Here is a 127,898-nt window from a genome sequence, read left to right as displayed (position 1 = left end):
ACAGGAGGAAGATTTGAATCTCATTCTATACTTAATATTTTTTCCATTATATATCTCTTCTCCTTATTTATTGACATTGAAGGGGACTGCAAAGCCCAGTGTTTAATACTGTGCTCTTATTCCATGACATCTGTAATCTATTTGGTACTATTTTAAGTCTTCTCTACTCTGGGGAGCTCTTTCTGTGAAGGTACCTCTGGGTTACATGAGTATAGATATTCTTTACCTCAGTTCTTACCTCACCTTAAGCCAGCCTCAGACAAGCTGTGACCACACTGTTCTGCGACTACAACTTCAAAGTTGCCGAGGTCTCCCTGCATCCAAGGCCATCTCCAGCCCTCATCTACATCTTGCCACTGGACCCAGATGACAGAAAGGGAGGCTGGTGATTTTGCGCAGCCCTCAACTAACTTCCAACTCACTTGCATATTATGGCTTCACCTCCCTGACACCATAAAGGACAAATACTAACAATCATCTTTATGTGATTATAAGCAAAACCAAGGTCATACAAGAACAGTTATAATATTCACGCTATATTGCTTTTGACTCGACTGTTGGTCATTAGTAATAAATTGTGATTAAAATGGAATTAAATATTTATGAAGGCTTTCTGACTTGCCGAGGACAGCCAGTCCTACAAGAATTTATCTAGTACAGTTTATTTTTTGTAAATGTGATAAAACGATAATGATTTGGTTTTTAACTTGCTCATGTTGTAAATTATAAACTTATTTTGAATCCTAAAGGCACGTATTAGGAATTTAAAGGTGCATGTGTGGTGCTAATAGCAACATCACAACCCTTTGTGTACTCATACAAATAAAGCTACAAAAGGCTCAGGTTGTTGAAGCCGGAACTGAGTGCCTGAGGAACTGGTAGAGCATGATGGGCAGCTAGAGGCAAGGGAATTTCCTTCAGCTGAATCAATTTCCAAGGGAACGTGTGTGTTGAATATCATTGTTCTCTCATGGTTAAGTATTGCTCAGTCCAATAATGGAGAGCTTGAACTCCCAGGCACAAGGTCTGAGTTGGGCCACAACCATTGGAATAGGTGTGCTGGATCATTATGGGGGTCAGGGAAGGAGCCCCATGGGACTGAATTGACCTGCTTTTGAGGATGAATCTAGAGAGACTAATTGCTTCCCAGCCTTCAGAAACAAGACAATAAGCCGAGGAAGACTGATGTAAGAACATATTTCCTGTTGGGACCATCTCCAGTGGTCCTTTGTCTCAACGAGTTAAATCCAAATCGCCAGTAAGCCATACTGTCACCCTTCATCCTCCTTCCCCTTCAGGAACAAAGGAGAAACAATAACTGGTTTGATGGGGAAAATACCCCAACCCTCCAACCCCCATGCAAGTTGGGCTCCTTTGCTCTTTAAAGATAGTGAAACTACCCTTAAAGTTCATTTGGCTCAGGTCCTAGAGGCTCAGGATGTTCCCATCATTACTTTCGGCTTACTTGACTTCAAAACCATGAGAACTAACAGGTGCTTTTGTGACCTTAATTTGGCAGACTGGGACAGGTACCTTAGGAGGACGGGGAGCTTTGCACAGTGGAATTATTACCTTTCAGAGTATGGCCCTCCTCCCCTGCTGGTAAACATTGTTAATTGTTGATCCACCTATGACTATTCCAATATTGAACACCAGGGAAGTGGCCTGAGTTGGACCTAGCCCAGGACATAAGACATACATATTGCCATTATATTGAAAAGGTATCAATACTATAGTATACTTCTGGTATTTGAAACGTGTGTATTTTGAGCTAAGTTTGTATTTTCATCTAAATTCCATCTAAGTCAGTAGTAGATTTTTTTTAAATGGCATGCTGTATTGTCATTCACTTGTCTTTGGAGGTATAAATATAAATGATGCCTCTAGCTCTGAAGTAGTCCAGTGACAAAGCCAGTCTTGCATAGGCCAGTAACTTATTACTGAAGTGGGTCAGTGTAGCCACTCAGTCCTTAAAAACAGTGGATTTTACCTATTTGTTGATAGAACTAATGACATTTTTACTTATTTTTAAAAATACCCAGATTAATGGTAACAAAAGTCAGATAAGCAAAACCCATTAAGCTTTTTATTGAAAAGTCAACCTACCAAACAGGAAGGGGAAGTAAGTTCCTGGGTGAAATTTCCCCACTGGCTAAATGAAATATTTGAATGGAATAAGCATTATCCCAGTCAACTTTAAAAAAAAAGTTTTCAGATGTGTCTATCCGATCAATTCATTATTTCAGGCTACTTCACTAAACCACAGAGCCAACAATGTGTCTTATCCAACTTTAGTACTGTGCCAAATGTATCACCATCGGGCCTTCCCTGGTGAGAATGGCTTCAGCGATGGCAGAACTGTCCCTGCACGTTCCATGCTGAGAGGCTGTCTTCATCCAGTCCTGTGGCCAGAAATAGGTCTGTCGCCTGCTGTTCAGCCTTCACTGTTTGCTCTTGAGCAACATTCTTCAAAAGCTCCAGGGCACCTCTGTTATGGAGGATTTGAAAAATCTGGGGATAGTTTCCTCTGAGTCAATGGTTTCTTGAATGGTTTCTGCCTGATTTCCTGCATGAACATGCTATGCTGTATATCGCTATATAAATGTCAGCTTTTGATCAATCCAGTGATGAGGCCATGTGACAGGACAGGAAAAGGTAGTGAGGGAAGATAAGAGCAATGGGTTCCAGTCTCAGTTTGCTACCTAGATTTGAGCTACAGAAGATATGGACAAGGAAACTCCTTAATGAGTAAAAATAAAAGAAATCCCAAACTGAATATCATGCAATGTTACTATGTAGTGAGAAATGAATACTCAAAAGCATTGGGAGGACTTAACTAGTACAAAGTAAAGTACAAAGAAACAGGGAAAAAGAAAAAAATATATATAGATAAGTAGATAGGGAAAAATCCCCAACAGAACATGACACTGCAAGATCATGACTAAGACTGGCTTTTTTCACTTGTTTGCTACTTTGGGGGAGATTAACTGTCAATCATAGGATACATCAAACTTTTTTTTTAATGTATTACTGAATTTTTCCCCCCGCTTCCCTCCCTCTTTTTAAGTGAAGTAGAGCCCTATTAGGAAGTATGGGTGATGTAAAAAAAAAAAAAAAAAAAAAAAAAAGAAAAAATCATTTCCCAAAGTCCTGTACACTAAAAACTGGAAACTGAATGGATGTCCATCAGTTGGAGAATGGCTGAATAAATTGTGGTATATGAATATTATGGAATATTACTGTTCTGTAAGAAATGACCAACAGGATGATTTCGGAAAGGCCTGGAGAGACTTACACGAACTGATGCTGAGTGAAACGAGCAGGACCAGGAGATCATTATATACTTCAACAACAATACTATATGATGACCAGTTCTGATGGACCAGGCCATCCTCAGCAACGAGATCAACCAAAACATTTCTAATGGAGCAGTAATGAACTGAACTAGCTATGCCCAGAAAAAGAACTCTGGGAGATGACTAAAAACCATTACATTGAATTCCCAATCCCTATATTTATGCCCACCTGCATTTTTGATTTCCTTCACAAGCTAATTGTACAATATTTCAGAGTCTGACTCTTTTTGTACAGCAAAATAACGTTTTGGTCATGTATACTTATTGTGTATCTAAGTTGTATTTTAATATATTTAACATCTACTGGTCATCCTGCCATCTAGGGGAGAGGGTGGGGGGGGGGGAAGAGGTGAAAAATTGGAACAAGAGGTTTGGCAATTGTTAATGCTGTAAAGTTACCCATGTATAAATCCTGTAAATAAAAGGCTATTAAATTAAAAAAAAAAAAAAGAAAAATTGGAACAAGAGGTTTGGCAATTGTTAATGCTGTAAAGCTACCCATGTATATATCCTGTAAATAAAAGACTATTAAATAAAAAAAAAAAAGAAAAAAAAGAAAAAGTCCTGTACAAACAGTGGAATCAGTGGAATAGGGTTTTGTTTTTGGTGGGGAAAGGATTGGTCAGAGGGATTAATTTTCCCTTAGCCACTTTATTAGCAATAGGAGTACTAGATGTCTATCCTGCTGCCCATTCTCCCTGACAAACTGCCCTATTTAAAAGCCAATTTCTGGTATTGGCTTGCCTCAGAGACACTTCTGTAATTGTGATTTATGGTATTCTCAGGTTTCAGTCCTATTTGATTTTAGTGCCAACTCTGCAATATGGTGGGCGTACGAAGACAATAATGGCAGAGTCTTTGTCCTCAGAGAGCTTACATTTTCCTGGCAGGGAATGGAGAAGATACAATAAATGTATGAGTGAGTAAATAAATCTGGAAACACACAAAATAACTGGGGAGATCATGTCAGGGTAGTATACAGGAAGGGTCTGTCTTTTGAACTGTGCTGTCCAGAAAGGCTGAGGAGCCTGAGATGAGAAGGAATTAATTCTAAGTATGGGGTACTACTTGTGACAAAGTAGGGAGGTGGGAAAGTACTGTTTGTTTTATTGGAAAGAGAGTAAAATAAAGTATTATGCATTTCAATATGAAACACAACAAACATATGAAACTTCACGTTGGTCCTGTGAAAATTCTTAGTTTGAGTATTATCTCCATTATACAGATGCCAAGGTTAGCAGGAGTGAAATGCCCTCCTCCAGGTTATCCATAAAAGTGCTGTCATTTCCTCATTCCCAACTTAACTCTGTACACCACAGCCTAGTGGCAATTTTCTCCAATAGGTAAGCTTTTTCTATTAAATTGGCAATACTGTATGTACTATCTTTAGTGTTAGCATCTTGAGTTTTGACCAATTAGTGCTCCTTGAGGGCAGGGGCTAGCTGACTCAATTTTTAAAAAGTTCCAATAAAGCTTTTTATCTTCAAAACATATGAATGGATCATTTTCATGACTGTTTTTTTTTTTATCTGTATTCACAGTCTTATTTTAGCACAGTGCTTGGCATAGAGGAAGTCTTTTAAAATGATTTAAAAATCATTTTAACTTTTAAAATTTTTAGCATGCATGTTCAGAATTCTAAATTTGCTTAGTTACAGCAGTTACAGGAAACAATTGATACTTTCAGTGCTCACCATCACTAATGTTTTTTTTTGTGTGTGTATTTTCTTTAACAGTATTGGCTAGTTTGTAAAAATGCATTGAATAGTGTTAAAATTTTAAAAGCCCACCTTAGTTTTATCAACCTTTGTTCTCAAACATAATTGTACATGCAAATCTCAAAGTACTAAAAATAGTTACTCCCCTCTCTGTTGTACCCTCCCAGTAGTTAAAATATTCCTGATACACAGATCTAACCATATCACAGAATAAAAATTTCTCAGCCTTAATACTTAACCCTCCATGAAGGGGCTCCAGTCTATCTTTCCAGATCAAATTATATGTGTAAAGTGCTTTGCAAACCATGTTCCTTTTTCATTAGTCTCAGTGCTGCATAACTTTAGTGGAATATCGTTTGTCACTGTGATAAAAGGTTAGGGAAGCACTGAATAATGTATACCTTGAAAAGTTTACAAATGGGTAGTATAAATGAGAAAAATGTAATTGGAGGCTAAGCCTAGTATGAATTATAGAACTTGAAAAAAAAAAAAAAAGCTTTATTACATACCAGTACACAAAATGAAATTAGGCATACATCCTAGAAGAGATCCTAATAAAACTGATTTTAGTTGCACACAATAACTTGTTAATGCCTTTAAATTGAAGGTGCCAAAAGTTTACTTTATTATCCCTTGGCCAATTTCATTTACATCATTTGCTTAAGTAAAACCTTTTATTTTTCATTTGCTAACGTTATTTCAATTTCTTACATAAAGGAACTAAATTAAACTCATGAGCAGACCTTTTTTTTTTATAAGGATGCTATTTATTGGGCTTATTTCTTCCCCTTTCTCTTCTTCTTCTACCCCCAATTACACGTTTTATAAATAGGAATAATGCTTGATATTACTGATATAGGCATATATTAACAACTTGAAGCAAGTGTAGTTACTTCTATTTAGTCAAATGGTGCTACTTGTACTGTATCACATGGTTGATACGAGGAAAATACCACATAATCTTTTAAATGCTATATAGTTAAAAACCTCCAAGTTTTACTTACAAACTGTATCAAAAACATTAAATACATGTGTAAAGCATTATGCTAGGCACTTGGCTAAATTTAGATGGCCATACCCCATGGGGTTAAGATTCAGCAGCTACACAATACAGAGCTCTACATGAAAAATGCATTACAAAATTTAGACAGTGTTAGGTGAGGTGTGAAGGGAAAGTTGTTTTTTTTTTTTCCCCTTAACAATTAACACGTGAAGGGATTTTGAGTTGCCTTTGAAAGAATGTCTAAGGCAACTAGAGAGATAAGAGCCCAGTCCAAGGTACGTTAAAGGAATATAGAGGTGGTAAAAGCAAATAAATCTGGAAAAGATAGGGTGGTACCAAAATCTTGGGCTTTTAAAGCTGGGCAGAAGCTTGAATTTTACTCAGGAAGTGATAAGGTATTGAATATTTTGGTGTAGTGATATGCTTAACTATTCCTAAGAAAGACCATCCTGGTGATACCAGAATCCAGGCAACTCTGCACTAGTGTACAGAAGAGAAAGGAGGAATTTCAGAGAGATGGAAATGAGAACAGTGGCTCAACAATCACAGAATGAAAGACAAGGATAGGAAGAAAGGTGTTAGACTTAATTTCCCACACTCAAGTCCAAGGTGACAAGGTGATTTTCCTGAATGAAGATGGAATTGCAAATTGAACTCAGAGGAATGAGAAATACAAGTTTGGGATATTTTTGTAGATCACCTGTCTAGTTCCACTTTCATTTTACAACTGGGAAAAAGGAGGTCTGTAGAAGGGATGGAACTTAGTTAGGACCACACCACACCTGATAGTGGGGTAGTTAGAAATGCAATTCAGTCAAGTGACCACAAAATCTCCAGAGCACTACTATCACAAGGAGACTGCTGAGGAGAAAGGGGCCAAAGACAAACTTTCAAATACCCAAATGAGAGGTTGGGAAGAGGTTAAGTTGAGAGATGAGCAATTGGAAAACAAGCAGGAATATGTGGTGTCTCTGATGTTGATGGAAGAACATTTGTCTTATGGGCAAACAGAATTAAACTGTAAAGGACAAGAATTAAGGATTGCCATTTGATTTGGTCATTAGGTCACTGATAACCTTAGGGAAAAGTAGACAGGCAGCCCAAGTCATAAGGTGCTTATATAAGGGAGAGAAAGTAATAAGAAAATAAAAGATATTGGGTAAAATAAATGAGTTTCTCCCAAAGACTTACTTATTAGTGCCTTAAAATTTTTGCTCTTACATCCTCCACGTTTATCAGCATATTCCTGCTCTGTTCCAGAAAACTATCCCTTACAACAAAAGGCACTTTGTGTAGTTCAGGGTAGCTGTCCCATTCATTCAGCATATGTCAGTGGGATAAGTTCCTATTGTGGCCATATTTTCCCCGTTTACATGTTCCTCTAGCAACAATAAGATCAACATAACCATTGCTTCTAGAAAAGGCATGATGATGCTTGATTATCTTATGCTTCCACTCATCATATCTGACTTTCAAAACTAAAACATCCCCCAATTTTCTTGGAGGTAGGACCCCCGAAGCACTTAGCACACTACCAGGCATTTCGTTACAGCTTCATAAATGACTTTTTATTCATTCAACAAATAAAAAAAAAGGAAAAAAAAGTCTACCAAAATTAGTGAAAACATCAAATAAAATGACATGTAATGCTTATGGTCAAGTTAACATTTAGCAGTGAAGAGGAGACAGAATGGTAGGCAAGTAAGCTAGATGACTGAAGGGAAAGTCTTTTTTTAAGGCAATATTATTGGTAGATGGAATGATGAAAATATACTAGAGAAAGGGTGCCAAAAGCAAAAGTTTTAGAGGCTGCAGGAGAGACTAGCAAGGATCAGCAGGGCAGATAAGATTAGCTTTACTGAGTAAGCATACTTACTAGCAGAAGGAAGTCAGGAAGTGAAAATATTGAGGGATTTTTTGAAATGAAGGATAGGGATTATCTAAGGACATTTTCGGAAATGGCTTCATTTTTTCTTAGTGAAGTGGAAGGCTGGGTCATGTTATGATTTTGGAGAAAGGAATACTGCAGGCAGCCCAAGGAGGTAAGTCTGAAGCATGAGAAAGCTAAGCCACTGATAAAGGTAGGATGTATCAGTCATCTATCATGAATTTGTAACATATGAATTCAGCTTAAAAAAAAAATTTAACAGAATGGCACATATTATTTAGCAGAAAAGTTGCTATGCATTTGATTTTTGGATTCAAGATGATTTTGCTTTACAGGGTTTGTTTGTTTGTTTTTTGGATAAATGCCAATCAAATTATAAAAGTCTCACCAGAAAAGTTTTAGTAAACAATATATGGATTGATAAACAACTGACCTATTTTCCAGCAGTGTTTTCCCCCGCCCCCATATTATTCTTCCCTGGAAGTTATTAAGGTATATATTAACTGTATTCAGTGAAGACAAGACATGCTCTATACTTCTGATGGATGTTTATTTATCAAATCCTCACCTTAAGAGTCTTTGACTGGCTTTTTAAAATAAGAGCAGCTTCTATATCTTGACATACGTGGGTAAACCATATTGTACAGAAAACAGTTCTTAAAGATTTTTAAAATTGGAAACACTGGTCAGCATTTGGTACATGAATAAATTACACTTATACTGAAATCTCCCCATAAGTTTTGAAAATCTGGAGGTAATTCATATAACTTGAAATGTCTTCATCTTAGAGCATTACACAAAGAATGGCTTTGTCAATGAGTACAGAAAAGTGGTAGTGTCTGATGTTTAGAGTATAATAATATACAACGCTACTAGTTTCTGATGTTAGATAAAGTAAATCATATTTCAAACTCCAGATTATGCGGGGCATTCTAAAACCTGATTAAAGTTTTATACACCAAAAATTCTGATTATATTTAGTTGTAGAAATGTATTATCAATATTCTTAGTCAGCTTAATCATCCAGGAAAAAGTAGTTTCCACTCTTCTTTTGTTCAACATCCTATGAAAAAAAGAAAAATAATCTAAGAATATGTGTTCTGCTTCATGAAACCTATCTTCCAACCAATACCTGGAAGATGAACTTGCTAGCCTCTTCTCACAGAGACTGTTTCTGGCTTACAGACTTAGATGCAACTTCTCTCCCCAGGAATCTCTCCAAGTTGTTTTCTCTAGTCTCTTCCACTACCCTGTTCAAAATTCCCCTAGGTCAGATCTTTTTAAAAAGACAATGTTTGTGGTTGTTATTTTGCCTGTGTGATTTATATAAATCTTTATAAAATATTACACCACACATTAATTTGGCAGTTACTGATCAAATGTTTATGCTAAATACAATGGATCTAGAAACATATAAAAAAATGTGCAGTTACCATCCTCAAGCTCAAAATCAAATACCACATGTGGCCAAATATCAGATCCTTAGTATAAGTTAGTATAATATTGCCCTTCCCTCTTTCTATGGGAAAAGAAAACATTATGTTATCATCTTTTCAGTAAGTTTAATAATGACCATATATTTTCCCAGTAATGTTACTTGTTATGATACATCCAATACATTTTCCCAAAAGAGACCGGAATCTATGACGCTAAACTCATTTGATTTAATTCTAACATCTAACAAAGTTTTTCACAGTTCCAAATCTTCACTAAGTAGGGGACACATAAATATTGGGGTTACTCCGATATAAAAGGCCCAATGGCTAGAGAAATAGTTACTTCAATGGATAGTAATTTTTTAAAAAAGAGAACAGATGGTTTGTTGGGCCCCAATTTTTTTTTTCCTCATTTAATTCTGAGTTGTCAACACTTAGTACCAATTACCTCCTTCAAAACAACATTCCCACATACCTTGATTGAATTAAGTTTATTTATTCTTGGCCTGTAGTTGTTTGGATCTCTTCTGAAAGTAATTTCAAGCTGAGACAAAAATTTATTCATACCAGCCAAAAGGGTTTGAGGACTAGGAAAAAAAAAAAGTGACAAAATTTTATTTAGATACTTACATACTAACTTTTATTGAAATAAAACTGCATCACTGAGATTCAAGAAAACTGAGAATACCTGCTAATGTTACTCTATAAAATGGCAAGTTTATATGATTTTAAAACTTAATATGGAACTTTTTTTGGTCACAAGAAATATCATATAAAACTTTAAATTCAACAACTTGTTTTAGAAGAGAAAGGGGAGTCAACAGAGAAAAGGCAATAATACAACACATAGTATCTTAGTAAACATTTAAAAAAGTCAGTAGCTATTATGTTAATTGTGTTAATTTTGACTTATTTGTTTCCTTGCAAGGAAACACGATTCTTGAACATGTAAACATTACATTTGGAAATATGAAGGTAACTAGAGTGTAAAAAATAAAACATAACAGGGTCCTAAGCTGGAAAGTACCAGATGCCTCACCTAATCTGTAGAAAATGTTTGATTTTGCTGGGCTTCTTGTGCCTAAAAATGACTTTTCTGAACTTTCATTAAGCTAAACAGAGAATAGAAAGATAGGGATAACAGAGCTGAAACTTGACCTTCATCCATATTCTAGAATATGAACTAGAAAGTAAGGAGAATGACTATATATCACTAACTCACTCTATAAATTCATGCAACTCTGTCTATAAAAACATCTCTGGTTTGCAAGAACAAAGGTCTTTCCCAAGTCCACAGTTCTGGAATTTTCTTCAATTGGCTTGAACTTTGTGGGCCTAGTCCTATGTATTGTCAAAGCCTTTATTTCTGGTTATGTCCTATGCTCTTCCATTTTCATAACAAATGACCCACTAGTCAAGTTCAGGGAACCGAGAGGATTGATATGCTTCATTTATTTCTGGGAAGATGTTAGTATTAGAAATCCATTAATATTTGTAAGAATATTTCTATTAACTTACATAAATATCCAACATTGTACCTGTTTGCGAGTGTGTTCTTAGATGGAATGCCATCAAAAACGATGACCCGATCCGCTAGATAGGTGGCCATGATAAAGTCATGTTCTACCACAAAGGCTGTCTTTTTTGCATGGAGAATGAAACTAAAACAAAAAGATTTTGCAATTTTTTCAATATGGCATTAGAAGGGGCACCAAGAAAGCATATTCAAAGTTTATTAAGCACTTCTGTGTATGAGTACACATACCGCGAATCACACTCTAATGGGCAAGACAATTTACCGTTTGACAACTCTGGCTGCCATTAGACGCTGCTCAGAATCCAAGTATGCAGATGGTTCATCAATTAAATAGACATCAGCAGGTTTGCCCAGACAAAGAGCTAAAGCAACTCGTTGTAACTCACCACCAGATAATGTCTGCACCTGTGTGGAGAAGGAGTTTAGTAAATGTTGTGATATCACTAATATTAAAAAAAAAGGAAAAAAGGAAAAAAAAATTCAGGCCTTAGTACCTCTTGATCTATGATGTTTTCAATCTGCAAAGGTTTCATTACATCAGTGACAAACTGTGGGTGAGTATAAGCATCTCGTATCTTCTCATGTAGTAACTGGCGTACACTTCCCTGTTTTAGTTTTGAAGATAAAAAATAGTATTTAAAGTCTAAATAATTGCCCCTACATGAATGGCAAAGAAAACACAAATTTGTAAATAAGATTTATATCCCTAATGATTTCCTTTAATCAGCAGAAAACAAAAATAACTCACTGTTGATTTGGGACTGATCTTCTGTGGCTTATAGCTGACATTTAGAACTGGTACCTCCCCTAAAATATAGAAAATAACTGTAATAAAAATGATCTTCTTGGATAATTTTGAAATTGGCATAAATGGAAAATTTAAACATTACCTCCTTCATCAGGTTTAAGTCGGCCAGCAAGCATTCTGATGAATGTAGTTTTACCAGTACCTGGGGCAAAATGAAAGTGAGGAAAATATAACAAAGTGAATTTTATGACAATTAAGTTTTTAGTGAATTACTAATAATATACTGAGCATTTTAAGCCAGATACTTAGTATATTCTTTTTAAAAAGCAACATATATAGACATGTATGGTTTTTGTAGGTTGAGAGAAAAATATACACTTAAATTTGTACTGGGCTAAGTATTTGTTAAGAATCAACTGTCAGAAAGAATCACAGAATTTTAATCCTGATAATTAAAAGTAAAAACAGATAATATAAACTTCTGGATTTCTCAGAATTATTTCCTAACAATTTTCATGCAAGGAATAAATTGTCATTTTAATGAAAATTCACTTCCATTTGCTGAAATTTAGCTAGTTTACTTTAATTCCTTTAAAATAAGAATGCAAACACATTAAGTGGAGTTTCAAAATATAAAAAGTGCACTAAATTTCTTTTGCAACAAATAGAAATTTGATTTTTCCAAGGTGTAACATAACATTTAAAAAGTCTGTGCTTTTTTTTTTTCCCCAATCATAAAGGCAATAGGAAACATGTCTGCCAGCCAATAATTTTACAGTTTCACTCTCATAATGGCAATCTAATGCTATAAATGTTGGCAATAAAATTGTCTACAGTGGTAGACTCACCTGAATTTCACATAAGGAATGCTCCAAATGGAGATGAACATGGAGTTTTTTTTTAAGCTGGGTTGCCTCTGAACAACCAATTTATCCATTATTTCCTAGTCAGTATCCAAGATGAATAACTTCCCTATCAATTTATACACAGAAAACTCAGCTCAGGAAAAGTATCTTATTTTTAATGAAGAGGTTTCTTTCTTAAATGTGAATATAAACTGGGTTGAGTGACATAGATTGTAAGCAAGAAGTTAAGGTACACTGTCACAGAAAATATTTGCAGATGAACCAAGGTCATATGATCAACCCAAACCCCCACACCCTCAGACCTATAACCCAGTAATAAAGAGTATTTCTTATAAGACTTTAAAACTGCTTACCCATGTAGACTCAATCATCACAAATTATAACACTTACCATTTTCTCCTAGCATCACCATGATTTCAGAGTCTGTGAATTCTCCGGCAATGATTGCAAGCTCAAATTCGCCCATCTTTTTCTTCATTCCTGGATATTTATACATACACATCTTTTTCACTTCTTCCTCATTTGCTGTCTCAGCCACTTTAAAAACCAGTGATGCATCTCTAAATCTTAAGTTTTCTGTAGGAACGTAACCATCTAAGAAAATATTTATACCTGTTGGGGAACAATAATATCAATAAAAGGAAAAAAGAATAAACTTATACATCAAAAAAAATACTATAATGCCTTTTAAATTATAGATGGTATTCTGCATGAAAAGTTTAAGTTAATATTAGAACATAAATTTCTAGCATATAAATAATTTTAAGAATAAATAATGCTATCTTATTTTTTTGGTCCAAATTTCTAGAATCAGTGATATCAAATGAAGTCACAAAGTTGAATTTGAACTCTTTAAAGTTTCTAAGATTTTATGAAGAGTTCTAATGTCTTTGCCTTTCTCTTCTTTCACATATCAGAAAAACTATTTGATAGAAATTCTCAAATTAGAATTCAATCCAAAGAATGGAAATAAAAATTATTTCTATAGTTTTTAAACATTTAAAAATCTTAGTGTGGTTAACTATAGCCTTCCCTAATTCAAAAAATATATTAATAAATTTAGATGCTCAGAATATTTTTCGACTACATTTACTTTTAATTTTAAATTTTAACAGTATTGATATTATGGCTGGATGTTCATTACAGTCAATGCTTAATTTGAGACCTGACTTGGCTGTGTAATAATAATACCAACCAATTAAAAAAAAGGAACCCAAGGGTGATAACTGACCTGCTATGACTTATTTTATTTTTCTTTTCTTTTTCTCTCTTTTTTTTTGCTGAGGCATTTGGGGTTAAGTGACTTGCCCAGGGTCACACAGCCAGGAAATGTAGTGTCTGAGGTCACATTTGAACTCAGGGCCTCCTGACTTCAGGACTGGTACTCTATCCACTATGCCACCTAGCTGCCCCTGCTATGATCTTTAAAAAAAAAAAAATTATATGGAAAAACAATTTTGTGATTTTCCAAATAATTCAAAAAGCATTTCATTTGACAAATATTTAAAATGTCATCCCAAGAGTATGCTGAGAATGAAGACAAAAAAACAAAACAAAACAAAAAACCCAATTAAAAAAATAAAGCCGCAACCTCAAGTATGAAATTACGTATCACATTTACTTACTATCCAAACAAAAATATTGTAGAAGTTCATCTGAGGTCAAGATATCTTTCTATTATCCTCTCAAATTAAATACTTTAATATCAAACTATATGCCCATCTGTTGATATGTAATTCTATTGATTGATAAATTTTTATCAATTTCATTTCAGGTGAAATATTTTACTGAGTTATAAAAAATCAAAGCAAATGATTAAGAATTTGAAGAATACAAAATTATGTTTTCTAATGTTATAGTTGTAAAGCTAAAGAACATTTTTCTGGAAGAGAGATCACAGAATACAAGTAAAGAATTTTTAAAATTACCTTCTCTTACACTAAAAGGCATAGTAACAACACCATAAGCACTTGGCACTCCATATAAACAGCAGATGAAGTCAGAGAGATAATCTAAAACACTTAGGTCGTGCTCCACAACAATGATATATCTGAAAATTAAAGCCACAGAACATTTTATGTTTTCTAAATTTATATCAAATCTTGTCTATAATATTTTGAAAATCATATTAAAATGGACATCTTTAGCAAATCTTTTTGGAAAAGGCCCGTCTCTAGGAAACAAATGTGAAATTTCTTTTTGAAAGACAAAGGTTTCAAACACCAAATTATACACACTATTTTAAAAACTTCTTCATGCTTTAAAAAATATTACCGTTAGTGATTCTCTTCACCAATGTCCTCTCTCTTGTAACCAAAAAGTTGACTCATACTAAACAAATCAACAAATCATGTATGAAAACCACCCCATTAGCTCTCTACCTCTTTATTGAGAAAGGAAATATGCTTTTGCCAATTTTCCATGATCACATAACACATTATCTATTCAACTTCTATTATGAGCTCTCTATTACCAGTATGACTTCACTTTCCCAGGCCTCATCTGAAGAGTGCTATGTAGTCTCTGAAATCTGTTCCCACTCCAAACCCATAATTCTACATGCCAGCATTATAAAAGATATCAAAAAGAAAAGATAAATGAAGCAATTAAAAGACAGCAAAAGAAAGAATCTGCCAAGGTTTCCATAGTAAACCATTTATCTTACTAGTGATGTTGAAATTACCATCGCAATTTTTGAAGAGCTGTGTAATGAAACAAAAACAAGCATTTAAGATGAAACTGAGAAGACTGGGCACACTGGACCAAATATACCCACGAGAAACTTATTCTGACAGTAGCATGGTTTTTAAAATGCATGATTATTTAGAATATCAATATCAGAGTCAGTAAAAATAAATTTCCATAAAAAAGGAATAAGAGATGGTATTCCCCATAAAAAGAGATTTTGTGATATAGTGTATGAAACTAAATCCAACTACTTGGTTCCAAGAAACATGCTGGCTGTGACTTCAAGTAAGTAGCTTAGCTCAGTGCCACCAGGCACAAAAGTGCGAACTGCCCAGGTATCAACTTATACTGATAGATTTTTTTCATTGGGATTTCCTTTTGTCAGTAAAATCACAGGTTGAGTCCCATCCGATTACCAACAAAAAATGTAGAATAGGAATAGTTTAGCAACCAGTGGCAAACAATATCTACTTACGTCTAAAAAACAAACAAAACAAACAAAAAAACACCCTATGATAATGATCTTTGCACACATGGTGGGTCTTTGATAAAAACAAAATAGGCAATAAGTAGGCTTTAACAGACTATTTCCTAAACTGATCATTTCTACAGATATTAACTAATTATTTGTTTATCACTAAAAACCAAACCAAACCAAACCAAACCAAATGCAAAATCCTTTCAAACCAAGCCAAAACATTCATTGCAAAACACTGCTTTGGGAGTTTTCCATAGTGTCTCTCATTTATGTTAAACTAACAGTTTGATAAAACATTTTAAGAGACATTTGCTAGTTTCATGATGACGTCCTGTTCAAAGTTCAAATAGAAGAATTACATAAAGATGGATCTATTTGTCAGATGCAATTAATTCACACAGAAAAAAAAAAGGAAAAGTATGAATAAAACAATGCTCAGATGCAAAGCGGATAGACATTGAGTTGATCCCAAAGTTGCATGAGAGATGTGAAATGTGTTCAGTGATTCCAAGATTCAAGGCTATGTCCTGCAAAAGCTGATCTTTTTGACAGTAATATTCTCTTGCCAATGCTAGATGGCTATGATTCATGGTACATTACCATCTTGGAGAAATTAAAAATTTGAAGTGACCTACGTCACAATGGAAATGGGTGGAATTAGAGCAAAATACTATCAATAACTTGCACACAGAAGTGATATTTTATAAATTATAATTCAGCATATGTGTCATGAGACATGGACTGGATATATGTCCAAAGTGAGGTATAGATAGACAACTCAAGTACTGCACAGGTATCTGTGAAATATTACAAGAAATAAGAGAAAAAAAATCTTTGGCTTCCTTGAGGACATGTTTTGGTAAAGACAAATACCAACTAGGGTATGAGAAAGGGTGGATGATAGGCTGTAACTTTTATCAATGGAATTGAAAAAGTATTGAAGAAGAATCTCGTCATCAAGTTTGTAATATAGAGAATACAGTGGAGATCAGGAAGTAGTACTGGTTAAAACTAACAGAAGACTTCAAGGAATTAACAAATTTTCAACATTTGTTTTGGACGGGAAGAAGGAATAGGAAGAACTAGTAGTACAAAATAAACAGTGACATGGATCCATTTGGACAGACTCTCAAGCTTAATTAAAGATTACTCATTAAGCTGCAGGATCCTTTGGATGCACCCCCATCCCTTCCCAACTGGGTTATTCTCTTACTGTACATACAGATCACTATGATAATAGAACTAAGCCAATCAGACATCTGTATCTTTCAGTGTTTTGTTATCCCAATCCCCCAAATGCTATTTATTGTTCTGAGAAAACTGGCACTGGCCTAACTAGTTACTCTGGCAATCTACAAAAGGCAGGGCATGCTGGTCTCCAAAGTCTACTTTGATCTTCATTCTAAGGAAGAGAATTTAAATCCTTCCCCTACTCCTCTGATAACTAAAGAAAATGTTAAGAATAGTGTCAGAATTATATCTTAATAGCTCTAGGTGATCTAGAGAATAAGTTGTTGTTATGATATATGGTTGAGTTCTTTCTACCTTGGCAGATAGCTGCTCACTGTTTAAAGTTAGGTCAGATTAGAGAAGGCTTAATTAAGATAGTGAAGAATCTGGATTTGATCAGACATGCAATATAGAACGTTAAAGTAAAATGGCATAGTGGAAAGAACACTGGGCAAGGAAGCAAAAGGTCCTGCGCCCAAATCCCAGTTTTACACTTAACAAAGAACAAGTCGATTTATCGTAGTTTCCACATTTGTAATAAAGGCATATAACTGATCATAATTACATATTGCAGAAGACCATTGTGAGCAAAATGTTTTGTAAATCTTAAAAGGGGTCCATATATGCATTTTTGTTATTGTTCAATAAGAAAATACGAAAATAGAACTTGACAATTAGTTTAGAGACTATAGGTAGGATAGACTGGATTAGGGATAGATGATAAAGTCATTAGACTAGTTAAGAAGTAACTCAAGGACAAAATTATAGGATCCAGAGTCGGATGGTACTAGCATATTTATGGTTCTCCAAGGACTTGAGAACATTTAAGACTCAGAATACTCAGGTTGACCTGAAATTGTATAGTTCGATTATAAAATAAATTCAATTTATTGCTGTAGCCTACTAAGACTTAAAAAGATTATTAAACTAGAATCTAGAAATGAAATATCATTTATGAGAAAACAATGGCCGCCTATTTTCTATTTTCCTTCCTTGTTCACATAGGGTACCCACATTTAATGGTCATGTCCTCTACAGTAAGTATTAAATGTTTTTTGGTAGGGCTCAGACCTGATTCTATCTACATTGGAAATGCCCTTCTTTGAAGCAGACAAATCTTTAGATGACTAGAACTTTAAAAATACCCGATAAACTTACCTATCAGGATTTATTAGTGATCGTATAGTAATGGCAGCCTTTAGCCGCTGCTTAACATCTAGGTAGCTAGAAGGTTCATCAAACATGAAACTATAAAGAAAATAAAACAAAAATATTCAACATTTTTGAAGGATAAAAATTATAAATTATATGTGTACCCTGACACTGAATTTCTTTTTTTTAACTTTACTTTGCCATACTTATTTAAATTCCAACAATTAGAGATTGGAGCAAATAAACATTTTTTGAAAAGCTTGATTATCCTGATAAGATAAATATATGATATAAATTATTTCAGTCAGATCACTGTTTCCCTCCTACATATTTAATGGAGGTAAAAACGATTATTCTGGGAGTTATGTGAAGAAAGAGGCACAATGGCAATGAATATCTAGCAAAAGGGATTTTAGAGGTTACTAAAATACAAATTCTATGTCATGAAAAGAGGACATAATTTTGATTGCTCCCCTTTCCTATATAGCACGACCTTCTGTTTATGGTAGACATTAGGCTGTACTATAGGGTAACTACATTATTTGTCAGTCTGTCAGTTTGGGTATGGAAGGATTAGCCTATCTCATTGCTTTAACAATGTAGAATTTTTAATGGCATTTTCCCTCATTTATTCCTTAAAAATCTTTAATAAGGTGACATTTACACAGGCATTTCACATATATCATCTCATTTGATAGTAAGCAAAACAAATCTGCAAAAACAGCTTAAGAATTAAGGTGCAAGAAACATAAAATTAACATACATATCTGCTTTCTGTATGCAAACAACAGCACAAGCAAATCTTTGCAACTCTCCTCCGGAGAGGTCCTCAACATTTCGTTCTTTGAGATGGGTTAAGTCTATAAAAAAGAATGTGGAACTATTAATTTAATATGATAATGGGGATGGTTAACACCAATGGTTAACAGTTTTATCTTTTTAATAGTTCTTTGGAATTGATTACAGTGCGTTTCATGTGTTTCTCTGAACTATAAGTATAAACTTACCATTTTAAAGATGATGAAACTGCAACATGAAAAAGATAAATGATGTATATACATATAATCATACAGCTAATGAACGTAGGGCTAGGAATCAAACCAGCTCTTTGCGATTCCAAGGCACTGACCTCTTTTTTCACCACCATAACTCATGAGCTAAATTCATATCTGGTTTTAAGACTCTTTTGTTTTGATTAACATCATAATACACAAAACGAATAATGCTAGAATTAACAATGAGTTTTAATTAGCATAGCAATATCATCTATTGAATGCACTATTTTCTGTATGTGTTAATGCTACAAAATACATTTTTCAAAAATAACTTACCAAGCTGCTGACACACAATAGCTTGTGTCTTTGTTTCATCCTTCCGGTCTAAAATAGAACCCACAGTGCCCTGTGGGAAGGTATTAGAAATATGTATACATAAACACACACACAAATATACACATAGCTTTAATAGCATATACAATACAATCAAACATTTATGAAGTGTCAGCTATGTGTAAAGATAAAAATAAGAGAAGAGATAGTCTTTGTCCTTAAAAAACTCATAATCTAGTAGGAGAATATAATTCTCTCCCTTCCCCCAAACTATAAGATTATGATTAAGTGAATAGTAGGGAGGACTGTGGCATGAAATGGAGTGTGTGTGGAGAATGTCCTGGGTGTTGTGCATAGGACCCAAATTCTTCTAATAAATGACTGACCTTTGCAGCTTTGGGAATCTGGTCCACATATTGAGGCTTGATAATCGCTTTTAGATCATCTTCTAGAATCTTGGTAAAATAGTTTTGCAACTCAGATCCTCGAAAATAAGTCAAGATTTCTTGCCAATCTGGTGGATCCTTGAAAAATAAAAATACAAAATGACTGACTGAATACAAGGATTAAAAACATAAAGCACAATTGCTGAGAAAAGATTAAAGTGGATTAACAGATAGTATCATCCTCTGCGTAAAGCACTTTAAAGGAGTCTCACCAATGCAGAATATTTATAATGGTTTATCTTCTTTAGGGAGTATGATATAATGGGGGGGGGGGGGGGGGGGGGGGGAAGGGAAGGGAAATGGATTTAAACTATAAAAGGATCTAGGTTTAAATGTTAGGCTAAATGATTTGAGGTCCCTTCTAGTTCCACATCTATAATCTTTCAAGTACCATACAAATCTAAATTGTGTAACTTTAGATATGAAAAGAATGGCTAATAAACTGATTTCTTGGGCTCATGAATTCCAAACAATCACTGAAATACAGTTTTTAAACTAAGATGATTAAGAAAACACTAAGTACTTTTAAAACTTTTATGTCAAAAAGCTAACAAAATTACCTTAAAGTGTTAATGTTCACAAAAAATCAATACCTACATCATATTTTCCAAGGTTTGGTTTTTGCTTTCCTGCTAAAATTTTCAAGGCAGTTGATTTTCCAATACCATTAGTTCCAACTAATCCCAAAACTTCACCTGGACGAGGGATAGGCAACCTGCATATGTAAATAAAAATGCTAATACTGAAAAGCACAAACTTGGTCATGAGAAATCTCTAACTTGTTTTCTGATCACCTACTTTTAAGGTATTTGCAGCCCACACGTCTACTAATATTCAGCTATTACTGACAATTAAAAGATATACCCATGATTAATGGTTAATTGTTAGAAATGCATCCATGACCAGCACAATTCCTAATTTTGCTTATTCAACTTTCTTTCAGTGATCTGGAGCAATATTTAAAGTCCCAATTATAACATGAAAAAAACAAAGTATTTTGATATTTAGCAGAGCAAGCTACCCCCTCTTCCAAGTCTTTTTTTTCTGGCCTGCCACTTTATAGACAGGGAGAAAGTGCCAGATCAATGAGGCATTCCTCCTCCTTACCCCTGCAGCAGTGGGGCCTAAGAACTGGAAGCTGAGAAATAGCTTTTCATTAACAAATCGATACTACCATATTCAAAATATAAGTGCCACTCACTAAGAGTGATATACACTTTTCTGTTATTTAATTCCCGTTATGTGATGTTTACTCTACATAAATACAATATCAAAAACAAATTCCCCAAAGGTATATAACCGTACTGGTAAGAATACAAGTTGTTCCTAAATTCAACTGTCAAACCTGAGTCTGAGTTCTTTTTGAAAGATACATACACTATAAAAAACAATGATTACAGGCTGCACATGTTCATGCAAATCAGATTTCAGAAAAAAAGAGCTGGTTACATTTAAATCAATTATGGCATATTTTGGAAAGCATACTATATACTCAATGAATGAATTTTCAGAATGTTCCAATACTGTACTACCTGTTGTATAATTAACAAACTCTTCTTCCATTTCCTCCTACCCTGAGTATCTGAAAGGCACACAAATTTAATCAAACACAATTTACTTTAAAATATTTATGGTATATCAAAGTAAAAAAGAAAACTGGTTTGAAAATATACCTGTGAAGTTTGAAGGCATTGGCACAATATCGATGCGTTGTTTCCTTTTCTAGGTTGCTAGGTAAATTGACGATTGACAAAGCGCCAAAAGGGCATTTCTATAATTTGAAGAAAAAGATTCAGAAATTAAATGCTTTTCTCTGGGTCAGGAATGGACTGATTTTTACTCTTTTGGTCTCCCTGTTACCTAGTCTAGATGCAGACAACTATATCTTATTATCTCCTTTCTCCTTTTAAGCACTTTATAAACATCCCTTTAAAGTTTGTTTTACTTGAGATCCTTCCCTTTCCAATTCCTTTTTCTCATTCCCTCAAACCCCTTTGCTGTCCCTATACATTTCCCTGGTGAGTGTAATGCATTTCTAAATTAACTTCTTTTGATTGTGTTGAACTTTCATTTATTCAGTTCAGACAAGATTGGGGTTCACAAAATATTCACTTCCTTTCCCACTTCATGTTAGTATATCTTTCTTTTAATGTGCCCTAAAGATGATTATTTCAATTTAAAGAATTCTCATTTCCTTTCTCTTCTATCCCCAAATCAAGAATATTGTAATTTAAATACTGAAAAGTTAAAAAACTAAAACTCAACAAGAGTAAAAACATTAAAATATTGCTTATTAAGAGTTTACCATCATCAAATATGTTGTTTGTTTAAGTGGAAATAAGAGTATTATAATCACTGGCAGTCAAGGAAATTATATCTGAATAAATGAAATTTAAAAGAAAAATTGAAAAAATAAAATAAACTCTGCTAACAGAGACCTTCTTAATTCTTTCCAGATACTTATCTTAGGATCTAAAGTCATACTACACATAGCTAAGCTCCCAACTTTATAAGTTGTTTCTGCTGAGTTTCCTGAAAACAGAGAGTAAGTTTTCAAGTACTTTATGAAATTGTCAAAGCATATTTAAGCCAATGTAAAACGAAAGGTCATTAATTTCAAAGAATAGGTATAATAGTTGTCATTAAAAAACAACCATAAAAAAAGTATAAAATTCCATAATAAAAACTTAACAATATTAGGGCTTAATATACTGATTTGTTCTAATATGTTTACAGAGTATCACTTTTGGTGGATAAATTGCATAACATTCACAAGTAAAAATTTTGTAATATTTGTAAGTAAAGATCCTAATTGAACAATCTGGATCATTAATTCCAGAAAAAAGAGATATTTTTGCTACTCTAAAAAGTTCATACTTAAAAGAAGAAAAACTACTAATATTTCACATTTTTATAATTCAAACATATATTTACAATCAACCCAGAATTGAAACATGTCCAAAAATTCTAGAGTGATCCTAAAGGAGATTCCTTTTCTGCATATTGACCTCCCTACTCCACTCAAGATTAATAAAATCGAGACTACATATAAACCAATAAAAGTTTATAAGAGAAACAGTTTCACTGATATGCATGCATTTGTGTGTATACAAATAAGAATTACAACTAAAACTTAGTAGATTTAGTTATTCTCATTCTTATAATGAATTCATTTCACATATAATTATATATTATTATGTGATCATATAATGGAAGAAAACTGTATTGCTAAATTTTGCTATTACCCCTTTTTTGCCTCTTAAAAAGTAATGTCATCACAAGCTTATATTTATTTTTGAGCCTAAATTTGCCATTATAATAAGAGCAAAGGGAAAATTATTTACCTTAATACATATACCACAACCAATGCAAAGTGTTTCAGAAATCCATGCGATTTTGCTCTGTGGTGTAACCTCTATGCATAGTTTTCCTAGTAAAAGAAACAAAGGGCCAAATATTTTAACTAGTACAATTGTGACAGTGCTTACTTATTCTGAGGCATATGATACTAATTTAGATAGTAATTTTATAATTTTGGGTACAATAAACTGATAAGAAGTTCAGGCACTGATGTAAGATTTACCACAATCAGGCTTTCAATGTATATTCTGGTCTTCTTTTTTTTGTTTTTGTTTTTTTCTGTATAACCTTCTACACAGAGAACTTTGTGCTAGCCAAACTAGCTAGTTGTTCTCCTATTTTATCTGATCCTTTTTTGCCTCTATTCAGATTCTTTCTACAACTCTATCTGTAGAAATCCTTTATGTTAATGTAAAATCCACCTCAGTAATCACAAAAATTAAATCTTTCCTGATTCTATCCCAGTTAGAAATGATGCTTTCTTCAACCTCCCCTCTATTTTTTCTTTTTCTTCCATTTTCTCCTTTGCCATTATTATACCCCAATTTGTTTTAGAGTTATTTATGTACACATCACGGAATCAGAGAGTTAAAAGGCAGTTTGGTGGTCATCTAATCCAACTCAAACATTTTATCTTTCTATTAAACATAAGCTTTTGAGAGCCAGGGACTATGTAATTTTTTCACCTGTATTCCCAGTACCTAACTCAGTGTACTGAAAATTGTCTGAGCTCAAGGATTATTAAATTCTAATTGTACATAGTAAGTACATGTAAATCTGCCTTGGAAATAAGTAGGAAGGATCTTCCTAATAACTTATTAAGTAGGTTTTTCAACCCATCTACTCTCTTTCTCCCTGCCTTATTAATCTAATAAAACCTAATCTATCAAGCAAAACTCTATTCAGAAGTCTTGACCTAGAGGACAAGAAAAGAGGGACTTTTCAGTATTGCAAGACTAAAAGAAACAATAGGATTTGAATATTCCCCTGAAAGTATTTTTTGGATAATAAAGTTGATTGATTATGATAGCTGAATTCCACAATGTAGATTTTATTTTTTTTGCTTAGGCTTGAAAAGGACTTTCTTTGTTATTAACCAGAATTCTCAAGCCTACTTATCCATTTTATGCACACCAATTTTCTCTCAGAAAAGAAAAAACCCGATATTCGTTTATGTGGGAATAAAACCATTACAACAGAATGTTAAGTCTATACTAAGAATTTGTCCAAAATTATTTTGAAGCCAAATTAGTTTGTTTAAATTCCCCTTCTTATACTGACATAGTCTACAGAATAACTCACCCATTCGCACTACTGGACAGCTCTTTTTGCACTCTTGTCGGCATTTCTTTGGCTTACATTTGTCATGATTGACAATAGCAATTCTTGTTAATTTGTCTGCCATATTCGTCAATGCAGGCTTACAATACAGCAAGAAAGATGACTCTGTAAGCAAGAGAAGCAGGAACCCAGGTCTTCTTGATTAAAAAAAAGAAAAAAAAGGGTTAAAAATAAATTGACTTCTTCTGTATCAAAATGTTAATATTAAGTATTCATATTTTCACATGAAATCTTGTTCATATTATGAAGCACATGCATTATATTTCAATACAAGTATTCAGTTTCTGCAAAATAAAATAGGTAAACATTTTTGTTAACAATTCTAAAATAAAATATTTGAAGTACACTTAAATTCACTTTAGTTATGGAATCAAAACATAGCGGGGTTAAATGGAGCTTCATTGTATGCTTTTTTATCTGTCACAGCACAAGTTGAAATAAGAACAAATTTGGTTTTGACTACTTCCAAGAGGATTTATCTGGGAAGAATTAGAGGGACCTCACTATAACATTACTCATCAATGATAATTTTATCTTGGTATCATCAACCTAACCTCTAATTAATTTCAAATACTTTGCAATATTGAAAAACGTATAAGAATAGTGAACACAATACATAAAAAAAACACATGAAATGACAGGAGAACCTATTTGTACTTTGAAGAAATGGTAACAGTAAAAACAAAGACTGAAAGGTCAGGGTAATGAAATTCTACAAACTGAATATAGATATTAAGGATGTATCCTCTGGGATGCTCAATTGTGAACTTAAAATCCTCTGTAAATTCAAAGAATTTACATTTTAAAATTTCTCAATAGAGAAATAGAGTAACTGTTTAAAGATTTATACAAGATGAAAAATACTGCATCATGAGACTTTGAAATATTGTACATTATGGATGACTATTTAATTGAAAAGGATGCATACATAACACATAAAAAAGGACATGAAATTTTGTTAAATTTAAGTAATGATATATTTAACTATCAAAGTGACCAAATATTGATTTATTAAAGTCTTGTGACTTTATTATTAAGGCAGACATAAGGGGTATTCTTAGAATATTGATTAAATTAAATTATTCCAAAAGATACCCCAAATCTCAAGGTCAATCACATCTCAAAATGCCCACAAGGTTTATGAAGTTGTATAATAGAAGTAGAATCCCCAAACTAGGTTTTTCTTATTGTCTGTATCAATAATCTCTGATCAAGATTATGGAACTTGGATGGATGCAGTCCAGGATATTTCCAAATATTTAAAAGAAAATTTCTAAAAATTTCAATAAATTTTTTTCCAATAAAAAATATTTTTTAAGGAAAGTGTTGAGTTTTACAAATTTTTTAGTATTTGTTCAATACCTAGAAAATCAAAAAAAGGGGACTTGGTGATCCGTAAGATCCCTTTCAGTTCCAAACATAAAGATTTACCTGTTATTTAATCACATCCCTTGAGCAGAAGCCCTGTAATTTAAGACTTTTCCTATGTCTTGTTCTTGATTCCCAGTTTCATCACGTTCTTTTCCATACCTTGGATTGGCCAAGACACTTGAGAACTCTTTTATCTTCCTCCCAAGATCCTCCTTTATTCCCAATTTTCTGATTACTGTCAAGTATTCTTATCCTCCCAGTCAATTCAGGTCCCAAACTCAGGTGTTATTCTCTATTTATCTGCACTTTTAATCAATCTGTTATCAAGTCTGGTCATTTTAACCTGCACATCTCTTCTACATGTCTCATTATCTCTCAATTTATCTGTACTTTCAGCCACTCTGTTACCAACTCTGTCATTTCTATCTACACAACATCTCTCCTATATGTCCCATTACCTCCACTTTACAGTCACATCTAGTTCAGGCGCACAATACCACATTCTAGTTGGCTTTTCTGCATCAATTTTCTCCCCTAATTCATCTTGGTAAATCCTTTATCAAGCTTAAATAATCTATAAAACTGATGACAAAATTGCTAGAAGTCTTGCCTAAAAATTACATTGCAAATAAATCTATACTAAGCAGTATAACTAAGTTGTCAAAGTAATTGCCCTAAAGTACATGCCTGACCATGTTACACACAACCTTTCCAATGAAGACTATGGGTTCTATGTTACCTCTGAGATCAAATACAAAATTCCTGTTTGGTCTGATGCAACCAGCCCCTGATTACCTTTCTAGTCATATGTTCTTCTTCCCTCTATGTCAAAGATATGCTCGCTTATTTGCTATTCCTCACACATAAGTCCATTTCCTAACTAACAGGTTGCCCCCCATGTTTGGAACGCTCTGCCTACTGGTGTTAAGACTCCCTGCTGCTCCTATCACTGGTGCCACCCCTTTAAAATTACCTTTCATTTCCTCTGTATATCTTATATGTTCATAGTTATTTTCATGTTGCCTTCCCAATTAGAATGAGACTACCGTGATGGCAGGAACCATGTTTTTGCATACGCTGCATCTCCAGCACACAGCCACATGGCTGGCACATAATAAAAGCTCAATAAATGCTTCATGACTGATTCTGAACCTAAACTTCTTGAGGGCTGGGAATGGTTTTATTTGTCCCTTATATTATAGTAGGCTGAAGAAATAAAATTTCTTTTCAGTGAATTTTTATTTTCTATGACATAACAGGGTAAGAGCTAGAAGGTATTCAGAGATTAATATAATCACACAAATTAAATTCATAACAAAATTATTTCTAAGGCGTATATTTTATCTGAATGAGATTCTTTACCAAACTGAAATAACCTACAAAACTATTGAAAGATGATTGCTATAAGTCTTCTTTACAAATTGTATTGCAAATAAATCTACAAGAAGTATAAATCAAAAATGTGTGCTAATAAATTCACTTTCCATAAGGGCAATGTTATGAAACTACTTGATCATCTGAACTGTATTAAAACAATATTCCTATTTTCTCAGTAAAATGTTTCAAAATAAAAAATTTGAGCTAATAATTCAGAAGTTTAACTATGGAAATTGAATTTGGAGATGGCAAGAAACAGCACAGGCATGACTGGAAAATGATTTATATACTAAAACAAAATGTGGCAGTATCTGGGTTAACATACAATTTGTAAAAAATCTTATTTTCCCACACATATGAAAATCTATTTGCGAACATTGTTAACTTATTTTTCTAAGCCAAAATTATCATTTTTCTCTTCCCCAAAGAAAGAATGCCTATAGGACTGTTCATCAACAGATCAAGCATTATTAATCCCTTGAGACATGCCAGGAAATGTTCTAAGTAGTTGGGACATAAATACAAAAAGGAGTCTGTTCCTGCCTTCAAGGAGCTTACATTTTACTTGGTAGATACAACACATTAACAGATTAGTTGATACATGATATACACAAAATGCTCCTACAATTTGAAGAGGGGCTCTAGAAAATGGAGAAATCGGTAATACTAAGCTTTGAAGTAAACTAGAGGTTCCAAGAGGCAAGAGAAAAAAAGAAAGGCATTCCAGATATGGGGTAGAACTGTGCAAAGGCAATGTGGGTTGGAAATGGAATACATCATCAGGAGTAAAGCAAGTGCCAATTTGATTAAAATTGAAAAAAGTGGAAGAGATAGGGGTTAAAGCTAATCAACCTAGAAAGATAGGCTACAACCAAATTGTAAATGGTAAATGGGAAGCTGTGATTTGGGCAATTGACTCCTAGGAGCAGAAAAGAAATGGATCTAAATTTGATAAAGCGAGCAGAATAGAAAGGGAAGTACCAATCCTTCACTTAGCAGACATGAAAATGGAGACAAGCTGGATGCAAATGTGTGCTAGCTAATACTAAACAAGGGCAGGAAAAAAATTAAAGGGTTTCTTGGGGTTTTTAATAAATCTCAAATAATAACTACTAACATTTATATGAGCTTTCTTTTACAAAATGCTTTTATATAAGTTCTATAATAAAAATTATGATCATAGTTTTAGACCTGGAAGAAACTTCAAAGGAAACCTAGTTCAACACCCTCATTTATGGCAAAAGATGCTTATGCTGAGGAACAATGCTAAGTGTTACACAGGTAGTAAGGGAGGGGAAATATGAGCCCAAGGCTTGCTACCCATCCAAGCAGTCTTGTCACTGTATCTTGTTTGTCAATTTTCAACACTATTTAGTAAGTAGGGAAGGATGTTATTATCCCCATTTTACGAGATGAAATCCAATTCGGTTACCAAGTTATTACAGAAAATGCAACACAACTTGATTCATCTTAGCAATTAGTGTTCTAGTAGCAGTCAATAAATATTTAATAGTAACACATGAAAATGCACATATCTCTAGTCACAGCTAGTTAACACTCATAAAAACATGTAAGAAGTTGGGAGCGGTGAACAACTGATTTCAGAAAGTAAACCTTAGACATCTATAACATCTTGCCCATTTTGAGGAGCTGGGGTAGGCTAAGTAGGTAGGGGTATGTGTGATTTCACAAATTTATGTCTGTGGAAATGCCTTCTGCTGATGAAGATCAGGAACTCTGTAATTTAGAGTTGTCAAGTAAAGCCCAAGAGAATCTAAGTTTCTTGAGGTTTCCTTTACCTTTGTATTCCTAGTACCTGGTATACAGCAGACACTAAATAAATGCTTGATTACAGTTTAAGAGATTTAAGAGACAATCTAAAAGTGACTACATAACTGTCATATAGCTGCTATGTGTCAAAGGCAGAACTCCACTGTGTCCCACATTCTGTTCACTAAGCCAAGCTGTCACCGGAGATGCATATAGTACAGACTTAAATGCTTACTGAATTCTAATAAAGAAATATCATTCCCTTGTCATTTAAATACTAGACTTTCTTGGAAAATAATGTTTTATTTTTGGAGGGGGGAGAGGAGTTTTTCCAATCCAAATGAAACTCAAGATAACGACCCATCCTTGTTAACAGTGGATGGCTGGGTGGCTGGAAAGTGGTGGTTATCTCAATACACACAGGCTACAACCAAAAAGCCATGATCGTGATTACCAATTGTCACCGTGGCTTACTGGGAAGAATTTTAAAAATCAGCCAAGCCTTGCAAACAAGAGCCTATAGCTTCACAAGATGGTCCCCCGAACATGACAGACCCCAAGTGCCTCCCCAATCACCCCCACCGAAAACCTCGGTGTCATCTCTGCCTCCTCGCACCTTCACCCCCACATCCAATCTGCCGCCAGGTCCTCTTGTTTCTACCTCCACAACCAGCGCCCCCGCCCTGGCGCCAATGCTTGTTCAGGCTGGACCACCGCAGGCTGCCCGAAGCCTCCCCCCTCCCCCCCCCTCCGCTCAGCTGCTCCTCCAGCGCCCAACACCAAGCACCCGTCCTGGAAGGCCCTCGCTCCATATGCTACAGGATGCTGCGCTACTCCACACAGGCCAATTCGGCATCTTCAATGGCTGGACTGGACCCGCCTGGATCCGCTCCCTTCCTGCTCCCCCAGCGCAGGGGCTGCTCCGGATTCACCCCGCTCCCGGCTTGCAGCCGGGAAGAGAGGAAAAGTTGGGCCGGACATCTAGGAGCGATCATGCGTGTTGCAAAGAGCAAACACGGGAGGAGGGTCGCGGAGAAGTGATAATGGAGCGAGTTAACAGTGGGGGAGCAGCCTCGGGGACAAAAAACGGGGGCGCCCAGTTAGTGGCGAATGGGAGGAGGGCCGAGCACGGCAGCCGTCCGAGCGGGGACTTCCGCACAAAATGCCGGTGAGGTGGGGGTGCGGTGACTCATCTCCCAGGGCACCGGCGCGGCCGGCGGGAGGGGAGGCCCGCTGCCCCACGTTTTCTGAAGGCGTGGGGGAGGGTCCGAGGAGCCCACAAGGCTGGGCGCTGGCTTCCGAGGGGCTGCGCTGAGCAGGTTGGAGCCGGGGCAGCGAGAACGCCAGCGTCTGGCCCGAGGTGACAGAGCCTAGGTTCTAACACGCGGCCGCCCCACCCCCACGCGGCCGCCCCAGGCTCGCGCCCCGGCGGTTCCGGCTGACCCGTCCGGCACGAGCCCCCGGCGCCCCTGTCTCCCGGCCTAGCCCTCGGACCCGCTCTCGCTCTCTCCCTCCGCGGACGAAGGCTTTTCTCGTCTCCGCTCCGCTCCGCTCCGGAGAGGGCAGAGGCCCCGCGCCCCGGCTGCCCACCTTACCTGGAAGAAAACGACCGCCCCGGGAGCGGGGAGGGCGGCGGCAGCCACGACCTAGGATCCGGCCTCAGGCTGTGGGCCGCACAACGTGTTCCTGCGGCCGCCGGCCAAAATGGCGGTGCCCAGCCGCCGCCTCGCGCTCACCGTAGAGACGGAAGTGCGCGTGCGTAGAGTAGCCTGCTGGCGGGGGGGGGGGGGGGGCGGGGGGGGGGGCGGGGGGGGGGGGGGGTGGGGGGGGGGGGGGGGGGGGGGGGGCGCTGCGAGGAGGGAGGAAGGTTTAGGGAGACCTGAGGGGCGGCTGACGTCATCGGAGTGCGCCGCGAAGTGGCTGGCGTATGGCGGCGGCGCCGGAGCTGTTGGGAGCCCGCGGAGGTCTGAAGAGAGGAGACTAGGCGACCTTTCTGGGCTGAGGTGTACCGCGTCGTGCCGGGACGCCCGCTTGCCGCGCTGCGGCCTGGAGAACCGTAAGTGAAGGGCGGCGGGGAGGAACACGTCCCGGCTGCTCACGTCTCCTCCTCCGCCCGTGCCTCAGTGTCCCCCGGCGCCGCGGCCCGCACTGTGCCGGGCTGTGAGGTCGGAGCGAAAGCGAATAGAATAGAACCGGGCTGGGCGCTAAGGGGAGCCGCTCCGCGGGCATCCCTCGGGCTCAGCCGTCAGACGGCGCTCGGGCTAGCCCCTGTGTGCGGAAAGGTGTGCAGACCCCCGAGCCGCAGGGAAACGCGCCTTCCCAGCCCCAACAGCGCCTGTCTTCTGGTGCCCCCGGTACGCCAGAGCCACTCGAGTCGTGGCGGAGACGGGGCTTTTCTCGTTCGGAGGATAGCTAATTAAAATAGTCACTGCCCGGTGGCGCTCTGAACCGAAGCTAGAGCGGCGCGCTGTCCCACGCCGGGTGGCCCCTGTGCGCTGGCGCTAGGCGAAGAGCACGCGCGGCAGCGGGCTGTGATTCCGCGGTGGGCATCCCGGCCGGGTCCCCTTCTGGAATCGGATTGTTGGGTTTTAATTTTCCCGGACTCGTCATTTTCTCGGCCATCTGAGAAATGGCCTTTCAGTTAATGAAATTCAACAGGGTGGTAATTGTAGTGTGCGTGAGGGGCAGGTCCTTGAGCCGTTGTGGGGCAGCGGTGTCGAGCTCAGATAGAATATGTATGACTGTGATGGAATACTGTTGTGCTATAAGGAATAATGAAAGGCGTAGTTTGAGGAAAACCCGAGAGCTTATGTGAATTAGTGCATCGGAGTCCGGAAAGCATTGTGCGCTGACAGCCGTTTTACATAATGACAATCAGCTGCGAAAGATTAGCTTTTCTGGATGATTCACCGGGGCTTATAATGAAAAACGCTATCTGCCTCCAAAAAGAGAAACCGATGAACTCTGATACAGACTGAAGCCTATTTTTTATTTACTTTACCTCCCCCTCCCCCATGGAAATGTTTTGCATGACCTCATATGCATAATTTATTTCTTGCCTTCTCAATGGGTAGGGGAGGGGGTAAAAGGTGGGAGAGCATTTGAAACTAAAAACTAAAGTTAAAAAATTTTTAAGGACATAGAATGTAACTAAGGTATGATACAATTATCAACTGGGGAAAAAATTTAGAATTGATTCTTAATAACCAATATCTTGAAGAGATTCAGAGCTCTGTTCCTTCTTTCAAACATATAGGTACTTCCAGGATTTTCTATTAGGTATTTTTAATTTATTCTTTTTTCTAGTCTTTTAAAAATTCCTGTTTGTTGTTGGGGATTTTTAACTTATTCTTTTTCTAGTTTTTTTTTTTAATTGCTTACTCAATTCATCGATCTGCTCTTTCTCTCTTTTATTAATGTAAGCTGTTAAGAGATGTAAATTTTCTCCTAAATACTGCTTTGGTTGTACTCCACAATTTTTTCCATGTTGTCTCATTATAGTTATTCTTTTTAACGAAAAAATAGATTTTTTTTTTGTATCATCTGTTCTTTGACTCCTTTTTTTAGGATTAGATTATTCATTTTCCAATTAGTTTTTAATCTATGCTTCCAGGACCCTTTGTTGAATGTCGTTTTTATTGCATTATGGTCCCCCCAAAATGCATTTCATATTTCTATTTTCAACGCTTTTCTGCATATTTCATATTTTTTGCATTTGTTTGTGAGATTATGATGCTTTACTACATGGTCAAATTTTTATTATTTATTTATTTTTAGAAATAACTTTATTTTTCAAAATAAATACAAAGATAGTTTATAACATTTACCCTTGTAAAACCTTGTGTTCCATATTTTTCTCCCTTCTTCTCCCATCCTCCCCTATCCTAAACAGCAAGTAATCCAATATAGATTAAACATGTTCAGTTCTTTTAAACATATTTCTATATTTATCATGCTGCATAAGCTCAAAAAGGAGAGAAATGAGAAAGAAAAAACAAGCAGGGAAACAATAACAAAATAAATGAAGTTATTTACTATATTGTGATACACATTCAGTCCTCTCTCTGGATGCAGATGGATCTCTATCACAAGTCTATTGGAATTGTATGGTCAGTTTTTGTGAATGTGCCATGTGCAGCTAAGAAAAAGTATACTCTTTTTTTTGTTTTTTATTTTTATTTAATAGCCTTTTATTTACAGGATATATGCATGGGTAACTTTATAGCATTAACAATTGCCAAACCTCTTGTTCCAATTTTTTACCTCTTACCCCCCCCATCCCCTCCCCTAGATGGCAGGATGACCAGTAGATGTTAAATATATTAAAATATAAATTAGGTACACAATAAGTAAGTATACTCTTTTCTATTCCCATTAAGTATGCTCCAGAGGTTTATCATGTCTAACTTTCCTAGAATTCTATTTAGCTATTTAACTTCTTCCTTTTTTATTTTATACTTATAATTGCTTAGGTGTGAGCTGGAGCTAATTGGTTTCCATATCTGTATTATTTCCTCATGTAATTCATTTTACTTTTCCTTCAAGAATTTGCTTTTCCATTTGATGCCTGCATGTGCACTTGGACATGTACGTACACATAACAGTTTTGCTAATGTAGTTTTCCTGATTATCTCTTTTAATTAGGTCTACATGCTTTTGCTTTATCTGAGTTCATTTACAATTGTGCTTTTTTTTTTTTAAATTCAGCTGAAGGATATGAGATTCTATTCCATTCTTTTATTTTACCTCTGTGTGTGTCCTTTTGTTTCAAGTAACATTTTCTTGTAAGTAACATATTGTTGGATTCTAGTTTCTAATCCCTTTTGCTATTATCTTGCATTTTATGAGTGAATTTATTCCTTCCACATTCAGCATTATGATTTATAATTATATTTCCCTCCATTTTATTCTCTTCTATTTATCCTATTTAAAAAACCCTTTGCCCTTTTCAAAAATCTCTATTTTTGATCATTTGATCATTGCCTCCCTTAATACATCTTCCTTCTTATCCCTCCTTTTTCTTAGTTCCTTCTCTTCCTACCTCCCTGTTAGGTAAGATAAATTTCAGTATCCAGCTGTATACCACATGTATACATGTGGTCTTCCCTGTTTGATATAGTTCATCTGATACTGAGGTTCAAATATTCCCTACTTTTCCCACCTCCTTCTCCACTGTAAAAACTTTCTTATGCAAGATAATTTCCCCTTTTCTTTTGCTCATCCTCCTAATACATTGCTCTTTTTTCTAACCCTCTTATTTTATATTTTGAGATCATCCCAATGTAATAGATTTGTACTCATGTCCTCTGTCTAAGGAGAATCCTTCCAATAATGAAAATGTTCTAATAATGATAAACTTCTTAGGAGTTATATGTATCATCTTTTCATATGGGAATGTAAACAATTTAACCTTATGATTTCTCATTAATGTTTAACTTTTATATTTCTTGAGTATCTCTTTTTCTGTTCGGAGCTGATCTTTTTATCAGGAATGCTTAAAGTTCTGTATTTCACTAAATGTTTATTTTCACCCCAGGTGATTATATTCAGTTTTGTTAGGTAGGTTATTTTTGATCGTAATCCTAAATCCTTTAATTTCCAGCCTTTCACTTCTATATAGTAGCAGCTACTAAATCTTATGTGATCATGATTGTTTCTCCACAGTATTTAAATTATTTATTTCTGATTGTTTTCAGTATTTTCTCCTTAATCTGAGAGCTTTGGAATGTGGCTTTGATATTCCTGGAAATTTTCGTTTTGAGATCTTTTTCAGGAGGTGATTCATGGATTCTTTTCAGTATATACTTTAACTTCTGGTTCTATGACATCTGGGCAGTTTTCCTTTATAATTTCTTGAAATCTATTATCTAATGGGTTTTTTTTTTGGGGGGGGGCGAAGGGATTTCAGGTCTGTATTCTAGGTCAGTTGTTTTTCTCATGAGATAATTCACATTTTCTTCTTTTTAATTCAGTCTTTTCACTGTTTTTTGATTTTGTTTCTAGATGTGTCATGGGATCATTAACTTCTACTTGGTCAATTGTAATTTTTAAAGGGTGATTTTATTCACTGAAGTTATGAAACTCTTAACAACCTCTTAATTCTCACTTTGTCATTTTCTTACATCCCTGATACTTAAATCTTTAAAAAAAAAAAAACAACAAAACTAAATTTTTTTGATGAATGAAAATTCACATTCTCCCTCAGTCCAATGCTGCCTCCCCTATTAAAAAAAAAAAAAAAAAGAAAGAAAGAAAGAAAAAGAAAACCTTGACAATAAATATTCATAGTCCAAAGAAATCAAATCCCATATTGGCCATGTCATGTGTGATGTGTGTGTGTATGTGCCTGCAGACTTCTCAGTCTGTACTCTGTGTCCATAATTTCTCTCTTAGAGTCAATATCATGTTTTTAGTATTAGTCTTATGGTATTGTGGTTAGTGTACATCAGTTTCCCCCTTGCTTTTTATAGAGAACTTGGTAAGAAGAGTGTGCTCAGCATTAGTGTTCTAGATCTGATATATCCACTACTACTTACTTGCTCTTTTCTCTTTTCCTCATCCAGAGTTGGATCATAGGTTCTTACTTTTTTTCTCTTTTTAAGTGGGTTCCTTTTCCAATTCACCTTCAATATTTAATTTATTTTGCTTATGACTACTACCATCCTTAATCTGTTCTCGCTCTTATTTTCTTTTCTCTCTTATTTTTCCCTGTTTTCATTGTTGTTCAGTCAAGTCGGTTGTATCTGACTCTTTATGATCCTACTTAAGATTTTCCAGGCAAAGACAGGAGTGGTTTGACATTTTTTTCTCTCTAGCTCATTTTACAAATGAAAAAACAGGCAAACAGGGTTAAGTAACTTGCCCAGGATCACACAGTTAGTAAGTGCCTGAAGTTATTTTTGAACTCAGGTCTTTCTGATTCCAGATTCAGTGTTCTATATCCATTGCACTACTTTGTTGGCTCCGACCTCTTTCCTTACTATTTCTATATTTAGTAAAACGTATTTGTGCATCCAACTATATATGTGTATTCCCCAATCTTTTCTCCATGTTTACATAAGTTTTCTACTTGTGTATTCCAATTATATGAGATAATTTCCCCATCCTTTCTGTCTTTGGCCATCTCAAAGTATTTCTTCTCTCTTCTCCCCCTCTTTTTCTCTTTCTTTTAAGATCATCCAAAAAAAAAAAAAAAGCCATAACTTGCTCTTCTGTGTAATTAGGCTTGTTTGATAACCATGATGATAGGGTTCTGAAGTCTCTTCATATTAGAATATAAATAATTCATCTTTGTTTAGGCCTTTATGATTCTTTTATTATACTTCCTTTTTACATTTCTCTTGTCAATAATTCATTTGGACCCCTATTCTATTAGTATTAATCAAGTTGATATAATTTCAAAGGGATAGTGATTATCAGTATGAGAAATGATAAAAGTTATGTTCCCATAGCAGAGGAAAGCCAGAAGTCTGGAACCAGAAGTAGTCCAGAGGAGTGGAACAGGGAACTTTCTGAAACTGTATATAGAACTTGTTGTGTATTTAAAAAAAAAAAAGCTGAAAGCAGGACAAAGGTTATAGCTTAGTTAAATTATGCAGGCTTAATAGCTTCATAAATATTAACTTCTCCTCCCTAGGAGGAGCTAAGGTTTATTTTAATGGGCATACAATATAGGTAACTGGAAGTGGGAGATATTAAGAGGTGTATGTTGTAGGAGAATGGGAAAAGAATGTTAACCTCATCACCCCCAGCCACTGGGAAGATAGGGGAGGGATGATGCCACCTGGAGAAGGGATAAAAGGTAGTTATGCTCTTGCTTCAAAAAGGGTATGAGCTCATTTTGAGTTTCACACCCATTTCCTGAAGGAACATATTAAAACTTTAAACTTCTTCACTCATTCTGAATTTGTCCATTTATTGTGCCCTTATTTGGGGTTCAGAATTTTGTTTCCAATATCAGTTGGGTGTATTATGTTCCGGAGCTGTAAGCTGAAGATTCTGAGATCACTTGCTTAATCATAGAAAGTTAAGCAGAGGCCTTCTACTCTTGTTTTCCTTGTCATGCTAAGCAAATGCAGTGCAGCAGAGAGGACTCAGTTACAAAAAAAGTGTCCAATTTATTTTTGTACCTCCGAATCATTCCCTCTTGTCCATTATGAGCAGGGGACCATTTTATGACTATCTCATGAATACTTAGTGGAGAAGCCCCCTACTTTACCCAACTCATGACTCTACTGACATATTTTGCTTATTTTAGCTTATGTGTCTTCTATCAATCGGTAAAATTATTCTGTATTTGGCATAGCCATTCTTGAATGTCCAGGTCCTTCTTAATAAATTACATTTTGCTTGACTTACATTTCTTTTTTTAAGTTTTTTTTTTTTTAGTTATGTATTTCTTCCCCTCTTTTTTCACCTCTCAATTAAAAATTAAGCAAAACTACTTCCTTTTCAACTTCTGTTTATCAGGAGGTCTTTTTTTCCTTCATTTTATTCTGTACCCCTTTTAAAAAAGAATTTCTTTCTCTCATGCTCTTCTATTGTAGGCTTTCATTATTTGATTATGTCCTTATGCTTGTTTATTTTTTTCTGTAATATCCCTTTTCCTCATGGAATTAAAGTTTCTGATGTATCTATTTTGAGTTCCCTCTTTTAAACTGTTTCTGTTATTGCCTGCCTTGTAGTTCTTTCCTTCACCACTATCCCCTCTCTTCTTTTCTCTTCTTCATTTTTTCAAATGCTTACAAGAGATAGCAAGGATGGAAGTGTTGCCCAGTAGTAGAAATTTTCCTTTTTTATTTAATTACAAAATTCATTATTATTCTCAGTCATCTCCATAATCCTTTCTCCCATATTTATTGTAAAATCTCCCTGTGTCTATGCCTTCTCACTCTTTTGGATATTACTTAACCTTAAGAGTTATGATTTCCCTTTTGAAGCAGGATGCTATTTTCAGAGATAATCACAATCTGTTTAAGCACCAAATCCCTGTACATTACATTCATTTAAAGCCCCTGCTTCCCCTTACAGAACCTCTCTCTCCCCGACATGGAAGTGTTCTTCAGTGTTATTCCTTTCTACCATTGAACTGAGATTTTCCCTTTTCATTATCCCTATTTTAATCACATACTTTCCCACCTCATCCATTCTCCTGTAGCCTGTCTTCAATTTGAGAGACTATAGGAATTATTGACTTACTTAGATTATGTCACACAACCCCCTCTATTCCCTTAGTTCCATTTACCTATTTATGCTCATTCTTATTCTGCAGTTTTCACCCACAAAAGAGTATTGATTCATCTGCTGGACATTATGAGTTTTAGTTCAAGATGGTTCAGGTCTATTCTCCCACCTTCTATTAAAGTTGTCTTCTGATGTATTTTAGGCGGGGAAATCTCAATGTTCCCTTGTTATATTGTAGTTATTTCTATTAACCCCACGGATGTCTTTTTCTTTCTAATTTTTTTCCTTTTTTTTTCCTCTTGGGAGCAGTTTATTTCAATTACTTGCACATTTCTTGACTGCTGTCTTTATCATTTTTAATGTTTCTTTTGTCTAGAGCGTTTGCAAAGCAGTAAAGTTATAGTTTACAAACTTATGATTTGTGGCACTTCCATCTCAAGAAAGTCTGTTGGTGCCATTTTTCCAACAGCATATGCTGTTTAGGAATGATGACAAGTGTTCTCTGTTTCATCAAAAGTCCATTTTTCCTATGTAGTTTCTCCAGCTGTTTACTTAATTGTGTATTTAACTTTTTGTTTATCTTTCTGTTAGAATTATTAAAAATAAAGACCATTAGGACAAAGCATTTGTCCTTATGATGTGATTGTGATTTAGGGAGAGCAATGTGATGTGATTTAGGGAGAGCAGTTGACATCGACTTTTGGGGTTCAGTCATGTGATCAATTCACAATGGCCCTTTTTTTTGCGGGGGGGGGGTAAAAAGTAGGTTTATTTAGGAGAAGAGGTTACAGACAAAATGAAAAAAATGCAATAGACACCAGGAGTGGTAAATATGAAATAGATAGGAAAGTGGTTTTAACAACAATGGAAAAAAAAAGTTCCCCAGTGGAACTCACAATTAACTAGGAAGAAGGGAATATGCCATGAGGAAGGGAGTAAGCCATTAACTAGAGACTTAGCACCCTAAAAAAAGGAGAAAGACACCAAGAGACATGGCCAAGGGGTGAAGGAAAAGAACCAGGAGGCAGAATAGCATGGCGGGCTAACCCAAAATGGAGTCAGCAAAGATGGCATGGGCTATGGACAGATTTATAAGGGAAAATTAACCTTGGGGTTTGATGAAACTTGGATTTCTGACTGAACACAGCTAGGCAGGACTACCCACCACCTCCACAGAGGTTGGGATTATAAGGCTGAACTGATCCCTATCAGTACCCTTCTTTGCTTACCCTCAGGGAGTAATCTTATTAGTACTTCACCTTTCTCTGCCAACTTCACCCAGTAATCCAGGATTTCATCATGCTGATATAGGGTTTGTGTCACATTTTGGTAATTCTTGCAATATTTCAAACTTTTTAATCAGTGCTATTATTATATCAGTTATGGTGATCTATGGACAGTGATCTTTGATGGTATTGTTTTGGAGTACCATGAATCATAACTATGTAAGGCCAGTAACTTAATCTATAAAATGTTATGTGTGTTCTGATTGGTCCATCACTGACCTTTCAGGGCCTCCCTATTTCATAAAACATTTCAATATTATAAGTAAACCAATGAATAACCTTAAAATGGTCTCTTAAGTATTCAAACGAAAGAAAGACTTAATCAGTATAATGAACTTCATTGTTATTTCACTTAAAGAAATTGCCACAGGCACCACCCTGATCAACCTCAGCAACTATTAACATTGAAGATCCTCCACCAGTAAAAATATTACGGCTTGCTGAAGGATCAGATGATAGTTAGCTTTTTTTTATTATTATTATTATTTTTTTTTTTTAGCAATAAAAGTATTTTCTAATTAAGGTATGTACATTTTTTGAGGGACATAATATCATTATATCCTTGATAGAATATAGTGTAAAATAACTTTTAATGCAATGAAATCTGAAAAAAATCATGTCACTCAATGTATTGCCATATTCATTTTGTTTATAGATGTCTGAGGTAAGCCTGTAATCTGTTTCTGTTTTTTACCCCCCTGGTTGTTTTAGGAATGCTTGCCCTTTTATTAAATATCTGTTTTGTTTATTGAGCTCGGCCTTACAAGGTATATCATTTCGTTTTGTAATTTGAATTTAGGAGCTTTTGCTTTTTGTAATACTTTGTCGTTAATGCTAAGCAGAATAGTCTTGTATTCTTCAAATTTGCTTTGTTTGAAAGTTTCTCCTGGTCCCTTGCAAAATTTGTTGTTTGTCATTGGCATTGTTAAATTTAATTATATTGTATCTATCTTGGAATTTTCAGCATATTTTCCTTCCCTTTTCTGGAAGTGATCTGTGTATTCTTTTTAATTAACACTTTATTTTTAACATGTTTTTTACCCAATTGTCCTTTGTTTCTGTGTCTTTTTATTCTCAATCATTTATTCTCTCTTTTTTGTTTCTTTGGAGAGTTTTATTACTGTATATTTAAGTTTTCCTTTCCTACCAGTTGTTTTTGCTATGCAAGTCATAATTTGTGCTTTCATATTTCTCAATTTTCTTTGGAACCATTCAGGAACAAACATCCTGTTGTGATTTCATACCATTTTGAGAATCCACAGATGTTGATTCATGTTATTTTGTCTTGTAGTAATCTGAGATTTTCAGACAGATTTAGGTGTCCTGGTAGCCATATTCCTTTCTGTTGTTAGCATCTTCCCAGTTGATTTGTCTGTTTGTCTTCATGATTTTAAACTGTATTTTTTTCTTTCTGAAATCACTTTTATTTCTAATTCTTTTCCTCTCTCATGGCACATCATTCAAGGACCATACCTAGAACTGTCCCTGCCTCCTTCCATGATGAGCATTTATATTTCACCACTTTTCACTTGTCTTTCCTATGCATCTATGCCTTCCCATGAACTGTATCTCTGTGTTTTTGTGTATTCAAAGTTAAGTTCTATTGCTAGTTGCCACAGAATGGTGGGGTGAGGAGAAAGGTGGATACTGTTAGTAGAGACTGCTACTGCAGCAAAAGAATTTGAGAGCACTGGCAATAGTTTTTGTTGTATAGCCCTGATAGATGTGAAAGGAATTAGGGATTAGCATTCTCTGCTGTTATTTACTTTATTTATTATTTACCTACTTAAGGTTCTTGGTATTTTAACTAGAGGACATATCTGCAATGATTGTATATCTTAGATAAAATTCTTAATTTGGAGAGTTTTGAGAGTTCTTTTTTTAATTTTTTCCCATATCATTAGAGTAGTACTAAGATTGTTGATCATTCTCATTCTGGTTACGTGACTGGACAACTTTATTTTCTAAGCCACACATTTCATGATATCATAGTTTAGCATTTACTTAGGAATGTTTATTTGTTCTTTTTCTTTCATTATTGTCTTATTACTTTATAGTCTCTAAAAGATGCATTATTTTTATCTGCTTTTATTTTTTATGATCTCTATTCCCCAGAACATGATTGGTTTTTATAAGAGTACCATTAGATGCTTTAATATTTTATTCACTATCTTAATATATTCTCAAGTTATTTTCAAAACATGCATAGACATAATTCCCAAGTTTTTTTTTTTTTAACTCTTGAAGTAAGATGTTAATTATAATTGAAAAATAGAGGCTTAATATAAAGTAGTTTTGCTAAGTTTTTAAAGCTAGAATGGACAGTTATCAAATTCAGTCCTTTTATTTTGTAGGTAAACAAATAGGGTGAGGAAAAAATCAGAAATTTTAGAAGATTTTAGCTAGGCGATACATAAAAGGTTATCTAGTCAAACTCCTTAATTACAAAGAAAAATAGACTGATATTAGGGAAGATGAAATGATTTGAGTGAAACTATACACCTACTTAGTGACTAGAGCCAGGACTTTATAATCCATTTCCTTTTTTTTTTTTATTTTTATTTTTTTTATTTAATAGCCTTTTATTTACAAGATATATGCATGGGTAACTTTACAGCATTAACAACTGCCAAACCTCTTGTTCCAATTTTTCACCTCTTAGCCCCCACCCCCTCCCCCAGATGGCAGGATGACCAGTAGATGTTAAGTACATTAAAATATAAATTAGATACACAATAAGTATACATGACCAAAACGTTATTTTGCTGTACAAAAAGAATCAGATTCTGAAATATTGTACAATTAGCTTGTGAAGGAAATCAAAAATGCAGGTGGGCATAAATATAGGGATTGGGAATTCAATGTAATGGTTTTTAGTCATCTCCCAGAGTTCTTTCTCTGGGCATAGCTGGTTCAGTTCATTACTGCTCCATTGGAAATGATTTGGTTGATCTCGTTGCTGAGGATGGCCTGGTCCATCAGAACTGGTCATCATATAGTATTGTTGTTGAAGTATATAATGATCTCCTGGTCCTGCTCATTTCACTCAGCATCAGTTCGTGTAAGTCTCTCCAGGCCTTTCTGAAATCATCCTGTTGGTCATTTCTTACAGAACAGTAATATTCCATAATTTTCATATACCACAATTTATTCAGCCATTCTCCAACTGATGGACATCCATTCAGTTTCCAGTTTCTAGCCACTACAAAAAGGGCTGCCACAAACATTCGTGCACATACAGGTCCCTTTCCCTTCTTTATAATCTCTTTGGGATATAATCCCAGTAGTAACACTGCTGGATCAAAGGGTATGCACAGTTTGATAACTTTTTGAGCATAGTTCCAAACTACTCTCCAAAATGGTTGGATTCGTTCACAACTCCACCAACAATGTATCAATGTCCCAGTTTTCCTGTATCCCCTCCAACAATCATCATTATTTTTTCCTGTCATCTTAGCCAATCTGACAGGTATGTAGTGGTATCTTAGAGTTGTCTTAATTTGCATTTCTCTGATTAATAATGACTTGGAGCATCTTTTCATATGACTTAGAAATAGTTTCAATTTCTTCATCTGAGAATTGTCTGTTCATATCCTTTGACCATTTTTCAATTGGAGAATGGCTTGATTTTTTATAAATTAGAGTTAATTCTCTATATATTTTGGAAATGAGGCCTTTATCAGAACCTTTGACTGTAAAAATATTTTCCCAGTTTATTGCTTCCCTTCTAATCTTGTCTGCATTAATTTTGTTTGTACAAAAACTTTTCAGTTTGGTATAATCGAAATTTTCTATTTTGTGATCAGTAATGATCTCTAGTTCTTCTTTGGTCCTAAAGTCCTTCCCCTTCCACAGGTCTGAGAGGTAAACTATCCTATGTTCCTCTAATTTATTGATAATTTCATTCTTTATGCCTAGGTCATGAACCCATTTTGACCTTATCTTGGTGTACGGTGTTAAGTGAGGATCAGTGCCTAGTTTCTGCCATATTAGTTTCCAATTTTCCCAGCAATTTTTATCAAACAGTAAGTTCTTATCCCAAAAGCTGGGGTCTTTGTGTTTGTCAAAGACTAGGTTGCTATATTTGTTGACTGTTTTATCCCTTGAACCTAATCTATTCCACTGATCAACTAACCTATTCCTTAGCCAATACCAAATAGTTTTGGTAACTGCTGCTCTATAATATAATTTTAGATCTGGTACAGCTAAGCCACCTTCATTTGTATAATCCATTTCCTGATCTATCTTCCTTTTCCACTAGGATGTAAGTATATTTCCAGTAATGAGGAATTTTTTTTCTGGTTTTCTCTAAACTAACAGCAAAATGATTTAATTAAAGGTACTAGCTTTTTCTTTTTATTAAACCTGAAAAGGATTTTAAATCTCTTTGTAATCTGTCCTTTTTTTTTTTTTTTTTTTTTTTTTAAAGTATAGTGAACAATGACCACACCAAACAAGACACCACCTGGTGCTGACCCTAAACAGTTGGAAAGGACTGGGACAGTACGTGAAATCGGTTCACAGGCTGTTTGGTCCCTCTCATCTTGTAAGCCAGGTAAAAAATAATACTTTGTTTTGTAATAGTTATGCTTATTTTTCTTTCTATACTGAATTAAAAATTTGTTATGTCATCAGTGAGAATGACATTCATTATATATGTAGCTTAAGTGTACTCTTTAGGATATTACAATAGTGGAAAGTCTTCATTGTTACTTTGGGAGAATTTATGGAAATCCTCGATTAGCAATTGCATAGACTATGAAAGCATATTATATATTTGAACCATATTATAGATTTATATGTGTGACATCAGATATTCCTATAAAATTTACATTGTCTTTATTCTATTTTAAGAAAGTGAGCAAGTCCATGTTCTCATTCATGTTATTCTTGTTCCCACTTCAGCTGTTGTAATTGTTATTATTATATGTATAAAATTGTTATTATAAATATATAATTGTTATTATTGGGGAATTAGAAGTATCCATAGACTTACTATTTATAGAGATACTGAAAAAGACAACAGCTTTGTCATTAAAAACTTTGTACCAGAGAAAAATAGACTAGATTCACTATTGCCAAATAGATATAGAGGAATAGGATATTTGCCTTTGCCAAATACCTAGCTTCATATAATGTTGAACTGTGATAGAGGAAGGATGATGCTCCAATTTTGTATGTTAGTTAAAAAAAATGAGTAGAATGAGTTATATCATTATCATCACCCTTAGTTACTAAGAATTTGGGGGAGCCAAATTTACAATTTCGTTGGTATCAAGAAGAACCAATGAAGAAACTCCTTTTACCAAAATAGATCAAGATCTCTTCTTCAACTTAAAAGTCTTAGTTTTCCTGTCTCAGGACAGGCATCTAGAGCTTAAGTAATTTCCCTTTGGTCAAACATGCACCTTGAGCCTGGGCACACCTAACACTCAGATTGTTCTTTAGCCAGTGTGCTGTGCTCTCTCTCATATTAGGAATAATAAACATTACATTAATACATATCATACATTGTTCAGCCATTTCTCAAAATGAACAATCTCTTGGTCTTTAGTTATTTGCCACTACAAAAAAAAGGGACTTTTCTAAATATTTATAAATACTTTTCCTCTTTCTTTGTTTTTTGGGGGGAATGGACTCATTCTGTAACTTAAGACGTTGCTTCAGAGGGTATGCACAGTTGAGTAATTTTTTGAGCATGTTTCCATGTTATTTTCCAATAAAAAGTAAAAGCACAAATTTTAAAAATTACTTTTTTCAAATGATAAAAGAATCTATTTTCTCTCCCTTTCAACTCCTCTACTCCCATTGGGAATAAAAGGAAAACAAAACCCTTGTGACAAATCAAAGAAAACTGATTTCCACACTGAGTAAAGCCAAAAAGTATATATCTCTTTCTGCATGCAATTTAGCACCTAAAAGATCTTAACATGTTTCATCTTCAGTCTTCTGCAACTGTAGCTGGCCAATGAATTTATTAGAACTTTTTAAGTCTTTCAAAATTGTTTTTCCGTATGCTATTGTTAATTCATTGTATAAACTGTAATATTGATTTGCAGTTGTAAATACAAAAAATCTTATAGGAAAGCATGTTAGAAAATCATGAGCAGCTATCATTTCATAAAATTGAGAAACATGGGAAGATAAAACCAATTTATTTAAATTTATTTAAATTTATTTAAGTTGGTAGGAGATCCAGTTAAATAAAGTCACTCTGAAGGTAGTATGGAAAAAGTGGGAAATAGTTATGAACAGAAAGAACAAGATTTGTAAAGATATTTAAAACAAACTTTTTTCTCTATGAAAAAAAGGCAGGGTATTCACCACAATTGAACTATATCATTATAATCCCAAATGTGCTTTATAGAATTAGTAGAAATTGTGATAAGGAAAATAAAGTCAGGAAAAGCAGGTAGGTAAAAAAAAGTATACACAAAGGAACTCTTTAGTGGAGGCAAAAATTTTGAGGGGAGTGAATCCACTGAAAAATGAATGTTAAAGATTGTTTCTACATGTAATTGGAAAAGGATAAAATAATAAGTAATAAAAAGAATAAATGAGAAAGGAACCTAAAATTGGTAGGTCTCAAAACTATATTACAAAGCAGTGACTTTAAAACAATTTGTTACTATTTTAACAAATCTAGGGGTCAATGAATGGAACAGATTAGGTAAACAACAAGCATTGTTTGTATGTAGTATAGTGTTTGATAAACCAAGACTAGGTAAGGGGTAAGAATGTACTATTGACAAAATCTTTTGAGAAAGTTAGTGAACAATCTGGCAGGAATTATAAAGTCCAACATCTCACATCATATAACAAGATAAGTCTAAATAGATAAATAATCTAACATCATAAACAAAATAGGGAGAAAGGAAGAAATTACCTTTCAGATTCATGGATAGCTGAACAGCTCATGAAGAAACTGGGAATGAAGAGGATCATATAAGATAAAATTGACACCTTCAATTATAATTTTTAAAAAGTTTACACAAACAAAACCAATGTGGCTACAATTAGAAGAGAAACTAGTAATTGGGGGTTAACAGGGGGAGATGGGGAAGAGAGGGAGTGCGGATGGAGAAAAGGCCAGCACAGAATCCCGTAGCAAGTTTTTCTGATAAGGGCCATATCATCAAGCATATAAGAAAACAATGTAAGTTTCTAAGAATAAGAATTATTTCTCAGTTAATAAATGGCCAAAGGGTTTGAACAAGGAGTTTTCAAAGGAATAAATATCAACTATGATTTGAAAAATTACTTGAAATGGAAGTTACTAATCAGAAAAATGCTAATGAAAACAATTCTAAGGTTCTATCACATGCTAATCAGATAGGCAAAGTTGGAAAAAAAAGGGAAAATGACAAATGTTAAAGGAGATATAGGGAAAACAGGCACATTCATGTACTGCTAGGACCAAGAATTGGTCCAACAATTCTGATTAAACAATTTGGAATTATAAGTAAAAAAATAAGTGCCTAAAGTGCACTTTAGATTAGAGATCAGAGAAAGAGGAAAAGAACACATATGTACAAAAATACTTATAACAGCTCTTTTTTCTAGAGGCAAAGAACTGGAAAATAAGGGACAGGAAAGAGAAGCAGAAGCAGGATAACATTGTATACAGTAATAGCAATATTGATCAACTGTATTTGACTTAGCTCTTCTCAGAAATAAAATGATCCAAGATCATTCCAAAGAATTCATGATAATACTATCCCACTTTCACTGAAGGAAGTGATAGATTCTCAATGCAGATGGAAGCATACTATTTTTTACTTTTTAAATTTTTTTCATAATTGGGTTTTTTTGGGGTCTGTCATAGTTGGGTCTGTGTTTTCTTTTACAATATGGCTAATATGGAAATGTTTTGCATGAATGCACATATATAACATATCAAAGTGTTTACTCTTTTAAGGAGGGGTGGGAGTTAATGAGGGTTAGAGAAAGAACTTGGAATTCAAAATTTTTAAAAATGAATGTTAAAAAATGTTTTTACATGTAATTGAGGGAAAATAAATTATTAGTCAAAAAGATTTTTAGACAACTTTTTTTTTTTCATTTATTCGACTTAGGATTTTTGAGTATTCTTTGTAAACAAACCAAGTCACAATTTGCAAGCACAATGACATCCCTACTTTCCTCTTTCCAAAATACTAAATATATTAGTTTCCTTGCAGAAGGGAGGAAGGAAAAAAGGTCATCAAATAAGGAATAGTTGAATTAATTATGGTCTAAATGCAGTGAAATGCTATGGAACTCTAAGAAATAAAGGAATAGTTTCAGAAAAATTGGGGAACATTTGTATGAACTTATGCAAAGCTTATTGTTGTAAGGAGAATATCCTTACTGACGAGTTCACGAATTCAGTTGACTTTTTGAGTAATTTGAAATCCCTGGATCATATTATATGCTTAATAGGTATTTATTAAATTGAATGTTATCATCTTTTCCATTGTTCACTAGAAAACTTATGGCTTTGGCTAGAATAATCTTCCCAAAATTTATATTTTCTCCCATTTTAAAATTCATTTTTTATTGACTATTTATATGGCTTGATGGACTTAATATTGGTGAATACATATTTATGTTTTTAGATTTTGTTGATATCATATTCTAAAGTCATAATTATGTGTTAAGTACAGTTAAAAATCAACTCTGTCTGAAAGCAGAGGGCCTAGGTTCAGATTATACTTCTTATAATTACTTCTGCAGTCATCTTGAAAAATTACTTTGTGGGCTTTAATTTCCACATCTTTAAAATAAGATTCGACTAGATTATCTCTTTGAGATCCCTTCCAGTTCTGGAGCTCTGAATTTGTAGCCAGCTTTAAATTTATGAAACAGAGGTTACATTTCTTTGCAGTTTTTTTCATTAATTCCCTTGAAATTCTTGATCATGTTCTTTCAAATGAATTTTGTTATTATTTTTTCTAGTCCTGTAAAGTAATTTCTTGGCATTTTGATTGGTATGGTACTGCATTAGTAGATTAATTTTGGTAGAATACCCATGAGTACTTGATAATCTTTCAGTTGTTTAGATCTCACTTTTTTTGCATGAGAAGTGCTTTGTAATTGTGTTCATATAATTTCTGGCTTTGTCTTGGCAGGTAGACTCCCAAATATTTTATATTAGTTATTTTAAATGGGATTTCTATTTTTCCTTTTTGCTGCTGGACTTTTTGGTAACATATAGAAATGCCAGTGATTTTTGAGGGTTTATTTTGTATCCTTGAACTTTGTTAAAGTTGTTTATTATCTCTACTAGTTTTTTAGTTGATTCTCTAAATATACACATCATATCATCTGCAGTGATAATTTTTTTTTCTTCTTTTCCTATTCCAGTTTCTTCCATTTATTTTTCTTTTCTTATTGCTAAAGCTAACATTATTGAATAATAGTGGTGATAATGGGCAAACTTGTTTTCCTCTTGATCTTATTGAATTTTCTAGCTTTATCCCCATTTCATATATTATCTGTTAATGCTTTTAGATAGATGCTACTTAGCATTTTAAGTAAAACACTATTTGTCCCCATGCTCTTTAGTGTTTTAATGGGAGTGGGTGTTGTATTTTGTCAAATGATTTTTTCTGCATCTATTGAGATGGTCATATAATTTTTTGTTTGGTTATTGATATGGTCAATATACTATTAATTTTACTGATATTGAATCAGCCCTGTGTTCCTGGTATAAATAAATCCTACTTGATCATAGTGTATTATCCTGGTGTGATAAGATGCTGTAATCTCTTTGATTTTTCTTTTCACCTTGCCTTTTCTTCCAGTACAATTCCTCTCCTATCCCAATTTCTTTTTTATATTATCACATTAAAGTCAACATATACCTATATCCTCTAAGTATACTCCAGACAAAGATACAGATCTCAAGAGTTACACGTATAATCTTCCCATATAGGGATGTAAACATTTTAATCTTTAAAGAAGTTTGTTGTTTTTTTCTTTTCTTCCATTTACTTTTTTTAATGCTTCTCTTAAGTCTTGGTTTTGGAGATCAGTTTTTCTGTTCAGCTCTGGTCTTTTCATAAAAAATGATTGAAAATCTCCTATTTCATTGAATGTCCATCTTTTCCCCTGAAAGAAAATGCTTAGTTTTTCTGGGTAGCTGATTCTTTCTTTCTTTCTTTTTCTTTTTTTTAATTAAAGCTGTTTATTTTCAAAACATATGCATGGATAATTTTTCAACATTGATTCTTGCAAAACCTTGTGTTCCAATTTTCCTGTCCTTCCCCCTACTTCTTCCCCTAGATAGCAAGTAATCCAATATATGTTAAACATGGTAAAAATATATATGTTAAATACAATATATGCATACATATTTATACAATTTTCTTGTGCAGCAAGATAATTATTTTTTCTAGCATAAAACAGGTGAGAGTATGTATTCAGTGAAATTGTTTGCTTCAGTGATGGAAGAGATCCAGGGCAGAGTCCAAGTTGTTGGGGATTTGTTGTGCCTAGTGAGGTCCTGTAGATGATCCTGTTTGATGGATGTATATTACATTGGAAAATTGTGTTGCCACCTGGAAGAGATCTAGTACCACTCAAAAGATTTGGCTTGATCATCTCCACAGGAAAAAAGAAATGAATGAAGATTGTTCAGATTATGACACACTTTTGAATGGTTATTTGGAACAAATCATACAAATCTACAATGAGTTGGGCCTCAAGTTAAAAAGGAAAGTGAACTTATTTACCTTTGGGGAATTGTGTAGTTTCTTCACTGATTCCAAGTTTCCCAAAAACAAAGGGCCATCTTTTTAAGGGTAACCTATTAGTGTTATGTTGGGGCAATGAGATATGGAATATATCAGTCTCTGAAAAATTGAAGATGTATATTGCATAGAAGGTAATTAAGAGATATGGTCGATGTGATCAGGCTGCAATATGTAACCAATGAAGAACTTCAGAGAATAATAGTAAAAGATGTCATTAGGAAAATGTATGGCAGAAAAAAAAAGTTGGGCTTGATCATGGAGCATGGGATGACAAGATGATAGTGTTTAAATAAAGTCAGCAGAAATGGAAGAAAGCCTCCTAATTATTTGGACTGCCTATTTTTGGGAAGACAGACAATATTTGCACAAAATAGGGATGCGTGGATGAATTACATTCTATATCCTTGAAGAGAATATCCAAGTTGATAAGATCATTGATCCATTTGAATGATATAAATAATTATTTTTTTAAACAGAATTTCTTGTATATTGAGTAAAATTGTTTTTCTTTGATTAAGTATCTCAGCGGAGCTTGTCATTATTATTGATCTCAATTATTGTTGCATAATATTATGATTTTGAGAGGGAAGGTATCGTAAGTGCCTAATGCTCTCATTTTATAGTTGAGAAACTGATATTTAGAGGTTAAATATGCTTTCCAACATCAGTCCACTGATGGCATGGCTGTCCCTAGGACCTAGACTTCCTAATTGACAGTCCACTATTTCATTGTCAGGTCTGCCTCAGAGTTTGGACTGAATGTTTTAGTAAATCTAGAAGGGATGGGTTTTTCTTTGGTGGTATTGATAATATGATTTTGAGGGACTTATTTTCTAAATTCCTTATAGATTCATTTGAGTGCTGGGAGATATTGGAGGGAGTTTTAGTTATGTGAGGGTTGTCTTTAGTCTACATTTTAATGTATTGGCATCCAATTGACTCATATTTATGATTTTTTTCCTGGAAATTTATATTTTGAGATTATAGACCTATTGTTGTCTTCTTTATTAGGATTTGGAGTGGATCAGTTACGAGATGATAATCTGGAAACTTATTGGCAATCAGATGGTTCACAACCTCATTTGGTGAACATCCAATTTAGGTAATATTTTGTTTTTCAATTTTTATGGGATATTTCAGGGGAGAATATTATGATTTTAGTCCCAGTAGTGTACATTTGAAAAAAAATTTAAACTTATACATAGAACATTGCTCTTTTTAAGATTTTGAGGTTAGTTCTGATCACCTAGGTGTAAATATCTTGAGGGCATGAATACAATGGTTTATTAAATATCTTAAACAGTCAATGCTCAGTAATTGTTGGTTGGTTAATTTCTGGAAGTTAATAAATCTCAAAAAGTGTGTTTTGCTCAGGGCAGAATAATTAGTTTATTAGCAGATCTATAAGAATTATGGCACATTCTTTAGCTGTTAAGAAATCTTGGATTTGAAGAGGAGTCTTTTATTTGCGATTTTTAACAGTTTTAACTATTGATGTCTTCATGTGATTGACTACAGTTCTAAGCACAGACAAGCAACCAATTTACTATGTTGCTCAGTTTATATATATTTTAAAAGATTCCATTATTATGATTTTAGAGTAGTAAATGTATATTTCAAATCTCCAAAATTAAGTCTGTGGTTTAAGTTGCTATACATTTCATATTATGAGTGCATTTATTTTGTTCCTTTTAAAAAGTGATGACTTTTGTCTTTATATTAGTAATTTTGGGGGCATAAAGAGGAACTTTCCCCTCTTCTATATGTAATATTTTGTAATAAAGATTGTTCACAGTTGGACAAACAGTAAGTCTCCATCAATGATATATTTGTGTGCTTATTTCCCAGTTTCACCCCTGATATTTAAGTGTAATTATATGTAAAAAGAGGAGAAAAGTTTTTCTTTTGGATTTTTTTTTCTTTTAAATTTAACCAGAACCAAATAAGATAAGCAATTCCATATACAAAGTAGAATAGACAAAGACAATTGTATGTATGCCCATTACTGTATTTTATGAACAGCTTACATTTTTTACATAAAATAAATTCACAAATAAATGTTATTTCCCAGACTGTTCTACATTGTACATTTGTGTGTCCTACCGATTTTTTTTTTATGCATTTAAAAAAATACTTTAGCAACTCTTTTCCTATCTTGTTGTGGTATCATTTTGCCCTCACCACCAACACAAATAATAAAAGCAAAACCTTTGTATTGAATAAGCATAATCAAGCAAAATAGTCCCACCCACTTAGTACAGTTGAAAAAGTGTGTTCCATATTGTATGTTGACTTCTTCACCTCTCTGTCAGGATGTGCTTGCTATCTTAGTGTGCTGAAGAAATACTTTTTGCCTTTCTTTTTCCTGAGTTTGTGTCTTTGACAAGGGTAAGGTCCAAACCAGGTTTTTTATTGTCTCTGTCATTGAAAAACTTAAATAAAATAATTTATATTATTTTGGTAATTGTTCTTGGTAATTATGATAAATATTTTCACCATATTGCTGTTTCTAAATCCCTTTCTGAGAATGAGGAAAAACATATTTCTCTCTTTACTCCTGAGATTTAACCCTCTTTTAAAGTTTCATAGCAAGAAAATGATTTCATGCTTAAAAAAAGAAAAGTTGATTTTGATTTTTTTTTTCCTTGTGGCTTCTATTCTGAAAGGTTAGGAAGAAAATTGGTCCCAGAATTACTCTCTTAATATGTTGTATAAACTGTAACATTTTTATTTGCGTGTGTGTGTGCGCATGTGCGTGCATGCATGTGCACACACACACACACACACACAGTGGTTTGAGCATCAGAATGATATAGGTGATGTAGACACCAGATGATGATAGAAACCAAAAGTTGGGGTTTAGTCATATGAAGCATTCACAATGACCACTCTCTTTGGCAAAAGGTAGATTTATTTGGAGAAGAGATTACAGACACAATAAAGAGATACAATAAATACCAGGAATGGCATATATAAAATAGAGTGGGAGAGCATATGGAGAACAGGTTCCCTAATGGAGCTCAGTAGAAAGGGAGTGCCCCATGAGATTGAGCCATGCCCTTAGCTGACAGGCCAAATCCTGAAAGGGACAAAGCACCCTAAAAGAATTAGCTAGCTATAAGGAAGAGAAGTGGGGCTGGGAAGCATAGTGGAGTTAGAGGAGATACTACGTGGCATGGGAGAGGGGGAGGGGAAAGACATTATAAGGCAGAGAGCCATGGCAGATTGACCCAAAGGAAAGCAGCAGCCATGAGATGGCCCATAAGTAGATTATATGTGAAAACTAAGTAACCTCTCCAGAGGGTAGTTCCAAGATCCTGGAGCTTGATCTCTATCAGAGCCTTCTCCCTGCCTGCCTCAAGATTAATTTTTATCAGTTCCTCTGCTAACCACACCTAATATTGAAAACTCATCTCTTAAACACACACACACACACACACACACACACACTGTATTTGAGGTGTATGTGTGTATGTATAATTATTTTGAATATATGTAATTATATATATGTATGTGTATATAATCTAGCTTATATGTATTTATATAAACTAGATTATGAAGCAGTCAGTAAGTTACATGTATTCAGCTATTGTTGAGGAATGAGGTGTTCCACATAAGAGAATCTTCCAGTTAACTGCAGCTTATTCCTTTAAGGACCAAAATAAATTTTAAAAATTTCTCTTGCTTTAAAGAATGTGACACAATCATGATTTAATATTGATGGTTGTAATGGGCCAGAATTCTGGAGAAAGGTGTTAAGTCAGTAGAATTGATAAGGCAGTGGTTAAATAGTTTAGCATGGTGATTAATAGTTCTGTAAGTTCAGTTAATGGACTTAGTACTTAATATAGTTCTACAAAATTAACCTATTCTACAAGATTAACATCTACAATGATGTAATTATAATAGAGTATATAAGCTGGGACAAACTTAGCCAGAAACATTCATTCCAATCTCCCACCTTTGTGGTGGCTGGAGGCTGGAGGAGATATTCATTCCAACTTCCACCACTGTGGAGGACTGGAACAGACTCAGGGAAGACTGGAGGCTGGAGCACAAGCTTTCGGACCCAGGGAGACTTCAAGACAGAGACTGTCGTGGTGGTCCTGCCTCCCCCACAGAAACCAAGACACATTCCAGAGGACCTCCCGAAAACTAGTTTGAGCCTCAGGCAAGGAGACAAGACTGTGAAGGAGACAATAAAGAATTCCCCATTTTTTGTTTTTTGCTGTTATTTTCCCCCCACAGCATGGTCTGCACACTGAAGAATACAAGCAGCACTATCACCTTTGGATGGTTGTAACAGATGATCGTGGCATACTTTCAAATGGAGAAGAGGACTGTAGTCAGACCAGGAATTTAAATCTCTCATCAGGCTCCTGGATCAGCCCTTTTTTGTATTTGCCCATTTAATTACTCTAACTAAAAAAGTCTTACTGGGGCTCTTCTTCTTTAACTCTGGAAGGATCCTTTTTCACGAACAGCTCTGGTTCTTCTTAGAATTCTTATTCCCCACATTGGGGCATCATATATTGTTAAGGGACAGGTCAATTCTCCAGAGCCTCCACAGCTGTGGATTATAATGTCTGAAGGAGTTACAAGGCAGCCTTTGCTGACACTGGTGTTGCAGACTGGGAACGAGATAAATTGGAGGCAGAGGGAAGAGGAGAGAGGTCAGACAATGCAAAGGCCTCTCCGCCAGAGAGGTCAGGGAACAGCAATGGTCTCTCATTTTCCTTGTGTCATCCTCCTCTCACAAGAGGAGATCCATCCAGCAGCCACTGTCAGGTGGCTCCGTATATTCCAACAGATGGTGAAAGATATTTTATGCTTCTATAGAAAGATAGTAGATTGTTATTTGTAGAACTTGATCAAACAAGGCAGTGTATTCATTTATTTTTTACTTAATTGTATTTCTTTGTTATGAGACAAGGCTGTATTTGGGATTTGGGAGCTGTCATTGGTGAATGATAGCAATACTTTTAAAGGCATAATCAAATATTATAGCCTATGATAGGCCTAATGAGGTGTTTTGATAGGTCCATCTCTTTTCACTGTAAATGGCCACAGATTACTGTGCTTTTTGAGTTTTACCTATTTTTTTATGTTTCTTCTAAAACAGTTTTTATTGGTATTTTTTGTTTTAATCTTTCATATCGCCATTTTTAACAAAGAATAAAAAGGAAGGAAAATAAAATTTTGCAAAAGTGACCAAGTTTGATATTGTCTACAATTCCATAGTTTTTCTTTATCTCCTTTACTGTCAGATTTATTTCTCACTTATTACTGATGTCAACATATCTGTTCTTAGGTCCTTTTCCAATAAAACCTCCAACTAGAATTTGCTGTATATAATCCATTGTGGATTGGGAAACCAGCTAGCTAAGCATTTCAATGATGTTTAAAATGAGAGTAAATAAAGATTTGAGGACCTTTGTCAAGAGAAATATATATGAACCTTGATGTCATCTATTATAACCACTTTGAGAATTCTTTCGCTTTCTCTCACCCTCTCCTACTTTGATTAATTGAATCAATTAATTTGAATCAAATTGAATCAAAATTTTTTGAAGAATCTAGAGAGCAGTCCTGGGAAATAAGAGATATCATAATAAAGAAAAGAGCACAGTAGCAGGTGTCAGGAAAGTATGTTTTTAGATATTGGAGTTCAGATATCAACTGTGTGACTCTGACCTCCCGAGTCAAATTTTCGTCATCTGAACTTGGGCATAGTAGGTCTGACCTCACAAGAATTAAAAAAATTATGTGTATCAAATATGTAAAAGTGGTTTGCAAGTTCAAAGCCACATGTAAAATATTGGCTATTATTTTTAAATTATTGTTAATAGCTATTGCTGGTCAATTACAGTCAAATCAAACCACAAATATTTATTGTCAACCTTCACGATCATGATGTATATTTTGAAGAATATAGAAGCATATCAATCACATGGCCCCTGTCCTTACAAAGTTTACTCATAGGGAAAAAAAGATTCAGATACATGAAGTGTGATATAGTCTCTAATCTAGCTAAATTAGGTAGCACATAGAATAAAATGCTGTTAAGTGATAATAAGATAGGAATCATTGTGGGCAAGACAATGAGTCAGAAAAATGCCATGGAAAATGGAACTGAAAGGAAGAATAGTTTGTTCAGTTCTCATTTATCTATGAAAGTAGGAGATTAAGATAACCAGAATGACTAATATTACTGGATTCTTAATTTCTTGATTATGTTCTGTATAATTAAGTTTGCTAAATAAATGATCAGATGCCTGAGGTATTAGTGTATTTATACTATTTTTCACAGTCTCTGAATTATTCAGTTAGATTTGTGATCTCATCAATATGGTTTTTCTCTCCAAAGACATAGACTGCAATCCAGACATGATTGCCCTTCTTACATAACCACTTTTCATTCATTCTCAGCATACTAGAGATCTTTCTTATTTTCTCTTGATATCATAAAGATACCAATTGAACAATGGGCCATCAATCAGTTACCTTTTGCTCTCAATATGTGGCTCGTTGAAAAAAACAAAAACAAAAATGTCACACCATTCTGAGAGATCCTTTACACTGTTGCTTTTGTGTATTTATATATTTATAATATAGATAGAGCACTGAACTTAGAGTCAGAAAGACTGAATTTGAATGTGGACTCAGTTGCTTTCTGACTGTGACCTTGGGGAAGTCACTTAAAATATGCCTCAATGTCTTCATCTGTAAGATGGGGGTGAATATAGTATTTTGCTCTTGGGATTTGAGTATTGTGAGGATCAAATGAGAAAATACAGGCAAATTGTTTTGTAAACCTTAAAATGCTTATATAAATGCCTGGCTCCATTCAATGTGTACTTCATTGATTCTTTGGTGCTCCTCAGTTTTGATTCTTTTGCTACTGTGGTGTTCTATGATTAATAGTTATAAGTATCATCACAATAATATTAATGTTATAAAGTTGTACCATTGGTTTAGAGAAAAGATTGGGGTCAGTGAAAGACTTGTATTTCCCCAAAACAAGATAGCATACTCTCTTCTTGTTTGACTTCTAAGCATTATCTTTTTGCAGTGTCTTGTCACAGAGAGATAAATGCACATACATATGCATGCACACTCCTGTGTGTCTTGATAGTATATTTGTCACTCATTTAGTATTTCTTTGCAGATAGTTAAGTCAAATTTTTTAAGTCATTATGACTCATTTAAGAGGCTCTAAAAAAATTCTGGGCCTGATAGTATGTTATCTGCAAAGACAAACATGTGGAAATTATTTTCTATAGGAAATTTCCCTTTAATTGGGACTCATACTAAATCTCTATGATAGTGGCAAACAATTTTGATCAGCATATGTCTTTTTGTTTTTGTGTTTCACTTTGTATTAGTGTTAAACACTAATATTTAAACAAGATTATCTCATATCTTTCAGGGAGTCATATTATTGTGATATCTTTCACAGCTTGTTGGAGAAAGACTTTTTTTTTCTTTTTCTTTTTCTTTCTTTCTTTTTTTTTTTTTTTTGCTCCATCTCTGCAAATACAGACTCTCTTAGATGTCTTTTCTTTTTTGGGGGGCTGGGGGGGGTGGGAGAAAGTAACAAAAAGCTCCAAGATTTTTTTCATATCTTTGAAATTTTTTCCCCTTCAAAAATATTGAGAATAAATGCTTCATTGATTTCAAGATTATATCATCTTCAGGATGGACTCCCTCTGTAAAAACTTGGTCTAGTTCAACTGCCTTTTTTTTTGTTGTTGTTGTTGTTGTTTGCTCTCTAGTGTTTCCATTTCCTCAAAAAATTTATCTAAAAATGAAGGTAGAGCCCCAAGGGGGTGGGAGAAGGGGTTGTTCATTGCTCTTGAAAAGAATTTGTTATAAAAATCTCTTAAGGCATTTTCCATCTTTGATCTGTTCTGTTTCTTTCTTCCAGTTTCATCCTTAAAAGTCTTGGATAACTGTTTTGTTGGGTCTCTTGCCAAAGTTCTTTATGTTATTTTTTTCTTCCCACAGCTGTTTGTATTATTAGACATTTCAGTTTATACTTTTCCATTCACCTTCTCCCTATGATTTGGTAAATGAAGTTATAGTTTTAAAATGGGCCTGCCGTGGACTAGTACATCTTTCTACTTGGCAAGTAGATAGGCCCTTTTAGATGATGGCATTGTTTAGACTCTTTGGTATTTTTATGGCAGTTGATTTCCATCAGCTGTACTTGTATATGAAATTGTTTGATGTCAGCATCTTTTAACATGCTCATTTCTCCACTTTTTCGTTTCAAAATTTGTTTAAATTGATTAGGTAGAAGTTATTTTAATTTTATTCCATGTCTTCATCATTCTCCTAGTTTTACATTAATTTCATCTTTGCTCAAATAGGTAATTTGTATACAGAAATGAAATTCTTAGTAATTATTATTAATTACTAATTAGTGATATTAGTATCACTATTATTAGTAATTAGTTGGCAACTATTAGTAATTACTTTATTATTAGTAATATGTTGGTAAAGTCTCAGTTTGATTTTTATGATGCTAATAATAATAAATATGATAAATTAGCAAGCATTTTTAAGTTTACAATATATTGCCAGGGAGATAGCTAGGTAGCTCAGTGGAGAGAGCACTGAGTCTGGAGCCTGAAGTAGGGAGATCCCGAGTTCAGATTCAGTTGCAGATGCTCACTAGCCAAGTGATCCTGGACAAGGCCCTTAACTTCTGTTTTCCTTAATCCACTGGAGAAGAAAATGGTAATGAACAGTGTGGCCTATGGGTCGCAGAGAGTAGACATGATTGAAAAACATAAGAAATACTTTCCCAGGCGTTATGCTAAGCTGTAGGGACAAAAAGAGAAAGCAAAATCAATTTTGCCTTCAAGGGATTTATATTGTAATATGGGAAGCAACATATAAAAATTAACACAGAGAACAAATCCATGCTGTACTTTCACAGGGGAAGAGCTTTTATTAAGGGGAATAGGATTGGATTAGTGAGTGATAATAGAGATGCAGTTAGAGCATATGTATTTTTTTTTTTAATAATTATAACTTTTTATTGCCAGAACCCATGCCAGGGTAATTTTTTACAACATTATCTCTTGTACTCACTTCTGTTCTGATTTTTCCCCTCCCTCCCTCTTCCCCCTCCCCCAGATGGCAAGCAGTCATATACATGTTAAATATGTCACAGTATATCCTAAATACAATATATGTGTGCAGAACTGAACAGTTTTCTTGTTGCACAAGAAGAATTGGATTCAGAAGGTAAAAATAACCTGGGAAGAAAAACAAAATTGCAGTTTACATTCATTTCCCAGTGGTCTTTCTTTGGGTGTAGCTGCTTTTGTCCATCATTGATCAATTGAAACTGAGTTAGACCTTCTCTTTGTCAAAGAAATCCACTTCCATCAGAATACATCCCCATACAGTATCGTTGTTGAGGTATATAATGATCTCCTGGTTCTGCTCATTTCACTTAGCATCAGTTCATGTAAGTCTCTCCAAGCCTCTCTGTATTCATCCTGCTGGTCATTTCTTACAGAACAATAATATTCCATAACATTCATATACCACAATTTACCCAACCATTCTCCAATTGATGGGCATCCATTCATTTTCCAGTGTCCAGCCACTACAAACAGGGCTGCCAGAAACATTTTGGTACATACAGGTCCCTTTCCCTTCTTTAGTTTCTCTTTGGGGTATAAGCCCAGTAGTAGCACTGTTGGATCAAAGGGTAGAGCATATGTATTTTTAAGGTGGAAGGAAATTTGTTAATTATGGAACAAGCATTTATTAGAAGGTTCAAGAAAACCTGGAGTGGGACATTGGGTGGGGGGGGAATAGGTTTAAGGGGAATGGCAATGAAGAAATGAATAAAATGAGCTTTGAGGAGGGAGAGGGTTTTTTGGACAACAGGAGATTTATTACCATAGAGATGGGGAAATGAAGGTGTGGCAATATAACTATTGAGAAATGAGTCCAAGAATAGTAACAATGAGTTCTTTTCATGAAGGCAGGTGATTAGAAGGTGCAGGATCTACTCTTTAGGTGTTGGGTATAGATTTTAAGGTCTAAGAAATAATGGAAGTGACTGACACAGGAGATAATGTGTTTCTGACCTGTCATGTCTTGTGTATAATTAAAAACTTTTTTTCAATCAGCCTAAATCTACTTTGTTCTCCTCCCCTAATAGAGAATGAAAGAAAAACAAAACCCCTTTTTAAATGTGATATCAAGCAAAACAAATTTCCACATTGGCCATGTCTAAAAAAAAATGTGCATCATGCCGTACAGAGTCCTTTACCTCTAGCATATCATTAGTTTTGTGAACTCATTGGTGTTGGTTATACTGATCAGAATTTCTTATTCTTTCAAAGTAGGCTTGCCTTTACCGTATTTTTTTAATTGCATAAATTGTTCTAGTTCTGTTCATTTCATTTTGGATCAATTCATATAATTCTTGCTGAGTTTCTCTGAAACCATTCCCTTCATCATTTCTTAGTGCACAGTAGTATTCCATCTCATTTATATGCCATAGCTTATTTAGCCATTCCCCCATTGATGGGCATCATTTTAGATTCCCCTCTGCTATCTTAAAAATTGCTATAAATATTTTTATCTATAATTAGAGGGTTTTTTTTGTTTGTTTTTTGGCTTAAGACTAATCTCCCACTTAATCTGTCCTTCCATTAATTCCTTCTTCCTTTTTCCCTTTTCTCTATTTCCTTGTTGAGTGAAAAGTATTTTTGTACCCAGCTCTGTTTATTATTCTTTCCTTCTTTGCCACCTTCAGATGAGAGAAGACTTAGGTGTCTGTTACTTCCTCTCTGTCTTCTACTTATTTGTATAAATGTCTGTTCTGATTATATGAAAACAATTTTCCATACTTTTCCCTCCTTGATTCTCTTTCCTGTTCTCTGAAGATCATCAAGACATAGTGGAACCTTGCTTGATGTCCTGGGAATAATTTGGAGAGCTCAGGAGGTGATTTGGGTCTGGCCCTGTGCCCTTGGGAGGTTAGGCAACCTAAGGAGGTAGCCAGAGAAGGTTTGTGCTACTCCATTCACCACTTCCAGCATTTTCTGATTTTGTTCTTGAAGGAGCTATCACGGATCTATTCTGGACTTCTCATTCCTTACTCCTGATCTATATTTTCTAATACTTTTTTTTTTTGCATCTTAATGCCTACCTGAGCATTGGAAGTCAATGAGTTTCAAAGTACATGTTGATTTAATTTGAAGGGTCTTAAGTCATTTATATAATTTCTCTACTACTTTTACTCTTCAACAAATATTGACATTTAAACTGAATTTTCATGATCATTTTTTTGCAAATGTTTATTGTTAGCACTGCAATATGAAATGACCAAAGTTCATCAAAATGCTGTTTTTGCACATATATGTTTTTCTTGTATTTAAATCACATCATCCTTGAGTTCAAAATACTCTCCCTGAGTTCATAAATTCCATTGACTTCTATTATCGCCTATATATAGATCACTAGATCATTCTCCAATCTCTTTATCCAGCCATAACATTTTTTCTGACTTTCAATGTCTTATTTCTAACTGCCTACTAAGACATCTCAAGCTGGATGTTTTGTAAGTATTTAAAAATTCATGTCTTTCCTTGGACATCGCTATCACTCTGGTACAGGCCCATGTCACCTCACTTTGGCATGTCTTGATGGCTGATCCCCCGCAAGTCTCTCTCTGTTCTACATCATTTTCTACTCTGTTGTTCAAGTGATTTTTCTAAATTGAGCACAAGACTGACCATTCAGTAAGCTGCGCTGCAGTGGTTCCCTAATACTTCCAAGGTCAAATAGAAAATCTTTTCTTTGGCTTTTAAAGCCTTTCATAATCTTACCTTTTTCCTATTTTTTCAGTCATACAAATTGTATCTCTTCCATTGGCTGTCCCCCATATCAGAAATCTGTTCTTCCTTCCTCATTTCCACCTTTTGGCTTTCCTGGCTTCCTTCAAGTTCCAGTTTAAAGTCTCATTTTTTACAAGAAGGTTTTCCTTAGCCCCCATGATCTTTATGTCTTTTTTCTGGGATTATCCTCAATTTATCCAGTGCATATCTTTATACCTAGTTGTATATATATTATATACCTAGTTGTATATATATTATTCTCCATTCTACTGTTCTTGAGAACTTGAGTGTTTTTTTGCATTTCTTTGTATCCCTAGTACTTAGCTAGTGCCTGACATATGGTAAATGTATCAGTGCTTTTTGATTCTTTACCAAAGACATTTGTTTCTTATACTGTTTTTTACTTATTCATAGAAGAAAAACAACAGTGAAGACATTATGTATTTATGCAGACTACAAATCAGATGAAAGCTATACTCCAAGCAAGATCTCCGTCAGAGTAGGAAATAATTTTCACAACCTTCAAGAAATCAGAGTAAGTCAATTATAGCTTTTCAAATATACCATCTTTTTGTTCTTTGTTCTGTAGATTATTATAATAGCTTTTTGATAGAAACAAGTTATTATAATGTGAAAGGAAAATTTTACACATTTTTAAAGATACAATTTCTGCATAATTCTCTTTGGGAATTACTTTTAGAAATATTTCATTTTCCTTTTTTTTCTTGAATTTTATTTGATGATTTATAAGGATTTTTTTCAGAAAGACCATATTTTGAAATTGTAAAATCAAGAAGCCCATCATTGGCATAATTGCTAATATAAATAATTAACTTTTATTAAGGACTTTACAAATAACATTTCATTTTATTTTTACATTAACACTGGAAAGTTGTTGGTAGGTACTGCTTATTACCTCCATTTTACAGCTGAGGAAATGGAGATAAAAGTTAAATGATTTGCCTCAGCTCTCACAGCTAATATGTTTCTGGGACCAGATTTGAGTTCAAGTTTTCCCGATTCCAGTTCCATTGTTCAGCCACATTGCCACCTCACTGCATTGTCTAGAAGGGAATTTGTTTTGCTTGACCAAACAGAATTTCACAGTACTCATTAAGAAACTTACTTCTCACATCCACATAGAATGTCTGTTGTCTCAGAACAGAGATTGAGGCTTATGGGTTTTGTTTTAGTTTGTTTTGTTTTTGGACATGGCTAAAGGACATAAAGTTTCTTTTTCTCTTTGATGTATTTTCCATATCAAATTGTATATGTGTTTAACCATTCTTGATTCATTTCAAATAAGAGAGGTGTATCAGTACACTTTTCACATACCTCAATCATTAGAAATCACAAATTACATTCCCTTCCTTCTTCTGTATTCATTAATTTATGTCTCTTTTTCCCATCCTTTCTCTTTGTTGTCTTATAACAGCATCAGTTCATCTCCAAAAATCGTTTTTAATTCTCTAAATACCCTTTGAAGACATTAAAGTTGGGATGTTTTCTTCTTCCTATTACAATTAACTTTACAACTACATATAACTCCTTAACACTGCTCAAATTTGAAGTAAACTTTTCTAGTACATTAAACACTGATATTTTTTCCTGTTTTAGGATTATATTAAATTTTTCCAGATAAGTTATTCTGTAACATTTGGGCAGTTTTACTTAAGATTTCTTGAAATCTGCTATCTAAGATGTTCTTGTCGTGGTTGTTAGAGTCAAGTAATTCTTAAATTATTATGTCTCCTTGACCTGTTTCTTAGGTTAGTTGTTCTCTATGTCATGTATTTTATATTTTTTTCAATCTTTTGTTTTGATTTAATTTCTTGTTCTCTATTTATAGAATCTTCAATGTTTTGTTTTTTCTCATTTTCAGAGTGTGTTGAATAACATTTGCCATTTTATGTTTTATGTTCTTTCACTTCTTTCTTTCAGAGCTTTCATTTCACTTTTTAAAATCTCTAGCTTTTTCTTCTAGGTATTCATGGAGTCATCATAGAATTTTAATTTTTTTTTCTTTTGAGACCCTGCTTGTTATATTTGCTTCTAGGTTGTGTTTTGGGGTATTTCTGAAAATGATTCCTTATCATCATTGTTATTTTCTTTGGTTTATTTATCTCTCTTTGCTTTGTTTTTAAATTAGTGTTTCACGTCAGGGCCAAGTTGTGCTCCTTACTGTGCTTTAAGGTGCAGTGAATACTCTTGCTTGGTCTCTTACCGGATCACCTACATTTCTACTCTGACCTTTTGCTCCCATTGTTAAGTGAACTTGAATTTCTGAGGTTCAGGTTGCTTGAAACTTTAGGGCCTTCTGTACTAACTCCAGACAGAAGGGTAAAGAACTCAGAACTCTATGGCTTCCTGACCCTCTTTGTGACTTCCAGTGCCCCTGGCATGGCTTCCTGATCAACCTAGGATTTTCTGGCAGAGCTGTCCCCAGATTAGAGTCCTGCAGGTTCTATATGTTTTTGATGGGGCTGGGAGGGCACTTGGCGTGACTACTGGGGCTTTGTGGACCTCCCACTTTCCTCTTGTCCTTGGAATTCGAGATGGCTTTTTGTGAAATTCTAGAATGTGAAAAGCTACTTGTTGAAGTTTCCTGTTAGATTTACTGATTTTTTTTTTAATACGATGGGATTTTAGATTTTTGCTGCAGTAATTGGAAGAGAACTGAGGTGCCTGTTTGTTTAGAAACCTATATTAGCTGAAAGGCTTTAATGTGATTTTAACATTGTCATTAACATTAACATTAACAATGTCATTTTTATTTGGATCTCATGCACTTGTAGGCCTTTTTTCAACTTGTTGTTCAGATCCCTGTTGCATTTATTATTTAGTGGTCATTTATGAAATGGTGAAAATAAATCAATTTTGATTCATTTGGGAGAGATAAGCATGGAATGTTTGAAATGTCCACTAGATGTCATTGTTGTCCTTAATTGCTAGGCTTGGGTCTTATTTCTAATAATCACTTTCAATGGCAATGTTCTTATTTCACACTGGTTTCTTGTATTTTTACACACACACCCACACACCACTGTGTGTATATGTATGTATACATACATATGTGTGTATATACATGTAAATTCAGTGTGTATATTTATGTCTATGTCTGTCTATACATATATTCATACATGTATAAATATAGATTTATAGATACCTAGATTGCCTTTGTAATTTGGAAAAAAATTTTAAGTGAGAAAAGACATTTTAGATTCTTTGAAAAGTATTACTAATTTTTGATAATAACTCAGTGTTCCCAAATAGTTCAAAACTATATTTTTAATATAGTAGTTGGAGTCAGCTTTGCTTTTATGCATGTTTAATGGTAAAAATAGGGTATAAAAAATTCAAAAAGCTGTAGAAGAAAATTATTCTTTTTGGTAATCTGTTTAATTTTGACTTAAGTATGGCAATACACATCAATGCATGTACACACACAGACACACACACACACACACACACACACACACACACACACACAACCATATGAAGAACTCCACCTTTTTCTGTAGAAGCAATAACACTACATGTATCACACAGTCATAGAATTTTATACCCTGCAGTTGGATGAGCACATGCAGCTTGTTTGACACTAATAAAGCAAAATCTTTGGCTGCTGCTCTAGAATGTTATCACTGAATACTGTGGAGCTCAGAACCTTGTAGAGAATTAGACTGATATTTAAATAGCGTCTATTTGATGAATTTATTTCACCACTTTCCTTCTTTTATAAGTAGGGAAGGAGAAGAAACAGCACTGTTTTCTTTTTTTTAAAAAAAGCCAAAATACTAGGCTTATTTTCAAATTCTTCCACTGAAAGTTCTACATTATTTTGCTTTATTGCTGGTTGTTCTGACTCAGAGGCTAAGACAGGTCACTAAATTAGTGTGGACGGTTACAAGATCTTTTGAGTAAAGTTATGTATAATCATTCCATTGGTTGTATTGGTTACATAATCATTTCCATTGGAAAATCCAATGAAATTTTTAAAAATTTGTTTCTTTTCTCCCATAAATGCCTTTCAGTGTACAAAATTTAGTGTGTATTACAGGTTGTTTTGACTTATTTTCTTATGTTAGTCAGATCAAGAATCAGTCATATAGTAAGCACCTACTATGTGTTTGCACTATGCTAAGCAAGCACTGGGGATACAAATAAAGACAAAAAAAATAGTTCTTTTTCTTAAGGAATTCCCAGTGTAATGGGGAATACAACAGGCAAATGATATACAAATAAGCCATCTAAAGATGAATTGGAGATCAGCAATAGAGGGAAAGCATTAGCATTAAGGGAGGCTTATTGAGGCTTCTTGTAGAAAATAGGGTTTTTAACTGGGACTTGAAAGAAGCCAGGAGTTAGAGATGAGAGGGAGAGAATTCTAAGCTTGGCAGAAAGCCAGGGAAATAGGAGTGGAGACAGGAGGTGGCCTGTCCTGTGTGAGGAGGAGCAATGAGGCTTGTGTCAGTAAGAAGATTAGAACAGTGTGTGTGAGGGGGTGTTCAGGTTAATTTGGACTGTTAAAGCCAAAGGGAAGATTTTCTATTTGATTTTGGAGGTATTAAGGAGCCACTAGAGTTTATTGAATAGGAGAGAATGGTAGTGACATGGTCAGCCAGTGATTGAAGTAGTTCAGGAGTGGGATGATGAAGGGCCAGGTGATAGTGGAAGCAGTATTAGAGGAGAAAAGATGGTGTGCATAAGTTTTGGGAAGGTCTTTGCAACAAATTGAATATGGGGAACTGGGAGAGAGGATATCAGCCAGAAAGTTTTAAGCATTCTAAAAAAGGGAAGCTTGGTGAAAAATTTATTGCTTTCCTCTTTACCCTCAAATCAGAGAGGAAAGGCAGCTGAGACTGCCAAGGAGATATTATTATCAAAGCTGAACCAGTATCCATAATGGTGAGATATTGGGTGATGAGCACATCGTTGGGGAGGCATGACATTCCAGGAGATGAAACCAAACAGAACAGCTAATGAGAAAATAGATGATGATATCCTTAAGAGAATTGGAAAGTTAGGAATAGGAGAAGATTTTGAGAAAAAAGATGATTATTTTAATTTGGATATGCTGTTTGAAATGTCTACAGGACATCCAGTATGCGATATCTACTAGGCATTTGGAGATGTATAACTGGAAGTAAGAAGAGAGGTTGGGACTGGTTAAATAGAACTGAGAATCATCTGCATAAAATATGGGAGCTTTTTTTGATCACCAAGCAACATAAAGAATGAAAGGAGACTAGGAACCAGGATAGAGTGATGGGGTTTATTCACAGTAAGCAGGCACCTCCTGGGGGGAAGATTCATCAGTAGACACTGAGAAGGAGCAATAAGATAAGTAAAAGGAGAACCAAGAGAGAGTAATGTCACAAAAAATCCTAGAGAGATGAGAGTGTCTAGGAAAAGACTGTAAGATATGTCAGGAAGAATGAGGATGGAGAAAAAAATCATTAGATGCTTTTATTAGTAATAACTGTAGTTTCATTTATGTGTAAATTTTATCTTAATTTTGTTATTTATTGGTAATAATATTAATTTATAAAATTTGTGGTCAGAGGAAAAGAGAAAATTTTGCTACTCATTTTTTCAACTCTTTTTTTTTTTTTTTTTTAAAGATAGTGTAATATTTTTTTTTTTTTGTGACATTTAGTAAGTCCCTTTACTAAGAAGTAACTGTATCTGCTGACTGATTGTGATTGGGAGGTATCCCTATGAGATTTGGGAAGAATAGATAACCAGAACTCATGACTGTGGTAGTTCTGTGGGCATACAATTTAGAAATCTCAGTACAACTTGGGGGAGTAGATCAGAGAGTACTACACAAACAGATGGAACTATTAGATATTCTCCAAGTGTTTCAACTCTTTTTCTACAAGGATTTTACTTTATTAAAACTAAAATGTCTAGTTTTCATTCTGTTTTTTCCTGTCTCCTCAAAACATTACTGTTTGAAGATCAGCCTATTCCACTTACATTATCAAAAAGCTATGATGTCTTCCAATGCTCTTTTCCAGAAAACCTTAGGGAGGGACTTTAACATGATCCTGAAGTCAGGATTTCCATCATAATAATAGAAAGTTGTGTGATTTCCTTCATAATGTAAACTCATTTTTAAAAAATATTTGTTTTTAATACTTGAAGTCCCAGATTCTCTCCTTACCTCCTTTGCTATTCCCCTTCCACATTAAGAAGGCACATGTGAAGTTATACAAAACATTTTCATGAAAGTCATGGATTTCCTTCATATTGATAAAAAGTTGTGTGAACACTGCCAGCCCAAGTAGATTGTTTTGAAGCAGGAGCTAACCTGAGCATATTATATTCTTGCTATTGTTACATCATTTTCAGTCTTAACCGATTTGGTTATTATTATTATTAGCTAAGCTAATAGAGTGGCTTACCATTTTTTTTTTTTCTCCATCTCCTTTTATAGATGAAAAACTTAACCTAGGGTTAACTGACTTGCCCAAGATCACATAGCTAGTAAGTGTCTGAAGCCAGATTTGAACACAGGAAGATTAGTCTCCTTGACTCCAGTCCTGACACCCTATCTGTTACACCACCTAGCTGCCCATGTTACATTCTACTGCCTTTTTTTCATAACTAACTTTTCCCATAAACGCCTTAATTTAGAAAAGGCCAAGGTCTCCCAATTCCATCCAATTCCATCTCCAGTTGTCCTGATCTATATTTTGCCACTGGACTTGGATAAGTCCCAAGGAGAGAGTGAAGCTGGTGACTTTGCACAGCTCTGGCTCAATTAAATCCAGTTCACTTGCAAATAATGATATCATCTTCCTCATATCATTGGTCCTCTTCCAGAATGAAGGACAAACAACAACTTTCCCATAAAATATGGAAGTTAATAATTCAGGAATGTTGTAAATGATATGACTGACATGTCTGGCTTGCTCATACTTTGAGTGAGAGTCTGGTTCTTGTAAGTGTATTATCCAAGTGACCATGCAGAATATGTCATGAGTTTGGATTTTGGCAAATTGCTTTGCAGGAGCAAATTGATCAAACAAGATGCTTCCCTTGAATTTGTAAATTCCTTATGTTTTAGAAAATTATGATTTTTATTCCTAGAAAGCAATAAATGTATAGGAAATAGTTTCACATTAAGAGTTAAGAATAGATGTCTTTAATCAGAAAAAAAATGAATCTTTTAAAGGAAATCTTCCCGTGCAGATCTCTAGGATTTCTTAAACTTCAGTCAAGTCGGCAGTCTGAATTTTGAATTAAAAAGCCAAACAAACTTTGGGATTTTAAGTCTCAGGCTCAAAGACTTGGAGATTGAAGGGACATGATACAGAAGAGAAAGCTGTTGTCAGAGAGATGAAAGGATCAGTTCAAGATCATGTGAAGAGCAGCAACTGATCTTGGGTTTGGAGTCAGAGCCCTGGATCCAAACCCTATATTCTTTTCACTACCCCTAGTTCCTTTCAAGATTCTACAGTGTGCCCATCAGGCTACTAAATACTCTTATCAAAATGAGAGTACAAGAATACTTAAGAAGATAAGGAAGACATGGAAAAGGGGCTTCATGATCTGGGACCTGAAGAAAGAAAAAGACTTCAATAAACAAAAGGTTGGATACAAAAATTGTGGGTATGATAGAATGGCTTGCACAAAATCATCAACATGTATTAATTTATCACATTTTAAAATACTTTGAACTTAACAAACATCAACCAAAATGAGCACTTATATATTCATAGTTGAAAGCAAAGGTTGAATGTGAAACTATATATATAAAATGCATTTTGCCTTTCTAATTATATAATAAATTCAAAATGTTACATTCAGGGCTGTTCTCCTTGTTTGTTATTATTTTTACCCTGCCTTTTATTTCTTTCTGTATATTTAAAAAAATGTTTCAATGTCCCTTCCCCTACCCTTTTCTATCACTCTTATGTCTTGTTCCCCTTTCCTTCCCAAAACTCATTCTCCCTAAATTGAGCAAAAGAGAAACTAAAACCTTTACAACAGATATGAATAGTCAAGTAAAACAAATTCCTATGTTGTCAGGATGCAAAAACATACACCTTGTTATGTAACTTGGCTTCATCAGATATTTGTCAGAAAGTGTTTAGCATGTTTCCTGATTAGTCAGTTCTGCATGGTCATTGCATTGGTCAGAATTCTCAATTTTCCAAGTTTGTGATTGCAATGTTTTTATTGTATAAATTGTTTTTCTGGTTCTGCTCACTTCATTCTGCATCATTTCACAAAAGTCTTCCCTGGTTGTGCAGTCATATTCTATTCCATACCATAATTTATTCAGCTATCCTCCAGTTTCCAAGCATTACCTTAGTTTCTCATTATTCTACTTTACCAAAAAGAGCTACTATAAATATTTTTGTACATATCAATTTTTTGTTTTTGATCTCTTTGGATTACAGGCTTATGCTAAAATAGTGGGGTAACTTCATAAGGTTATCGTGAGGATCAGATAACATATAAAGAGCTTTGTAAGCCTTAAATAAAGCCCTTTATATTATTATCATCATCAGTGAGTCAAAGTATATATACAGTGTGAAGACTTTTGAGGTGTAATTCTAAATTGTTTTCCAGACTAAAGAATGTCAGTTCTTCCAACAGTCTTTTCATGTGCCTTTTTTTCTCAAGACTTTTCCAACAGTTGTCATTCTTTTTTTTTTTTTTTTTTTTAATCTTTGGTATGAGATGGAAACTTGGAGTTGATTTGTATTTCTCTGAATTATTAGTGATTTTGAGTGGGTTTTTTTTTTTTCATATAGCCATTGGTATTTTGGATTTCTTTATTTGAAAACTGCTCACATCTTTTTACCATTACTATATTAGTGAATGACTCTTGTTCTTACATAGTCAAAAGTAGGGGTGTTGTGAGTTTTTTTTTTTTTTTTTAGTTATTTGCTTCAAAAATTTTTCCTAGTTAACAGCTTCTCCCCCCAATTTTAATTACATTGATTTTGTGTAAAAACTTAAATTTTATCTAATCAAAATTGTCTATTTTAACTTCTGTCTTTCTGTTTCTTGTTCATGACCTTCATTGGTTAAGAACTCTTTCCTTATTAATAGTTCTGAAAGGATTTAGTTTCTTATTTACTCCTCTAATTTGTTTTATAAATAACCTTTTTACATCTTAGTTGTATATTAATTTGGAGTGTCTCTTGGTACATTGTGTGAATTGTTCATCTATACCTAATTTATGTCATACCACTTAACAATTTTCCCAACAATTTTTTATCAGATAAATCCTTATCCTTTTATCCTAATTCTAGGAGTTATAGTCTTTGATTTTGTTAGAACTTTTTTATTTGCATTCCCTGTACTTCTCATTTTCCAAGTCTTTTCTTCTATTTTTTCTACCTCTTGGAATTTTCTCAGATCATTATCCCCACTTTGACTTTCTTTTCCTCTCTCCAGTCTCCAATCTCAACTTTTAACTATTTCATAGCTTGTGTTGGTTTACATTTATTCTCCATAGTTCTCTCTCTGGAGGCAGATGTCTTTTTCCATCCAAAGTTTATTGGGATTGCTTTGAATCACTGAACTGCTGAGAAGAACCAAGTCTGTCATAGGTGATCATTGCACATTCTTGCTGGTTACTGTGTACAATATATTTTTGGTTCTGCCTGTTTCACTCGGTATCAGTTCATATAAATCTTTCCAAGCCTTTCTACAATCAGCTTGTTCATCATTTTTCTAGCACAATAATATTCCGTTATCTTCATGTACCACAACTTGTTCAGCCATTCCCCAACTGATGCAGTTCCTTGCAACTGCAAACATTTTTGCACATGTAGGCCCTTTTCCTTCTTTTATCTCTCTTTGGGATACAGACCTAGTAGAGATACTGCTGAAATCAAACTTTCACATTGCTCTCTAGAATGATTGGATCAGTTTGCCGTTCCACCAACAATGCATTAGTGACTGAGAGCTTCTTTAGAGAAGGGATTGTGGGGGTGGGGTGGAGTTTTTTGGTAGTTTTTTTTTTTTCATATTTCTTTGTTTCATAAGCACTTAGCACAATATCAGGCACATCATAGGTTCTAAATAAATGCTAATTGACTGACTTAAATTGTACTTTTACTTGAATAGCTTAGTAACCTATAAAAAAAAAAGCCTCATTAATACAGTGTGCAGAGGTCAATCTTGGGAAAATATTTTAATCAGCTACTTAAATATTTTAGCATAATTTTTATGTAAAGTATTTGAAATAATTTAACAGAATTTAAATATTTCCACAAAATTGTTTTGCATATGTACAGTTTTTGGTCAGTTGAGATACTTGATATGTAATGCTTTAGTTCTGTAATAGCTGGAACCTAGACTAGTCTGTTTGGTATCAGGGCACAATTCCTTCGGTGATAAAATGTGTCCTGCAATACATATTCCTTTATGGTCCCGTATTTTTAAACCTTTTTTTCTTTTAAAAATTTTACTAATATATTTTATTTTCCCATTATTATAAAAGAAAATAGTCCAAAAAACTAACATATCAGCCAAGCCTAAGAATTTCTTTGTATTCTTCTAATTGTTTTTTTATAAATGTTTATTGATACTTTTTTATAATGCTTTTATTTCCTATTCTATCCTTATTTTTCCTCTCTTAGAGAGCTGCACTTTTAATGAAGAAAAGGAAAAAAAATAGATTAGCAAAACTAACTAATAAATCAAAAAAGTTTGTCTTTAAGGACAGTGTTCTACACTGGCAATTCTCAACCTTTGCATAGAAGTGGGGAAGTGCCTTTTCATAGCTCCATTTTAGGACCAGCTGTGCTCTGTTGTTATTATTTCACAATATTCATTTTCAATTGCTTTTTGTTTGGTCTTTCCACTTAAACTGTTGTAGTCATTTTAATTTTTTTCCTGGCTTAGTTTCCTTCATTTTGCATCACTTCAAATAAGTGTTCCTATAAATCTTAGTATTCATTATACACATCATTTCTTAGAGCACAGTAGTATTCCATTATATTCATGTACCACGCATTGTTTAGCCATTCTCCATTTGATAAGCATTATATTCTGCCATCATTAAAAATGGTATTAATAAAAATCAGTATAGATGGGACCTTTCTCTATCTTTCACTTCTTTTTATTATATACCTACAAGTTGCATCTCTGAGTTAGAGTATTTTAGTAACTTTTCTTATTATAATTCCAGTTTGATTTGCAGAATGTTTAGACTAATATACAGCTTTGCTAAGAGGGCTTTCCACAGCCCTCCCAACATGGATGACAATCATCTTTTATCAACTTTTCCTTCTGGCAAGTTTATAATCAGTTTGATTTGCATTTCTTGAATTAGTGATTTATGCAGTCTTTCATTTGGTTGTTAATATTCTACAAATCTGGGAGCAGTTAGGTGTTGCAGTGGATAGAGCATCAGCCCTGAATTCAGGAGGACTTCAGTTCAAATGTGGTCTCACACTTGAACACTTCCTAACTGTGTGACCCTAGGCAAGTCACTTAACCCCACTTGCCTCAGCAAAAAAAAAAAAAAAAAAAAAAAAATATATATATATATATATATATATATATATATATTCTGCAAATCTTATGAAAAATAATCATTCCCATGCTTTAACAACTCTACTTTGGGGTAATTGAAATTTTCTTAAGAGGATCCTGAACTTTATAAATTTGTTCTTTGAGATGTCACTTTCTGAATTTATAGTTTTGGTACTGACATCATTGTAATTGGTTGTCTTTTGCTTTCCAATGTCATTGATCAATAGAGAAATTGATTTCCTACTTTTATATTTTCTGTCATTTGAAGATTTTTGATATATTTCATTGCTCAAAAATTTTCAGTGACTTCCCAAATAAGTGCCAAATCCTCATCCAAGTCATTTATAGCTTTCCCTAATTTTAAATTATTCTGAATTGGTGAGTCCTTGATGGCAATTGAGTCATAGTCTATTTACTGCCCTTTATATTTTTCCATTTTATTTCTTTAATTAATATTTGACTACTATTATTTACAGACTGTGCTAGGTGCTCAAGGGCATACAAAGATAAATAAAAGAATGTGACATTTGCCCCCCCAAGACCTTATAGTTTGTTTGGGAAGATAAGATAGATATTTATATTTATATTTATTTCTATGTAGCTATGTCTAGATGCATAAATAGATATTTATATATAGATAGATTTGTATATACAAATACCAATAAAGACATACACACACAGATACAGAATAATAGCTAGTTTATACCAGGGGTCAGAAAACTGCTGCCTAAGGACCAAATTTAAACTACCATCTATTTTTATAGAACCAGTGAATTAAGAATGATTTTTACATTTTTAAATACAATAAAACTTTATTTTAAAATGCAAAAGAAAATTCTTAATATTCTTAGCTTGCAGGACATATTTTGTTGATTTTGGTAGTCTGAACTGTATACCGGGGTGCTTTCTTGTATTATACTGTTTAACTCTGTCTCTATCTTTCTCTCTACACACACACACATATTATACATATATATATATCATAACATATAAGAGAGAAAGCTATACTTCAAGGGGATGGATATTGCCCAAACACAAACTCATAATGTAGCACTTATCATATAAGTATTAGATCAGCTCAGAGAAAGGAGAGATCATTTTTTAAACTATCTTTGCCTTTGTTCAAGCTATTCTCTATAAATTTTATGCATCTTTCAAGGCCTAGTTCAAATACTTTCTTTCATAATCCTGTCTGGATTCTCTGACTTGAAGTGAAGAGAGGGAAGAGTACCTCTCAAGTTTCATTGTACTTTTTACTTCTTAAGTACTTAGTTCCTTCTATCTAAATTGAGTTGTGTAATCTCGTTGGTGAGGACAGTTTTTATCAGTGCAGATCAGAAACCAACTACAGCTTTTTATCTTTTGTTTTGTCTTTCCATAGAGGGATACATCCTTTGTTCTGTAGACTTTTTTCTGGTCATTTATTATTCCTTCTTACCTGTAGAACACTGAGGCTTTCCCTTTTTAATCTGGGTCTTGCTCACTGTCCATCTGCCTCATCTGCCAAGATGGATCTTTTAATATATTAATTGTGTCTGGGCAATAAATACTTTTCATTCCCTTTGTTTTTCTAGTTCATTTCATTTGAGCAACTATAGATTCATTGAGGAAACAATAGCATTCTGGGAATTGGTACAGTTACCTGCTGTCATTTGTGAATGTTTTGAAAAAAGATTTTTTAAAGAGATGATAATAATAATCATGTGGGTCAGTAGTTCTGCTAATACCTTCTTGGATTACTTACTTTGGTAAAAGGTAATTTCTGGTTTTTTTGCAATCTTCTTTCTTTTGAAAGCTTGAAAATATATCCCTAAATACCAGTTTAATTTTGTCACCTCCAGGAGAAAATTTTTCTGCCTATTGGGCAAATTTAGTCATTCTTCCTGACTTTATCACTTCAGGGCTATTGCTATTCTTTCATATGGTACATTTATACTAAAGTGATAGTCAGGCATAGTGATTTTACTTTTATATCTGTTTTATTTTATATCATCTTAATCTACAGATAGTTTCAGTATGATTTGCCTTTGTTAGATGTTAAAATTAGGGGGTAGCTTTTTCCTCATCTTCAGTTGTTTATAATTCTGTGAGGAAATACTACTTGTACTTTTACATCATCTTCCTTTAATTTATTGAGCTTATATTCAAAACCATTATTGATCTTAACTGTTGTATTTTTCTGTGAGAGAGAAGATTACATATTTGATAGTTGTGATAGAATCTTTTGTCTTCTCATTATCAGCTCTACCTTGTGCATCAGTTCATCTTCCCTTTAATGACAAAATGGGTTGTATTGTAGCTAATATAATTGTATTTAATATTGTATTCTCTTCTTTAACATTTTTTCTTTTTTATTAATTCTCAGCACTCAAAGAAACCTTTCAAGCTACAAAGAACAAGATAAAGGATTGTAGGACAAATTAAAAAATTGTTATGTACAGTTTTTGAAAAAAAAATGTTTATTAAATTTTACATGGTAGTACCAAAAACTGTCATATTTGTGTTCCCTTTTGTACTTTTTAATTTTTCCATATATTTTAAAAAGTCTTATTGGTGTCGGCTTTTTTTGTTTTTTTTGCATATCTGATATTATCTTCTAACCTATTTTCTCTCCACTTTTCAAATAGAAGCCCTCCCTTATAACAACTATGCATAGTTAAGAAAAATAAATCAACTCATTTGACTGTATCTAATAACACTTATCTCATCTCTATACCTGTAGTGTTAAAACTCAAATAGAAGTAGATCCCCTGTAAGTTGCATTTCCTAAAAAAACACAGATTATGATGGACCAGGCCATCCTCAGCAACGAGATCAACCAAATCATTTCCAATGGAGCAGTAATGAACTGAACCAGCGATGCCCAGAAAAAGAACTCTGGGAGATGACTAAAAACTATTACATTGAATTCCCAATCCCTATATTTATGCACACCTGCATTTTTGATTTCCTTCACAAGCTAATTGTACAATATTTCAGAGTCTGATTCTTTTTGTACAGCAAAATAACGTTTTGGTCATGTATACTTATTGTGTATCTAATTTATATTTTAATATATTTAACATCTACTGGTCATCCTGCCATCTAGGAGAGGGGGTGGGGGGGGGTAAGAGGTAAAAAATTGGAACAAGAGGTTTGGCAATTGCTAATGCAGTAAAGTTACCCATGCATATATCCTGTAAATAAAAGGCTATTAAATTAAAAAAAAAAAAAAACACAGATTAACATCATCCATGTTTTATTTATATTTATTTTGTTACCATTTCTCAATTAAATTTTAATCTGACTCCAGCTAAATTGTGAGTTTGACAGCTCTATTCTAAACCATGATATATCTTCCACAAGGTGGGAAGTATATTCCTCTGTCTTTCAAAATCATGATTTGGCTTCTGCTTTGGGCACAGTACTGAGATCGTATGAAACTGTTTCCCTTCATTTTTTTTGGTAGTGATTACTGCATAATTTGCTTTCTTAGTTCTGTCTATACAGTCTATATCAGTGCATACAAGTCTTTCGATTTTCTGAATCTGTCATGAGTGTCATCTGTCATATTGTGTAATAAAATTCCATTACATTTATAATTTGAAATTTGTTTAGCCATTCTCTAATTGAAAGACAGGTACATAGAAATCCTTTCCATTTTTAAAAATTTACTTTCTATGGGGTACATGTGTATAAGTTTTGTTGGGTTGAAAAAGTATATATAAGTTAGTGCCTTTAGGGGTATAGTTTCAAATTGTTTTCTAGAATGATTGAATTAATTCATAGCTCTATCAAGAATATATTGATGTGTTACCTTCCCACCCCTTTACAAAAACCTTAAATAATTACAATTTCTCTCTTTTTTGTTTTCCAATTTAAGAAGTAGAATGGAAACTTGGAGTTGTTTTAATAGACATTTCTATTAGTGATTTTTGGCCATTTTCCCCCACTTTTCTTTCTTATTTTGTTATTTGTTATTGATTTTGACTTTTGTTGTGTTCATTGAATATAGAGGCAATTATAAAATAAGTGTTAAGGTTTGTAATTGGGAATTTTCTGCCAAGATATAGTGAGTTTAGTTTTATTCTTTTTGGGGGAGGCAGATGGTATTGTCCCATTCTGCTTGCTGAGTACTTTGGGACTCTTTTCTTGAAGAAAATAATTGTGGTAAACAGACATAGGCTTCTGAGTACTCTGTAAGTCACAAATTACTTTCATTTATTAATCTTTGTCTTTCCAAAAAGTTATATCAGCATCTACCCCTATCTATTTTTGTATTGAAATGAATGAATATCAAATTTTATGTTGACATAATTTTGAAGATTATGTCAAGTTCTTCATAGACATTCTTTACTTCACCCCCTATAATTGGTGTTAACTCATGAACTGCAATTACCTTCATGGTGGTCTTTTTGTTTATGTTTGTCATGAACACTAAAAGGCAAGGTGACTAAGTGTACGGTGAAATGATGTTTTTTATTACCTTTGATTACATGATGAAACCAAGTCTTTTATGCAATTCCTGTGAGTCATGCTTCTATTTAGTTACAGTTTTATGTTTTTCCTGTTTCATTTATACCGAGACTGTCAATAGGACTGTGGTTCAGCCACATTCATGTGTAAGCTTGTTTGTTAGTCTTTGGACAAATATCACCCATTAAGAAAACCACCAATTAATTGATATTTATAGATGACCTAGGAACTGTATTATTTTAACATCTTCCCTTGTCATAGTCTAACATAAAATGAGTTTAGAAAGATAAATTGGAGCCATATTTGTTTTATCTTAACAGGAAAGTTTGTGTTTTATCTTAAAAACAGTAGAGAGTTGCTTAAACCCATTGAGCAGAAGAGTGACATGTTCAAACTTTTGTTTTAAGTCCAGAAACAGAAATAGGGATACAATGAAGTGAGTATAGAGTAAAAGACGAATTCCATTTTGGAAATTTGACGTTTGTTAAGTCTGTGGGATATCCAGGTGATAAAGATAGGTTAGAATTTGAGAGAGAAAAGTTGTCTGGTTATGTAGATTTGAAAGTCATTTGTGTAAAGATGATAATTGAACCTATTAGATCTGAGGAGATCATATATAGAAAGCAAAGCAAGAAAAGGGCGCCCAGTTGACAGCCCTGGGATATCTGAATGTAAGGGAAGCTATCTGGATAATGATCCAGCAAAGGAAGTTGAAGAAATAGGCAAGCAGAAAAAGCAGAAAAGAGCAGTAGCATGAAAACACTCAGAAAAAAGAATATTCAGAGAGAGGGTTACTTGCAGTGTCAAATGCTGCAAAGAAATTGAAAAGAGGAGAGAATGAAAAAAAAGAAGTCACTGGATTCAGAATTGCAATTATTGAATTAAAGTTATTTTGTATTGTTGCCTGACTACCCTCCCTCACATTTTTATCTTCCACTTTAAATACCAAAAAGAGAAGCATGATACACATGGCAGTATACAAAAAGAAAATTCTGTATGGAGATTCTGTAACTCTCCATTTCCTACAATCTGCTTAAAAAAACACAAATAAATATATAGTGACAGGGATCCAAAATGGCAGATTAAGGGCAGCCACCTAGCTGAACTTTCCCATTATTCCCCTCCAAAGAATTTTGAAATAATACCTCAAATCAAATTTTGGAGTGGCAGAGCCAGCAAAAGGGTGGAATGAAACATTTTCCAATTTAAAAAAACATAAGAGGTTGACAGGAGAAGTCCCTGACAGCAGGGAAGAGGCCCGTGCAGAGTCCACACATGCAGTAATGGCAATAGTAGCCATAGCAGCAACAGCAACTTTAGGAACTCTTCACCCAGAAATAGTAATGGGGTAAAGAACTGGTCTGAATGAAATTACAGAATATCTTCTGTTGGCATCGGGTATAGCTGGCTGTCACCAGTAGCTCTTTTGTCCATACACAGTTCTGGGTCACACTTCCAAGATAGAGAGGACTGCTGGAAGTCAGTCATTAGGGACAGCTCACAATTCCAAAGCAAAAAAAGAGTGCTAGCACTTCTGGCTTCAGGCACTCGGGGATCTTTCTTGGTAAAAGTAGGATCATATTTCCATGGAAGCACCAAAAATTTGCAGACCCCCCCAGAAATGGTTCCGAAAATGACAACATGAAAAATTTTGAAGCTTGAAACAATGCCTCTTTATCTCTGGTAAGCAGAGTCCAATTTTAATATAATGTTCAAACTCAAGAAATAGATTGGAAAAATGAGCAAAAAATAAAGAATCTAACCATAAAAGACTACTAAAGTGGCAGACAAAAACTCAGAAGAAAATATGTTTGAAAAGAATTACCAAAAAGTCTCAAAGAAAAATCCTAATTGGACCCAAGCCCAATAATAATTGCTGGAAGAAGTCTTTTGTTTGTTTATTTTTGTTTGTAAGAAGAATGAATAGTAGAGAAAAAATTAGTAAAAGAAATGAATGATGCAAGAAAATTATGAAAAGAGAATTATTAGCTTGTTAAAAGTGACATAAAAAACTGAAATAAATAACACACCTTAAAAATCAGAATTGGCCATGTGGTAAAAGAGGTATAAAAATCAACTGAAGAGTATAACTCGTTAAAAAAGCAGAATGGGGCAAATGGAAAAGAAAGGATGAAAATTCACTGAAGAAAAGAACTCTTTAAAAAACAGAATTGGCCAAATGGAAAAAAAAAGTACAAAATGTCATGAAAGAGAATAGTTCCTTACAAATTAGAATTAAAATTGGGCAGGTGGAACCTAATGACTGAGACATAAAGATACAATAAAACAAAGTCAAAAGAATGAAAAAATAGAAGAAAATTTGAAATTTCTAATAGAAAAAAACAACTGACTTGGAAAATAGAGGAAAGATAATTTAAGAATTATTGGATTACCTGAAAGCCATGATCAAAGACAGAATCTCTGAGACATATTTCATGAAATTTCCAAGAAATAAATACTTCTTGATAACTGAGATCCATAGAGTAAAATGAAAAATAAAAAGTTTACCAACCACCTCCTGAAAGAGATCACAAAACAAAAACTTCCAGGAATATTGTAACGAGAATCCATAGCTCCCAGGTCAAAAAGAAAATACTTCAAGCATCCAGAAAGAAACAATTCAAATGTCATGAAATCACATTCAAGATCACCCAAAATTTAGTGGCTTCTCTCTTAAAGTTGTGGAATGGTTAGAATATTATATTTATGAACTAGAATTGAACTAGTAATAACAACAACCTACTGAGCAAAACTGAGGATAATCCTTCAGGGGGAAAATGTATGTATAATAAAATAGAGGACTTTCAAGCCTTCCTAATGAAAAGACCAGAGCTGAGTAAAAAATAGGACATTCAAACACAAGACTCAAGAGAAACATAAAAAGGCAAACAGTTTACATTACTATATGGGAATGAGAAAGAAGATTGCATTGGGAGAAGAGAGAGGTAGGAAGGGGAAATTTTTCTCACATATAAGAGGTCTGCAAGGAAGAACTTTTATAATGGTGGAGTAAATGGAAGATAATATTGGGCAATGTTTCAATTGCACTCTCATCAGAATTGGTTCAGAGAGAAGAATATACATATTTGGTTGTATACAGAAACCTGTATTAATAAGTAGATAAAAGGAAGGGTGGATTAAGAGAACTCTTGGTTAAAAGTAAAATAATCAAAAAAATTTTGAGCAGTGGCAAAATAAAAGAAGAGAAAGAGGAAGAAACAGGAAGAAATTGAAATGGAAGGAAATACACAGTAATCATAAATATAAATGGTAATGGAATGGGCTTTCCCACAAAATGAAAGCTGATAGAATGGATTAGAAACTAGAATCCAACAATATATTTGTTTACAAGACACACTTGAAACAAAGACACACCATTAAAATAAAGGCTGGAATAGTATTCTAATATGCTTCAGCTGAAATAAAAAAGATTTAGCAATCATGATTTTAGACAAAATAAAAACAAAAATAGACCTTTAATTAAAAAAGGTAATCAAAGAAACTACCTACATTATATTAAAAGATATTATAGACAGCAAAGTAACAGCAAACATTTTTATAAGTTTCTCTGATTAAGACTTCATTTCTCAAATATATACTGAATATAGAACTGAGTCAAACTTATAAAAATAAGAGCCATTCCCCAAGTGATAAATAGTCAAAGAATAGACAGTTTTCAGAAAGAGAAAAGCTACCTATAGTCATGGGGGGAAAAAAAAGGCTCTCAATCACTACTAATTAAAAAAATACAACTTAAAACTACCTCAGATCTAACCAGAAATGACATACTGGAAGGGATAAGGGAAAAATTGGTACATTATTAAACTGCTCTTGTAGTAGGAAACTGTATCCCAAAATTCTGAAGAACAATTTGTAATTATTCCCAAAAGACTATAAAACTTTTTATACCCTTTGACCCACCAATATGCCTACTAAGTCTTAATCCCAAAGAGATAAAAAAAATTTTGTTGCGGGGGGGGGGGGGGGAGGACAGTGAAGGACCTATTTATACAAAAATATTCATAGCAACTCTTTTTTTTGCTGGCAAAGAATTGGAAATTGAAGAGATGCTTATCAGTTGGGGAATGGCTGAACAAGTTGTGGAATGTGATTGTGAATGGAGTATTATATACTGTGGGAAATGACAACTAAGGAGGTAAGAGATTTCAGAAAAACATGGCAAGACCTATATGAACTGAAGTAAAGTGAGGTGACAAGAACCAGGAAATCAAGAATCAATGCACAATAATAGCAATATTGTAATAATCATCAAATGTGGAAAACTTAGCTGATCAATATAGTGATCCAAGACAGTCCAGAGAAATCAAGATGAAAAAATATCTACCTCCAGAGAAGGAACTGATGAACTCTAAGTGAAAATCAAAGTATTTCTCATTATTTTTTCTTATTTTCTACATTTTTATCGTTTTTTTTTTTTTTAATATGGCCAATATGGAAAGCTGTTGTACATGATTTCATATGTATGGTTGATGTATTCTTTGCCTTCCCAGTGAGTGGGGGAGGGAATGGAAATAGGGAGAAAATTTGTATTTCAAAATTTAAAAAGAAAAGAATACTAAAAATAAATGATAAATTAGAATTTTTTTTAAAGCACATAACAAATTCCACATGTTACTTTCACAACGATAGTATTTTTTATCTGTGCTACTTCTTGCTCTTCTGTTCTCTTTAAAAAAAAAAAAAAAGGAAGCGGAAAAATATTTTAGCAGTCCTTTTTGGAGGGGTATCCTTTGTTCTCCTTTGTCCACTACCCTATACTTCTATCCAATTAAAAACTAAGAAAAAGGAAGAAATAAATGCTTCATTCTGTACATTTTTGTCTATCACTTTGTCATTGTAAGTAACATAATAATCAGAATTCTGCTGGAGACAGACACATATGCATATATGTGTGTGAGTATATATGTGGTTGGTCATTGCTTTTATTAGTTGTTTTTCTTGACAGTGTATCGTACTTGTTTAAACTTCTTTTGGTTCTGCTGTCTTCACTTTGCACCAATTTATACATGGAAGATTCTTTCATATTTTAACCTTCATTTTTTTATGGTGTAAAAATATTCCATAAACTATACCATATTATCTAAGTTACCTAAGAGGCAATCGGAGACATCCTCTTAGAATGGAGTTCTTTTCTCTTTTTTTCCTCTGTTTCATTCTTTTTTTAGGATCAGAAAGTTTGTTTTCTTGAAGCTATTCTTTCCCTAATATTATTCTGACTCTTAAACTGCTCCCATCCCTGCTTATTTTTCTGTTAATTTGATGTATTTCTACACTAAATTCCTGTGTGTATTTGGGAGGAGGGGTGGTAGTGGTGGTTTTGAACCTGTAAAACTAAAGTTCATTTGGCAACCAGTTCACTTATTCCTTCCTCCTCATTTATATATTTTTTTCTCATATCTCCCAATGTGAGAAATAATACTTCCACTTCCATTTTTTTCTACAATAGTATATTCTTCCTTTTACTTTCCCTTTTCATTCCCCTCTTAAAGCTCCCACAAGAAAACGAATCCAGGACATCTGTTTTCTTAAATATTTAAGTCCCTTAGCACTCTTTGAAGATATGAAGATTGTAAAGGGATAATTGTTTCTTCTCCCCCATTAAAGTTTTAGCTCTGCATCCTCATGCGGCTCTTTCCAGTTGCTTAAATAAATAAAGTTTTTTAAGTTTCTCTTGAGTCTTGTGTTTTTACTTCAGAATTACTGCTTTGCTTATTTGGTAGTAAGTTTATATTTTTTGCTTTTTTGAATATCTTATTCCAAATATTCTTATGTATAATAGAAGTCATTAGGTCTCATGTGATCCCACGATTCCATAATTCTTGAATTGCTTCTTTTTGGATGATTATAATTTTTTTTTTCCATTGATGTTGGAGATTTGAGTTTTGTTTATGACATTTCTGAGGCTTAATTTTTTTGATTTTTTTGTAGGTGATCTCTATCCTCTGTTTCTAGTAGATTGAGGCAGTTTTCATTTATAATTTCCTGAAATACAGTATTTAGGGTTTTGTTTTCTTTTTAAATGAGTTTCAGGATGTACAGTGATTATTCCTTTGTCTTGTTTTCTAGGTAAGCTTTAAAAAAAAAATCAGAAAACTTATATTTTCTAATATTTTTCCAATCTTTTATTTTAATATTTCTTCTTGTTTTGTGGAATAATTGGATTTTGTTTGGTATATTTTCATTTTCAGGGATTCCATTATTTGAGTAAGAATTGCCAATTTTTCTTCTAGGCTGTTTATTCTCTTTTCAGTTCTGTTATCCAGAGCTCTTTATTTTTTGCTTCATTTCTTCTGTGTATTCCTGTAGTGTCTCTAGAAAATTTTCTAGAAGTTGTAGTCTACTGGCAAAACTTTTGTGAATACACTCATTCACATTGTTGTTTGTCTTTTGTTTTTGAAGAGGACTAATGATATTATGGGATGATTTCTTGGCTCATGTGAGAATTGGATTTAAGTAAAACAGAATTGCACAAAGTTGTCAAGCCTTATTCTGCCAAAGTCATCAAAGTCCAATGGTAAAAGTCAAGATGACTGGTGATGGCAGACAGCTAAGAAGCACAGTGGGTCGGGGCCTGGGCCTGAAATCAGTAGGATCTTCATGATTATTGGAACAAATTGTTTTCATTTACACATTCCACTTGGGAAGCCTTCAGTGTTTGGGTCAGACATACCTCTCAACTCACTGATGGGTTTGAGGCCTATTAATTACCCTCAAGGTGTTTTAGGCCAGAGCTTCTTAAACTTTTTCTGCAGGTGACCCCTTTTTGCCTGAGAAATTTTTTACATTCCCTCGGGTATTTAAGGTATATAAAATAGGTATACATGTCAAACATTGACTGCTTAGGCTTGGCTAATTAGTTCTAGAAAACAAATTGGATTTATGTGAGAAACATCACTAAAATTTTCGTATCCCTTGATAGAGTGATCCCGGTATGTCACAAGGAGATTAAAGATAGAAAAATCCCAGATATGCTGTTTGTGTGTTTGTATGTACATATGTTTATAATACATATAATACATACACATACAAATACATACATACATATAGATATATAGATATAGGTCTTCTGTGTCAAATTTCAACCTGCTTGTCATTGCACTACATATTTTCTCCTTTGTCATTATGTTATTTTGTTTTAGTCATTTATTTCAAATACATGCAGGATGTTAATTTGAGGAAATAATTCATTCAAGTATCTTTTAATATCTCATTTGAAGGCATCAGATTTAGTTTGCAAAATTTTAAAGTGATTTATCATTTCTCTGAAGAAAATATCCAAATGGTATTGGAAAGAAAATTCTTCTAATTTAGCAAAGATAATGAAATTGAAGTGGAGGAAAATTAATTTTAAAAATTAAGTCTATTTTTGCTTTATTGGGTTATGTAAAAGAAAAACCTGTATGACAAATACATTTTTAAAAAATTTAAAACCTATTTCTTAGATTGTCAGTTGTCATTTTCTACATCAGTTAACTCTTGTACTTTGGGATTGGTTCTATCAGAGCCAACGGTTACATTGTGAAAGTCCTCTATTAACTAGGAACAGAAGTATCAGTAATATACAGATAATACTGGCTCATTGAACTCCATTTAACCTGATATCCTAGTCATCCCACAGAGTCATATTGTACTCTAGACAGAACAAAGTTCCCAAACACTGGATAAGAAGCTTCAGCCAGTTTCAAACTTTATAATATGGATTTTAGGAGGAGGATTTGTTTGAGGAATTCAAAGCTAGTGTTTTTATATTATCTTGTCTACTGTTTCCTTTCTGACTTTTGACCATTACTTGCTACCTACTGCTTTCCTTTTACTTTCTAATTATTGTTTAGTCTATCTTCTTAATCTTTTGATACTTCTCAAATCAAGGTAGGAAGAAAGTGGCAGACTTGAATACAATCAGAGAATACAAACAGATTATAATACAATTTCTTCTGATTTTGCTGTATTTAAAATAGGGTATACAAAGTAACATATTCATCCTATTTATATCAAGATATAAGACTAAAACATTTTTCATCTTGAGATTCAGCACTTCATTATTAGCTGTGCCAACTACTCTGAAAAATTAGGTCATGGTGTCTCATGGGGGTTATTCATTTGTGATACGATACAAGTAATAATTTAGTCCTTTTGGAATTACATGATTGATTTGTGACATATAGAAATAGAACCAATAAAGTAGTACTCTCATGTGCATTTTTATAGAGCCTTATAAATGCATTTGCTTAGTTGAGATTCATTGTGCAAGAGTTTTTAATGATTTGCCATTCTTAGATATTTTCTTTAATTGTGATTGTCATCTTTTTTGTTGGATTTCAAAAACACACACAAATTAAGGGTTTTAAAAAGGTCTTTGCATCCTTACAATACTTACTTCGGTTAGTATAAATACTGTTTTAATTTTAACATAGTTTACCTAAAGCACAATAACTATGTAAAATTATTTTTATAATTATAAATAAAATATAATATATAATAAAAAAATAATACAAAATATAAATATAAATAAAATTTAAAAATTATGGTATGACTATTTCAGATTATTTTAAGACATTTCTCTAGACAATAAATGAGGGCTAGAGAGTCCCTTCCCTGTAGGAAAATTCACAAGGGAATAGGAGATTAGGAACTTACTTATGGAAATGTTTAGTGTATGCTTGTACTGCCTTAATAAACCTTTCCTTTTATGACAGTTTGGCTTCAACAATTGAACAAATCACTTCTGTTTGAAAACATTTCCCAATGATACAAATGCTTGTTCTGGATATTACCACTTAAGCTGTTATGGGTGATCCAAATGCAGTTAGTTATTTGCCAGAACATATGTTTAGTTGGCAAAATGCTTACTGATGCAAATGTGGCTTACAATTTTAGTATTGAAAAGTATAGATCCCATGTTAAAAAAACAAAACAAAACAGAAGCACAAAACCTTGTAATAGATTTTATACTCTGTTCTCAAAAGTAGTATTACATTTTTACTCCCTTTTGCCTCATTGGTTACCATTCAAAAATTGAATGTCATTCGTTAGTTGGATATCTTGTCACCCAGCATGAACCTGTCATAAAGTTTTAGATTGCCCAAGCTGGAATACAGTGTTGAGAGAGAACCTAAAGTAAAGAGTGCTCCCATTTTTCAGATAATTATGCTTTTTGAGTCATTAAATTAGTTTTAATAGTTGTGTCAATGAAGGTAAAGTAAATTCAGTTATAGGTTATGAAAGTTCTTGAACAATTTGCTGAGTATCAGATAGAATGACCAGTTAATTCAGTAGACCAATTGACTCTTCCTACATTATAGAAGGATTTATAAATAAAATACTCTGCTAAAAAATTGGAAATAAAAACCCCCAAAGAAATTGTTATATCCTCTGATTGTCTTAGAATGTTATTGATTTAACCGACAGACTATTGAGTAGAGGTGGCTCCTACTTGGGGGGCGGGGGGGGTGGTTATCAGGAAATAGGGGAATAAAGTATGAAAAAGAGGACAGGATTTGAAAGAAAAATTATTAACCAGGAAAGATAGATGTTTTGGGGGATGTGATGGAATGGGGAGAGAAAAAGAAAACGGGAGGGAGAGAGCCAGAGCCAGATATTTAAAAGTTGTCAATGGGTTAAAGCCACAATTCTGTAAAATCAGTAAATTAAACTAGCTTTAGGCTGCTTTTTAGTTTTTATTATTTTTTTGATTTCCTTTGTATACATGTTTTAGTTTGCCATTATTGAATTGAATCCCTTTATGTAAGGCAAGAATGCTTGGTTGGCAAGCACAGTGTTGTAATGAGGGTGGAGCATATTTGAGATTCTGTAGTCTTGTCTAATTTACATATTTGTACCAAAATACTCAGGCATGCAACCTGTGACAGGACTATATCCTTGAATCTTTATGGCTTATTTTCCCACCAAAGATAACGTGAAATATTTTCTGTGGAGGTTTTAGAATGAGGGAAAAATATCTTAAGTAGTATTCTTATTCTGTTCTGTCTTTTAGTGTTGAGAGCAGCCATATACTTTATCTAAGATCACCAAAAGTAATTTCACAATCCTTCTGAGAAACAAGTGTTCACAGATGCTCTGATGTAGTGAACCTACATCAGAGTTTTGTTTTAAAGAGTTTTGCGTAAGGTAATATAGCTCCAAAAAAATAAGCTATGGGAAACCATTCAGCAGATGTCAGGCTTCATTGTAATACTGTAAGAAAGTGATAATTTGTTTTCCTGTTGGCTTTTCTTTCCCCCCCAAAAAAACTAATTATTATCTTTTTGGTCTAAAAAAAGACAGTTCCAAGTCAGCAAATATGTGTCAATTTTTTTAAAAAAAAAGATTTATAATGAAAAGAATTGATGGTATATTTCACCTAGAGTAAAAAAGACAATGTGTAATAAGGGATTTTGTGGCTTTACAGCTCAGTGCATGTGTTTGAAAGCTGTTCTCTCAGCAACGTGGGTGGCAGGTTATGCTACCATATAATGTATTGTAGTTGGCTCTCCACACTTGTCAGGGTTAGTGTTCAACCATTCGGAAAATTTTCCCATTGTTCTATCATGTGAACCAAGACTAGTGTTGAATTCCCAATAACCTACCAAAAAAGATTTAATTAGAAAGTCTGAAATTTAATGATTTTCTGTTTATTGTTTTAATACAGTATTTATATTATAAGTATTTTATTATCTGTAAATACAATCACTTTTAGTCCAAAAGGATACCAGGATACCAAACTTGGAACTTTGGTAGGATCTTTTTCATCAGATTTGAACAAAAATGTGTATACTCAATACTGCCTTTTTTCTGTATTAACACTCTATTTCCATCTTAAACATGTTTGCTTTAGATGGACCATAGCTCTTGGCAGCTAGTTCATTTTTAGCAAATAATACTGTTTCTAGTAAGAGTTGCAGAGAAAAAAAAAAAACTTTGTGTGAGGTCCTTGTAAACTGAACCTTTGGAACGTTACTTTTATTTCTGTTTTTTTCCCCTTTTGTGCTTCTTTGTGTCATGGTTATAAATTACTTCGTTTGAACAGAAGAATTAAAAACATTTTATTTTGTGATTCCTGGAATTATAATTGTTTTTTCTTTACCTGTTATTTCAAAGACTGGCACACGGAGAAATAAGTAATTATGGCATTGAAATTCCATTGTGCCAGCACCTCCAGAGCATAATCCAAAAAAAACAGAAAATCGCCTGCTGGGTTGTATGCAGCATGCTTGTGTGAACATCAGTGTCTGCTGTTCACACATCATTTTTTACTGAAAGTTCCCCCTGGAATAAAGACTCTGTGTTTCTGTGTTTTCTGAGTGCAGTGGGACATTTGTTGGTTCTTAGGTTTTAAATTTTATAAAAGTTCCTTTTTTTTTTTTTCCAAGGGAGATTTCAATAGATGTTTCATCATTATCACTGCCCATCAAAGGGCATGGAGAAGTGTTTTTGAATGCTTATATGTATTTGTTAGAAGTTAATTTTTCTCATACTACAAAATAGCATTTTGTAAATAAAAATACAACATGGAAGAAGAACTAGTGAAACAAACATCATGCACATTTGTGAATTTATGTTTTTGTGAATGTGTGTGTATACACACACACACATATATATATATACTTGGGAGAAAATGATTATAAATATCCTTCTTTACCAACAAAACAACTTAAAACTAATTTCCTTTTGTGTGTGTATTTTTTAAAAAAAGTATAATGCAGTCTGCATTTCAGGCTTTTCAAATACAGGAACTTCTTTATCAACATTATATGTAGTTATAGTTCATCTAACCTGTTGAAACCCTAATCAAGGAATAAATAAAGTATATTTAAAAGCTTGCATCTTAATCTTTGTGAACACCTTATAATACATGAATTTGAGTAAAGTATGGAGAAAACTGGCATTCTGGCTGGAAAACGCAGTATATCTTATTTTGGCCATTTCAGCCTTTTTACTCATATTTATGACACATTCAATAGAGAAACAGTCTCCCAGATAATATGGAACACTAGGTTCTTCAAAGGTCTGTAAAATGAATCTGGTAAATTGCTACCCACACTGCAAGATTCATTTAGGTTTTTTTTTTTTTTTCCTTTCTTTTTTTGGGGGGGAGGGGGTTCATTCATTATTACTGATTTCTCTCTCCCAGATAATTCTGTTATTTAATAATGTGGTAAATATGCAGCTGTACTTGTTGGAGAAATCATATTTTTATTTGCAAACCTGTTATTGGGAACTAAGATAGGAAAAGTCATTATAAATTTGTTCCTATTTATGTGCTCCATTTAGTAACCTTACTTAAAAATAAGGATGAGTGTATTTTGGTTGCAGGTTATCATGTTTTAGATTGAGATTGGCAAATTGTATGCCACTACTTCATATGTTTTTTTTTTTATTTTGTATTAATTTTAACTTATCCTTTACTTTTATCTTTCTTACTAATTGTCATAGTATCGTAAAATATTTAGGGAGTAGTGATTAAACATGATATTGTTGCTAGAACATTTTTTACTTACTAATCCCTCTCATTCTTTAGACTTTCCTTTTAAATTATTATTCTGGAAGAGAAATTGTGCTTTAGGTAGGATGTAACTTCTTGGAAAGGAAGGAAAGATACCAATATGTCCATATCTTTTCCATTCTTAGAAGCCTCCAGCTCCTCAATCAACCCAGTGCACTGTCATTGCCCTACTAGACTGGTGATTAGCTTGGTGACTGGCTCTTGTAAACAGAAAAAAAAAAAAAAAAAAAAACTTGTACTTATTATCTAGTCACTGATTAAAGCTCTAGGAAACATAATTTTTCAGAATTACAGTTTTCTTTTATGACTAGACCTTATGCTATTTAGCTAAACATAGGATTAATTCAGTGCTTTTGAAATTTATGCAAATAATTTGCTAATATTTTGAATATATGCAAATAATTTCTAATATTCATTGCTTCAGAATTCAATTTTTTTTACTTTGTATAATTTAACCTTAACTGTGTCTAGACAGATTTCCTGGGTATGGCTAAACAATTTTGAGAGTAAATTATGAGCTGATTTTTTTTACACATTCATAAACAAGATCTGTTTCCAGTATGTATGCTAGAAATGGAATAAATGGAAATTGCAGGCTGTACAAGTAAAATGAAAATTTTTTTCCAGTTGTTTGTCAAACATTATTGACGATACTAGAGATGTTTTGCATTTTCATTGTCATTGAAGTTGAATCAGAATTTATCACTGCCTGTTTTTGTGATAAGACCTTCATTTGTTAGCATTGTATTATATAGTAGTTACACTTCTGTTCCTTGTCTCTTTCAATTACATACCTTGTTAAAAAGGTGCTTATGAAACAATGTAGAACTATACTGTTTTGTGAATTTATTATATTTAGTTTTTATTAGGAAATTACCTGGAAAATAGACATAATGAAGATTTTGTGTTTTTATTTTGATAGATGATAGGCTGGTGGTATGGTAAGAGTGGAGGATAACTGTTGCATACACATCTTATGTATTTCACTTGGTATCATAATCCTAGGAGAATGTCTGGGAGCTCAGTACTCTGGATGGACCTCTTTGGGGAATTTATAGTAGGACATAGTCAGGAATCACACGAGATCAACAGGTATAGATGGGTTATAAATTGTACTGTTACATATTTTGATTATGCTGACTTTTTAATAAACTAAACATTCAGTTCAAATGATAGTTGAAAATCACAGTATAATATTGCTAAGAGACTAAGTTTCATGGTAAGGTATGTAGCTTTTGTTAATGTGTAAGTTTCCTGGATGAAAGAAATAATACAATTTTCTAGCTGACAGTTATCTTAGAAATCATCTTATTTAGTTTTCTTTTTCTGGTAAGTTAATAGGCACAGAGAAGTGTTAAGATCACATAGTATGTTAATGGCAGAGCTAGAACATTATCTCAACTTATAAGAAAAAAAAGTTATGAAATGAATCATTATGCTCCCAACAGAAAAGTATCTCTTGTTATATATCTAATATGTGTAGATTATATTTTTCATATCCTACTTCTCTTCACTCATACCCACATTATCTCTAATCTGAATCACTCTTATACTTTTTGATTATATAAACTGCATTAAGTTCCTCCTTTCTCTAACCATTCTTCACACAACTCTAAGGTAATTTTCCTAAAGCATAGGTCTGACCACAACATTTCTCTATGCAGTAAACTCTGGAGACCCTTATTATCCCCAGAATCAATTATCTATCCTTGAAGAAGCATTATGGTATTTTGGGGCTTGATAGTGTAGTAGTATGGGAAAACAGGCACGGAAGGAGAAACTCACCATTTCTAGGCGGTCAATTCTTTAGTTAAATTTTGCAGTGATTTGCTAGTGTAGCTAGCACTTTTGGCAAGGATAGCTTTCCTTGTTCAATACTTTGCCTGATATGAATATTCAGAGGATTATTGAAGAAAATTGTCTCTGGTATATTTTTTATGGAATCTTGAATTATTTTGATCTGCTTGAGACCTAGCTTACTGGGGAAGAATGTTGTTTATAGATATGTCAGTCATGTTTGACTCTATAACTGACCTGTTTTTGAAGTTTTCTTGATAAAGCCATTGAACTATTTTGATATTTCCTTCTCCAGCTCAGACAAACAGTGGTAAGTTACTTCCCTAGAGTAACATAGCTGTAAATGTCTGAGGATAGATTTGAACGTGGGTCTTCCTGATTCCATGCCTGAAACACTATCCAGTGTGGAGGAGGTATATCCCTCTTTTTATACCATCCTTTTCACTTAATCAGTTGAGCTAGTATTTTTCTCAAATCAAATGTCAGCAATCAGCATAGCAAATGCTACCTGCATTCTCTCTATATTTTGGTCATTTGTTTAACTATAAAGAAGTGGCCTGCTATAGAACTTTATATTATGCTGTAGAACTCTTTGTAATCTTCAATAAAATTATTATTGGATTATATTTTCATAAAACACTTATAGTGATGAGAAGATAGGGTTATCAGTCAATAGCTACTGGTGTATTCTAAAACTTTTTTTTTTTTTTTAAATAAGGTTTGGGATTTTTTTTCCTTAGACCTTTGGTACCTTCTCTCTTATATCCCTTGAGAATCGGTTACTCAAAATTGAATGAATTCCAGTTCAATTGCTTCTCTGTGTATGCAACCTGCTGATCCTATTTTTTTTTTTTTTAAACTATTGTCTCTACTTTTTTGGACAACGCATCTGAAACCATAGTGTTAGAGTTACCATATAGTGCCTCTACTCTCCTGGCATGTTAAAAGAGTTATAAAAATATTCATGGACCATCTCAATTTCTCTCATTTCTGTGTCTTCATTTCATCCTTCAATGGCCTCAAGGTAATTTGAATTTTTTACCAAAATTTTTTTTCTCATTTGCTTCTTTCTGTTTTATGAAGAAATATTGCTTTTAATCTTATCTTGTTCTCATCTACAAAATTTTACCCATGAGCCTGTGACTTCCTTATTTCTTCTACTAGGCAAGGAAAGCAAGTATTCGTTGGCTAAAAAAGCTTCTAAGCATTTTTACTTTCCTTATGTCAACTGATTTACATAAAGTAAACTTTTTTTGGAAATACTATCTATTTCTATCCTTTTATCCTTTTCCCATTTGCTGACATCAATAACTTGTTTAAGTAGGTCAGTTGTACTTGTAATTATTAAATTACAAATAATTAAATTACTAAATTAAATGTAATTGTAAATGAGTTGTACATGTATCTATTTTGATTTTTATTATTGCTTAATTTTACAAAGATAGTTAATTTGGATGTTACTCTCAAATCAATATTCAGTCATTATCTATCTCTTAAAGTAGAATAAATTTCATTTGATGCTTATCTTGACCACTTATCTACTTTTTAAAGAAAATGTTTTTTGATTTTAAAATTCAGAATTGTTTTAATTTTCATTTCTCCAGTATTAGAGTTAGAACTTTTTTTTCAATGTGGCTATAGATAACTTTGATTATTTGATCTGAAAACTGTTCATATCTTTTATCATTTATCAATTGGGGATTGGCTCTTAATTTTATAAATTTTTATAAATTTGACTCAGTTCTTGATATGTTTGAAAAATGAGACCTTAATCAGACTTTGTTATCTTATTTCTGAGTATGTGTTTTGATCTTCCTTTTCACCATAGTAACTTTCTAGGGTCAATTTTTTTTTCCTGTTGTTTGCTCATTTTTCCAGTCTATTACTTCACTTTTAACACTTTGTTAAAGTAGGGCTCTGCTTCCAAGGTGGACAATACATTATCCCAAACTTTAGGGATTTTGTGCAACTGTTTTCCAAGATCCTTCTAGGGATCTGTAACTTTTCAGTATGATCTAAGGAGAAGTGTTTACTACTCTCCTGGCCTGTGTTCTGGTCTGTGAGTAATCATAAGCACTGTTTTCTGCCCTGGAACTGTGAGGAGGGTCCCTGCTCCACTGTGGCTACTAACTCTGGTGTGTTAGTGGCCCTCCTCTCTCTGGCACTGCTACCCACCTCCAAGTATGGGGAAAGCAACAAAGTCCTGCCTCAGTGTTAGCAAAAAAAATACCTATAATTTATGACCAGTTGTTTGACCCTTTTAGCATCTGTAGACTGAGAATTCTACTGCTGATTCAGTTGTTCCTAAGGCCTGCTCCTGGTTTGCTGGGGCCAGAGCTGTGCTGATGTGGTCTGTACTGGATGGTGTTCCACTCTCTCACCCAAGTGCAACAGACATTTTTTGCTGTCCTTGTAGGTTGTCTTTGATGTCTTCGGTCCGAGAGGTCTGGAAACTGCTGCTACTGCCACTCCCCCCCAGGCCTGTTCCTGGTTTTCTGGGTCCAGGTGGAGGCTGATATGGCCAGCGGTAAATGCGCTCTACTCTCATGCTGGTGCAACAGATCTTTCCTGCCAACTTTTTAAATTTGTCTTAGACTGAAAAATTGTTTTACTCCCGGGTGTGTGTGTGTGTGTGTGTGTCCGTGTGTATGTCCGTGTGTGTCTGTTCGTGTGTTCATGTTCAGCTATTTTAGGTTTGTGTGCCCTCATTATTTAAAGGTATTTTGAGAGATTGGGGTAGAACTCAGATGAGTCACTGCCTTTACCATCTTGACTCTTCCTCCCTTTAGCATTTTTTTTAATTAAAGAGTTTTATTTTTCAAAACATATACATGGATAATTCTTCAACATATACCCTTGCAAAACCTTATGTTATAATTTTTTCCCCCTTTCCCCTTCTCCCTTACCTGGCAAGTAGTCCAGTATATTTAGCATTTTTTTTTAGCATTCTTTTTTTTTTTTATTTTTTTATTTAATAGCCTTTTATTTACAGGTTATATGCATGGTAACTTTACAGCATTAACAATTGCCAAACCTCTTGTTCCAATTTTTCACCTCTTACCCCCCACCCCCTCCTCCAGATGGCAGGATGACCAGTAGATGTTAAATATATTAAAATATAAATTAGATACACAATAAGTATACATGACCAAAACGTTATTTTGCTGTACAAAAAGAATCAGACTCTGAAATATTGTACAATTAGCTTGTGAAGGAAATCAAAAATGCAGGTGGGCATAAATATAGGGATTGGGAATTCAATGTAATGGTTTTTAGTCATCTCCCAGAGTTCTTTCTCTGGGCGTAGCTAGTCAGTTCATTACTGCTCCATTGGAAATGATTTGGTTGATCTCATTGCTGAGGATGGCCAGGTCCATCAGAACTGGTCATCATATAGTATTGTTGTTGAAGTATATATTGATCTCCTGGTCCTGCTCATTTCACTCAGCATCAGTTCGTGTAAGTCTCTCCAGGCCTTTCTGAAATCATCCTGTTGGTCATTTCTTACAGAACAATAATATTCCATAATATTCATATACCACAATTTATTCAGCCATTCTCCAACTGATGGGCATCCATTCAGTTTCCAGTTTCTAGCCACTACAAAAAGGGCTGCCACAAACATTCGTGCACATACAGGTCCCTTTCCCTTCTTTATAATCTCTTTGGGATATGAGCCCAGTAGTAACACTGCTGGATCAAAGGGTATTTAGCATTCTTTTAAACAAAGATTTGAGTTCCATATTCCCTTTCCTTCATGCATTGAGAAGGCAAGCAATATATCACTTATGTTTGTGAAATCATACAAAAATATTTCCATATCAACCATGTTGCAAAAAAAAAAAAAAAATCAAGAAAAAAAAAGCATATTGGAATTTGAACTCAGAGTTCAATAATTCTCTCACTGGAGATGAATAGCAATTTTCATCATTAGTCCTTTGGACTTAGCATGGATTGTGGTATTGATCAGAATAGCCAAGCTTAGTCATTTGATTTCACTGAAGGGTAAACTTCCTTTCTGGCTAACCTTTTTGATTTTCCTAGGGTATGGAAGTTAGCTGCTGGTCTGCCTCAGGAGAAGGGCCTTGATCCTGGCTTGATATGGAAACTGGCTCTCTCTGATAGTAGACCCCAGGGGCAGGGCTTCATTATTAATCAAAGGCAACCAATATGATGATTTTGTTATCTTAATATATTAATATATAATCCATATTGTATTTTAATTTTTTTTTCACACTAGGCATCCTTTCTTATATAGGGCAAATTTGAAGATGTTGTTTTCTTCATTCTGTCAGTCTTTCATTTAATTAGGTTGTTTAATCCATTTTTTAAAATTAAAGCTTTTTATTTTAAAATATATACATGGATAATTTTCAACATTTACCCTTAATAAAATGTTGTGGCTGTCTTTTAAGAGCTCATGGCATATGAGCCCTTTGATCTCAGAGTGAGATGAATGAGGCGGAAGATTCAGAGTGTGAAAAAAAGATCTAGTTTATTATGCCATACAACCTTGATACACATTTTTGCAAGTGTGATCAGCACGTGAACAGCAGGCAATCCCCAATCACCATTCAGAGAAGCAGCTGGGCTTTGTGTATGGATGGTATCTGCCATTGGGAGGAGAGCCAATCCAGCAATTTGGCAACTCACTCACAGGTGAGAGCCCCTGCTAAGGCATCCCTGCTTAGGAGCAACTAACTGTGACCCTCAGGCCAAAACCCATTCCCATAGTCACAAATCATTGTTCCTTGTTCAACTAGTGCGTTTCTGCAACATGGCAGAAAACTTGTGCACCAAAGGTCAAGGTGGCCTGGGTATTCTCTCTCAGTAGGGTCCCACAACTCAGCAACAAAATCTTGTGTTCTAATTTTTTTCCCTCCTTTCTCCCCTTCCCTCCCCTAGATGGCAGGTAATCCAATATATATTAAACATGTGCAATTCTTCTATACATTTTTCCAAAAAATATCTTCCTGCACAAGAAAAATCATATCAAAAGGGGGAAAAATGATAAAAGAAAACAAAATGCAAGCAAACAACAAAAAGAGTGAAAATACAAATACTATATTGTGGTCCACATTCAGTGACCTATCAGGAGGTAAATAGCATTATAAAAAGTATTGATTTACTTATAGGTGATCTTGGAATTTATTCCTTGAAATATTTCCATCAGAATATATCCTCATACAGTATTGTTGTTGAAGTATATAATGATCTCCTGGTTCTGCTCATTTCACTTAGCATCAGTTCGTGTAAGTCTCTCCAGGCCTTTCTGAAATCATCCTTCTGGTCATTTCTTACAGAACAATAATATTCCACAACATTCATATACCGCAATTTACCCAACCATTCTCCAAATGAAGGGCATCCATTCATTTTCCAGTTTCTAGCCACTACAAACAGGGCTGCCACAAACATTTTGGCACATACAGGTCCCTTTCCCTTCTTTAGTATCTCTTTGGGGTATTGGGTCAAAGGGTATGCACAGTTTGATAACTTTTTGGGCATAATTCCAGATTGCTCTCCAGAATGGTTGGATTCGTTCACAACTCCACCAACAATGCATCAGTGTCCCAGTTTTCCCGCATCCCCTCCAACATTCATCATTATTTTTTCCTGTCATCTTAGCCAATCTGACAGGTATGTAGTGGTATCTCAGAGTTGTCTTAATTTGCATTTCTCTGATTAATAATGATTTGGAGCATCTTTCATATGGGTGGAAATAGTTTCAATTTCACCATCTGAAAATTGTCTGTTCATATATCCTTTGACCATTTATCAATTGGAGAATGGCTTGGAAATATTTAATTCTTCTCTTTAGTTTAGTCTTCCTTGTTTTCTTTAAATATTTTTGTTTCTTAATTTTTAAACCTTCAGTTCAGTTTTTCTTTTTTTTAAGCATTAACCTGGATATGTAAATCACTTTTTTTGATTGTATTTTCTTGTTAATTGTACTTGTCTTCCTTGGCTTTTGCCAAGGCATTTTGGCATTTTGTGCTCCCTCACAATCCTGAAATATCTCAAATGTCTTTTAAGGTTAATCTCTCTCTCTCTCTCTGTCTCTGTCTCTCTCTGTCTCTCTTTCTCTCTCTCTCTCTTTTGCTGAGTCATTTGGAGTTAAGTGACTTGCCCAGAGTCACACAGCCAGGAAGTGTTGAGTATCTGAGGCTAGATTTGAATTCAGGTCTGGACTGGTACTCTAATCACTACACCAACTAACTGCCCCTTCAAGGTTAATCTTTTTCCATTGATGATTAGGTCTACTTTTGCAGGATACGATATTTTAGGTTACAGTTTGAGCTACTTTGATTTTTAAAATATTCTCTTTTTTCTCTGTTGTCTTATGATGGAGTAATTTTGGATTATTTGAATGAAGTCCTTCACATTTGGAGGACTTTTTACTTGAACACTTACAAAATTTACTGGTTATTCAGACTGTGAAAATTACTGTTTTTGTAGTTTCAGTTTTGGATTTTTTTCCAAGTGATAACTTGTGAATCCTATTGGTTGATACTTTCTTTATATTCAAAAGTTCTGGATAGCCTCTTGTCCAGACCTGTAATATGATATTCAGGGGTTTTTGTTTTGTTTTGTTTACTACATTACTTTGGCAGACCTATGGTTTGTAAATTTTCTTTGCACATGTTTATATAGAATTCATAAGTTTTCACATTGTTGCCATTTGCTTTTCTTCTACCAAATTTTCTTCTGTGTTTTTGGGTTCCATATTTGCCATTTTTTCTTAAACAGACTATTTTTGTGAAGAGGATATCATATTTTCTAAGTTCTTGATCTTGTCTTTTAATATTATGTACAGAAAACAACTGATTTTATTTTACCCAATTTCATCCCCTATATCTTTTAACAGTTTATTTCTCCTTTAAACTATTCTGGATTTTATTAATGTTTCAATTTCACAGAATTCTCTTTTTGGTCAGGGAATTAAGATTCGTTTTCCTTCACTTTTTCATTATGCTCTGATCTCTCTGAGTTTTTTTTTATTCACTTTTCCTTTGGTCTTTTTGTAACTTTCTCCTGTCTTACCTTTTTTTCAGCTAGATTTTTATTTGGGCTTTTTCTTCCCTTGAATTTTATGTGTTTTAGCCTTTCCTTATATTCCCAATTACTTATTTTTTGTTTCCTTCCTTCTTCCTTTATGCACAGCTGGGCATCCTGATCTTCTTTGATTTGGGGGAATGGGACAGCTCAGCTCAGGTTCTTGCTCAGAATCAATTCTTAAGGGTTCATACCCGTTGGATTTCGAGGTCCCTTTCTGTCAGTTTAACAAGCTTTTTCACTTCTGTCTGACTGTGCTCCATGAATTTTCAGTGCCCCATCTTCCTCCTCCAGGTTCCTTCCCTTTCTTTCTTCTGGCTGGGCAGAATTCCTGTCTTCTGTCTTTTATGGGGTATTGGAAACAGGGTTTGAGCTCAGTTACTGCCATGGACAGACTGAGCAAAAGCCTAAAAGAGGCAGATCATGCAATATGGGTATGTGAGATCGCTGATGTTATTTGTGCTTAGTATAAAGTGACTTGCAGAGTGGGGAGTGCTGATTTGGAACTCTTAAGTTCTCCAGTATTATTTCATGGGTTTTTAACCTTGTGTGGTGATTCTGTCTTCTTACCTTGTGAACTCAGCTTTTTAGTTGTGCAGTGTCCAGTAAGTAATTCCTTTTCCTGAGGTTTTTGGCTTGCAGAGGTTTGTAGAAAATTATTTCGCAATGATTTTTGCTGACCATACTTTTCTGCACTGACTCTATAGTACCCATTTTAAAAAACAAAAATATAAATAAGATAAATTTGTTTCATGTACAATGATTTTTCTCATATTGTTATGATGTTTTTATAACCTTGTATTCTATGCTTCCTTTACCATTTACTAACCTCTTAAATGTTAACTGCTTAAATAATAGCTTTTTTTCATAGACTTGATTTCTCTTTAAATGAAGTTCGGATCAAGCATACCTTATCATTAGGAAATTTTATCTCTTGTGATTTCTTCATTCTTTTGTCTCCTAAACTGTTCTTTGAAATCGATACTTCTTTTGACTTCATTGAGTCTGGTTTATGATATTGCATTTCCTTTCTCATTTTTCCTTATTATTGTGCTGTCTTTTCCAGTTACATCTAAAGATTAGTTAAACTATGGAATCTGGCTGCATTCCTTAAGGCTCTCCAGGAACTCCTGCTGTAGCTGTTTCTCAACAGAAACCTTCTCTGACCTACAGGTCCAAAGTGAATTCTTGACCATCTACGGCAGGGTGACTGATGATAACCACAAAGTCACCTTCTTAGGTGGTCGTATATTCACTAGAGCAAGAGCTTGCTTTTCACAGTGGGTTCTTTGACTGAGTAAGCTTCTGTGTTTCTTGTTAAGCTACTCTTGCGGTGTTCCTCCTTTTGACTCACTTGGAACTTCTGAAGTTTCTCTTGGATCAGCATAAGGTTTTTTTTTTTTTTTTTTCCTCTGGAACTGGTATATCATTGCTATTAACTGGTTCTCTTCCTTCCTAAGTAAAGCGGTGGCTAAAGCCCAGAATCTCCTACTTCATGTGTTGACAGTTTCAGTATTCACATTATTCAGAATCTTAGCAGGATTCAGATGTGAAGTTTTCATGGAGAGGTCAAATTTGGGCGGTAAGCTAGGGAGAATCAATCACCTTTCTCAGAGCTATGATTGAGCAGTTGCCTTTTCTCTCCTTTATTATGGAGTGATGTTTGTATAGCTACAAGAAAGAAAACAAGACATTTTTTCATTTTGTAATTTTTCATTTTACACGCATCTTCCTTTGTAAACTGATAACTTATATACTTTGAAAATGAAATTTATTTATGCTGGATTTTACTCTTTTAACAATATTCTTGGAAGGATTTATTGTTTAATAACTTGTTGTTCAGGCATTTCCAGTCATTGTCCAATTCATATGACCTCATTTAGGGTTTTCTTGATAGATATACTGGAGTGGTTTGCCATTTCTCTTTTCAGCTTATTTTACAGAAAACTGAGACAAACAAGATTAAGTGACTTGCCCAGAGTCACAGAGAGTCCAGATTTGGACTCGGGAAGATGAGTTTTCTTGATACTGCATTAAAATTAGGTTTTTCTGATTCTTAAATAAATAACAGAGTAATAATGATAGCCACAAAAATATCCAGATTTTTTGGATAGAGGATCAGTTGGCAATTTCAGAGTTGACTAGTGAAACTATTGTAAGGGGCACCATCATAGTAACAGAAATCAGAGAGGGAATTGTGAGTTAGAAGACTCTTGCTCCTGTTTACAACTGCCATAGTATGGTCTGTGTTAATAGTGGTGGTAATTCTGTGGTTCTTTGCATGGCAGCTCCTGCCAGTAGGGAGAATCCCTGCCCTTTCTGGTAGGCCACTAAAAAGCACTTAAAAAGTAAATATAATGAAATTGACCAAATGAGAACATGGTCAAGGTAGGTAGTGAGATTTTGGGGGTGGGAGGAATGTATTTTTAATTAACATAAGGAAATGTTTCATTTTGTCACACCTTTGCAGACTAGTTCTAAATATTTGTGGAGACAAACATTTCTACTTGCCTAAAGAATTCTTATAAGCAGTCCCCTGTCTTATCCCTGTTTTGTATTCCTCTTTTTCATATCTGAGCTATACAATTATAAACAGATATAGACTGATTTTACCACAAAATTAGATTTTTAAAAAAATTATCAATGCATAATAGGTGCTATAGAATAAAAAGATGGGCTCAGGCTTTTCTTTGTCCTTTAGAGCTTCCATTCCATTGCACAGAATCTATTGTACCTTCTATTCAAATGTTTGACCTCCTCTTACAGATAGTTTTCACTTTTTTTTAGTAAATTTGCATTACGCAAATTTGACTTTTCATAAAGAATTTTAGAAGAAATTCTCTTTCCAAACAATGCCTATGTTAATTTTACTGAACCATATTGTGCTCTCTGTCTCCATTCCTACCCCTGGTGGTTTGGAGCCATGGCCTCTCATCTCTTTTACTCGGAGTGAAAGAATGAGTGTCCTTTCTTTCTGGCTTGGGATCTCCTGCACTCCGAGAGAGTCTGTCTGTAGCATGTCTGACCCTGGCTTATCATCTTTCCTTTCTTGTCTGTGGCTATATATGGCCCCCATGTGTTTGCATCCTCCCCTTTCTGGCCAAGCCCCCACACAGCTGACCCCCATCTGTCTAGCCCTTTCCTTTGTGTATTCCTTCTCCTGCTTCTCTGTCCTTAGTCCCCATTTTGTTTTTGAACCTTGAACCAGTCTCCTTCTTCCATAGTTGTGCTCCTCCCCTTCCTTCCTCCTCATCTCCTTCCTTTCCCTGTGTTTCCACACAAATTTGCATTATGTAAAGACCTTGCTGAATGCTCCACTGTTACAAATCAGATACTCTCTGTATAAACAAAATTCTTTTTTCCCTTTGAGCAGCGAGGTGACACCATACTGCTGGGCTTGGAGCCTCATGTACTTATTAGCTGTTTGATCCTGGACAAGTCACTCAACTCTCTTTGCTTCAGTTTTCTCATCTGTAAAATGAGCTGGAGAAGAAAAGGCAAACTGCTCCAATATCTCTGCCAAGAAAACCCCAAATAGGATCATGAAGAAACAGACATGACTAAAAACAACTGAACAGAAACAAACTTTTCCCTTTGCATATACTTTCAAAGAGAAATATTCTTTATTCTGTACTACTTGCCATCTTCTTAGCTCTGTTATCATTTGGTCATCTCCAGTGTCATCTTTCTGCTTCAGTAATGTCAACCCTTGACTTAAAACTTGTTCTATCACCCACCATCATTATTTACATCATGACTATTATATACTCTGACCATATAATTGTTTGATTTGAACTCCCCTTGTAGAGGACTGAAACTCCAAAAAGGTGTGCTTGAATCACACAACCGAGGGCTTAAGACTAATTACCTATTCCATGTGAGACAATGACTCTATTAGCATATATTTGGATAAATGGCTCTTTTCACTATTGGTGCTGGCTCGATGTTTGGTGTCAAGATAATCATAGGCAAGGATTGGAGGGCAGAGAGGGAGAGGAGCCAGAGGCACTTGGTGGCAGGACTAGGAGGAGAGACGCTGATGACTCTGGACTCCAGAATCCAGGATACATCTTTGGCAAGCCATGTGACAGCTTGCCTGCCTCCTTCACTTCTCCCCGTAAAGACCAAGGACTTTAATTTATCCTGACTCTGGCTGACCCTGAGGCCCTCCAGGAAGCTAACTCATACTCTACACCTCTGACCTCTACTCCACTTAAGCTATTCCTCGTTAATGGAGCTTTACCTGAATCTTGTCATCACTAGGACTTATTGAGACTCTTCTGATCTGGCAGTCTGAAATTCTTTCTGACCAATTCTTCTACTTCAGTTGAACTTGCTTTTTGTCCTATTATAATGTCCTTTTTTTTCTGTCAACCTAAAACCTAGTTTTCATTTAATTTAATTCCCTGCTAGTCATTATAGTTATCATTAGTTAATCTTTCAGAGTTTTATGTTGGGCAGTCCAACAACTCAGCATTACTGGCCTGAGAGCTATGAAGTGTAGATCTGGGATCTGCTGGCTGCACCAGGCCTAGCTTGCAATTCTAGGGAACCAAGTCTGTGATCCTGTCCTGTCCCTATTTCATAGATCTTGCTCTATTCACTTGTTTGTAGTTTGAATTTGTATCTTGGGCTATAAAGCAGATCAATGGTAGATTCATCTTCAGTTTCCCAAACACTGCTGGATTTGATGTTCTTAAATGTTATTGAAGATGTTATTGTGGGGAGAGTTGGACTATACTGCTTCTGACTACTCTGTCATCATGACTTTTTGTCTATCTGTGTATTTTCTTTTTCTTTATTTATTAAAATATATATTTTTAATGATGATCCTCCTTCTGTTCCTTCTGACGAGGGGACCCCAAAACTCTCTGAAAACTCTTTCAAGGAGAAAGCCTCCTTAAATCCTGCCTCTGTAAAGACCCTACCCAAGGGAAACAAGACAAACAGCTTCATTCTGTTACCTAGGTGGGGCTAGTTGAGTTCGGAGCTGGAGAATTCCAACCCTATAGAATTGAAGAGACACCCATTCACTTCTAAGATTTTCTATTCACTTCAGCTCAAACTGTATCCAGCCCCATCAAGAACTGCCCCCAGCTTGTAGAAAAAAAAAGCCAATTTTAAACTCAGTCCTTGCAGAGGACCTAATATTCCATCCCTGAAATAGCAGCAATCTCTGCCCACTGGAATGATATTCTCTTTCAGCGTTACCCTCTCTTTATCCTCATCTGTTTCCCTAATGAGACTTTATACCTCTCTGTCAGGATTTCTCTACTAGAAACTTTACTTCCCTGTCAGACTTTGCCACTAAGGAATTCAGCTTTTCTATTCATGCATAGCAAAGGTTGACTTCCCAGTGACAATAATAAATCTCTTTTTATTAGTCTAGCTTTTTGGATTTGTAAATTCCTTTACGAAGGACCTCTGTGCCCCCTGAAAGGGGGTTCCCACAACTCCCTACCCATGTGCTGAATCTCAAAAGGGTTTAGGGAAGGCAAATCTCTTCATTTGGTTCCCTGAACCCGAACGTGCCATTAATCTTATCATTTAACTCCCTGACCACCAGGAACCGTAATCTCATCATTTTGATTCCCTGAATCCAATTTCATCACTCCTACTTATCTCCCTCTTTTCCATCATGAAGGAAGAAAGAAAAACAAAAGCCCTATTATAAAACAAATTCCTACATTGACTGAGCTCCAAAGTAATGTCTCAATCTCTACTATGAATAAATCATTTTTCAGGAGATAGGTAACATTGATGTGTTTTCTGTCATCAATTGATGTAATATGATTTCCCTATTGAATAAATCCTTCTGGCTTTAGGATCAAACATAAGTTTCACAACTTAGGTCCAGCTAACTTTCTAACTTTAATTTTCATTACTTCCCTTCTTGCTCTTTGTAGTTCAGTTAGTCTGGTCCTCCTAATATTCTTCCTACATGATGCTACATCTTCTTTACTCAGGTCTTTACATAGCTACCATTCATGCATAGAATTCTACTCAACTCACTCCTCTGCTCCTTAGGATCTGTCTTTCCTTCCTCCCTCCCTCCCTCCCTTCCTTCCTTCCTTCCTTCCTTCCTTCCTCCCTCCCTCCCTTTCTTCCTCCCTTCTTCCCTCCCTCCCTTTCTTCCTCCCTTCCTCCCTCCCTTCCTCCCTCCCTCCCTCCCTTCCTTTCTTCCTCCCTTCCTTTCTCCCTCCCTCCCTCCCTTTCTTCCTCCCTTCCTCCCTCCCTCCCTCCCTCCCTCCCTTTTCCTCCCTCCCTCCTTTCTCCTTTCTTCCCTCCCTCCCTCCTCCTTTCCTCCCTCCCTCCCTTTTCCTCCCTCCCTCCTTCCTCCTTTCTTCCCTTCTTCCCTTCCTCCCTTCCTCCCATAATTATAACTTTTTATTGACAGAACCCATGCCTGGTAATTTTTTACATTATCCCTTGTACTCACTTCTGTTCTGACTTTTCCCTGCCCTCCTTGTGGTGTTTTCTTCTTTTTCTAAAACATGATGGTTCTCTGTGGGAGCAGGTTTCTTGGGGAGGTTTTCTGCAGGCAGCCTTAGTTTCGGTTTGGAGTAATAATCACCTCAAATGCAGCTAGGGATTAAAGCTTCTTTTATTGTCTCTTCCAAAATAGCCCGGTAAACTTTCTTAGAGGCCTATCTCCCTCCTTGGTTCCAAGAGCTCTTGCAGCTTGTCTGCCAACTTCAGCTTCCAGCTCTCTCTGGATCTTGCTTCTCCTCCTCCAAATCCTTCATTCTGCCCGACTGTAGTCTCTAGTTTGTCAATCTCCTGAACTGAACCCACTTCATTAACTCAGCTCCTTTTATGCTCTTTTTAAAGGTATAAACTCAAAGGTTGACTCCTCCTCCAAGAGTAGGATTATGGGAGGTGTGAATACACAAAGTTACAAAGTTAACTTTGTGACTCTCCGGTACTTGTGAACTCCAATGTGTGAGCTCTAATGTGTAACCTCTGATGTGTAAACTCTTAAAGGTGTAAACTTAAACATTGTTTCTATCAACTCTAATGACTTAACACTTTGTAAGGATTCTAACACCTCTCTCCACCCCCTCCCCCAGATGGCAAACAGTCTTATACATGTTAAATATGTCATAGTATATCCAAGATACAGTATATGTGTGCAAAACCACTGTTCTTTCTTTTAAAACTCTACTGAAGCATCTTCATGAATCCTTTTTGTACTTAGTCCAGCTGCTCATGGATAAACATCCTCCCTCAGCTGCTGCATCTGGCCTGCAGGCCATACTTTGAGGACCCCGTTAGACCATCTGAGAGGGATAAAGTAGTACCTCAGAGGTGTATTAATTTGCATTTCTCTAATTAATAGTGATTCAGAGCATTTTTTTTCCAAAGAAATGTCTTTAATTTCTTTATCTGAAAATTATGATTCGTATTCTTTGACCATTTATTGATTGCAGGATAACTTGTAATCTTATAAATTTTAGTTCTCTATATTTAGAAATGAGGCCTTTATTAGGAATGCTGGATATAAAAATTGTTTACCAGATTTCTGGTTCCCTTCTAATCTTGGCTGCATTGGATTTGTTTGTGCATAACCTTTTTATTGTAATATAATCAGAATTATCCATTTTGCATTTCATAATGTTTTCTATCTTTTGTTTGGTCATAAATTCCCCTTCTACACAGATCTGACAGGGAAACTATCCTTTGCTCTATTAAGTTATCTTATAGTATCATCCTTTTTATTTAAATCATGAACGCATTTCAATCTTATCTTTGCATAGGGTGTAAGATACTGATTAGTGCCTAGTTTCTGTCTTAATGTTTTCTAATTTTTTGCAGCAATTTTTGTCAGATAGTGAGTTCTTATCTCAGAAACTGGAGTCTTTGGGTTTGTCAAATACTAGATTACTGTAGTCATTGACTATTGTGCCTTGCATAACCTAACCTATCCCACTGATCTGCTACTCCTTTTTTTTAGACAGTACAAAATGGTTTTGATGACTGCTATTTTATAATATAGTTTTAATTATGGTATGGCTAGGTCACCTTCCTTTGCCTTTTTTTTTTTTTTCCATTTATTTATTCTCTTGACATTCTTTACTTTTTGTCCTTCCAGATGAATTTTGTTATTTTTTACTAGGTCTATAAAGTAATTTTTTGGGCAGTTTCATTGGTATGGCACTGAATAAGCAAACTAATTTAGGTAGAATTGCCATTTTTCTTATATTAGGTTGGCCTATCCAGAGCAATTGATATTTTTCAATCTAATTTTATGAAATGTGTTTTGTAATTGTGTTCATATAATTCCTGGCTTTGTCTTGGCAGGTAGACTCCCAAATATTTTATGTTGTCTATAGTTATTTTAAATGGAATTTTGTTTTATCTCTTCTTTCTGAGCTTTGTTGGTATATGTAGAAATCCTGAGGGTTTGTTTTTTATCCTACAACTTTGATGAAGTTGTTAGTTGTTTCTAGTAGTTTTTAGTCGATTCTCTAGGATTCTCTAAATATACCAATATATCATCTGAAAAGAGGGATAATTTGTTCCTCGTTACCTATTCTAATTTTTTCAATTTCTTTTTTTTTCTCTCTCTCTTATTGCTAAAACTAACATTTCTACACAATATTGAACAATAGTGATCATGGGCATCCTTGTTTCATCCCTCTTCTTACTGGGAATAGTTGTAACTTGTCCCCATTACATATAATGCTTGCTGATAGTTTTAGATAGATGCTACTTATAATTTTAAGGAAAACTCTCATTGTTCCTATGTTCTCTAGTGTTTTTATTTGAAATGGGTGTTGTATTTTGAAAAAAAAAAAATTTGCATCTGTTAAGATCATCATATGATTTCTTTTAGCTTTGTTAGTAATATGGTCATTTATGCCGATAGTTTCCTGATATTGAGCCAGCCCTGCAATCCTAATGTAAATCCAACTTGATCATAGTATATTATCCTGGTTTTGCTGTAATCTCTTTGCTAATGGTTTATTTAAATTTTTTACATCAATATTCATTAGGGAAATTGGTCTGTAATTTTCTTTCTCTGTTTTGGCCCTTTTTGGTTTAGCTGTCAGCACTATATCTATGTCATAAAAGGATTTGGTAGGACTCCTTCACTTATATTTCCAAATAGTTTATATAGCATTGGAATTAATTGTTCTTTAAATGTTTGATAGAATTCACTGGTAAATCCATTTGACCTTGAAATTTTTTTCTTAGTAACTCATTGATAGCTTGTTCAATTTCTTTTTCTAAAATGACACTTTTTAATATTTTATTTCCTCTTCTGTTAATCTGGACAATGTATATATTTGTAAGTATTTCACTTAGATTATCAGATTTATTGGCACACAATTGGGTAAAATAACTCCCAATTATTGCTTTAATTTCTTTTTCCCTGATAGTAAATTTACCCTTTTCATTTTTGATACTGGTAATTTGGTTTTCTTCTTTTTTTTTTTTTCCTAATCAAATCAATCAGCAGTGTATTTGTTTGGATTTTTTTCATAAAACTAATTTTTAATATTATTTATTAGTTAAGTAGTTTCTTACTTTCCATTTTATTAATCTCTTCGTTGAGTTTCAGAATTTCTAATTTGGTATTTAATTGAGTTTTTTAATTTGTTCCTTTTCTAGCTTTGTTGTATGTCCAGCACATTGATCTTTTCTTTTTCTATTTTATTCATATAAGCATCTAGAGAATATAAAATTTATCCTGAGAATGGCTTTGGTCGCATCCCATAACTTTTGATATGTTGTCTCATTATTTTCATTCTTTTGGATGACATTATTGACTCCTTCTGTGATTTGTTCTTTGACCTACCCATTCTTCAGGATTAGATTATTTAGCTTCCAGTTAATTTTTGTTCTATTTTTCCATGGCCTTTATTACACATAATTTTTAATTACATCATCAGCTGAAAAGGATGCATTTAATATTTCTGCTTTTCTGCATTTGAATGTGAGGTTTTCATGCTCTAATATATGGTCAATTTTTGTGTAGGTGCTACTACCATTGAGAAAAAGGTATATTCCTTTCTATCCCCATTCAGTTTTCTCCAGAGATCCATTATACTTAACTTTTCTAAAATTCTTTTCACTTCTCTAACTTCTTCCTTGTTAATTTTATGATTAGATATATCTTGTTCTGAGAGAGGGAGGTTAAGTATAATGCTCTCTCTTTCATCTTGCAACTCAATTAGTTTATAGGAATTTGGATGCTAATCTTTTATGTTTGCTCAATTACCTGTCCTTAGCGTTTATCTTTTATGCATGTCTTTAAAATCTAAATTAGTTGGATGTTATTGGATTCTTTATTTGTCAGAATTTTGCTCTCAAAACTTTATCGTTCTTCTTAGACCAGATCTTTCTATAAATTTTTAGACCATATTATTCTGCCTATACTTTATTCCTTTTTCCAGCTAGTTTCCAAGCATTTATCTTCCCTCTCTTCCAGTGATGTTTTAAGATTCCATGGCTAGATTTCAGGGGGTCTTTGACTTAGAACTTTTTAATATTTTGATAATGTGTAATATTAATAGTTTCCTTTGTTACCCTGTGTATTTTACTTAATGTATTTAAAAACATTATTTTGAAAAGGGACACATGGGTTTCACAACACTTTCAAAGTTGGCAATGACAGAAAAAAGATTACCAAAGTATTCTTTTAAAAAAACACAGAGAATTAATTTGAATTTATTTTTTTTTAAAAATCAACTTATCAACAAGCATTTATTAAGAAACTACTCTAATTGAAGTACTGTGCAAGGCTCTGGAAGTACAAAGACTGAGATGAAATAGTCCCAGTCCTCAAGGAAGGACCTTATGTTATATTGAGTGAGACAACATATACATGTATTTGCATAAACCAAAAAATATAAAAGATAAGTGTATGGTGAGGGAAGCATCATCAGCTGAGAGGACCCAGGAAAGGCTTCATATAGATTGTGATACCGGAACTGAATTTTCAGGAAAGTCAGCCTCTGGAATAGCTGGTGTAAAGATATCTTTATGCCTTTCATCTTTGGCTTCCTGAGTACTATTTCACGTTATCCAACCAGTGATAATAGGTTGTCATTGCTCTGAAAACAAAGGGAATTATATTCTGGTTACAGTTCATTTAAAGTAAACTAGAATGTGAAAATCTAAATTTGTACCTGATTAAAACTAAGGAGCTTTATTTTCAGTTTTCAAAAGGTTTATAATTCTTTTTTCTGATTGTCTCTCTAATGTGAATACCTTCCATCTAAGATGTATCCTGCTATCTGTATCATTTTTCTACCTTTTTGTTTGCATGTTATCTCCATCACTTGTAATGTGTGCTTGGCGAGAGGAAGCATTGGTTTTGTTGTCTTTTTTCATCTCTCCAGGGCTTTTTAGTAGAATGATTGGCACATATAGACACTTAGTAAATACTTATTGACTTGATTTTTCACTAATAATTTTTCACTAATAATTGAAATATATCTATTAGTTTTTATGTTTCTAAGCAGTTCACAAACAAAACGATATCAAAAAAATCGTAGCCTTTTCCACATTCAGCCAACTTGGTCTAATAATAGTGGCACTAGGCCTAAATCAACCACACCTAGCATTTCTACACATCTGTACACATGCTTTCAATTGTTGCTGTGCAATTTGGAGGAATCAGTGTGGTAATCATCAATAATGAAATGTTAGGGGAAATTAGCAAGGAAAAAGTTAAGGTAAGCAAGGAAAATAAACTTGCTTAGTTAGTGTAAACTAATTAGAGAACTTAGTGGATTTAGTCTTTCCTCTAAAAAAAGAAAGACAATCAAATATCACTGAACTAGGAGTCAAAAGACCCGAGTTCAAGTCCTACTTCAGACATTTAACCCATCTGTTTAATTCTCACTATTCACTTAACCTCTCTCAGCCTTATTTTCTTTATCAATAAAATGAGGCACTTGGGTTTGACAGCTTTCTCAGATCCCTGCCTGCTCTAAATATGGGATCTTAAGAACGTGGGCTAGAGGGGCAGCCAAATGGCGCAGTGGATAGAGCACCAGCCCTGAAGTCAGGAGGTCCTGCGTTCAAATCCGACCTCAGACACTTCCTGGCTGTGTGACTCTGGGCAAGTCACTTAACCCCAATTGCCTGAGCAGCAAAAAAAACAAAACAAAAAAAAAAAACCCAAAACAAATAAAAACTTGGGCTAGAGAATCTTATAATATATATTTTATCTTTAAAATTATCTAGTCTCATTATAATTTGTGTTTAACAAACTGAGGATTTGGTTTTTATTTAATAAAAAAGCATTACGGAGTGTATATTGATTACGCTATTAATCTATTGTGATAAACTATAAATCTATTGTGAATTAGACTTTTTGTTAACCTATCTCATTTTACTTCTTATTATATATTTATATAATTTTCTGCTACATAGTAGTATTTTGAATGAATAGATCTTTATTTTTTAAGAGCATAAAATTTATATTTTTCTCTAAGACTATCCTTTTGTTTTTCTTTTGGGAACTACTAAGGTTTTACTGTAATTCCAGTGATAATGAAAAGGGCTTTGGGTGTGTTTCTTCCTTATTCTTCCAGTATTTCTCCACAGCACATTGATTTTTTGTTTCTGACATGGTCCTTATTGCTCCCTACTGAATTTTGAAAATCAAATCCAAGCTAACTAACCAACTAAGCCAGGAGAAGAATGCTGAGCGGCCCCTTTTTTGGCCTTTTGGCTTAATTATCTTCACTGTAACTTTTTTGGGACTCATCCCATGGCCTGAACAAATGGTTTGCTTTATTCTAATTTGAAAATGCCAAGTAAAATCTTGCCATGTTAAAACTCTTATCTGAGATTTTTATACAAGAACCAATGCTGTAGAATTCACTTTATGAAGACATACTGTCAATGCAAAGGAAAAGAGTAATTATTGGAACTAATTTCTTTTTCCTAAAATGGTTCCTCTGCCTTAATCAGTTTGAAATCTTTGACATTCGACTACCCCATCTACACATTTATACATATGTACATATATATCTTATTGTTTTCACTCTTTTGCTTTTATCCAAGCTACTAAGTGGCTATCTACAGCTTCCTGGTCATTCCATATCTTTAATTTTTATCAGTTTCCTATACCAGGTGCTTTCTTCGTGTAATCCATTCTATTATTAATTTTCTAATGCTGCCCCCTTTGGTCCAAATGTATTGTAATAATTTCCCCTACTTTTTCAATATTTTCGTATGGAAAATATTTATGAAGATAACAGAAATGTAAGAAATGAAAAATAGAACATTTTAAGATCTTGAATATTTAAGAAATTTATTTTTTAATTTGTTTTTTATTAAAGCTTTTTAATTTTTAAAAGATATGCATGGATAATTTTTCAACATTAACTCTTGCAAAACCTTGTGTTCCAATTTTTCCTCCCTTTCTCCTCACCTCTTTCCCTAGATAGCAACTAATCCAATATTTGTTTAAAATGGTAAAAAAAATATGTTAAATCCAATATATGCATACATATTTATACAATTACCTTGCTGTACAAGAAAAACAAATCAGAAAGAAAAGATGAGAAAGAAAACAAAATACAAGCAAACAATAGCAAAAAGAGTGAAACTACTATGTTGTGATTATTCTCAGTTCCCACAGTTCTCTCTCTGGATATAGACGGCTCTCTTCATCACAAAATCATTGGAACTGGTCTGAATCGTCTTATTGTTAAAAAGAGCCACATGTATCAGAATTGATCATCATATAGTCTTGTTATTGTCATGTACAATGATCTCCTGATTCTACTCATTTCCCTGAGCATCAGTTTATGTAAGTCCCTCCAGGCCTCTCTGAAATCATCCTGCTGTTCTTTTCTGATACAACAATAATATTCCATAATATTCATATACCATAAGGTATTCAGTCATTATCCAGTTGACAGGCATCCACTCAGTTTGCAGTTTCTTGCTACTACAAAAAGGGCTGCCAGAAACAGAAAATTATCTTTTCTATTGGCTGTTTTTGTTGCCTGTATTTTCTATTAACATCTGAGGAATTGAGATAATTAAAAAAAAAGATAAAATATAGCAAGCAATATGACCATCAGGAACTTAATAATGTTGACCAAAAAAGTGGTGGACAAATGGCTAAAATATGGGAATTTTGTTTATGGAAATAGAGGAATTTATAAGAATTGTTTACAACCAAGTAATAGCTTCCAGAAATTATAGAAGTATTATCCTCAAAGAACCTGGTATTCAGTAAGATTATGAAAAAAAAAAAGATATAAACTTTGCAGCACACATTGAAAGCTATAAAAATTTAGCACCTATTGAATACTAAGCAAGACAAAACCTGTTGGATAAAATAATATATTGGTAGTTCTCTTTCTTGAATTAACAGATAACATATTGCCAAACTCCAAATATAGAACTCAAGACACGCTTGGGAATTCAGCTAAAAACTCTACTGTAACCATATCATTGTCATAGACAAGACCCTTGGACATAGCAGTGATCCATAAGAATGTTTTAAATACATGACACCATATTAAATGCTTATAATCTCCAAGAGACATGGAATGAAAAGTTTCAAATTTTAGAGATTTTGCAAAAGAAATCAAAATCTTGTGGGAATAGAATGAAGTACCTATCATTCATTTACTCCTAAAATATATTAAACATGTCATCAGAGAGTCTGCAAAAAATGAACTTGTAACCCAGTACTTTTATTCATTTCAAAAAGCAGTTATTTTATGAATAACAGCCCCAGGGTCATTTCTTACCTGAATTCCATTGAAAATGTGATAACATTTTCTTTGACCAGCAATAATAATAAAAACTATAGTAATAATACTTTCTAAGACTAAGTAGCAAGGCAAGATATTGATCAGCTTTTGTGCTCCTCAATTTAGGACTCATTTACTGATGAAGTCACAAGTGCATTCCTGAAATAATAACTGCTCCTGGTTATCTTCTAGATAAAAACTAAGGCCCTCAGATCCAAGAATTAAAATAAAAGACTACATGGACTACTTCCATATGGACCTTGTCTGCAATACTGTGATAAATAAATATTGGACAAATTGATTAACTATTAGTATGTGCAAAGCACATAATATGCCCAACTCCAGGCATTTCCACTGACTATCACCCATGTATCATCTCCCTTTTCTGCTACACCTCCTGGCTGGCTTCCCTGACTTTGTTAAGATCCAAACTAAAATCTCATCTTCTATGGGAAACTTTTCCCAATCCCTCTTAATTCTAATACCTTCCCTTTATTGATTGTTGATGCTGTATGTGCTCTCTATATATACATAGTTAATTTGCATCTTATCATACTTGCTACATTATGCCTTATTGAAGTCAGGGGGTCTGTCTTTTGCCTTTCTTTGTATCATCATCCTGTAGTACAGTACCTGGCATATAGTAGGTGTTTAATACATTTTTATTGACTTGCTGATTAATTGATAGATACAAAGGATCTCTCATTTTAATGGGAACAATGAAATATAAATATGTAGTTATGAACATATGATATATGTGTGTACAGGGTATGCTAAAAGTCATGTCATTTTAAGCTTTTTAATTCTACAAGCATAAAGGCTACAAATACATAAACATCATTTGAAAGTTTAAGTGTTTTAAGTTTTTTTTATATTCCTTTACTTTTATGGATTTTGAAAAATGGATTCTTAATTTTAATAAGATGAGGCACACGGCCTATTCATCATTGTGTGTGCAACAAGGACTCACACTGAAATTTCAATTTTTGGATGATGCTAAGGCTAGGATAACAAATTCAGTCTTTACAGTCACTAAGCAGCCCCTGATGAAAGTGTTTACCAAGTTCGAAAATCACCTAGAATGACATATAGAAAGATAGTGGTTATATTGAATTTTAATTATAAGCATTAATATTTAAAATTTTAAATTGTTAAACATTCATATTCTTGTTTTGAAAGTTTTTCAAAACTTCAAAACTTAATCTTTGTTAGTTTTTTAAAATTAAGACTTGTGATCTGTTTAAAAGTAATGAAAGGTAATTTCAGAGAGCAGCTGGGGGGAGCTGAGAAGAGCCTCTTGTGAAAGTGGGATTTGTGAAAACATTTTTACATCTAAAGGATCTGATAAAGCCCACATTTCTAAAATATAGAGAGAATTGATTCAAATTTATAATAGTTCAAGCCATTCTCCAACTGATAAATGGTCAAAGGATATGAACAGTTTTCAGATGAAGAAATTGAAACTATTTGTAGCCACATGAAAAGGTGTTCCAAATCACTATTGATTAGAGAAATGCAAATTAAGACAACTCTGAGATACCACTACACACCTATCAGATTGACTAAGGTGACAAGAAAAGGTAATGATGAATATTGGAGGGGATGCAGGAAAACTGGGACACCTTTTTGGTGGAGTTGTGAATGCATCCAACCATTCTGGAGAGCTGTTTGGAACTATGCTCAAAAAGTTATCACACTGTTCATACCCTTTGACTCAGCAGTGTTACTACAGGGCTTATATCCCAAAGAGATCTTAAAGGAGGGAAAGGAACCCGTATGTACAAAAATATTTGTGGCAGCCCTTTTGTAATGGCCAGAAACTGGAAATTGAGTGGATGCCCCTCAATTGGAGAATGGCTGAATAAATTGTGGTATATGAATAATTATGGAACAGTATTGTTCTGTAAGAAATGACCAGCAGGATGATTTCGAAAAGGTCTGGAAAGACTTACATGAACTGATGCTGAGTGAAATGAGCAGAACCAAGAGATCATTGTATACAGCAACAAGACTATATTCATGTGGTATATGAATATTATGAAATATTACTGTTCTGTAAGAAATGACCAACAGGATGATTTCAGAAAGGCCTGGAGAGACTTACACGAACTGATGCTGAGTGAAATGAGCAGGACCAGGAGATCATTATATACTTTAACAACAATACTATGTGATGACCAGTTCTGATGGACCCGGCCATCCTCAGCAATGAGATCAACCAAATCATTTCCAATGGAGCAGTAATGAACTGAACCAGCTACACCCAGAGAAAGAACTCTGGGAGATGACTAAAAACCATTACATTGAATTCCCAATCCCTATATTTATGCTCATCTGCATTTTTGATTTCCTTCACAAGCTAATTGTACAATAAAAAAAAAAAAAAAAAAAAAAGAACAAGAGTATATTCTGATGGACATGGCCATCCTCAGCAATGAGATGATTCAAACCAGTTCTAGTTGTTCAGTGAATATGAAGATGAAGAGAGCCATCTAAACCCAGAGAGAGGACTGTGGGAACTGAGTGTGAACCACAACACAGCACTCTCTCTTGTTGTTTGCTTGCATTTTGTTTTTTCTCAGTTTTTCTTTTTCTTCTTTCTTGATCTGATTTTTCTTGTACAACAAGATAACTGTATAAATATGTACATATATATTGGATTTAACATGTATTGGGATTTAACATGTATAGTGGGATTTGTGGTACCATGAAGAAAGCCTGGAAAAGTAAGAGACAAAGGAAAAGGGGGAAAGCAATCCAAGCGTGGGAGGATAGCCAGTACAAAGATGCAGACGCCAGAGAGGAAGATAGACGGCCAGGTTAGCTGGACTATAGAATATTTGGAGATGAAATGTAAGAAGGCTGGAGAGTTAGGAGAAGCCAAGTTGTGAAGGCCTTTAAACACTAAATAAGGATTTATATTTGGTCCTCACTGTACTTCAGAGCCATTAGAGTTCTTATAATGGAAAGGGGGTTGGTGCTGGGGGTTGAGGTCAAATCAGGCCTCAGACACTTAACACTTTCTAGAGGTGTGACCTTGGACAAGTTATTTAATACCAATTGCCTCACCAAAAAAGAAAAAAAGGTCTATAGAACATTCACACAGATTTCTTTTAGAAGAGGAGGAAGTTAAAATAGCACTACAAGACCTGACAATTCCTATAAGAAATTGCAGGAAGATTTTCTTTAAATAATTGCCCCCTGGGAAATTCTCTCTCCCAAAGGAACTCTGCTATTCCTGGGGACCTTTAAACTGTAAATAATCTGCCTACAGTTATACAGGTAAAATATATCATGAAATCATAGCTCTAAAACTGATACCAACTTCAGAGACTATTGCAGTCAAATCCTTCATTTTACAGATAAGAAAACCTAAGTGAGTCAGAGGTAGCATCAGGTGAGACTTGAGCCTGTGTTCTGTGAGGCTGAGTTTTCTCTTCACTGTGCTTACACCTTAATAGCCATTTCATTTTATTTCAGTTGAACAAATAGCACTAATTTCTTTATCTTAAGGAAACAATTTTATATAATGATTAAATAAAGGGTGTGGTTTGAAATCATCCAGTGTCATGTAGAAATCCTGAAGAATCCAAATACCTAAATCCAAATACCTAAACTGGCTTAAAAAGTAATAGAGGAGCAGCTAGATAGCACAGTGGGTAGAGCACCAGTCCTGAAGTCAGGAGGACCTGAGTTCAAATGTGGTCTCAGACACTTAACACTTCCTAGCTGTGTGACCCTGGGCAAGTTATTTAACCCCAATTGCCTCAGCAAAAAAAAAAATTAATATATAATTAGTAATAATAGTATGTATGTTTATATGTATGCCTATATGTATACACACATATGGTATGTAATAAGTTTTCTTTTTTTTTTTAATAAGGAATTTTCTTACCATGATGCTTTGTACATAGATACTTGATAAATTATTGTTAAGTGAATGACAGTTTTCTCCCATGATGTCATCTCATTTATGATATCTTTCTTTTTTCCTGAAAAAAAATTTTTTTTTAAACAACCCAGAGTTTATTTTCATACTTAGGTAAATATCAGCCAAACAATCATAACAAACTTGGAGCAATTTCTACAGTGTTTATCTGAAGAATAGTCTGTGGTCTCATAAAAACTTTCTTTTTTCTGAAGGTATCTTTTATAATATTTTCCTACCAATGTTAAGTATCAGCAGCCTTATTGAGAATAAAAACATATAGCTGTCATATCCATCCACAAAAACTGAAATACAGATATATTGTTGGTCCTCTGAACATTCAACTGCAGTTGTTGCTTTGTGTTGTTTTGCTTCACTTTTTCAGGGAGAACAGTTTTTGTTTTCTGTTTGTCTCCTATGTTAAAAACAGTTTATCAGTTTGTTTTATTTTTCAAGTACAGGGGGAATCTGGTCTCAGATATTTAACACTTCCTAGCTTTGTGATCCTGGGCAAGTCACTTAACTAACCCTAATTGCCTTGGGGGAAAAAAAGTTTAGGGGAAAAGTGTTAAGTAAACTTGACAGAAGTGATGGACTTAAGGTGCAGCATGAGACATTTCTATACATGGCCATTGGGAGAATTTATTTTGATTACATATTTATTTTGTGCCTCTCTATCCTCTTCCCTTCTTTCCCCTCCCCACCCCAGGCAAAGAGTGGGAGAAAAGAGAAAAAACTTTTTTTGTTAATTGAGAGCAATAACAAAAATTTTAAAGTCTGAGTGACTGTTTATTTTTACCCTGCTGATCGTATACTTTCCAAAGAACAGCATGACAGTTAAATGGTGTCACCAGGAGGTTTAAAGATGTGGCAGTTGTGAGCTCTGCTCTTGCCTTTGGGTAAAAAATGTGTGGCCAAGCTGACCTCTTTGGGATCTTGCCTCATCATGCTGTTACCCTCTGCTTTTTGTGAAGCTCACAGAACCCGAAGCACTACAGAGGAATGACAGAATTTGTAGGCACTTGGAAAGAACGATAGCAGGCAGGGGCTTTTCCCTACCAGAGGCTGTAGGTAAGCCTGCCCTGGATACATGTGCATACTTCCGAGTACAATAGGAATCTTGGAATCAACCTGTGCATTTACTTACTGATGTTGTATAGGGTTACACTTGAAAGGGATTCTTCTTCCACTTTTAAAAAAATTTCAAAAAAGCCACATCAAACCTTAAATGGCAAGTAGGTCATGGATAGAGCTGTTTCTACATATAGACTTAGATTCTTGCTCATCATTTCTGTTTTCTAGAAATGGGGACCCAAAAACAGCAGTGGGCACGGAATCAGAAAATAAATGCTTCCATTTTTTTAGATTCCTTCTTTGGAGAAATGAATGTATAGATACCAAACCTCTATGATGCCTAAAGCCAAATCAGGTGATATATTAAACTCAGTGGAGCCTAATTACTAGAAAGGATTTGTTTCATTATCTTGAAGAAATACATGAATGCCTTGCATAGAAGAGTGTAACTTTTTGAAATTTGGAATGTTCTAATACTGTTTGACTATTTGGTAATTTCCTGAAAATAGAGCAAACAAACTTCTAAATTGCAGACTATTAACTAAAACAGTTCCTTTGCAGTATTGTGAACAAATGAAAAGGCATAGATTTTAAAAGTACGAATAAAAGTTTTATATATACTTGGAAATTGAAACTATATCAGAGTTCACTGTTCTTATTGTCACTTGTTACTGTCATTTTCAGAAATGCATAAAAGGAAAATTTTAGTTACTAATTTGATAAACAGAAAGTCATTTTTAGTTTTTTACTGTTCTTTGATAAATTGTTGGTTGTCAAATGAAATTTCATTTAGTAAAAATAGTAATCTTGTTAAATTGTATGGATTCAAGTATTATACCTTCACTTTATGTTGTTTATTCACTGTTTTTGCCAGTCTCATAAAGCAAATTAGATTGATCTAGCTTATTTTTAAAGTTCAATTTGTTAGGGTATGAGCAATGTTTTAAAATATTTTGTTTAGCCTTTTTTGGAAATCAGAATTATTATTATTATTATTATTATTATTATTATCATTTTGCTGAGACAGTTGGGCCTAAGTGACTTGCCCAGGGTCACACAGCCAGGAAGTTTTAAGTATCTGAGGCCAGATTTGAACTCAGATCCTCCTGATTTCAGGACTGGTGCTCTATCCATTGTGCCACTTAGCTGCCCCAGAAATCAGAATTTTTAAAAATGATATATTTGTAATATTTTTGCAAAGCCTACATTTTTAAAATCTAAATACTTCACCAACCCTAGGAAGATGTTAAAGTGGAGGGGGTGGGGGAAATAATATATCCAGGCCTATCCTTAATCCATCCTTGGCATAGCTGCAACATTGATATGCCTTTTTTAAGTTTAGTGACATATTTATTTATATATAACTAAGATTTCTCAGTATATCCTCTCCTCTTCTATTCCAAATAGCCATACCTTTGACCGAATATAAAAAAAGAAAAAAAAAATCAGCAAAACTAAAGAGCACTTAAACTTTCTTACATTTTATGCAGGTTTATTTCCCCATATCTGCAGACAAGTGGAGAATGGAGGAAGACACTCTCATGTCTTTACTTTGAGGTCAAACTTAACGATTGTTATTTCTTGATATTCAGTTTATATTATTTTGCTATTCTCTCCCCTCACGTTTTTAAAACCATTCTATATGTTATTTTTCTATTTGGGCTTGCTTTACTTTCTGTCAGTTCAAATAAATTTTTTTCTTGTTTTTTGTATTCATCATATTCCTTGGCTTTTAGAGCAAGATGGCCTTCCATTACATTTTCGTAGTTCAGTTTGTTCAGGTGTTCCACAAAGGATGGGCATATACTTTATCTGTAGTTTTCTAGTCACAACATGACTTCATGGGTCCCCTCCTTTTCTCACAGTGCCAGAGTCCTAGTTAAGATCTCATCCCTTTTTACCTGTTCTAGTGTACTAAGTCTCCAGTTTTGCCTCCTTGACTTAGGTTTCTCCTCATTCCAGTATATCCCAAACATAGCTGCTATGAAAATTTCCCTAATGTTCAAATCTGACCATGTCAACCCTTTAATCAACAAATTCCAGTGGCTTTTTAGTAGAGGACTTTAATCTAAAGCCTTCTTGACATTGAAAGAGCTTTCTAATCTCACTCCGTTCTCCCTTTCCAATTTCTTACGCTTTTCTTCTCCCTTCAGTCTTTGTTCAATCAGCAGTCCATATTTACACATCAAATGTGTCATCTTTTATGTTTCTGTGTCTCTGTGTGCACTGGCCCCCCATACTTGGAAAGCATTTTCTCCTCACTTCTACTTCTTGGAATTTTAGTTTCATTTGTAACTCAGCCCAGTGAACCTTTCCAAGTCTCCCCAGCTGCTACGATATTGACCCCTCTTCTCCTTACCTATCTTGGATTAATTTCTTATTTATATGTGAATGTGTGCATGTGTATATACTTATGTTTCATATATAAGCCTCTCCCATCAGAATGTAAACTCAAAGAGAACAGAGTCTGTCTTGCTTGTATTTGAATTCCAGTGCTTAGCACAGTGCTTGGCTCAGATTAAGTGCTTCTCTATAATAGAAAATTTTATGTGTTTTATGTATTTTGATCCTCTTTGACAGCTGATGAGCATATACCTCTAATATATTTCTCCAAATAAAAATAAAAAACAAAACAAAATTATATGTGAACTGATGCTGAGTGAAATGAGCAGAAACAGGAGAACATTGTACACTGTAACAGGAAAATTATATAATGATCAGCTATGATAGACTTAGCTCTTCTCTCAATATGATCCAAAACAATTCCAGTAGACTTTGAAAATGTTGTCTGCAATGAAAGAAAACTGTGGAGACTGAATGTAGATCAAAGGCAACTGTTTTTTTACCTTTTTTCTTTTTCATATATATATATTTTCCTTTTTTGTCTCATGATTTTTCCCTTTTGTTTTTCTTTTTCACAATATGACTAACATGGAAATATATTTAAAATGATTGTACATGTATAACATAGGTCAGATTGCTTTCTGTCTTGGAGAGGGAGGAAGTAAGAAAGGAATAAAGAAAGATATTTCCATATTGGTCATATTGTGAAAGAAAAAGCAGAGCAAAAGGGATGAGAAAGAAAGCAAAAAAACCCCAAAAATAAATAAAAATAGTATGCTTTGAATTGTTCAAATAAAGCTACATTTATGGTTTTTCTTGGGTCTTAATGTTTGTTTGTATTTCAGAGTTCTTATTCAGGTAATTAATTTGAGGGTAGATTTAGTAATGCTATCCCAACACTATAAAGTACCTCATCAGTTGGCACAGATGTATATCTCTCACCCTCAGAGGGGAATGAACCGAGTTAAATGCACCCCCAGATAGCCCTGTACTGATGGGCAAGATGATCCTGTGCTCTGTGTGCTTGATTAGCAGATTTATATCTGGCTTCAAGGAATTTTCCAGCTCATGTAAGATGAGAATGAGAATTGTATTGCTGTGGCATTTCTCTCAGATGTCAAATAACTGTTGTTGTTCCTTTCCCCATTAAAATCTGTTACTTTTATAACATGCTTTTATAACAAGACTCATATGTTAGTGCTATTAGGCCATCGATTCATAGGAACTATTCTTCTTTTGGGTCTAAAGATATCTTATACAGTGGTGATGGTGGTGTTTCCCCCTCTTCTCTCCCCTCCCTCCCCCCCAGTAAAGTGTTCATTTACTCTTGAATTTTAGGAAGCACAATCAATCAATAGGCATTTATTAAACACCTATCTGTGCTAAGCACTGTGCTAGACAAGAGATACAAAGACAAAAGTGAAAATAATATGTGCCTTAAAGAAACTTAAAATCTATCAAAAGAGGCAGGTACATACAGACATTTACAAAACAGATAAAATGACTTGGGAGGAGAAGACACTAATAGCTGGACAAATCAAGGAGAAGCTTTGTATCCATGGTGGCCTAGAGTTGAGCCTTAAAGGAAAGGAAAGATTCTGACAAATGAAGATGACTGAGTCTTTCTTACCAATGCAGAGACATAAAGGTGAGAGGCGCAATCCTCTGTATGAAGAGCATCAACAAGCTTGACTGTGGAGGCAGGGATATTGCAGTAAGGTTATAAAGTTAGGTCAGGGCTAGAATTAAAAGGTCCTATGTAAAAAATCCGTCATACTGTTAGCTCTTTGTAGGAAGCTAGATATTTTGGCAGCAATGCAGGGTTTTAGGCCTCAAGAGTACTACTGAATGCATAGTTACTGTAATTTGCCAAATGATAATATTAATGATCTGGCAGGATTAATACTTCTTTCAAGAGTTATTTACTCCTAGGGACTAATTACATACTGGGAGGATTTAGTTGATGAATAAATATAGTTCTACCAAAGAACCAGGAAAAATGTATGACCTCATTTTGAATTAATGATCTACTGTTCAAAAACAATTAAAAAAAAACACCTTTTATTAAGTATCCTAATAAAGATTTAGTGAACTGAATAAAGTCACTCTTCCACAGATTTGGGGGTTCTTTATAGTCAATACCTGTTGTTCATATATGTATATTGTATAGTATAGTAGAAAAAGACTGAATTCAAAGTCAGAAGACAGGGCTTTCTGGTTCAAGCATGATTGGCCTATATTAGACCAATCATTTCGTCTCTTTTTGCCTTCATTTTTCATCTGTAAAATGGGAATGATATGTATGCTTTACCTAGCTGAAAGAATTGTTGTGTATGATAATAGAGAATGGGATAATAAATGTACAAATAATTGGTAAGAAAAGTATTCTATAAATGTGAGAATTTATAAAGTAATTTGAAGTGCATCTTTCTGAATACACTTTGAAAAACATACAGTGATTGTTATCCCTTTTCCCTTACTATCAGGGTTTTGCTATATTATTTTCCATTTAGTCTGTTTATAGATGGATGAAATGACATGGGAATGTAAGAAATCTTGTCAAATGACATAACCTTTTCCAATCCCTCAGAAGTCAAACTAAAGACATTGCAGGTTTGAGGATTTTTGTTCTTTTTTTTTTTTCCTGACAATATTAATGTTGAGGAAAAATGTCTTTATGAGATTATTGAGTATACATTTTGTTTTTATCTTTTATTTATAATGAATAATTTGATTTTTTCAGTTACAAAAAATGTCATTTTACACTGGTGAATTTTAGAATGCCTTTATGTAAAATGTTCATATTTATTTAAAGAATGTAAAAAAAAAAAAGAATGTATTATCAATGATTTTTTCTTGTTTTTTCTTGGCAGCAACTTGAATTAGTGGAACCTAGTGGTTGGATTCATGTTCCTTTAACTGATTCTCATAAGAAGCCAATTCGCACATTCATGATACAGATTGCTGTTCTAGCCAATCACCAGAATGGAAGAGATACTCACATGCGACAGATTAAAGTATACACTCCTGTGGAAGAGAGCTCCATTGGTAAATTTCCTAGATGTACAACTATTGATTTCATGATGTATCGTTCAATAAGGTGAAATTTTTAAAAAAATGAAATGGGAAGCTAATAATGTGAAGTCTTTATTATTCCTTTCTATTGATACTGTTTAAGGTATCTTCCAGTAGGGGAAAGGGTAGAGAATAAAAATGGTAAATTATATTGTATAATCTTATATATCTAAAATGCTTTTTGTTGTTGTTTCATTTTAATAAATAATTTAAATACATTTTGGGTTGGGCTTCCTTTTTTCATGTCAAATAACTTCATTTTGCATTTCTATAAACTTTACTTTTGAAACATTTTATATTTTTAAAAATATGTACAAAAAGCCACATTTGCCTTCTATTAGAAATGTAATTGAAGAAAAAGCTTTGAGGGAATTTTTGTTTGTTTTTTAAACTAACTTACCAGGTGATTACTTCATACATAAGGGTATTTCATTGACTTTACTACAAGTTTGGGATAAAATCCAAAAATGTGTTCTGTTAATAGGTATGGTCTTTAATAGGTCATAGCTATTACCTTTTTTTTTTCCCTGCCCAAAGGAAGTTTATTCTTTTAATAAGATCGATCTTTTAGCTGTTATAAGTTTTTAAAAGGGACTCCATTGTGGTAAAAAGCATGTTTTACTTTTGTGGAAAAGGTTATTATTTTAACTGGTTTAAGTGGGTTTCACCCTTCTACATAATTGGAACTGTAGTAATAATTTAGCAAAAGGAAGTGAACATTTATGAAACTATTCCATATGGTCCTCTTATTAAATTTGTATTCCATATGGTCCTGTAACTATAGCCTGGTTTATAATGAAAGTTTACACATGTGACTGGCATTACAAAGAGTATGCAAAACATATTCCTTTACTTCCTAGAATGGTCCTCTATAATATAATAAAGTAGAAATATAAATTTAAAAAGAAAAATAAAACTTAACTTACTTTACTACTACCTGCTTCTTTGGCACTTGATACAAAGGTAAGTCCACAGATATGAAGGTGATAGTTAGGGACTAGGACATTAGGAGATGATGAAGCAATTATTTCCTTCTACAGCAACTCTTAAGCTTTAAGTACTGAAATGGTGGTGGGAAAACTGGACTATCTATAGGTGGTATTCTCTTAGCTTGTGTTCAGGGGTCATGTTCAGTCTAATTATTATCTTAAAATGTGGTAAAGTGAATTTTGTGATCTCGCACTCTCTTGTCTTTCTGTCTCTTCTCTTTGTCTCTGTGTCTCTCTCTCCTCTTTTTTTTTAATTTGAGGGTGGCGGTAATGCCTTTATTTCAGGGGAAAACAGGGTTCAGTAGGAAGCTTCATACACAAAGTGGTATGGTAGAAGAAATCTTTTTTCCTAAGGAGTGGGAAGCCAGGGAGTTCTCTAGGTAGTTTCTAAGAACCTCAGAATCTAGTTCCTAATGTATGGGTGGCCTGAGACGTAGAGCAAGGGATGATTTCCTCAGAAGTTATAAGGACTGGTCCAACAGAGAACATTCTGTTCCCCTTATAGATTTAAGGGACATAGAGAGGAGGATATAGAGCTGGTTACTGGTCAAGAAATCTAGCATATTCCAGAACATATTGAACAGACTGAGTTCTTGGATTTACCAGGCAATGACCTGAATTATATTAAGATCAGAACCAACAAAGGAAGCTTAAATTTTGAGAGACTGACTTCATTTTATTAGCTAAAGGACAAGATATCTTTGTAGATTTCCCAGTCAAAAATACATCCTAAGAACTGACTAGAACCATATTACCTGGCAGTGATGCTTATAAACACTGAGAACCTTCTACTTGGAAATGTGATAGGAAAAGAGCTGGCTAGTTTTTGTGGTGCTATGGGGACTACTTGCTCAAATTAAATTTCTCATAGGAGACCACTTCTCTGTATCTCACCTTTCATATTTGACTTGATCCACTTGTTCCCTTAGGATTCACTACCACTATTCTCCTTATTTCTAGGGTCCATTTGCCCAGATTTTATGCAAAAGGAATACTGGTTTTTAGTTTCTCCCATATCTGCTATCTCTGAAATAAGCATGTAACCTTTCTTGAGAGTTTCTATAATGAGTTTTAATTGCTAGTTAATAGGGAAACCATGGAGGCTTTTAAAAGCTCAAAAGGAGGTGGTCATTAAGTTTTTTTTTTTTTTTAATTCAATTTATAGCTCTTGCCTTCAGCAGAAATATAAAGCTTAGTTACCCTTAATCTTAGCTCCCTTTAAAAGCTTGATAATTCTAGAATTCTTTATAAGCATGAGTTTTAAGTGTGCATATGTATTTTAAGTATATTTAAGTATTAAGTATATTGTAAGAATCACTGGATTTAAAATCAACTAACTTGGGTTAGAGTACTTCTTATGAGATGTATGACCACATACAAATTACTTTAGCTCTATGCCTCAATTTCCTTATCTATAAAAATGGGGATAATTCTTGCACTTACATGGAGTAGTTGGAAGGGGACTGCCAAAAAATCTTAAAACACTGTCTAAATTTGAGTTTTTAGTAATAGGTTCATCTCTTGGTATATGGCTGGTGTTTCAGAGAAGATTCTGGGTCCAAAGATTCTTCCCTTCTTTAGACTATCTTATGCTTCCCTTGTGACTACTTTTTTTCCCTCTATTATTCCTAGAGAGTGCTACTTTTTTGTTTATTGTAGTTGTTTTGATGCTCTAATATCTTAGAGAACTCATATGACCCTGGAGAAGAGATAACTTAGAGGGCATATGATAGCTCTCTTTAAATATTTTAGACAACTATGGGGAAAACATGGGCTTTTTGAGAGAAGAGGGGACTCTGGAAGAGCTGAATTCAGATCTTATTTCTGATGCAATGCCTTTGTTATGATGGGCCAGTCAAGACACAACTTTCTCATCTGTCAAGTGGGGATAATAATGCCTTGTGGTGCCCATATATCCCACAATATTGTTGTGAGACTCAAATGAAATAATCTGTGTAGGATGCTTTGAAAACTTTAAAGCATCCTATAAATGTGTGTTATTTCTTTCCCCAAAGTACTGAGCAAAGACTTAAGGGGAGAGTTACAAAGATGCCGACTTAGATTTGTTACCAGTAAGAACTTGCTATCAACAATTTTGCTTGCTGAGAAAGTGAGGAATGGATAGCCTCAGAAGGTAATGCATTCTCTTTCACTGGTAGTACCCAAACCAACAGAGTGTAGAAGTCATTTTTGTTCATGTTGGACCAGATCACCCTTTGTGATAATAGATTTTTAGAGTTCCAGAAGACT

At 34.3% G+C, this 127,898-nt stretch overlaps 2 protein-coding genes across 7 annotated transcripts; one reads left to right on the top strand and one right to left on the bottom strand.

Moving 5' to 3' along the window:
• Nucleotides 1-6,253: 6,253 nt before the first annotated feature.
• Nucleotides 6,254-30,959, bottom strand: ABCE1 (ATP binding cassette subfamily E member 1). 2 transcript variants are annotated; one of them, XM_031942788.1, is made up of 18 exons: nt 30,689-30,959; nt 24,537-24,712; nt 23,219-23,304; nt 21,548-21,645; nt 20,472-20,589; nt 19,815-19,952; nt 19,432-19,501; nt 18,864-18,960; nt 18,107-18,196; nt 14,481-14,602; nt 12,943-13,164; nt 11,829-11,888; nt 11,687-11,745; nt 11,433-11,543; nt 11,201-11,343; nt 10,940-11,062; nt 9,877-9,988; nt 6,254-9,028 (listed from the first exon to the last, which is right to left on the bottom strand). In XM_031942788.1, the coding sequence occupies exons 2-18, from the start codon at nt 24,637-24,639 to the stop codon at nt 8,981-8,983; spliced, it is 1,800 nt and encodes a 599-aa protein (XP_031798648.1). In that variant the 5' UTR covers nt 24,640-24,712; nt 30,689-30,959; the 3' UTR covers nt 6,254-8,980. The 2 variants fall into 2 exon arrangements, with proteins under 2 accessions (XP_031798648.1, XP_031798649.1); XM_031942789.1 differs by having other exon boundaries at nt 24,537-24,709; nt 30,689-30,838.
• On the top strand, nt 30,930-124,876 carry ANAPC10 (anaphase promoting complex subunit 10). Of its 5 annotated transcripts, none has more exons than XM_012552191.2 (6): nt 30,930-31,149; nt 43,992-44,117; nt 51,310-51,400; nt 62,583-62,703; nt 94,868-94,978; nt 124,458-124,876. In XM_012552191.2, the coding sequence occupies exons 2-6, from the start codon at nt 44,003-44,005 to the stop codon at nt 124,686-124,688; spliced, it is 669 nt and encodes a 222-aa protein (XP_012407645.1). In that variant the 5' UTR covers nt 30,930-31,149; nt 43,992-44,002; the 3' UTR covers nt 124,689-124,876. The 5 variants fall into 5 exon arrangements, with proteins under 5 accessions (XP_012407645.1, XP_003773215.1, XP_012407646.1 ...); XM_023505959.2 differs by having other exon boundaries at nt 31,041-31,149; nt 43,997-44,117; XM_031942790.1 differs by lacking the exon at nt 30,930-31,149 and adding an exon at nt 43,569-43,587.
• The last annotated feature ends 3,022 nt before the right edge of the window (nt 124,877-127,898 follow it).

Source organism: Sarcophilus harrisii, chromosome 6, assembly GCF_902635505.1.
Source record: "Sarcophilus harrisii chromosome 6, mSarHar1.11, whole genome shotgun sequence".
NCBI lineage: Eukaryota > Metazoa > Chordata > Mammalia > Dasyuromorphia > Dasyuridae > Sarcophilus > Sarcophilus harrisii.
This window is presented reverse-complemented; position numbering and strand designations above follow the sequence as displayed.

What these genes read in the sequence shown, in the direction of transcription:
- ABCE1 (XM_031942788.1), bottom strand. Translation starts at nt 24,639, where the DNA reads ATGGCAGACAAATTAACAAGAATTGCTATTGTCAATCATGACAAATGT. An exon ending in GTTGTGGTATATGTATTAAG is followed by an intron (nt 21,646 to 23,218) that starts GTAAATAATTTT and finishes TTCAAATTATAG; the next exon opens with AAATGCCCTTTTGGCGCTTT. An exon ending in GGTGATGCTAGGAGAAAATG is followed by an intron (nt 11,889 to 12,942) that starts GTAAGTGTTATA and finishes ATTTTGCCCCAG; the next exon opens with GTACTGGTAAAACTACATTC.
- ANAPC10 (XM_012552191.2), top strand. Translation starts at nt 44,003, where the DNA reads ATGACCACACCAAACAAGACACCACCTGGTGCTGACCCTAAACAGTTG. An exon ending in CCTCTCATCTTGTAAGCCAG is followed by an intron (nt 44,118 to 51,309) that starts GTAAAAAATAAT and finishes CTTCTTTATTAG; the next exon opens with GATTTGGAGTGGATCAGTTA. An exon ending in GGAGGCTGATATGGCCAGCG is followed by an intron (nt 94,979 to 124,457) that starts GTAAATGCGCTC and finishes TTTTCTTGGCAG; the next exon opens with CAACTTGAATTAGTGGAACC.